Source organism: Dipteris shenzhenensis, chromosome 18 (genome assembly GCF_047967505.1).
Source record: "Dipteris shenzhenensis isolate YYH24624 ecotype China chromosome 18, Dip_SZ_1.0, whole genome shotgun sequence".
Classification (NCBI taxonomy): Eukaryota; Viridiplantae; Streptophyta; class Polypodiopsida; order Gleicheniales; family Dipteridaceae; genus Dipteris; species Dipteris shenzhenensis.
Genome location: NC_141613.1, coordinates 50,079,399 through 50,223,577, shown reverse-complemented (window position 1 = coordinate 50,223,577; position 144,179 = coordinate 50,079,399). Strand labels below are relative to the sequence as shown.

General features: G+C 43.0%; 1 protein-coding gene and 1 pseudogene across 1 annotated transcript; one reads left to right on the top strand and one right to left on the bottom strand.

The window, feature by feature from the left end:
• The first annotated feature begins 39,672 nt into the window (after positions 1–39,672).
• LOC147891369 (uncharacterized) lies at positions 39,673–40,769 on the top strand (annotated as a pseudogene).
• A 1,671-nt stretch (positions 40,770–42,440) lies between these two features.
• Positions 42,441–125,968, bottom strand: LOC147891368 (alpha-galactosidase 3-like). Its single transcript, XM_087389075.1, has 15 exons — positions 125,703–125,968; positions 125,352–125,410; positions 108,681–108,737; positions 108,566–108,597; positions 108,079–108,182; positions 107,737–107,809; positions 107,505–107,563; positions 107,315–107,380; positions 107,149–107,232; positions 107,001–107,065; positions 106,760–106,842; positions 84,580–84,670; positions 84,416–84,474; positions 43,048–43,188; positions 42,441–42,923 (listed from the first exon to the last, which is right to left on the bottom strand). The coding sequence occupies exons 1-15, from the start codon at positions 125,846–125,848 to the stop codon at positions 42,810–42,812; spliced, it is 1,233 nt and encodes a 410-aa protein (XP_087245201.1). The 5' UTR covers positions 125,849–125,968; the 3' UTR covers positions 42,441–42,809.
• Between the last annotated feature and the right edge of the window lie 18,211 nt (positions 125,969–144,179).

The following is a 144,179-nucleotide window of genomic DNA, read 5'->3' as shown; positions in this document are numbered from 1 at the left end:
CTTGTTTCTATAGTCCTTGTAAATGCTTATTCGTTGCTCGATGTCAATGGCGAGATTTGTTGATAGTTTTGCTCGTCAATTACTAGTTGCTTGCATTGAAATTTGGTCGTCGTCTATGCCTAAGAAGATTTCTGTATCGTGTTGGTGGGAGGTGTTTACAAGTTTATAGTTTAACGTTCCATACGAGTTTTATATTGGGCTGGTTGATGACATTACTACATCAGAACCAGATCACGATCGACAATGGGACACCTTTCGTCTGATTGAGTCTCTGCACATTGTCATACAACATTAGGATCAAATAAAGTTGTCCAAGCTTTCTGTCGTGCAAGGTATTGGGAACTATTGGACGATTCACCAGTTCAATGTGTTAGAGGATTATATATTCAAACGAACTTCGAGCTATGATGTTGTCTAACTTCCACACACAATCTAGTTGATGCGCACTACTAGCACACAGATATGATCTATTGTACGATGATTTTGCCTGTCATCTATCTTTGGCTTTTCCATCCATTCTTAAGTGTGTACATAAGTAATTCACATTGCCTATTCGTAAGTACATGAGCAGGTTGGTTGGACGTAGTAGGTTTTTGCTAATTGTAATTCCCCTCGGTGATGGCCACGGGCAACTTCAACTTCACAATCATGCTCGATTGGTTGTGGCATGGATTCGATTCCTTTGAGGCTAGAAATTTGTGAGGAACGAGTGCAGGAGGAAGCTTGAGTCGCACCATGAGTTTGGATGATTGAGGTTTTGAATTGTTGTCATGCGGCTCGAAGGGTGCGCAATGGGTTCGCCTTTGATAATATCGTCGACTAGGGCTTGACCTGAAGAGACTTTGCAGGTATGTGGTAAAAAAATGGGCCGCCCTTGTGCAATGCAATTTCGTCGTCTTCTTTTGTAAGTTCTGTTGCATAATCACTATATGCTTCCAACAGCTACTACATGAGGTTGTACTTCGACTCCGTTTGGATCTCCTTCTTCATCGTCCGACTTTGTGGGAAAGGTTATGCACCATTTTTCATCCTAATTGGGAAACTTCTGCGCTAACTCTGAAATCTACTGTTGCTTCAGGCAAGCTTGTCTGTTGATGCCTCCATGGAGAGCTAATGTGGCTAACTATTCTGCTAGTGCTTAAAGAGAGCAAGGGCAATGTCTGCGTCAAAATCAAAAGCATTGATCTGTGCTGTGGAACAATTGGTTGCTGAGAAGGCTGATTTGTGCATGTGGTGGAATTGGTGTTGAGAAGGTCGAGGATCGCTAAAATGCTAAGATGATATTATATAAACATGAGGGAAAAGACCTGGAGGCTGAGAGCGTAGACTAGAGATGCCAAGAGGTGAGAGAGAAGCGACATGATTTGAGATAATAGATTGATTGTGTTAATCAAATGTGGGAAGTTATATAAATGAAAGTTCCATTTCTCACAAGGGAGATCATGATCATGAGGGAGCAATGGAGGTGGTTGCATGACTGCGGCCATACTACAGGTTCGATCGATCGATCAACAAAGTAGGGTGATGGAGAAGGAAGCAGTGCAGGTGTAATCGAAGAGACGTCCATCGGTTGAATGGGAATGTGGTGTGAGAAGATGCAGCTGGCGATTGTTCATTAGGATGATTTGCTGAGCAGATATTTTGTGTGTACATGTAACTACTTTCATGCATTGCCTATTAACAAGTCTGACTGTACAAAGTTTTCTTTGTTTTTTCGTTCACGAATTGATTGTACTTAGGTGGTTCATAAGTCTCTCGAGTATGGTACACAAGTTGCTTGGCATGGTATGGTACGTACTTGGTATTATACGCTTGGAAATACTTGAGCACAAGAGCATAGAAAGTTGTTACAAATGACGAAGTACTAAAAGACAGATACTGTTACACATACTCAAAATTGTATGATCTGAATTTCTGGTCTTCTCTGCCCGCCATGCATACTATCATACACCCCTTGTCTTATACATTTGGAAATACTTGTTATTACATTTTTAGCCCCCCCCTCTGCCCCCTCCCCCTCTCTCTCTCTATGTGTGAGTGGGTGTGTGTGTCTCCCTCATTGCTTTCAATTCATCATCTCCGCCCTCTTTTGCTATTTGGATCGCGGGCAGGTCTTATGAATGATTTATTATCATTCACCTTGTTTCGGAAGGAAAGGGAAAATCAAATTATAGTAAAAGAAAAGGATACAATGAAAAGATGCTACCTTCGAGATAACTTCCTGAAGCCCATTCCTAATACCTTCACGACGGTATGTCCCAGGATCTTCATCAAGACAGCAAAAGTTGGTGTTTTGTTGCTTCTACCTGGGGCAATCTCCTTGTTTGCTTACGCTGCTTTCATTTCACGGATGTGACATACGCCAGGCGTCCAAAACATACACTTTTGATAGTAATAATATTCCAAGAATGGGAGTTCATAAAATTGAGAGCAAAGGAAAGACACGGCCAATGCAATGGAATGCTCACCTCCTTTCTTATATCTTTCTTGCCTACACAAATGAAGAGTGACCCGATGAGTATTTCTTTCGATATGCAAGATTGAGGAGAAAGGAAGTGTACCAATGAATGCATGTGGAAAAATGAGGGTCAACATATGAAGTGGGATATCCTTCATTTGTGGCTCTTGGGATCACCCAAGGCTCATGTTCCTATTTACATCTACCCTTGGCCTAAAGCTATTGGAGCTACCTTTTTGGGCATCCTAATGCATCCATCCCATTTCTTATCCCCTTACTCATATAATGTTCCACCATGTAGGCCTTTTTAAATTTATTTTTTAATCCCTATCGTAAGCTAGGTAATACATCTCTTTTTTACCAGTCGGTCATTATAGATAGTTATAGGCCCAACATCGTGTTATGAAACTCTCAGTATAATATTATTGCCTACAGCTTGTTCAATGAGGACTATTAAGGCTAGGGCTTTGCCCCACTCTTTCATTCTCTCCTTATTTCGGTCTTCCTTCCCTCCTGATCTAGCGCTTCTCTTGATCATAATCTTCTTTCGAATTCCTGTTATTTGGTCTGTACCAATGATAACCTGTACTGGTATTCCCTATTTGTTTTCACATTTTGGGGAAGCCATTTTTACTTGCTACCTTTCAGCCTTAGAAAGGCCTGATACTTTCTGGTTGTCATACGCTTCTTCGGTTGCACGTGGCAGAAATTTAGTGCTATGCTTATTTCATGGTTTGATTTGTTCTTCTGGTTTGGTTCTTTTCTTCAGTGCGATGTCATCGACAAGCAGACGTTGTTGGTGATTTAATTTTCGAAATTGTTCTTGGTACTCTGTGTTTTTCATTATTTCGTTTGTTTTGTACATGGCTCTAGCAGTTGTTTGTTGCTTTTGGGGGAAGTGCATATCCAACGCTAGATCGTATTGTTGCGGTGTTGGTTGTTGCTTTGTTGTACATGATGATGTATTTGATGCAGCACTTGCGTTGTTGTTGTCGCTCAGTGGTAGTATGCTTTGATTAAATTTTGCTTTGTTGTTTTCTATTACCGTGTTGTTTTGCTTGTAAAAGTCATGCCAGTTAGTGTTTATTTTATCCAAGTGGTGCTCCTTATATGTAAAAGGTAGATATAGCAAACAAAGCTCTCTGTAGTGGTTCTCAGGGTCCTTGTTTTGATTGTAGTTGTTGAAGCATATTATTCTTGGTTTTCATTTTCTTGTTATTTTTTGTGCAACTGTCACATAGTTGCTGCAGAACTCTGCAAGGCAAATGTCGTTCATGCAACAAGGTCTTTTCTTGTACTTTGTGATAATGTCATCATAGAACACTTCTGTGTCGCTTAGGTGCATCTTCTCTAGTTGTACTCATCTTTTTAGTAACAAAGTGTGTTCATCTGGTTGGCTTGTGTTGATGTACGTGAAGTGTCTAGTACTACTTGTAAGTGGTAGAGAAAGTGCAATATAAATTGCTTGCTGAGCACTAATGTGCTATGCGTTAAGTATTGCATTTCCCATTCTTCGTACTCTTTCATTTGCCGGAGTGCCTGTTTGAACACATTGTGTTAAGGCGGCGTTCACTGCAGTAGCTATTGCTTTGTCTACCTTTGCCATGTAAGATGTACAATAAGCTATAGCTCCATGTGGGTTAAGTATGAATTGTACATCGGTGTTTGCTTGCCATAGTCTTGATATGTTTGGGTTGAAGTTGTTTGTGTAAATATCTTTGGATGACAGCCCAACTACATTGTCAGCTGTGTAATTTTATGTCTCAGTGCTAAAATGTATTCGCTTTCATTGAGTCCGAGTTCTTGTAGAAAAGTTCCAAAGTTTAAATTCAATGTACTAGGCTCCTGTAGTTTCTTTGATATTTTTTTAAAGTTTGTTGTATGTTGAGCATGGTTATTGTCATTGTTGAGTGGTAGTAAGATATGGCTTTGCCTCATTGGTGGTTTAGGAAATCCAAAGCGACAACATTTGTTTCGCCTTTGACAACCTTTTCTATGCTTGTTTTGTCATTATTTTCATTGCTTTGAAAAATAAGTTCTCGATCGATAGTGCAAATCTTCGATCCTTGTTTTTTAATTCCCGCTGTGATACGATGTGGCTGCTGGGATTTTGTACATTTTGGGGTGTCCATAAAACAAATTAGGAAAGCCAAGCTCCTTGTAGCACGTGTCTTTGAAGAAGCCCAGTGGTGAGAAGCCCTCAGAAGGTGCAACATCTATCACTTTGCCTTTGAAATCGATTACTTGTTGGCTGGTGTAAATCCCATGCACCAAGGTGTCTGTCTCTAAGTCAGCCTCTGTCTCATTGGGGATGCCTTCGTTGTTGTCAATGTTGCTGCTGACACAACTCTTTTGTAGCTCAGCGGTGTGGTGCAACCAAGTAGAGTTCAACTTGATGTGTTTTCCTTGTACAACGGTGATTGCAATAACTCTTTCAAGGCACGCATTGTTAAGGACAGGCGTACAAGGCCACACAAGTAGCTGTGGTTGTATTCCAACTTTCGCTTCAAGGAGACCATCACTATTGCACTATTGTCAATAAAACGAGGCAGTAATGTTTGCACCCTGTCTACATCTGCAAACACATTTACAACGCTTCCTCGCAATCCATATTGTCCCTCATATGATAACTCTCAGATTTGGCAAAATGGAATTTTGGCCGATATAAGCCAAGCTTTGACATTGTTTAGTAACGATACATAATGAGTTCTTGTTGACATAGTCATTGTGATATTATTAAACCTTTAGCCTTTTGATTTGCTTGGCACAATGTTGGCACAAAGAATCGATGCTGCTTCTACATTCGGATGTGATGATATGGTGAAATTGTAAGAATTCTCGCTTCCTATTTGTCAATACTACTAATTTCCTTTTGAAAGTCAAAGTACTACAACAAACACATTGATGTTGAGGAGTATCGACAAGTTTAATTTTATATAGTTCCATTGGAGACTTCCTTTCCCTCCCTTTCTTTGTACTTTGTCTTTCTTTTGTAAGTGATTGTTCCAATTTTTCCTTTTTTAAAGCTTTTAACGCACCATTTCTCCTCTTGGTTGGTCTGGGTTGCAATTCTACGTCGCTGCAGTATGCAATTGTGGCATCACCTTTAAGTCTGTAGAATTTATTCATTATGGCCGGGATCGTATGCCTTGGTCATTGAGAGATTGACAAGAACCTAATCACTATGTCCCTTGCTGAATTGTGTTTGAAATTGTGTAGTAGTTGCTTCAGTTTTTGTTCGTCCTCAAATGTCCATAAGACATACTTCCTCTTCTTGGTCGTTGTAAAAAGAGGATAGATGGTTGTAGGATGGACTGTCTCATCAACTAAGATGAGATGTGATTGCGTTATTGATGATATTCCAACTTTGAAAAGTGTGACTGCTTCGTTATCATTAGCTAGAAGTACTTCAAAGTGAAGTTCAAGTTATTGTGAGAAACGAAGAAGCGAATCATGAAGAATAAATTGGGAAGATGATCCTGTATGAACAAGTAATGCAATATTGTGTCATGCAATTGACGTGGGTTGTACTTCATGAAAAAGTCTATTGAATAGAAACCATGGAGTTTTTTCCCACCTCTTCGATGTTGCAATTGATGTGCATAACATGTTGAGTAGTTCTTTGTATGTATTGTTCGGAACAAATTGTTGCATGCACTTGATGATATCTATGTTAAATTGATTATGATCATTGAATGCTTTGATTTTATCAAAATCAAATTCGTGGTCTTGGTTTGCAAGCTTCACAAATTCTATGGTCATAGTAAACATGACCGTATGCTTGCAAGTTCAAAACATATGAAAACAACACGCCAAAAACTTTACCAAAAACAATAATCTTGCGAAGGAAATATGTTTTGGGAACTCAAGTAAAGGCACTCACATGAACTTCTTTATTGCAACATCAAGGCGAAGACAAATAAAATAAAGCCTTGGAACTAATACTACTACACAGGGATCCTATTGTGATGTTTATGTACCGACGTTTAGCGCGTGCGGGGCGCTAATCGTCGGTATGAAAAGCGCGTCCCGTAAAGCGTCGCTATATAGCGACTATTACAAAAGTCGCTATATAGCGACTTTTAAGTGTCGCTATATAGCGACACTGATATACTATTTTATAGCGACATTTTTCAGAGAGGTTTTTTACTCATATAGGCCTTAAAAGTTAGTTTTTTCCAATGAAATTTTTTTTTAAATTTTCATACATGTTTGATCTCATAGAGAATAAAAATATGAGAGCATGTACATCAAGCCTTAAAAGCTCAAATATTCATGTCCAAGTTTGAGATGAAAAAAATCAATTAAGAGCATTTATATCAACTGTTTCATCTTGAGCCAAGTCTAAGATGCCAAACAAGTCTATCTCCAACTCTATACCGAGTTGATCTCCTATATCATCATCGTACTCTAGCATCATACGTTCACCTAAAAGTACTTGATCATCTTCTTCAATAAAGTGTGGTGATTCTTGATGATAGTTGTCTCCATCTTCCTCATATGAGATGTCATTATGCGCATCTTCCTCTTGGCTCATATTGTGATCTTCATCTTCTTCGCTAGATTCATCGGGATCAATTGGATCCGGCATTGGTAGTGGCATCTCCATATCCACATCTCTATCTTCAAAAATTTGCTTACTTCGTGGTGCATCTCGGATCACGTACCACCATCTTGGATCAGAACGATCTGGATGAAAAACCACCTATATTGAAGATGGGTGCCAAATGTCGTCAATTATATATATGAAATTATGCTCAAGTACATGTATTGACGGATCTTTAAAAACGAAAGCTTCGATTAATTAAATCATTAGTATGCACCTGCTCACAGTGCTTGGGAAGAACAAAAGTATCACTTTCATCGGTCCAATGTTTGGTGGAGTCTATTGCAAAGAAACTGCTACTATCTTTTCTCACTGTCACATGGGGACCATTGTAAATAGTTCTAAACCATTTTACATCAAGAATGAAAATACTAAATCGTCTAAAATCAACTTCATAGATTTCGTGTATGGTTCCACAATAATCCAACTGTGAGGAGAGAAGATTGGTATCCGAAGCACTTGCTCGGCTATCTTCTGTGAAGTTAGCCATGACTCCACAATCATACGTGACTCTCTTTGAATTGATGCGTTCCACGCGAAAATGTCGTCTATATGACCATAATGCACTGTACTTTTTGTACTGTAAAAGAGCATTATTAAAACAATGAAGATGCATCTATTTTATAGTGTATATTGCCACAAATAATTACTTAATTACGTCAAGAGGTAAGAAACTTACATGCACCATACATCTAGATGATAACTCTCGCTCGCGCTCATTTATTGTCTCTCCATCGCGTTCGGCTTTACGTAGAGCCAGTTGTAGCCAATCAAGTGACATGTGAGTGGGGAGAAGAGCCAGATCCCGTGGATATGGTTGCGATCACTTGTACATTACTATGAATCTTGTCCTTGCATTTATTCTTTCTGCTTTGGCCACTTCATATCTCTCAATCCACTTCTGCATCTCAAGGCTATTAAGGATACAAAACTTATTGAGTTTCTCCATTTGCTCTTCGCTCATCTTTCTTTCAATCCCTTTTCCTTAGGGAACCTCGCCAACGATGTGATCATCATCCTTGTTATGCCAAGCTTGCGGCATATCGGGATCCATGGATGCAAGAAACTCTGTGATATATACTAATGACTCTTGCACAAGCCATCCCTCTGCCATGCTTGCTTCTGGTCTTGCTCTTTGTCTTACAAATCCCTTCAAAGTTTTCATAAACCGCTCGAGAAAAAACATCCATCGACTATGAACGGTACCTGCAATAGCCACCTCATCAACTATGTGCACAAGTAAGTGGACTTGAGTTGTCATAATGCTCGAGGGAAAGTTCTTCTCAAGCAAGCATACGGCTTCGATGGATTCCACCCTAGCCTTCTCGATGCTCGATATGGAGATCTCTTTTTGAGATATCCACCTATTTCACATGTCCATGTAAGATATTCTCATAATCAGTCTACAGATTAATCAGCTTAAATTGAAGAAAATGCAATCAATGCGATTTGATAGTAAGCATACCTCACAATGCCACAGATCTTGAATATAGCATTTCTAACATCTTCTTGTAAGCACCCTTTTAGAGGATGAACTATCAAAGCAACAAAGAAGTCATATCAACAATATAACATAATCATAATTACGCTAAAGCATCACGATTATTGGTACACTAATTCTACTTAGAATACCTGTAAGACCTTGTGCCAATCATAGGACTTGAGCCCACTAAGCTTATTGTCCTTTGAAAATGCTCCTTTAAAGCAACGCATGTACCCTGTCGGTGTTTGAAAAGAGGCAATGTCCGCCTTGACCGCTCCCTCCTCCCTCGTAGAGAGGATCCACGTTGCTTTCGGGAGGACAACTTTTCCCAAAGCATGCACTTGGGGCCACAAATGAGACATCCTATTCATAGCATGCAAGTCTTCTCGCACTCCTCTCGAGTCTTTGGAACCAACCAAGTGTGCCCAAATAGTAGCCCCCACATTCTTGAAGATATGCATGGGATCTAAGAGATGATTGATTTGTAACTGACCCCAATAAGGAAGCTCGTGAAAGATCGATAGCCTCTTCATACCAGGAGGAGGTTCCTCTCCATTCACCCTCCAAGCTTGAATCCAGTCACTTGCCTTCAAATATGATGGTGGTGGATCAAGCTAACCTCCACGTGCGAGATGGTCGAGCGGAAGGTATCGAGCATGACCTTCATAAACATTTTTCCTCATATGTTTGGAGTAGCGTGCAAGCGATTTCAAACTCGATCCACAAATAGGACAAGCATGGTACCCACTTGTAACAAGTCCTGCACATGTGCATGAATGTGTTAGTATAAGACATGCATGCGAAAGAGAGTCATAAAAGCATAATCCTATATTATACATGTACAGACACAACCACGTACCTGTGCACTCTCCATATCCTAGGTAGTCATGCATGGTCCACATCAAGATACCCCTGACCAAAATATAATTGGTATGTCTAGGAGCTCTGGTGGAAATATCAAAGACCCGCACTCCTCTCCATAATATTTGTAACTCATCTATCAAAGGTGCCATGTACACGTCCATATTTTTTGCCTTGTACTTTCTTGGCACAAGTAGTGCAAGCATGAGGTGTCCCTTTTTTATTGTTAGCCATGGTGGGATATTGTAATTCACCACGACTATGGGCCATGTCGAGCGTAACCCGAAAGGATTCACGTCGTCCATGGCGAGCCCAAGATGTAAGTTGTGTGGCTCCCTCACAAAGTCCGGCCACTGATTGTCTATGTGCTTCCAAGCTGCACAATCTGCAAAAATTCTCAATGTGTTATCAGTGGACCGATGAGATGCATGCCATGTCATCAACTTCGCTATGGAATTGCATCGGAACATGTGTTGTATTCTTGCAATGATGGGAAAGTATCTCAAGACATTTACCGGTATCCACTCACCCTACAAGTCATCTCTATATCATTGTTCCCCACACTTTGGACAACTAGCCAAATCTCCATGCTCACGACGAAAGAGAATACAATCATTATGGCAAGCATGGATGGTATCATAATCCATACCCACCATCGTTAGCATCTTTTTCGCTTCATCTCTTGATGCGGGCATGGTATTTGGTGCAGGCAACATCTTCTGGAGCAACCTATCACAATTCAAACATACATAGGCTTCGAACAATGATGATTCGGTATACACTAATCCATACATGATGATTCTCAAAACAAACAATATCCAAATAATGAGTCAAATTAACGCAAGAGCTAACCTCATTAAGGTCGAGACACTTGTATCTAACCACCCATACTTTACTTGTAGATTCAAGATTGAGAGACAAGCACGTAGTTTAGACATCCTAGCACCCTCGTTCAATTGTGTTGATTGCAACTCTCGCATTTTGACCTTAGACTCTGACATCACGTGTACATGGGATGTAGTGCCCCTAAAAATAGAATCCATCATGTCGACCATACCCTCGTCATCATCCGGGAGACTATAGTCTTGCTCAAAGTGTGAAGGTATATGCGTACCCTCATCAGCCTCCTCATCCTATTTTAAGATTTTGTGTAAATATAAGATCTTGTATTTTCTGGTATCCAATATTAACCGCGAACTTAAATAGCTTTGACTTACCGATAATCCATCAACATGTGCAACACCAACGGTGGGTACTGGTTCGGGCTCCTCCCATTGAAGAGGGTCTATTTGTTGCAGTTTGGGCATCTGATCCAAGTTCAGAGTTGGATGACCAAGGTGGCCCAATTATGGGCACCATTGCATAATCGGACTCAACAAGACAATATGCAAATATCTCTTTTCTGCTGGAACTCCAAAATCCCAATCGATGAGTGAGAAATGGGAGTTAACACTTATCCACTACCATGTGGCATAAATCTAAGGTTTCAAAACCTTAGAATGAAAAATGCATAACAAAGAGACGAAATCAAATACACAGAGATCTATAACTCTAAAAATACTCCACCGAATCATGCAAGAACTGATAGGTAGGGGTTTTTAGGCGTCCGAAATGCAATGGGACAGACAATTTTCGAAACTGTGTTCTCAATCACTGGGTCCAACACATGGACTGAAAAACGTTTTTGAAAATAGAACTGTCTGTAAACTCCACTAGAGTGCGAATGATGAGCAACATAGAAGTTTTAGGACCTCTTGAGTCCACCGGAACTGATAGATTCGCGAATGGTTGCTCCAAACTTGAGTTCCAACACCTAGGCAGAAAAACGTAGAAACTGACATAGTGAGTCAGAAATCCAATAAAATGATCCCAAATTCAAGAATGAAGGTGTTTCCAAGCTCCTGAAGTGAAATGGACACCAAAAGCAAGCAATAGTTGCCTCTACAAATTAATACGGAGTCTCTATCGTCGAACGGAACAGGGAAAAGCTTAAAAAACGACTTTTTCTTTGAAAACACTTAACAGGCTCTCAAAACCACTTCGCAAAACCAAAGTGACTTTCCAAAGGTTCCCTCAAGGTCTCTGTGCACTCGGATGCAAGTAAAATCACCCACAAAGCTTCCCACAGAGCTTCTCCTTCCTCCCACAGAGCTGCTGAGCTTCCAGGCATTCACGCACGCTCAGCTAGATCACCCGGGCTCTGATACCAATTGAGAGTGCTCTCAACGGAAGCAAGAAAGGAAGAGGGAGAGAGAGAAACAGAGAGCCACACAAGTTTTGGTGGGTGCAGAACACCCTAATCTTTTTTCTAATTCATTTATATATGTGTTTGAGTATTGTACATAATCAGGGTAAAGGCACAGTGACCTTTAACCCCCACAGGCTTTCGGAGCCTTTGATGGAGAGCTCCCTTTTTAAGAGGTAATTGAAGGAGGCTCTAATCAGAGCCTACGCAGACATGAGAGTCTTCATTTGTAAAGCAACATCTTTGTAAAAACACCTTTTGTTGCAACAGCACCTTCTTCACAACCGCATCAATCTTGAAATGTCTTCCATGGACATAGTTTCACACATAACAACTCTCCCTAAAGATACTATGGGTGTGCCAAATTTTATCTTCTCTATACACAAAGCATGGGAAAGAAAACACTCACTAATCTACCTAGGCTTGTGGAGCACCTAAGCTTTGATACCATGTTAAAATGAGGGATCAAGGAGGATTGTAACACTAAGAGAGACATAAGGTACGTAACACTCAATCTATTTCAATGTGTATATGTAATCAATAATACATGATAGGCTTCTTATATAGAGAGAGCCTTTAGAATAGTATACCATACCTTAGCCTCTAATTATGTGCACATTGCACCATATCTCAACAAATGCTACCATCCATCATTCAATAGGTGGGATACTATCTCATCTATCAATTCAAGGTGCTTTGGCTTTCGATAGTACACGATTGATGCATCTAGTTTAGGCTTTTCTTCCTCTTTGTAATAAAGCTCCATAGGGTTTACAGGAAGTTGAATTAAAGGTCCGCCACCCCTATTTAAGAACCAAATCAAGTATGGATTCAAGACTTGAATACCTTTGCCTTCTAGCATGATCAAGTCATAGCACAATAGTACACCATGAAATATTTTTGTAAGTGGATATCCAATGGATGTCAAACTGGCAAAGAGGGGATCCATTTGTGTTTCTGACATGAACATGACTAGTGTTGATCTTTTCTTGTCTTCCAAAGATCCGTGTATGATAAACTTTACAAGGTCAACTATCCCCACCACTCCAAAGTCTTGCAACTCATCTAGGATAAACACACATGGCTTATTATCCCAAGCATCACCGCTCGTTGCCATGAAGTGCTCTGTATCAATGACAATTATGCATATAGATTTTGTATCCTCCTTTGATAAAAGGATGTCATATGAGAAGCTGAAGGTCGAACCAACTGTTGCTACAATACTTTGCAAGTTTCTTCTTGATCTTTGCATACTCTTTCTCTAGAATCTTTGGCATCTTTCCTCTTGCATCCTTTGTTGGAGTGCCATCCACATCTAATGAACACACCCACTTTTTGGCCCACAACTTGTCAATCATTTGACCAAGACCAAGGACTTTTTGCTTATCCGCATTAGTAACTTTGCCAGCCAACTCTTGATCCGAATTCAATAAAAACATTACTGTCTTCGCTTCTGATCATTCTAGTGACTACTTCATCCAAGTGACTATCCTTGCTCTTCTTCCCAAAGAAGCACTCACCATCAAGCAACGATTGGCATACATCTTTCATTATTTCATTTGGGATATACCATAATGGTCTTCACCAAACAATAGACAGTTGCTTTATTGATGTTTTTTTCTGACCTACCGCATGCTCTGGTGCCTCATAGGATATCTTTCCTACTTCATATGCTTTACAAACATCCAAAATAATTTGAAAGATTGACTCCTCATGGAACACTATGCAGGTAAAGTCCCTATATCTTGCAACTGCAGTCTTCAAGTCGTGCACATCTGACTGTGTATCATTCACTATGCCCTTCAAGCATCTATAAAAATGAGTCCACTTTATATTGTATTTAGTGGTGGGTTTCCTTCCCTTTACTGTTTGTGGTGAGCTGCATCCGACCCATAACTCCCTTGCCTTTGTTAAGATCTTGGAAAGAGTTGAGTTTTTCTCCTAGTCAATGGAACCATATTCAACTTTTTAGATTCAAGAATATATTTTGATTCATCATTAAATAAGCATATGTAACAGATGACGATTCAAGTTTCCTTTCCATCCCTCTTCAAGAGCGATTCTACAAGCTTCACAAAAGTGTTGCCTATCAATGGGCTCAAACCTGCATCTATCAAGGAACCTGTTCTTTGCGAGCATATATCTCTTCTCGATGTCATTCCCATGTCTACTCTGGTAGAGATCAACTTCATAAGAAAAGTCACTATCTTTAAACTCTTCGAAGGCTTTGAGAAAATCTCCATGCTTTTCAAATGTGACTTCCTTCAACTGAGGATCATCTTCTAGAAGTCTCACAAACTTCATTGGACAGAGAGTGACATTGCCTGCAAATGGCATTTAGCATTCCTAGTATCTTCATACAACTTGCGTGCAAAATGCACATTCAGTTTTCATTAATTTGTGAACAAGGAAGCTCGATTAATGAGCAGTGTGATGATGAGAAATTGTACCAATCCCCAAATATATCCCTCGTCGTCTTTAGGAGGATGTAAATTTTCCACACTTACAGAAAAATCAGCAAATGGATCTTCTTCCTTGGACTTTGTAACCTCACTGTCACTATCTAACTGCTCGCTTGGTGCTAAATAACGTGCACTCACTCAATCTGCCCGTGGAGCTAGAGTCCTTTTTGCTCTCTTTCTTGGAATAGCTGTGGAAGTTGATCCTGTCCTAGGATGACTGAGATAGAGTACCCGTACTTAACGCGATGGGGTGGTTGCAAGGTAAGGGTGTCCACCTTTTGACCACTTCGGGCAAAGTGTGACACCCACATCCCAAAAAATACAAAGGGCGGGCAGCGAGCAGCATACCTCGATTGAGGTAATTCAAGCAATCCAATTCTGCCAAATGTCATCCATTGGAGGTCTGGGACTCAAATACCTCGATCGAGGTACTGACACCTTAGTAACTAAATACCTCGATTGAGGTATGTGCACCTCGTGGCACTGTGACATGGCACCTCATTGGCAATACGACTTGGAAAGGGATACCTCGATCGAGGTATGTGCATATGACATGGCATCCAAGTGGAAACCAAGGTGGCAAGCCCCAGAATACCTCAAACAAGAGCTAGGTGGTGCGAGTTGGCAAGCAAGGTGGCATTCATGCAATGGGGTAATGCGTGCATGGCCATGTAAATACCTCGATTGAGGTATTTTCCATGCAAATAACTCGATCGAGGTATTTTCCATGCAAATACCTCGATCGAGGTATTTACATGGCCATGCATGCATGCTTTTATTTTATTTTATTTATTTTTAAGCATGTAATACCTCAATTGAGGTATGGCTCGCCACAATGATACCCCTTTAATAGGTTAATATTGGCCCTTTCAAATAAGGGATCAATCCCATGATCGAGGTATGGCTACCATGTGGCATTAAAAATCCCATAAGCATAGTTTTCAAAATATCATCCCCTCCAAGATAAAAGGCCCCACTCCCTCATTCTCCTTGTCTTCCCTCACTCCATCCTCTAGTCCTTTCCCCACCAAAGAAGCCAAAGGAGTCCTCCCTATTCCTCACCAAAGAAGCCAAAGGAGTCCTCCCTATTTCTACTAAGTCATCATACCTTACTCTTCTCTTTTGGTGCTTAGTATTTGCTATTCTCTTTTGGTACTTAGCATTAGTTACCTTAGTCTCTAGCATTTATTTCTAACATTAGTTGCCTTAGTCTCTAGCATTTATTTCTAGCATTAGTTGCCTTAGTCTCTAGCATTTCCTTATAGCATTTTGGCCCTTTTTTTCACAATTCCCTTTGCCATGGTTGGTTCAATGTCCCTATCTGATGTTATATCATCTATTGAGAGCAAGCTATCGAGTATTCATGGTAGGGCACATGATATCCCTATTGTCCTCCATCTTGTTTCAGGCCTAGAGTCCATGCCTACATCATTACACACTTTAGGTAGTACGTCAAACTTAGAGGATTGGACACGCACTCACCTCCTCGCTACCATATCCCAGGGTATTTCATATGATGAGGTCAAGAGGTTGCCTGGTATTAGGGATGTCTTAGATATCTTCTTAGATAGGCATGGCAATAGGCCAGTGATGGGAAAACCCCTGATGATATCTAGGTGTTCTCACCCATTGGTAGCATCACATATCTATAGTCGATATGTGGCTGCTAACAATGGAAGAATGCCTAATAATCCTTAGATCCCATTATACTTTGGCATGCAGTTGTATGCCAAGTTTGTATTGGGACATAGAGTGGACTACTCTAGTGTACGGTCTGGTGGTGGAGCTGGTAGTGGGAGGATGCAGGACCAGCGACATAGAGGGCGTGGTGCTGGTGGACCAGATGTTTGAGGAACATTTTTTACCTCGTCTTTTGTACAAGAGGTAGAATCTCACATCACTTTGGGTGTGAGGTCCATTGCTGTGTCCATTCAACATATGCTCAGCACTATGTCATGACCAAAGATAGCCTATTGACATGGTATGTATAATTTTGAAATGTTTTCTTAATTTAAGTTATACTTTGAATTTTATAGCTCTTATGTGTTTGGTTATTGCCACATGTAGCATGTATCTTCATCGACACCGTCTGGTACTAGTGCAGACATTGGCTCATCACATGCAACTATAGCGACTGTTGCTCCTGCCCACATGTTCCACTTATTTGTTTTCATGTGACATGGCAAACTTTAGGTGCATTAAGGTGGATTTAGACTTATAGCATGTGCACATGATATCTACGTAGGCATTGGCATCGTCTAGTAGTGGCACAGACGTTGGCTCATCACATGCGATTGTAGCGCCTGTTGCTCCTATCATGGTATGTTCCACTTATTTGTTTTCATGCTTCATATTTAACTCTCGGTGCATTAAGGTAGGATTTAAACTTATAGCATGTGCACATGATATCTACGTAGGCATCAGCACCTTCTATGGATGTTCATGAGTTGATGCACACTATTGAGAGATTGAGGGCAGAGTTGAGCGAGACATGGGATCAGTTGTGTGACACTCAAACTCGCCTTCAAGATCAAGTTCAGGATACACAGGGTCGTCTAAATGATGAGTTCACTAGGTGTAGGATTGCAGAGCATAGGGCCGATAACTTTTGCATGCAAGTCCATCATTTTGAGGAGTGTGGTGGTAGTAGGGTAGCATATTTGGATCCATACATAGCCTTGTATCCATAGCCAATGTCACAGTTTTTAGGACACCCAAGACTTTCACATATAGTGCTAGATTTTGTTCATCATTCCTCTTGCACTTTGTGTGCGACAAACTTTGATGGGATAGGATTTTATGGACTTGGTTATGGGCATCTATTCCAATTGGATTGCATTGTACGGTCATTGACTATTAGGTCTAGATGCCCTTTTTGCACAATAGATGTCCCCCTTGTCACATATCAGCTTTGGGTATGAACTTGTTGTATCCTGGTGAGCATGTTGAGATGGACCCAATGACTAGCAGGCCCACTTCTCACACAACGCGGGAGGACATTGAGAGGATTGCACACATTCTAGAGGGCGTTGAGGAGCCAGCTCCTGTTCCATGGATGCATCAGGACTTTGATGATAGTGAGTTGGCTCGTATATTGAGAGAGAGCAGGCAAGTGGTATAGAGGCACTAGAGTAGGAGCAGTGCATCTTGGATGCTGAGAGGTTGACTCGTTTAGAGTTCGAGACACGAGTCAAAGTCGACTATTGTTTGTGGAGTATCAGGCATCGGATGTTGCAGGAGGCACGTAGGATGCACATGCAGGACGTAATATGCGTGCTACGAGGTACAGAGCCCCCTTTCAATGCATGATAGATCTCACAACATGCCATGATAGCAGATCGAGTGGCAGGTGGAGAGCATCAGAGGGAAGCCCGGAGACATCGGCCATCGAGGTGGATGATTTAGAGTAGCTAAACCCAGAGTTGCTGGGTTAGCTCTATTATATGTATTTATTGTTGTGGACATCTTTTTTTGTATATGCTAAACCCATAGTAGTTGGGTTAGCACAGTTGTACAGCCTTATATTTTATAGACATATGTTGGGTTTTATGTATTTCTTTTTTACTAGTTTGTCACGGATGTACTTTTTTGTGTATGTATCTTCTTATCATTCATGCAAATCTTTAATGTATTATATTCATTGTGTACATTTGTATATCAATTGTTTTGTTAAGCTAATATGTTTTCATTGCAATGGTTGTAAAAAAGTGATTTGAACTGTTATATGGTCTCGATATGTGTTTCACTTGTTGTTTGCATATGGATTCAAATATTGTGTTAAGGGGTCCTAGATTCAAATGTTCTTGTTTACATATGGATTTATATGTTGCTATGCCAAACATATACAATGATGTGGGGCATTCATGGTTTTGCAAAATACGCAACATTTGGGGAAGGATATTGGCATGTCTAGGTGTCAAATTGGTGTAAATTGTTTTCCATTTTTGTGAAAATTTTAATGTCCATAGGACATCAAATGTGGGTACATAAAGGTCAAATGCCCCAATTTGGCATGTGCACCTTGTTACGTATGTGAAGGGGAAAAATACCTAATAGGGAAGGACATTGGTATGTCTAGGTGCCAAATTGGTGTGAAAAGTAAGGAAAGGCATCATGTGAAGTCTATTGAATATAAACAAAAAATTGATACCTATTTACATTTGAATACATGGAATTTGTCTTATTAACAATTGTGCATTATCATTCTTGAAGAGCTTTCTTTGAGCCTTCATGAGCTCAAATTTGTCATGATCCTTTCTTTTCTTGGTATGCAATTGCAAATGGTGTTGACTATTAGGATTGAAATTTTTGCATTTATCATTGCACTCACATACATCATAAAACTATGTGTAAAATAAATCAACCACTTGCATGCACATCATTGTAAGAAAAATGAATGTTTATAATTTTAGCATTCATTATTCTCATGAAGTAAAATATAGAAAGAAATATGAGAGAAAGATCTACACTCTCATTTGCATCATATAAATTCTATGCAAGTTCTTACAACTACTAGATTCATGTATTTATTAGTGTGATAAGTTGTATTGTTGGGACATTTATGTAGAGTATAAATATGTTGTCTACCCTCTTTGCATGCATAATTAAAGGTAAATATACATATTTTTATATTTTCAAGGTTTGATCATACTATCTTTCCTTAGGATAGAGTGTTGATTGAGGTGGAAATCCACTATTGTGTAGCACACACTATGTCACGAAATGGTAGTGTTTGATTGCAAATACTCTATATACATACTAGATTCTATATCTTATCTTGCAGCACACTATCTTCCCTTACTTAGTTAATTGGAAATTTGTGTTATTGATTTTCATGCAACTCATCCCAACATCTTTGTTTTACAACAAATACACAAACTACCTTTACTTAAGATGGAGTGTCAACTAGTTTTCACCCAACTAATCGCAACGTCTCTAGTTTGGAACGTGCTATCTTCCCATAAGATAGAGTCTCAACTAGGAAGTCCTATTACTAATTGGTTCTCTTGCAAATCAATCACAACATCTCTAATTTCCATCATGATAGACAAATTATCTTCTAGATAGAGTATCGACCATGAATTCCTATTGTGAATTAGATTTCATGCAACCAATCACAAAATCTCTTGTTTGCAACACCCTAAATTCCCTAAAGATAGAGTGCTAACAAAAATTCATAGTACTAACTAGTTTTCATGCAACTAATCACAACATCTCTACACTACAATACACTATCTTCCCTTAATATAGATTATCAACCAAGAATTCCTATTACTAATTAGTTTTCATGTAACCAATCACATCTCTTATCTACACCACAATCCATAAACATTGATAAGGCTAATTTTTAGTCTGAAACTATATGAAACACAATCTAATCTATGTCTTAGAATTGTAGCACACTTTGTCCAAAATAGGTGGAGTCCTACCCGAGGCTGTGAATATCATTAATATACTAAGTTAAAACATGATTGTCTCATGTAATAGCACGCTATCAAAAGCTAAGTGCCATGTTAATTAAAACATAGTTGTCTCAAAGCTATAGCACACCATTCAAAATAGGATAGAGTACCAATTGAGACATTAACCCTGGGGCACCAAGTCCCTTTGGTAAGAATACCTATCAAAATCTTGAGTATGGGATGAATGTAACAATATGCCATGAGTAGAAATTAGCCAAATTAGGATGGTTGTGTTCTACACTCAAAGAGGTTCAAATATGTCTTTACACCTTGAAATAGGGTAGCATATGAAAAAGTTACATGATTTTGAAAGGAGGGTGGCTTTCATATTTTAGTGTATTTGTGTTTTTACCCCCCTTGTCCAAAAGAGCCCCCCACCCCACCCTTGGGTCTCACATATTATGAAAATATATACAAATTTTAAAATCTTGCATATTTTTCAAGCTTTATACCTTATGATTTGTGGGAAGGGGGATCTAATATTTTCATATTCTTCCCTTGCATATTTATAATTTTTGTAGGAAATCCATGCATATTCAATATGGAGCCTGTCCCCCTATACCCTAGATTTTAGACAAGGGTAGTAACTTAATACATATTGAGATTGTGCCCCAGGACATTAACAAACGACAAATTTCAAAAGAAAATCAAATCCTAAACATTCTTTCAAAAGAAATAATGTAAACAATATCTATGGCTAAAAGTACTAAATACTACCCACAAATAGGATAGAGTACTAACTTCAATTGTACTTTATGAAGTTGAGGATATTATCTAAATACCAATGAAAGCTAGAGGGCCTAGGAGAGGGTACTGACATAAGCATGAGGGGAACACACAGTTGAGAGGGTAGGAAGGCAAGGGTATTTGTATAGTAAAGGGGAATGTCCGCATTTTCCTTATTTTTGTATCTCTTTATTTGTACAAATAGAGGTATATGTATACAAAAAAATTTATATTCATACAAATAACCTATTTTCATGAATTAAATAGGACAAAATGTCGGATTCATTTTGATGCATGAAAAAGTGTGTCTTTTCCAATTTGAAGGACCTTGTAGGATTTATCATGGCAACATATTATGAAGCAAAGAGCAATTCCAAAGTCTTGAAATTGAGGAATCAAACTTGAAACCCATTATTACTAACTTCATGTTACAAACTATGCCAAAAAGTTTCTAGGGGTAAGCATTTAGGATGGCTTAGCCTAGAGGAAGCTTTTCATGGAGTAGGATCAATGCATACTTCATACAACCTCACCCTTGGTGTGAATTTTCACTTTTATCATCATGTATTTAAATATTATAAAGCCTAAGCATTGATATAATTGTTATATAGCCATTGAGATACAATGATACATACTCTTAAGATAAGCATTCATATAATCATTGATAAATCTCTCAAACCTGTTAAAATTATTTTTATGCTTATATCAATGCTATGAATCATTATTGATATTTATTCATAAAACAAAGGATATTATATATTTGAGCCACAAAAGGAATGAAGTACAACCCATACACTATTAATATGCTATCCTTTGGCCCCTCTCCTTTTGCTTTCCCTTTTCTTTGTTTTTTCTTACAGGGAAGGGGGGGGGACGTGGGGTTTTATTTTATTTTAAAGTTATCATCACAAAATTTCTAAAAGCTCTATGATCCAATCTCTAAATATAAGCAGCAGTAGGACATGACTTTATCCTATAAAGCAGCTTCCCATGATAAGTAGCATACTAAGAGACTAGGTTACAACAAGTATTATTGCATCTTCTACTTGTAAAAGCATCCACACATCATATAGAAGAAGCCATACATCCTTGGTAGCAAGGTTGTTCCCTTTCTCTAGAGAAACATCCTTCTTAGGTTCCTCCATGATCTTTTGCAAATGTTGATTGTGCTCTTTAAGGATGTATGCATGTTTGGTTGATGCTTTTTGTGCTTAAAAGCATGTGCTCAAAAATAAATCTTTTACCACTTTTAAAGAGTGCTATGAAAATAGAACTTGGTTAGACTTGAAAAAGATATGGTTGGTATGCTTTTTGTGCTTAAAAACATGTGCTCAAAAAAGCACTCTTTTGCCACTTTTTAAGGGTGCTTGGAAAATAGAACTTGGTGGGATTTAGAAAAGATATGGTTTAGACACCTTGCAAGTTTGAAATGTCTAGTTATAGTGACACTTTCAAAACATCATGATGGACTCTTTCAGTGGTAGCTACTTGCTTTTCACCACCCTTCTTTTGTAGGTCGATCATCCAACCTTCTCTCTCAGCTATGCTTTCTTTGTTGCATGCCTGATTTCATCAGTATACTAAAAAACATCTCTCTCTATGCGTGCTCTCTTTTGCTTTCCCAAATTTTCCTCGCTCAATTTGCTCTCTCACTGTCCTTCTCTCTCAACTAGCAAGGCTCTATGATTTCTCTATTGCTACAACTTGCTTTCCAACTTGCTATTCTAGTCATCATGTTGTCTTTGTGTGCTAGTCGCTACTTGAATCACAAAAATGTCTCACTCATTAAGTGGGAGGAGGTTGCGTTATACTGCTAGAGATTTTTTATGGCTTGAGTATAAATGTAAAGGTTGCACAAGGTCACAGACATGGACCTCCTAGAATGGTAGTGGCTCACTATGTTCATGATCCTAGAAAGATCAAGGACTATAGAGTGAAGTCCAAAAACATTCATGAACCCAACCTTCTACAAAAACCTATAGATTAGCATTATCGGTTCTACCAAGACTTCCCCCAATAATCACTTTGGTGTTTCATTTGTGAGGGGTTATCCCCTTGAGTATTGCAAGGCTACAAGGAATGCAACCACAAAGGAAGCTTACACTTCAAATTGGGCCAAACTTGCAAAAAATGTGGTGTGCATAGCCAAGCAACAGGGAAAAATCGAATGATTCCACACAAAAAATAATATTTATGTGGACCCCTCCAAAGTCACAATAGTGGTTGAAAATATTTGAATTGCCTCCAAGTTAGTCAGTAGGGGGATAATGAGCCATCATTCCATTTCCCACAATCTACATGCTCTAGGGTCTTCACTTGCTGAGTTTTCACATGTTCGTGGTGGTGCATTGTCCATGACTTACACAATGCTTGAGGTGCTTAGTTATCATAATATTGTGCATGTTGCAAAAGCACTTGACAAGCAAGTCTAGAGGTGGACATAGCCATTACTGCAATGGACAAGGCCAAAAGGAACTAGCCATGCCAGAAGAACATGCCAATAGTTGTCCAAACATTAAGAACAAAGTTGCAAGGGACACAAATGGACTAGTCAATTATGGATTTGTAAGATCACTTAGAGCATTATAGAAATCTATGCGCAAACATTCCCTCATTTACCAACACATTGGATATCCTTGAATTCAATGTAGAAGCTCCGAATATCAAGAAGAGCTTACTTGAATGAGAGGTGAGACTGTTCAAAATTTTAAATACGCCATGTCACATACTTCAAGTTTATATAAGTTGACTTTCTATGTTTCTTTTTGTTTCAATAGTATGGTTTGTCCAATAGAATGATGGAAATAATCCAATCAAATCAGCCTTTTTCTATTTTTTGAGCCCTGTACCAACAATCTTGACTAGAGAGATGAAGAATCTACATGTCTTCGTATTGCATAGGGTTATAATAGTTATGGCTTTGGTGTATTGAGAAGAAATAATTCATTGCTGTGTATAGGTTTGCATGTATACATCCATACCACCAAACAAGTTTTGCAAATATGTGTTTAGAAGAGTCACACTACAAGGTACCTGTATTTTTTCTTACTCTACTTTATTAATTCTTTGTGATTTCTTTCTCATTGCTTTTAGGCTACTTTGTGTCAGTATTTTTCAATGAGTTTGACTACATGGGGGATGCTAAGTCTTCCAATAAATTGAACCAAAAGAAGGTGCTATTGTGATAACTAAGATTGTGATGAGTTCTTTGACGTTGCATTTGGCTACTTTATCACTACATTCTATTTGCTTGTCACTTGTCACTACATTGAGACTGCTTTGTATGTGCTTTGGCACTACTTTGTCACATTATTTGACGACACTATTAAAATTGATTGCTTAGGGGATGATGAGTGCCCCCAAGTAGTACAACCAACAAAAATTTAACTTGTCCCTTTGTTATTGCTTTATGAATTCCTTAACCTTGCATGTGCTTTGGGACTGCTTTGCGTGTGCTTTGTGATTGCATTGTCAATGCATGACTACTTGATTATCAATGGCTAATTTGACCTTATATCTGATTGCTTTATCACCCTAATTTCTACCTGCTTTGTATTTGATTCCTTTACTTTCCACCTGCTTTCTACCTAATTTATGATCAATGGCTGATTTGACTCTGCATTTGAATGCTTTATCAATACTTTCTACCTGCTTTGTCACATGCCACTACATTTATGATGGCTTTGTGACTGCTTTGCATGTGATTTGATGTGTGTGTGTGTGTGTGTGTGTGTGTGTGTGTGTGTGTGTGTGTGTGTGTGTGTGTACTACTTTTGGCACTACTTTGTATGTGTTATGCCATTGCTTTGTTAGTGCATGACTACTTTACATTCAATGGCTACTTTGACTACTTCATCACTGCTTTCTATTTGTGACCAAGTTTGCATGTGCTTTACAAGTGCTTTAGGTGTGCTTTGTGATTGCTTTGTGAATGCTTTGGTAGTGTCTTCTTTCTTAATGCTTAGGTACTATTTAATAATTTTTTTGGAAATTCATTGTCACTACATGACTACTTTGTGTTTGGCACTGCTTTATATGTGTTTTTGCATAGAGGCTTAAATCTCTTCTTGAAATTTGACATGTTCTTTCTTTGGATGCATTCTTCAATTTGCAAGCTAGGTCATTAGATGAGCCTAGAAGACGTGAACCTATGCACATGTTTACTAGTGAACCTACACCTATTTTGAGCATCATGGAGCATGAGAAGACTGTCAAGTTCAGCCATGCGCTTCATTTTCTTCTTTTGGATGCATTCTTTCATGATAATTCCTAGACAAGGTCATCACATAACTCGAAAGATGTGAACTTGCGTAGAGGTTGATAATCAACTTGCACCTTTGTTGGGTAGCACACTATATATGAGAACTCTGTCAAGCTTAAGCCCAGGGCCTACACTAAAGCCACAGAAGACAATGTATTTCACTTGTAAGATGAAACAAACACACAAATGGGTAGCACAAAGACAAAGGTTGATGACATTTCTTTTGATGCTCTTATAGATGCACTCAAAGTTCTAGGAGATGCTTCCAACCACTACTTGGGAGACCAATCCAAAGGGGTTGCCTATGGGAAAATTGTCAAAGAGCAATTCCATGAAGAAGTTAGAAGAGGATGCGATTCGATCAAATGCTCATTTACATAACACAACAGGGGGAAAAGGATTAGAATCCTACGTAATGTCAAGAAGGTTTCAAGTCTTGTGGAATAGCTAGAAATAAGCATGGCATTCACCCATAGGCCATGGGGCTATAACTTTTAGATTAGAAATTTCAGTTATATCCTCATGTCATGAAGTGTCATATTGAAGAAGTCATTAGAATAGCCAACTTGATGTATTTTAAAATCTCAAATTGTAGTCATAAGTTTTCTTCCACATATATTATGCATGTTCTCTATTTAAACACTTTGGGAGAGTGCATTGTTCCATTTTACACATTAAAAATATTTAATCTCAACATACAAAATCCTTATATTGTCATACATAATATGAACAAATTGAGAGTGAATTATAGGAGCTTTTAAAAGATGTCGTCACTCTTTATCCCTTTCCTAATGACTCTCCTAAAGAAGTTGAAAGTAGAGATAGAATTGTAAAACTTAACTTAAAGCTTTTCTTTCAAGGTTTGTATCTTATTGACAAACATGTTTTTATTGCAAATTTTGGAAGAGTTATAGATATCTTCACACGTGCATAAACATGTCTTTGAAAATTTTATGAGAGAGCAAGAGACAAAGAGAGGTGGATTTATGAACAAATGCAAAGTCATGGTTTGTATAGGTGTCAAAGAAGTTCTATTAGTCACATATGTAAGGCGGACTTTCAAACTATGGCCCAAGATTAGTGATGCGCAAGCATGTGGGTCATGTCCAAATCAAAAAATGGGAGTGCATAGAGTTTTATGCATCCAAGCTAGACTCATTCACCCTAGTAGTAATATTGCCATAATACTCCTAAATTGAGAGAGTAGGCTTGCACCCCTCCTCAGGGAACCTCAGTACACACTCTTTGAACTATTATGCCTACTACCTAAAAGTATATCCAAGGGGATCCAAAGGAGATCACTTGTTTTCTTATAAAGCTTTCTTCTTGCCAAGAGGTAACCAAAGGAGATCACTTGTTTTCTTATAAATTTGACAAATTCTCTCTTCGGATTCATCTCAAGAAAAGAAACCATGTCATCATACTCTCTAGCAAGCTTGTAGTCCATCCTATCCAAGCTTTTCTCTTGGTGCACTTTTGTGCTTGATGAATATTTTGACATGAGTCTACATTAACCTCTTAAGATCATTGGAATGCATCTCCTTGCCCACAAGGTCTTTCCTTTGCTCCTTTTTCCCTGTACCCTTTTGCATGTGTCCACATTCTCCAAGGTCTCCCATCATTTGTTGGCCTCCCATCATTTGTTTGGAAACAAAATTCATCTCACATGAGTCATTGGACCACACATTTTTTCACTCACACAAAAGACATCAACGATGGTGGAATGTGGCTCCAACGTGTTTGAGGCACAACATGGATTCCCAACTAGTAGTGGAGCCATTGCAAGAACATTGAAAAGCTATGCAACCACACTTGCCTTTGCTATTTATACATATCTAATCTTCCACGTATGGCATGCTCCATGAAGACCAAAAATTTAGGTCCTTAACTGATTAACTATATCCTTGAGGAAAGACACTGTGCATGAGAAATGTAGCAGCATGGATAAAATAGGCCTTTAAGCATCCAAATGACCCGTTGTTGAATTTTGATCTCTGGAAAGGTTTCCTTGAATCATTCAAAGAGCTCAACCTATGCAGCATACAAAATAAGGGAGCTAAAAGTAGCACAAAATGATAGTTTTGTACTTTAAAGGAAATAGTCACCTGCATTGCACTCTCATGATATAATAACAACACTACTCTCATAATAAAGTCACCTATCATGGCCTAAATTAGCAACAAAACGTCTCAAAGTAGCCCAAAAGCACCTCATCTTGGTTATTTTTTTTGTGGAAGACTCATAAAGTCTCCAACTAGTCAACAATGGAAGGGTAAGGTTTTTACTTTGAGGAGTACTACTCAAGACCTATTGGTTCTCCTTGGAGATACTAGAAGTTGTGGGCTACTAAGTTCATAGGGCTCACAAGCAAAACCAAATATGGTAGTTTTGGCTAAAATAGGTATGACACAAGAACCGAGGTTGGCTCTATGCCCACCATTCATTGCTACTAACTCCAACTTTCTTACCAGTCCACTGTACCTATGCCCTTAGGTTTCTTTGTGGTAAAACCTGTCATATGTATTTGTGCATTGCGATCCATCGTTCCAATATCTATTTGTTCCGGATGAGCTCTCAGAAGCCATAGTGGCTCATAGCCTCCAATAGCTTTTAAGAGAATCAATAGGCCTTGAGTAGTGAAAAGGAAGAGGGAGAAGTTGTAGGTTTACTTGGTGATTTAATTGTTTAGGTAAGTCTCAATGGCTCCCACCAGTCACAAAGCACCCAAAATTGGTAGCTCTCAATGTTGCAAACTTATCATGGCCCCAAGAAACAACAAAGTAGTCAAAAAAAAATATGACAACAGTTTCCAAGCAGTCTCAAAGCAGCCCAAGAACTAGTCAGAAACCAGCATGAAGCAGTCTCAAAGCAGTTCATCATGGCTCTAATGAGTCAAAAAGTAGTCTCAAAGTAGTTCATCATGGCTCTAACTATGAAAGCAATCTAAAAGTAGTCTCAAAGCACTTTAAAAATAGTTCACCATGGCTTGAACTAGTCAAAAAGCAATCTATAAGAAGTGCATCATGCCTGCAACCAGTCAAATCATTCTGAAAGCAGTCCCAAAATTGTCTAAAAGTAGTCTTAAAGCAATTCCTCATTCCCCCAAGTAGCAACAAAGCACTCTCAAAACAATCTGAAAGTTGTTATTAAAAGAGGATTAACTTGGTGGTTTGATTAACTTGGGGCACCCATTATGGCCCCAAGTAGCCACAAAGTAGTGATACATCAATGACAAAGCAATCCACCGAAGATTTAGTTAGGGGTTTGAACTGGTTCTAGGATTCTAAATGGCCCAAGTAGTCACAAAGAAGTATCAAAGCTGTCAAAAAGTTGTTTTACTTGGTGGTTTGATTGCTTGGGGAGTCTAAATGACCCCAATTAGTTACAAATAAGTCTCAAAGCAATTAAAAAGCACCTAGAATTGGTAGCTTTCTTGCATGTGCTCTTCACTATGGCCCCTACCAGCCACATAGCATTCTCAAAGTTGTCAGAAAGTACCTCAATCCAAAATTACATTACCTTTGTGATTCAATTGCTCGGGATAGTCAACATGGTCCCAAGCAATTGAAAAACATATAAAATGGGTAGCTTCATTGCTTTAGGGACTCGTCATGTCTCCAAGAAGCCACAAAGTAGTCTCCAAGTAGTCAAAAGCACCTCCTATTATGTTCTTTTCTACTTGAGAGACTCATCATGGCCCCAAGCAATCACAAACCAGTGATGACAAAGTAAGTAAAAAGCATGTTCACTGAGTGGTTTCATTGTTGGGGGGACTCATCATCCCTCCAAGTAGCCAAAAAGCACCAATGATTAGTAGCTTTATTTCTTGGACTACCCAACATGACCCCAAGCAGCCACAATGTAGCCTAAAAGCAAGTTAGCAGTCATCACAAAAGTCGCCATCAAATTCTTGGAGTGACAATGAATGTCCAACCAGAGTTTGTCTACTGGATGTACAAATAGCAACCCCATGAATGCTACAAAGCAGTAAGTGCACCAAACTTGAGTGAACAAGGTGCTTAATTTAGAATTTTTTTTACCTATCCTCTTTGACATACATCTTTCTTATTGGGGGACACGTGTGTTTCCTAAGTCCAAAATGCAAAAATTGTATCATGAACCTCCTTTGTAATGCTACTACATAGTCGTCATCATCTTCAGCATGAGGCTCACGACCGAATTCTTTGATCTTCAATGAGCAAACAATTCCTCCACCAAAAGCTTCAAAGCATTTGTAATGTTGAATTCCTAGTATTCTTGTCCATAAAAAACCATCATCACCATCATGGTAGACCTTTTGAAGACAAGTTCATCACAAGTTTATGGCTGCTTGACATGGGTTAAGGTGTTGCAAGCATTGGATATAATTGCTCCCTGCAAAAACTGAGCTTCTTTGTTGGCATTGCACAAATGCTTGACACTAGGATGAAAAATGATTTTGCCAAAGATATCATTTTTGGTTTCAATAATTGTTGAAACATAAAAGATAATTGCAAGGCTTGCCTGTAGGCCGAGCCTTACAAAAATGCACTTGTATTTCGATAGCCGCCCTAGATCCTAAATTCAAAAGGCACAGGATGTAGATGATATCCTACCAGATGGCAACAAGGGTCACTGTCAAAGGGAACCTGATGGCCTCCCTTCATAAAACTGTTCCGAAAACCTAGATGTTCCAAGTAGTGATGCTAGACACCATCTCCCAAACACTATCCTCTCGTGATGACAGAGTAAGATCGAGAAGGAGGCATCACATCCTTTGTGTCTATATTGAAGGCCTTGGCCCTAGATCTTGTATATTGGAGAGGCTAGATCAATGTTTAAGGCATGACCCCCTTGTCATCTCAGTAAGGTAGCGATCCCCCAAGTGAAGTTGTGTTGTAACCTCCGCGCTTTGAAAACAATCCGAAGGTCACCCATCCAAATCCTCTGTGCTATAAGGAAGCCCCAAAGACAATGTGGGATTTTTCAAGCTCTTTGTCTACATAGCATGCATTTGCTTGGTCAATGGCAAACCTCCATGTGCCACCATCTAGAAAGATGTACGAAATCTTCTGCAACCCACGATTGATCCAAAGTCACGAACAAAAAGGGAGATAATCTCATGGGGTCTACCTCATGGTCTCCCATGGGAGATAACCTCATGGGGTCTACCTCAGGGTCTCCCATTTGGGCTGCAAAAGGCCTCTAAGACCCACTCCCTATAGTTCTAGCATGATAGGTGCCATATAAAAATTGTATCCTAAGAGGCACCTTGGTCTTAGAAAACTAATTATACCAGCGTGGGTGGGCTAAGGCAATATGCAGTCTATCCAACCAAGACTCTAGGATAGAAGTGTCGATCTCCATCATTTGAGTGCCTATCCCCATCAGATGAGAGAGGTCCTGACCTCGTGTGCTTGCATCTACAATGAGGCATCTCCATGGCCTAAAAGAGTTGACTAGGCCACATTCCTAGTGTGCCCATCCTCTACCCTAGTAGGAGACCCTCCTGATCTCAAACCTCCGAGTACCAAATGAGAGATTGTTGCTTCAAGTCCTTATAGAACCACAGGTTGGCTCGAATGAGCCCTCCAAACAACCTCTACCAAAACCTATGAAGACTCTTGTTGATAGATATGGTGCCATGAGCACATAGACTAAAGGGCTAAGGTATGGTATAGGAAAGAATTAAAGTAGCCACCCTAGGATGTGGACTACATGATGTGGAGATGTGGATTGAGGATATCCACAAGGAGAGATGTGGATGAGAGGATCCCACATGGTTTGACTATTCTAAAGGCTCACTCTATATAAGAAGCCTATCATGTATTGTTGAAAACACATTACAAGAGATATAGATTTGCTACCTCCCTCTCATGTCTTATTTAGTGTGCTTTGAACCTCCTTAGTTCTTCCGCTACTCTTGTGTGTACTAGGCTAAGTACGATCCGCACTTTGTCATGGTATCAAAGCAGGTTTGGCTAAGTCTAGATTAGTTTTAGGTTCTTCAAAGTCTTGAGAAATTTTCATTGAGAGATTTGTCTTCTCCTTAGAAAGAGGTTTAGGTCCATTTTGTTTGAGTGTGTTTTTGGTGAGAGTATTTTAGAAAGAAAGCAAGAGCTTGTGGAGCAGCTCCAAAGCTTGCAGGCAGCCAAACGGCTCATGGGAGAATCCTTGGATGACTGAAAGTAGTACAGGAGAGCTATCTACAAGAGCAATGACCAGTGCATGCGGGATTACACAACCCACATCAACTCAGATCCTTCAAGCAATCTTCTCCAACCTGCATGCAGTCGGCCAACTTGAAGTGCAATTCTCCATAAGCTCTAATCACGACTTTCAGCGATGCTTTACAACGGATGAGCTCCATCCAACTGTGCCCAGCAACTAAGCTCTCCAATGACCTATGCAATCTTGCTACTCCAGCATACGCTAGCTCCACGGTAGACGCCACGCACAGCGAGCAACTTCCTCACGGGCGACCTCCTAAGGTGCAGCGCCTACAAGCCGCAACATCTACAACAGCGTGCATGCCAACTTTCTCCTGCTCACAAAGGCTCTGCTCCACCAGCCTAAGATCCAAAGCGCCCTGCAATAGAGGCCTCACAACCCTCTACAAGGCACCACAAGCCATGCCATACTCACAGCTCCAAAATTTGCATTGGCAAAAGATATACGCAATGACAGCTGCAAACGACCATCAGTAAACTACAGTCTTCCTCAATGATAGCTCTTCAATGACCTTGCTCCATCGTCTTCAACGGCCAGCAACTTCTAGTGCCCTATATCCCACTATGTGCGAGACAGTCGCATGAAAGCTGAAGAGCGAAGTTAGGCTGTAATCTATCCAATACACAAGCATTGTACTCTCGGTGGAGAAGGACATTAGACGACTCGATATCTCCGTCTGTAAATTTGGTACTCATTCCGTGTAGATGAGCGATGCCTCCGACAATTGCCATTGCAATTTTCAATCGTGTTTCCCAATCCAAGCCAGACTCTGTAGAAGTCTTAGTGCAATGAAGCGCAATTGAGAGGCTCCCTGCGGCAAATATTCATGCGCCAGTAGCTTGTAAGAGCACCGCTTCAAAGCTTCCACTTTTGCTAAGGTTCTCCAAAAAGCCACGTGGCAGGATAAGGGTTAACTGTGGTTAGTTTGGTGTGGCTGGTCAACTTAACCTGGGTAGGATTAACCTTGGTCAACAAGTAGATAGGGTTGGTCAAGCCAAACCCTAGTCATGTCAACCCACTAAGCCATGGTTAGGGTTGGTTAATATGCCACCTAAGCACATAGCCCTTAGTAAGCACAATTTGGAATGTAGCATGTGAATCCCTGTGCCACATCATCAAAGGCCTTCTCTTCTTCATAGAAACTTCGACAAGACATAACTTGCAATCCAGGATGAATTTGCACACGCTCCAAAAGGGAAAAGTGATCTTCTTTTTGAGCTCTATGTGCTTGTTAAATCAAAATCATTGTTAGCAATTAGACATTGCCATTGAAGCAAAATAAAGCTCATGGTAAGACCTTTGCAACAATTGGAAAAGTAATGCATGAATGCAAAAAGCATACCAGAAGCACAAGTGCATGAGATGACCATAGCACGAAGCATGGCATCCACACATAAAGCATTAAGGCACATGGAAGAACAAAGCATCATGCATCAAGCTACGTCAAGCAAAGAAGCAAACGCCATCGACATGAAGCATTGAAAAGCAAAAATGCTTGCCGACCTTGCCTATATGTTTGTAATCAAACATGACCACCTGAGAGTAGCTATGAAACCCAGGGGAGGTATTGACATGTAAAAACCACACTTGACCACCTTAAGTAGCAATGCAAGCGCTAAGGGGAGGTGATGGAATGTAACTCACATCTGGCCACCTTGTAGTAGCCAAAGGATCATGGCACCAAGGGGAGGTGTTGAGAGATATGGTGCCATGAGCACATAGATTAAAGGGCTAAGGTATGGTATAGCAAAAAGAATTAAAGTAGCCACCCTAGGATGTGGACTACATGATGTGGAGATGTGGATTGAGGATATCCACAAGGAGAGATGTGGATGAGAGGATCCCACATGGTTTGACTATTCTAAAGGCTCAGTCTATATAAGAATCCTATCATGTATTGTTGAAAACACATTGCAAGAGATATAGATTTGCTACCTCCCTCTCATGTCTTATTTAGTGTGCTTTGAACCTCCTTAGTTCTTCCGCTACTCTTGTGTGCACTAGGCTAAGTATGATCCACACTTTGTCAACTCCTCATCAAGGGGGAGCCCTTCCCTATGAGGGGAGACCTATGAAAAAATCAACCTATGAGACTGTTGCCACTATCCTCCAGTGCGGGGTGTGTTCTAGAGAAGCCCTCATTGAAGCAAGAGCGTCTAGGGCTCAGAGCCTTGGGTAAGACCTCATACTACCAGCTAGCCCAAAAGGGCTCTATGCTGCATGTCTGGATCAATGATGCCAAGTCAACCCTCTACTTAAGGCAATATCCCTATTTGCAAAATCCCTATCTACCCAAGAGACCCTAGCTCTAGAGTTCCTCATGCCATCCAAACCCACCACCCACAAGAAATTACGCTCGAGCTATCCCATGGAACCTCTATGAAAACACCAGTGAGAGACTGTGCACCATGCCATGCCTAGGAGGACCTAGTTTCCCACGAGTGGCACTGCATGCAAAAGAGAGTTTGGTCAGTCTAACAAAAGATTGTGCTGCACACTCTTAAGCACAGAGCCAATATGCTACTCTGCTAAAATGTCAATGTCTACCTAGTAGCCTAGATCATGCATTTTGTGCCCCCACAAAATTCATTGAAAGCCAAAAGTCGCCCCCTAGTCCAAGACCTCCTAAACCTCCTCCACCATCGTCACCACGATGAAGCAGCTGAATTTGGCAAGCATTAACTTTCTACGGCTTCCCTAAATCTTTCTATGCTCTCTAACATTGTGACCTTCACAAAGAGTGTCGTGTCATCTACAACTTGGCTCCTCCTCCTAGCATATCCTGAGCCACAACCTTGTGAGGCTTACTACCCGAGAATACAGAAAATAACCCAAATCCTCTACCACAAAGAGAAATAGCAATGGGGTAGAGGGAAACCCTATTATGCTAAGCGGAGATTTTAAAGGCCTCCCTTGTGTGAGCTCCAATAGCCATCTCATTGGAGCTCCTTGCATACATGGCCAATAGCCCCTAGATCCACCTCTCTGAAAAGCCCATCCTTTGCATGGTGCTCTTTAGAAAAGACCACTCCAACCTGTCATCCTTTGCATGGTGCCCTTTAGAAACAACCACCCCAACCTATCATAGGCCTCCTCAAAATCTAAAAGAAGGATAGTGATAGGCTGGGACTCCTCCCAGGCCAAATCCATGACCTCCCAAACGGTGAAGATGTCATCCATGATGTTGCGCTCCCGAACAAAACTTCTCTATGTGTTGTGGATGATGTCAATGAGGTGGGGACGCAACCACAAGCTCAAGATCTCGGCTAAGATATTGTAAGCACTGTCTAGCAAAGTTATCGACCTCCATTGATGGATGTCAAACCTGCCCCCCCTGTCAAGGTCAAAAACATCCAGAGTCAAAGATCTCCTGAAAAGGCAACCGAAGGGGAATTTGAATGAACACACATATGCACCTAAAGAATACGGTGTCAAACCCTCCTTTCCAAGTTAATTCTCTAGAGGGAAGGCCTTGAGGGCCTATGAAGCTCCTCATCAATGCAAGATGCCTCCACCTATCTACTCATACTCAGGGAGAACACTACAAGATATCGGCGGCACAGACTACCTGCCTAACTATAAGGACTTGGGGGAACGACTTGTTAGACCAAAAAAACTATGGATGAAAGTCTGTGGTCATTCTAAGACCTCTTATGAGTTTAAAAGCATCTGCCCGCTTGCATCTCATAGAGTTGCTAAAGTTGTGTCCCTGTTGATCAAGGGCCAATGAGCTTTTAAAATTTTCTAGTCATTCTTTCTCCCTACTAAAACCCACCATCCCGAAAGAGTGATAAGGGAACTCATTTTGACGATCTCCATCACCTGAAGGTCAAGTTAGGCACTCTCCCAACGGTTTGAGAGCCACTATGAGATCGAGTCTCACTCTTTTAGTTGCTCTATGGAAGCCCCAAATCTCACCAGTGCTCTCTCATGGTCCTAGAGAGCATGGCATCTATGAGCACCCTAGGCATAAAGCTTTGGACATATCTGCCACCCAAGAATCCCAACCACCTATAGGGGGGCTCTTTGGTTGTTGCAAATATCTATCATGGCCTATTGCACCTCCTTCTCCTGAAGCAAAAAGCATATGGAATACTCGACAGGGTTGCTCTAAGTGAAGTATAATCGGGGAGTGATCCGACATCGTCGTCTCTGTCAAAATACCAATAGGTCCCCCTGTGTGCACCCCAGTTAGAAGCTATCAAGCCGCTCTAGCAGAGCGTCATGCCGTTTCTGACTGAAAGAGAAGTGGATACTACCAAAAAGTCTAGTGAACTCCACCTCCCTCCATGAGTCACAATCGTTGATCGTTGCTTCCGCCTACTCCTCTCCAGCCATGAGCATCATCTAGAAGGGAACTTCTCCTTGCTTGTCCTCTTCGAACTATAAATAATCAAAGACCTCTAATAATCCAAGGGTCAACATCAGGGAGGCTCTTAGTAAGCCGCTCCAGAAAGGACAGTGTTGCATGCAAGTTGGGGCATACACTTTAAGAACTCGATCCTGGAGTCACCCATCCATAAATCATTCCACACTACTCATCTAGTGATAAGCTCACCCTAGTCGAACACATCTGGGGCCATTGCCTGAGAAATTGAAACGTCGATGCCGATGCTCCTTCCAACTGTAGCGGACCACACCTTGGGGCCTCTCCACCACTGTTAGCCAAATACATGTGCTCTTGGCTCAAGAGGAAATCAGCAACACAGCCTCTACAACTTCTAACGAAGAATAAGTTGTGATGTTGCTATTGTTGCTGCCATGCACATCATGGAGTCCGTGCATGTTCCAACTCACTACAGTCCAACTCATGAGAAGGAGGGAGGGGGAGGCAAACAAAGCCATCCTATGGGTGAGAGTTGTACGGAGATCATGGATTTATGTGTCGTCGATGGGGGTTCAGAAGGGAGTAGCCCATATCCATGTGGCGATGGTGTGTCAAAGGCATAATAGGCTCAATGCTTACCTTTGGGGCCCACTGCATTAAGAAGTATAATCCAAACAGAGTCAGCTAGTGCACTCATAAAGCATCATGTGTGTAACCTGCTTGAGATGAACCTCTAAACCCAAGCAGATCATATAACTATTGGAAGACCCAAGCCCCCTTTCTCCCTTGAGAAGCCCAATCGGAAGGTAGTTGTGTCGCCACATGGGAGATCCACAACTCCCTCCCCTAGGGTCCCACCCACTCCTCCATCATGCAAAACATCCGGTCCCTCATCATGAGATCAAGGACCATGGGGTCCCACTGCTACTCTCGTATGGAAGCCAATTTGAAAGCCCAAAAAGGACAAGAGGGGTATTGACTGCTCTAATTGAAACCCTTTTTCGGGGCTGCAGGATTAGGACCGTCATCTCCATGGCAAGGGACTAATCATCCGTGATGTCCGAGTAATTCCAAGGTCCTAGCCTCTAGAACTTGCTTTAATAAGGGTTGTGTTGAATGAAGCCTCGGACCTAAAAGCAGAGAAGGGGTCCTTTGCCTTGGTCGGCTCCATTCCGGTGCAGGGAGAGGACCGAGTTGAGATTGAGAGGAAGAGGTCGAAGTTAATCCCTTTCCTGATGGCTTGGGCGCAAAAGGGGGTCGAGACTGGAGGGTGGCGAGAGCAAGCAAGCTTGCAAAATTTGGAGGGGTGAGGTCGGGATTAGAATTAGGATCGAGATTGAGGCGAGCGAAGGGTGGGTGTTGATGGTGACAATCAACTGCACAAAGGCAATGGTGAGAGGAAGAAACACGGGGATTTTTTTGGGAGGGGTAGGGGGGATGGGGGGGATTTTGGGGCTAGGAATGTGGGGTGGACTGGAGGGATGGGGGGTAGGTAAGATAGGCTCTCCTTTGTTCTACCTCTATGTAGCCGCTTGGAACTTTGGGCCTCTGGCTCTAACGGATTTACTGAAAGGTCAAAGAAAACCTCTCCCTCAAGAGTCTGAGGATGTCCTAAAGGAGTTCTAGCTACCTACTTTCCCTGAGACGAGGGAACTGGTACATGGCTTGATATCGCTTGCTACAAATGCAATCATGCTCATTGCCTACAGTTCTTCGTGTCCCTCTTACTAGGCTTCCTCGCAGTAAAGAAACAAAAGCACTACATTGCAAGAAGGGATAGACAGAAAAAGGAAAGGGCATAAAGAAAATAAGGGGAAGTGTCAAGGATAGAAAGCCCACCCAAAAAAACCAACCACAATAGTTGTTAGCAGGAAAAGGCCTGCTTGAAGCTTCTACTGATGCTAGCTAGCCCATCCATCAGAAAGAAACCAACAAAACCAAAAAAGGAGCCTAGTCCAGACACAACACTTCGAGGGGATCCCCTCAAGGCGGACTACAGATAGGGCATGAAATTCCCCTTTGACAAGTCTATGTAGAACCAAGTTTTTTTTGTTTTAGTTTTTCTTTTTGAAGAGGGGTGCAAGAAGGGGGGGGGGGCATAGGTCACGTGCACCACAAATAGAGGGCAACAGTGCACAAATGCGAGGGGCGACATGTGGTGTAGAAGGAAGAAGCAAGAGGGATGGAGGAAACAAAAGCAGGCACAAGGGGCTGAAGGCACCACAAATAGCTGGGGATGGAGCATATATGAGGGTGCGACAAAGGAAAATAGGGGTAGTGAGGTGAACAAGGACGCAAGAGGGAGGGGGTGCAACATGCAAGGGAGCAGGGATGCCGAAAGAAAAGGGTACCTTATTTCCATCTTGTTGGTTTCTCAAGGCTGTCAGTGTATTCCTTAGCTCTAAATGATCCCAACATTGTGGCTGTAAGTGGTACCCATATTAATACTTTTAAATCTTCTAGTTGTGCCCCTTCCGTCATTGTTTTCAAATGACCTTTCAACATTTATTCATGTGGAGTGTTGGTTGTGTTGAAATTTAAAGTTGTTGCCCATCTCATCCAATCAAGTTAAGTTTGGAAATAAATCATTCTGATGCTCTTCAAACTGGTAGAACAAACCTAGCTACTAAGCTCCTGCACCCTAGACCATGAACTATTATGACTGATTTTATAGAACTTGGAAATATACTCCCGTCCATTATTTGGGACTCATAGGATATCTTCCTCAAAGTACAAATGCACTCAACGGTGCTTTAAGAAAAATGTGGCTAGAAACCCTGAAAATATTGTCTCTAGATCAAGTCTCAGAGCAACTACAATTTTTACTAACCCCGAAACTTGAAATCTGGCTAACGTAACTGCAAAAAGTGAAAGATCCAGAATCTTGGAGCCTTGTAAACAAGCAAGTGATAAGGTAATGCAAAACCTGAACAAATTCATGCTAGATTAGAGAACCAATGTTTTCGAACCAATGAGTTTAGGTTGAGTGGTCTTGCCACTCTGAGCACACACCTGAATAGGGCCCCCAAGCGAGAAAAAGGCCGCTATTAATGAATCTCTCTATGTGGGAGGGGGGGCGAGTACAGTGAATTAAGCTAAGGGAGGACGCACGATTAACGAATATCCAAGCGAAGTCTAGAAGGTTCGAAGATCCAGAAGGATCTTAACTGCCCCAGTGAGCATATAAGGGGACAGGGAAGGGGTAGAGGAGAAGGGAGGCTGTGAAAGCCTCCCCGAGAAGAAGGAAGAAGAGGAGGGGGGGCCTGAGTGGAGGGAGGGATAGGGAGTGGAGGGAGGGAGAGGGGAGGGAGAGGGAGGGCTGAGCGCAGGGGAGAGGAAGGGAGAGTGAGGGTGGGCTGAGTGCAATGGAAGGAGAGGAAGGGAGGAGAGGAGAGGAAGGGGAGGGATAGGAGAGGAGGGGGCCTGGAGCAAGGTAGCGCAGGGAGGGGAGAGAGAAGAAAGTCTGGGATGGCGAGGTGAGGCGAGGAGGAGAAAAATCACGTCAATTATGTGTATTCGACATAGGTTAATTGAGGCATAGGTCGGTTGCAACACAGAGATTAATTAATTGCGAATAGGTACATTTGTGAGCAGACACCTGATTAGAGTATCCAAAACTCAGAGTGGCTGGAATCTAGGTTCAATATTTTTTGAAATGCGCAATCTTTGTTACCATATTATTGAAAAATGCAGGGCACATGGGTCCATAAATCAGTATCAAGGCAAGAGTCCCAAGTCACGTTGACAAGAGCGGCATTCAATAAACAAATTTACCCACATCGATGAGAGGGTCTGCGTTCTCACTAGGAGCAGTGCCGTAATCAAGTAATCGCTCAAAAAAGTAGGGCCTGCTCCATCGCTAAGAGTAGCGCCATAATCAAGTAACACACAATCGCTCGCTTTACAAATCTTTAAAAACAGTCATGATAGGGATTCAAGGTCATTCATAAGCTACTTCCCAGTGGAATCGGGCTGATGTGTGTGTGTGTGTGCGCGCGCGCGCGCACGCGAAGTGTGTGTGCTGGTGTGTGATAGGAGCTGCGCAGGCGTGAGATCGTTGCCCCTGCTATTCATCCTTGAAAGGGATCGTGTGGCGCCTGTCTCCCCATCCGTACATTTGTACGGCCATTATACGATTCCCGTACGCCGTACGATTCCCGTACACCCGTTTGGCTTATCTCTTCATGTCTTTGTACTGAGCTTCGTTACATGCCTGCATAGCCCTACTAGACTACCTTCCCAGCCCGTCAGATATTCTGTGCAACCATCACCATCAGTCTTCTTGTACAACCGTCACTTTTTTCGTACAGCCTATTAGTCCCGTTACAATCTGTCCGCCCTTCCGTACAATCTGTCAGCTTCTCCGTACATCTATACAGCCTGTCAGTCCATACGTCCGTACAGCCGTTCAGTCATCGTCGTGACCCGTTTGCCTCTCTCCGTTTGGTACTTGCTGAATCCCTTAGCCTCCATGGCAGAAACAAGCAAGTATTATGTCAAGAGAGCACTCTCTCTTGAACCTAAAAGACAATCAAGGGAAACTTCGCCCCCCATAGCTCCTTCATCTGAAGATGCTTCCTATGTGTTTGACATGTTGAATGATGATTTTCAACAAAGTAGAAGAGAATGGATTCTACCTGCTCCGGAACTCACTTACAAGATGAAGTTGTCTTCTCTTGTGCATCCTTTGAAGAAGCTCTCTCAAACTGCAGTTATCATCTTTTTCCCAGGCAAAATACCCTCGGCTAATGATGTGGGACAATGGGTGAATTCTCTCCTAGGTGGATGCTATGTAGAAGGAGTCTATTTTGCCTCCCGAGGATTTTATGAAGTTCATCTTTTGGATGCCTTGACAAAACAAAAGATGCTGGAAATGTCCCCTTTATTTTTTGGTCGTCAAATGGTGCACATGATGCCCTGGTCCCCTAATAAGGACTATCAGACTCTCATCAAGCATCATTGCCCTGTATGGGTTGAAGTGGTTGATTTTCCAGATTACATGAGAACAGAGCTTCCAGGCTTAGCCATGACATTGGGACAAGTGATCTGTCCCTCTCGTCCCACAGGTAATAAAAATCATTTTTGCATCTTATGGGATACTGATCGACCAACCCCCTCTGCTATTGCAGTTGAGATTGAGGGTGTTAATTTGGGAAAGAAATATTTCACTTTAAAATGGGGCATTTTTGCTGGAGCTTGTTTCTCTTGTCACAAGTTTGGGCACCTAGCTTCGAAGTGTCCCTCTATCCTTCATCCGCCTCCTCCAGCAACCATTCCTTTGCCATCTCATAAAGGAGGCCAGAAGACATATGTGGAAAAGGCTAAAGCTAAAGGAGTAAAGCCTTCAGTTCATACAGGGAGCCAGGCCAATTCAGCTCAAAATAAGGATAAAGAAAAAAGTAAGTTAGTGGAAAATAATTCTTCTTCTCACGAGGGTTGGCAGACTGCAAAGAAGACGGTGCCTCTCAAACAAAGACCTCTCCAATCTCGTAATTGGGATGCTTCTGCTCCTTCTCTAGGACAACCTTCTACCTCTTCGGGCAACCCCATCTCAAAGGCATGGGTTAATGCAATCAAGAAGGATCTTCCACTTTGTAAAGAAGATGATTTAGTCAGAGAATTGGATGCTGAGGATCAGCAAGACCCTGTGGCAATGGCAGAGGCTTGATGCCTCCCTTTCTTTTTAAGACTGTTCATCTCTTGTACATATTCTCATGTGTGCTTCTCTTAAATGTATTTCTTATAATATACAGGGCCTCTGCAACCAGAATAAATGGAGGCTCCTATGGCATTATATAAATAAAACTCATCCAGATGTAGTGTGTCTGCAAGAGCATAATCAACATTCTTTTGCTGGCCAGCATGGGTTCTTTTCACGATATATGTTTTATGCAGGATCTGAACAATTCTCTGGGCTGTGCATTTTAGCCACATGATCTGCAACCCTGGATAGCATATAATGATCTTGGTGGTCGATGGATGATTATCCAATGTATGATCAATGGAGAGATTTTTGAAATCGGTTCCTTGTATGCCTCTCAAAATTCAGCTTCTAGAGCTCAAATGTGGGACTCCATAAAGCAATATCCTTGGTCCTCAAATGCTCTACTTTGTGGCGACTTCAATAATTCTCCTCACTAGAAGGACAATACCACGCACAAATCCCATATGCTGCCCTCTGAAATCCAGCAATGGAAACATATGACTTCATCGCTTCAATTTGCAGATTTATGGACAGCAACTCACCCTTCAGTTATGGGATTTACATATCATCATAATGCTTTTACAGAATATTGGGCCAGGCTTGATAGATGTTATCTTATTCATGCTCAGCAATATGATGAATATACATGCCACATGTGGACTGATTATTCTCAACAATTATCTGATCACACTCCACTTTGGTTCACCCTTTCATTTGGAATGCCTCTAAATGACTTGCAGCTCTCTCCAGTCAGACATTTACAGGTCAATCAATTATATCTTTCTCATGAAAAATTCCAGCAAATGATCAGACTGGCTTGCAGGCCATTGTTATCCCATGCTCAGGAGTCAAGGCTTCTGCTTCCCACCCCTGAGCTGCTCTTCCCTCCACCCGAGCTGCTCTTCCCTCTCCAATTTGGAGCACATGTAACATGAAGTAGTGTATCACGGAAGACATAACAAAAAGGAAAAGACAATCTTGCAAGAGAGGAAACAGATTCCAATCTTCGGACCCAGGACTTACTGCTGCATCACTTGTAGCAGCATAAGACCCATAAAGTACAACCTCGGAGCAAGAAAAATCCTTCCTTACATGCTAGATCGTCCGTTGATGCCAGCGCTAGTAGATGGATGTTTAATGCCTGTTTTGCCACCAAGCTGTATGTTCTTTATTTTGCAAAAGATCGCTTTTATATGTGGCACGAAAGACTGAAGCAAAGGTATCCATGCAATGTAAATGGCCTAGTTAGTATTCTCACAATATTGTGGTCACTTCGCCAAAGTATCATTGAGCAATTGAGCAAATACTTGGGAGTCATTTTTCAAATGTATTGAAGCTTCAAGAGTCCGATGTGACACATTATCAGGCACAAAGCCACACAAACTAGAAAGCCTGCAAGGATTGAGCTTGCGATCTCAGCAACTCCTCCGCCCCCCCGCCCCCCCCCCCCCCCCTTCTCTCTCTCTCTCTCTCTCTTTCTCTCTCTCTCATGTGCACCTCCAAGCACATTTGCACAGCAGCCACATCTGCAAACACATGCACCATGTATACACTCATGGTGTATGCACTTGCACCTGAGAGAGAGAGAGAGAGACTCCATGACCTTAAGGATTCAATAAATTTGACCGAAACTCATTAGCCAAACATGTGAATGTGCTTTAAGGCGAGAAAGATACAGTGCTCAATGTTGTTTTTCCATTGAAAACAAGATGACCAAATAATTGACCTGCACCTTTTGGGTGCCTAGAAGATTTACAAAAGTAAGTTTTTCAATATGTACAATATTTAGAAAGATTAACCTGCAATGTACAAAATACTTAATGGCATCCTTACGACGCTGTTCTACCTTATTAATGGACTGTCCATGCTTAGTTAGATATTGAAAGCTCCTCCATCTGTGTGAAGAGGCTGATGAGGGGTGAAGCAGTGTGAAAAAACTGACGAGGGGTGAACCAGGCATAGAAGCATCAATGGATATTGGACATAGTTGGTGCTGTAGAAAGCTTACTCTGTTTGAAGTGCTATTTCTAAGTCAGGTGTCAATGTATACATCTTACAATCATGAGGTTCAACAAGGGTTTCAAGACTTCCAACATATAAATCTGGCAAGTATTCATGCTGCATACATCCATAAAAAGGTATCGGTACACTATGAGCTAACATGAGAAAATCAATCACCATGCATAAAAACAACATTGCATGGTTCAAAAAGAACTGTGATAAAAATAAAGGACACATGTACCTTCCACAAATCCCTTGCCACCATGAACACAGTAGGTTCAAGACCAATGTCTTCCCAGTTTGCTGTGATGTAACCACTTGCTTCACATCTGTTCCAAAGTGCTACTACAATCCGATCACCAGAGAGGGGTCCAGCCCAGACCTGAAAACAAGCCAACTCTTTACTTTGTCAACATAGAAGTTGTCAATAACAAACAGTTTCCTAGTAGATGGCATATGCATCTCTCTCTCTCTCTCTCTCGCTCGTGTGTTTACACAAACTTTTTTTTTTTGGGGTGAAATCTGGTTGTCACTATAATACACAGAACAGTCCCATTGAAAGGGACAGCCAATCAGAAGATATCACCAAAGTCTCGATAATTACAGTCCTAATTTACACACACACGCGCGTGCACTCTTTTTTTGGTAAAATCCATTTGACATTATATTACAAATAGCAGTCCCATGAAAAGGGACAGCCAGTTACAAGCATCAGAAGATATCATTATATGGCAAGAAGGCAGGATAAACTAGATCCGACGCATGTAGACAATCATAAAATGATTGTTGTATGGATGCCCAGAAGAACTGATATTTAGCTAGGGAGGGATCACCAAGACTCAATGTCTACGCTCTTTCCATAGAATCCATAGTGCCCAATAAAGAGCCCAATAAAAAAAACGATCATATCCCTGCCTTGCTGGATGAAAACCGAACAACTAGAATCACTTGTCAAAACAAGCACTGGGAAAGCGAGCCTGAAGCCTTTGTCCAATCAAGAACGCACGTGCGTCGTGCGTGTGTGTGTGTGTGTAGTGTGGTGTGTGTGAGGAGCGTTGGAGGAGACCTTCTTGCAGCCAGCACCCTACGTGCCCTTTGTTTAGGGCTTCCTGCTCCCTTTTTTGGTTCCCGTGCCAGCCCACCTGCTCCCACGCTGCAGCTGCTCGTTTCTCCCGCCGTTTGACGCCTTCGAGGTTCTGTTGTAGACCCGTTTCTGCTCCGCACAGTTCCATTTTGTTCCGTACTGTCAACGTCCGTACTGTCAGATATTTCCGTCCGTATTGTCAAATACTGTCAGAGATTTCCATACTGTCAAGTCCATACAGTCAGGTCCGTACTGTCGGGTTCCGTACTGTCCGTACTGTCAGCACCGTACTATCAAGTTGTCCGTACAGTTTATGCTGCTGCTGTACCTGCTGTGCTTTCCTCTTTGTAAAGCCTTGCTGCTTCCACACCTTCCATTTTAATCCTTGTATCTCCTTTTCCTTGACTCAAATGGCGGATTATTCCTATGAGAAAACCTTTCACAAAGACAAGTTGATTTCCAACAAGAAACAAAAACAGGTGATGGATTCAGATGATTCCCTTCATGACTTTGCTGAGGCTCAGCTTGTTTATGAGGTTATGCATGAAGGGTTTGAAGACACCCGCAAGGGTTGGAAAGATCCACTTCCCACCACTGGCATTACCGTGGATGTGGATGATATCTTTGATCCAGTTAAGAAGTATGCAAAGCATGCCATTATAATTTTCTTCCCAGGACGGATGCCTACTGTAGCAGATGTTGGGAATTGGTTGACTCGAACCTTGGGTGATTCTTATGTCAAAAAAGTTAATTATGCAACGAGGGGCTTTTTTGAGATCATCATGGCTGATGAGGAGCACCGTCAGGTTTTGCTGGAGCACTCTCCTCTCTTCTATGGCCAGCAGATGGTCCATCATAGTTACCGCGGAACGGGAACGTTCCGGGAACGTCAGATGCTAGAGGGAGCGGGAGCGAGAACGGGAACGGGAGCGGATCGAGAACGTCGAGGAACGCCACATCATATGACATGTCAGCATATGACATAAAATGACAAAACATTTAAAATATCCAAGATTAAACTTTAAAGTCTTAAACATTAAAAATTTAAAGACTCCATAGTCTAGACTCCAAATTGAAAGTACATTGCATGAGGATATATAATAGCTGAAAATACAAAACCCGGAAAATACAAATTGAAACTGAAAAGAAAGTACATTGCAGGAGCACACAGGTCGAAACGCCCAGAACGGGCGTTCCGCCCTACGTTCTGGCACGTTCCGCCTGATAGAAACGTTCCGCTCTCGTTTCGCCCGTTCCGAGCACGCCTGCAGCTCCGGACCGGCATTCCAGCGTTCCAAGAAGGCGGAACGCCGTTCCGCGGTAACTATGTGGTTCATGTATTGCCTTGGTCTCCCACCCGGGATAATCAGGCATTGATTCGGCATCATTGCCCTGTTTGGGTAGAACTTCTCTTCTACCTAAAATTGTAGCTTCCCTAGGTAAGGTGGTATGTCCGCCGCGACCCAATGGAAATTGGAATCGCTTCTGCATTTTGTGAGACACATATCATCCCACTCCAGCTTCATATTCGGTTACTGTGAATAATGTTTCCATGGGGAGTGCCTTTTATAAGCTCAAGTGGGGGTTGTTTGCAGGTGCTTGCTTTGAATGCAAGCAATTTGGGCACATGGCTTCACAATGCCCTTCCCGAGCTCCACAGTTTTCTCTATTCAAGACAAACGCAAAGCCCCGACTGTCTCAAATGGTAATGCTTCTCTTCCTGTGCCTTTGTCCTCTCCACCTCAGGGGAAGGAAAAAAATTTGACTGACGGATGGCAAACTCCTCGCAAAGTGATCTCCCCCAGGCGACCTTTGCCTTCTCAGACTTGGAGTGGTGCATCCTCTCATTAGAAAACACCTGCTGAAAACTCTGGTGTTGGCTTGACCTGGGCTGCTGTGACTGCAAATCGGACCTTGTTTCCTGAAGAGGAAGTTGCTGCACTTTTCTATGCGGGAGAGCACTCCTTTCCTGGCGTGGCTTTTTTGGTAATGCATTCAACCTGTTGTGGCTCTCAATGATCGCCACGGTAGATGGATTATTGTTCAATGTCTTGTTCAAAGGGAAAATTTTGAATTTGCATCGGTTTATGCCCCCCAATCTTCTCATGATAGAGCTTTGATCTGGGCTGCCATGCATAGCTATCCATGGCGACAACATGCCTTCATTTGTGATGACTTTAATAATGCCCCTCAATCGAGTGGCAACACCTCAGGCCACACTCATATGTTGGCTTCTGAAACACAGGCATGGTCTGATTTTTTGCTTCAGTTGCACCTGGTTGATCTCTGGAACGAATTACAGCCCATGCTTTCGGGCTATACCTTTCAGCATAATGCTCGATCTTCTTATCGGGCACGCTTGGACAGATGGTATCAGGTTGATCCACAGCATTGTGATGCCTTTACTTGTCAAATTTGGGTTGATCATGCTTTCACACATTCGGATCATGCTCCTCTTTGGTTGAGGCTTTCCTTACATGAATTTCCCACTGACAGATTGCCTTGCCAAAGGCTTGTAGGCTATCTCATGGGCTATCCATAGATGCCTTATACCTTGGTATGAGCCTTGTAGGCCTAGTTATAGTCAATTAGGACTATTGGTACAGTTAGTTTATGTACCATCTAGGTCAGTTAGGACACTTAGTCCAGTTAGGACAGTTAGCCCTAGGGTTTTGTTATGTTGGCTCTCCCTTGAGCCTCCACACTTCAATTTTGCAGCAATCTATTACAGCATCTCGTTTTTCTCCATTGTGCTTCCATTTTTTAGCTTCCATTACTTCCAACACCCAACAGTGGTATCAGAGCAGGTCGGGAATCCATTCCCTCGGCAATTGACAGCTTTCCCAAGCTATTTGGCAGCCTCTGGAGCTCTCATTCTTGCTGGTCTTGCTGGTTTTCACACTCCCACGAGTGTTTGAGACCTTTTTAAGCGCTTCTGTCGCAAAAAACCTCATTTTGTCGCGAGAAGACTGCACTTTGGAGCAACTCTCACGAAGGGAACTGTTTTTCGGTGCATTTTCCAGCCTGCTGCAACAAAAAACGACCACGCGAGCATTTACAGCATCTGTACTGCAACAAAAAACGACCACATGCGAGCATTTACAGCATCTGTACGGAATTCTGAACCTGTCAAAATAATTTTTTTAAAAAAATCCGTACATGTGTCAGAAATTGTACAAAAATCCGTACATCTGTCAAAAAATTCCGTAATTCTGTCCGGTTTGTCAGAATTTCAGTACATTCACTACAGTATGGACTGCCTCGGGGTGCGCATCAGTCATTTCTCAGATTTTCTAGCATTTTGGAGCTGTCTCGAGCTGCATGTCAGTATTTCGGAGCTGCCTTGAGCTGCGTGCCAGCATTTTGGAGCTGCCTCGAGCTGCATGTCAGCATTTCAGAGCTGCCTCGAGCTGCGTGCCAGCATTTTGGAGCTCCTCGAGCTGCATGCCGGCGTTTGGAGCCGTTTGGAGCTGCTGAATTAATCCGGAGATTTCTCTTTGAGCCCTTCCCTCCTCATTTGGCATCCCTTTGCCTCGGGCTGTGAGCTTCTCTCCATTGGATCTCTTTCTCTCCATTTCTACGTGCTCTCCTCCTCGTGGGAGCACTTCTTTTGTTGTAATTCTCATTTCCAGCCCTCATTTGCTCGCTTTCAGAGCCTGTCACTGCTGTTCATCATTGGGTAAGCCATTGTTGCATTGGCTTTTTCCAATTTCTGCTTCATTTGCATTTTGGAAAGGCCTCGTGTTGCCTTTGGGGATTTTTCTTGCAATAGGTACACCTTGGGACAGCAGAGTTTTTTGCAAACATAAGCTTTGAAACTTGGGCAGTTTTTTTGCACTTAATTCTAAGAGGTTGCCTTTCTCTCATTTGCTTTGCTAGTTGGTGCATTTGCCTTGTATTTCAGCACCATGTCTATAAGACATGTTTTGGTTGCCAAGAATCTATGGCATATTGTTTCAAGATCTCAGGCCAGGCCTACACGCACTGTTACTGGTGCTACACCTGCAACCTCTGCTTCTTCGGGTGATCGATCTTCAGGTGATGGTTCTACTACTACAGCCAGGACTCCCGCACCTCCTGCTCCATGTGCTTTGCCTCCTTCACAGGAGCAAATTCAGTGGGATGGTCGTGATGCCAAAGCACATGCCTTGATTGCACTTTCAGTGAAACGGGTTATTATCCCTCATATTTGGTCTTGCAAGACAGCTAAGCAAGCATGGGATCAACTTGCATCTTTGTATCAGGTGCGGAATGAGGCGAGGGTTGCTTATCTCCGCACGCAATTGAAAGATTTAAAGCTTGATGAGGGTGGTAGCATGGATGCCTATCTCACTAATCTGAAGGATTTGAAAGAGCAGTTGGCCAACATCGATGACATTATGTCTGATTCTCAGCTGGTTTCTAATACCCTTGATGGGTTGCCTGATTCAAATCCAGGCTTTGCTACTACATTGAGGTTGGTTGCAGGGGGTGATGCCAATCATTTGTCATTTGACCAGCTTATTGCTCTTCTTCTTCAGGCGGAGCAAAGTCGTGTAAATCGCAATGCTACTATGGCTAGTGATCAAGCATTCGCTGCCCATCATAAACACAAAGGTAAAGGCAAGGTTTCAGCTGGAAAGTCCTCTCATTCCCATGCTGATCATTCACATGGTGCCTCTTCTTCAGGGGATAACAAAAAGAAGAGATGTAGCTATTGCAAGAAACCTGGGCATGATATTTCTGAATGCAGGAAGCGCATAGAATCTAAAAAGGAAAAAAAAGAGTCTGGTTTTGCAGGTATCTGGTTCTTCTAGTGCAGAAGATCGACATGAGTCTGCTAATTTCGCACAAGACCAGCATTGGGCTTTCTTGGTTACATGTTAGTATAATCCTGATGTTCATGATGCTTGTATGGCAGTTTCAGATATTCGTGATGCTTGGTTCTTTGATAGTGGTGCTAGCAAGCACATCACTTCCTGCAGGAAGTTACTTCTGTCTCTGGTGGTATTGTCACTCTAGAGCATGTGCTTTATGTTCCAGGCATTCGTAAGAACCTCATTTCAATTTCAGCCATTGCTACGTGTGGCTTTCAGGTTATTTTTGATGGTGTGAGGTGTGCAATGTATGATGTTACACTGCCTCTACCCTGGTTTTGACTGGCACATTGTCTAGCGGTCTTTATAGACTTGATGCTTATGTCGGATGTTCAGATGATGATGATACACTTGCCGATGTACATGCCTTTCCTATTGATTCTACCATGGCAGATACTCATTTGTGGCATGAGAGGTTTAGACACCTCAATTTTGGAGCCCTGGTGAAGTTATATAAGGAGGATATTGTTGTGGATTTTTCCAAAATGCATATGCCTACCAAACATGTTTGTGAACCATGCTTACTTGGTAAGATGCACCATGCTCCATTTCCCAAGGATGGGAGAGTTGGTGCTTCACGTAAGCTTTATCTGGTTCATAGTGATGTTTGTGGACCCATCAGGGTTGCAGCTCTTAGAGGGTTCTACTATTTTGTTACTTTTATTGATGATTTCACCAGGTACACTTGGATTTTCGCATTGAAATCCAAATCTGAAGTTTCTTTATGCTTCACGCACTTTATTGCCTTGGCTGAGAATGAGAGTGGGCTGCACATTGCTCACCTTAATATAAACAGGGGGAGTGAATACATGTCGAAGGAGTTTGCTGGTTTTTTGGCTTCCCGTGGCATCAATCATCGATGCACGGTGCCTTATACTCCTCAACAGAATCCCGTGGTTGAGCCGAACAATAGATTAGTGATGGAAATGGCCAGATGCATGTTGAAAGGCAAACATTTGCCTAATAAGTTGTGGTTGGATGCGGTCATGTGTGCAAATTACATCTTGAATAGATGTCCTACAAAGGCATTGCAGACTATCACACCTTATGAGGCTTGGATGGGTCGTAAGCCTCGCATTTCTCACATGAAGACTTTTAGATGCTTAGCTTATGCTCATGTGCCTTCACAGAGACGCACTAAGTTGGATGATAAAGCTGTTAAGTGCATTTTTCTTGGGTATAGTTCAGAAAGCAGGGGCTATAAGCTATATCTCAGCCCCGCACGGGCAAGTGTTTTGTCAGTCGGGATGTTGTGTTTGATGAATCTTCCACTATGCCTTTGCTGGACTGTCAAAAACAGCCCGTTGTTGATGCCCCAAACATATTTGACAGCTTGATGCCTTTGTTTCCATCCGATGCTCAGAATGATGTTCCATCTAAGGTTGTCCCTCCTCCATTGGTTGGTCATTTACAGCCCCATGTGCATGCAGAAATTCAGCCTGATATGACTATCATTGATCAGGATCATTTGCACCGGGCTCGACTAGGAAAGAGCAGAAATTCTGAAGCCTAAAAAGGTACCCCGTTGGCTCCTTGACACATTAAAAGACAGCAAACAAGACACTCCTCTACCAGCCCGTACGAGAGCAACTATCCGGAAAGAGCATGCTAGTTTTGTTGCTTATGCTTTGGTTGCTACAGCATGCAATGAAGAGCCATTATGTCATCAAGATGCTTTTCAGAATGATTGTTGGATGAAGGCCATGCAAGCTGAATTGGATTCTTAAAATGACACTTGGGAGTTGTGTGATTTGCCTTATGGCAAGAATGCCATTGGCACTAAGTGGGTTTACAAGATCAAACGAAAAGCTGATGGTTCAGTGGACCGTTACAAAGCCCGTCTTGTTGCTAAGGGCTATGCTCAGCAGCATGGCATTGACTTTGAGGAGACTTTTGCTCCCACTTCCAGGATCACTACCATTCGCATTGTTATTGCCTTTGCTACCCACTTTCATTGGCAGATACATCAGCTTGATATTAAGACAGCTTTCCTTCATGGGCATTTGCAGGAAGAGGTCTATGTTTCCCAACCTCCTAGCTTTGAGATTGAAGGTTTTGAAAGCCCGCTTGAAAAAGGCCCTCTATGGATTGAAGCAGGCACCTCGGGCTTGGTATTCGAGAATTCATTCTCATTTGCTCACAGTTGGCTTTCAGAACAGCCCTACAGAGGCTACCCTTTACATCCGCAAGCGTGGGACAGATTTGCTGATTTTAGTCCTTTATGTGGATGACATGATTGTAATTGGGGCACATGCTCAGCAAATTGCAGATTTTAAAGTTGATTTGCAGTAGACATTTGCTATGTCTGATCTTGGTCTTCTGCACTACTATCTAGGCATTCAATTTGCTAGCAGTAAGGAGGGCATTTTGATGTCACAATCCAAGTACATTGGACAGCTTTTGCAGCGTTGTCAGTTTGAGGATTGCAAGCCAGTATCCACACCATTAGAGACAGGTTTTCACTTCTCTTCTGAGGATGGCAGCGGTACATGTGATGTCACTCTCTATCAGCAAGCAGTTGGTTGTTTGATTTACCTATGCCATACAAGACCTGATCTACGATATGCTGTCTCACAATTGAGCAGATATATGCACAGCCCATCGATGCACCATTGGCATGCCGTGAAGCGTATTTTCAGATATCTTAAAGGCACTCGGCATTTAGGCCTTCTTTATGGGGCTGATACTTCACTTATCATGCATGGGTTCACTGATAGTGATTGGGCTGGTTGTTCTGATACTCATGTGTCACATAGTGGCAATTGTTTTATGCTTGGTACTTCATGTGTTTCTTGGTTCAGCAAGAAGCAGAGAGCAGTTGCTACTTCTAGCTATGAAGCTGAGTACATAGCGGCTTTTACAGCTACAGTGGAGTGTGCTTGGCTTCAAAAGCTACTTGCAGATCTTTGTGCATGTCAGACTGCTCCCACTATCATCTTCACTAATAGTCAGAGTACTTTGGCTGTTGCACAGAATCCAGTTTTCCATGCTCGCACAAAGCACATTGAGGTTTACTATCACTATGTCAAAGAGCAATTATCAGCAAGTGATATTGAGTTGTCTTATGTTCCCACTGAAGACAACTTGGCAGATCTTTTTACGAAGGCTCTAGCTCGACCTAAGTTTGAGGCTTTTCGGCAAGCTTTAAACTTAGTATCTTTTGTAACTTGATCTGTTGTACTCTATACAGTCATAGGTTGCTATATCCTACAGGACGAACACGTGCAACCATGACACTAGATATTTAAGTATCCTGAGCCATGTTTAGGATACTTCAGGCCATACCATGGAGGGGGGTTTGTAGGCTATCCCATGGGCTATCCATAGATGCCACTTATACCTTGGTATGAGCCTTATAGGCCTAGTTATAGTGAGTTAGGACTATTGATACAGTTAGTTTATGTACCATCTAGGTCAGTTAGAACACTTAGTCCACTTAGGACAGTTAGCCCTAGGGTTTTGTTATGTTGGCTCTCCCTTGAGCCTCCACACTTCAGTTTTGCAACAATCTATTACAGCATCTCGTTTTTCTCCACTATGCTTCTATTTTTGAGCTTCCATTGCTTCCAACACCCAACAAGCATGGTTATTCCTTACTGGGCCCTAGGTGTTTAATGAGGGTGAGCCTTCTTCTTGGGCACTCTCAATCTGCCGACAGGTGATAGAGCCCTCCTCTCTTCAGGATGTACCACATATTCCTTTCAGAGCTTCACATGTTTTAGTGGACACCTCTTGGGAGATTTTGGCTAGCATTTCCTCTTGGCACATTTGGAGAGCCAGATGCACAGAGGCCTTGAATGACACCCAGATACACTCATCACAGATGTTCACGGGTATTTGGAGTGACACGGTTCACACTTTGATAGCCATATGGGCTAGCATGCAAGGCCCTTCACACGCAGCCTCTTCTAGGAGGACTGCATTTCTTCGAGTTTGGAAGGGTTCTCCCTTTTTCTCAGAGGTTGCTACCGGATTGAGATGGCACTATCGGCCCCAATCCTTTCTTTTTTGCTCTTGAGCTTTTCATGCATTGCATGGTGTATCCCGTATTCCCGTATGGAGTTTGCTCTAACGGTTTTCTTTAATACCTAATAGAAGTCTCTTTTTTTTCCCAAAAAAAAAAAAAACACCCAACAAGGCTTTTGCTGATTAATAATAGTTATCTGGAGCATGATGACTTTAAAGCCTTGGTCTCTGATGCTATTCAGCCTCTCTCTCGTCAGATACACATTGGTTTGGATTATGCTTGGCAGGCTTTTGTTGCTCGGATGCAAGCAGTTATTCGGGATTATCACAAATCCTATATGCAAGCCACAAGGGAGACTGTAGCACATGCCAAATTTACTTGTCAGAGTTTGACTAAGCTTGCTCATCTTCGCCCTTTGTCTTCAGAGGAAAGCATGCTCTTATGTTAGGGTCAATTCTCTCTTCAATCCAATGATCGCAAAAAACTTGCTAAATGGGAAACCCGATCTAGACAACGGGCTTTTTTGGATAAAGGCTGCTCTTCCAAGTAATTTTTTAAGAGCTTACACTACAAAAGACAGGCTGCCAATATCTGTCAAATCCGGATGCATGATGGTTCTTGGTCAACATCTCGTTCAGAGCTTGCTAATTTATGTGTGCAGCACTTCTCCACTCATTTTGGGCATGTGCATACTCTTTCTCCTCAGGTCGTGTCTGCACGTCAGCTTCTTTTGCAACATGTTCATCCAATTCTGTCTGATGCTCAGGCTTTGGAACTTGAACACCCCTTCACTGAAAGGGAATTGTTTGATGCATTGAGATCCTGTGGCAGATGAAAATCTTCAGGATGGGATGGTCTCATTATTGAATTCTTTCTTGCTTTCTGGGATCTTCTTAAATTCACCTTGCTGCAAATGGTAAATGCAGCATAGCAAAATCAGCAAATGCCTGTGTCATGGAAAAAGGGTCTTCTCAAGCTGATTCCAAAGAAGCAGCTATGTGATTCACTTGGTGATTGGAGGCCAATCACGCTCATGCCAGCCATTTACAAAATCATTGCCAAAATGGTGGTTGATCGTATTAAAGGTTATTTGCATGATGGGTTGCATCCCTCCCAATATGGCTTTGTTCCACGTTGTCATATCACAGATAGCATTGCCGATGCTTATATTGGGATTGAATATGCCAAATACACACAGCAAGATGTTCTACTCTTGTAGGTAGATATTGCAAAAGCCTTTGACACAGTTCAATGGGATTTCATCTCGCAAATTATGCGAGCTTTGGGGTTTGGACAAAAAATGCAGCAAGTTATTTACTGGCTTTACAGAGATAGCGATGCGGATTGCATTCTTTCTAGGGATATCTCTGATCAGTGAACTCTTCATTGTTAAGTCCGCCAGGAATGCCCTCTCAGTGCTTTACTGTATGCCATTGCTACTCATCCTATGCTGCAATATATTGATCATCTTGTGGCTACAAGATCACTTCATGGCTTGGAATTGGATGCTAATCGCAGCATGGTTGCTCAAGCTTATGCTGATGATTCTTTCTTTACCCCGAAGAATACACCCCATGATATTGGTGCCTTGATGTAGGCCCTCTCTGTTTATGGTTTGGCAGCTGGTCTTCATGTTAATTTTCAGAAGTCTAAACTGCTCCCTTTGCATTCCAAAGACTGGCATTGTCTCTTATGGCCCGGGGATATCATTCCACCCACTCAGTTTGCTCGTCATCTTGGTTACCCTTTGGGGTGGGAACTTACTCGCCGACAACAAACTAATTGGGTTTTGGCTGATCTCTGAAAAAAGCTTGAGTATTGGAAACTGGCAACCTAACCTTTGCACGTTCGTCTTCGAATAGTGCAGTCCATCCTTGTGGCATATATTCAATTTTACTTGCCATTGATCATGTTCACTAGGGCAGATCTTACATCTTTCATGTCTATCTTTATGAAAATATTCTGGCAATCCAAACATGGCAGAAAAAGTCTCAGGCTGCTTTCGATGCATCACATTTATTCTTCCAAGATGCATGGTGGATTGAACATCACGGATATTCACGTGCATATCCTTGCCCACAGGGGAAAAATGTTGCTGCAATTTCTGCAAGGTGATTAGCCTTGGGCTCTTATGATTAGATCTCTGGTCAATCATATCAGTATTTCTGCGTTTGGTCATTGGCAACTCGATCAATGGGAATTTCCTTTTTGCCTACACTGATGGCACTTTGATTGGTTGCCCTTTTGTCTCCCGCCTGCTTCTTGACTAGAAGCATGTTCTTTCTCATCAAGAATGGAATGGTCGGCAGTCTTTGCTTGGGAATTCTTTGCGAGCTGAAAGCATTCACTGGTCGAAAGTCTTTCAGCCTCCCTTGGCTTTATAGGAACCTCGACGTTCCTACTTTATCTCGTTTAAAGGCATCACCTCAGTTGCTGATATTATTGATGATGCTGACACTGTGCTCCCTTTTTCTCTGGTAGCCACTAGATATGGATTGGGCTCTCATTATCGTCATTTGTGGCAACAAATTACTTCTATGCTTTCACCTTTTGTTCCAATTCCTCCTTTGGAACTCCAAGATTGGCTGGAAGATTGGACTTTGACTTCTCCAGGGTCCTCTTCTCATCCTTTAAGGCTATCTCAGATTACTGTGCTTGCATTGTATAAAATCCTTTCGCCTCAATCTTGGGTTTCAGAGAGAGGTGATTCTGTTTGATGAATGCATCGCCCAGCCAAGTGGTGGAGGAAAAGATTGCAGCAACTTTAGGCCTATAGAGTACCGCTTCAACAACAGGTTTTCTTTTGGCGAGTTCTTTTGGGAGTGTTTCCATCTGGATAGCTATTGGCTCATCAACACATTGCTCCTGCACTTTGCCACAGATGTTCTGCTTCTTCGGAGACTGTGGCTCACTTGTTTTGGCATTGTCCCTGCTCTCGTGAGTTTTTTGATATGCTTCGACAACGCCTGTAAGCGAGATTCCCATCTATTCCGTTTGGGAAGTTCTTTTGGCTATTTGGGTTTCATCCATCCAGACCGGAGTTTCATCTTTTCTTCGTTTAAATTCGCTACTAGGCACTATGGACTTTATGGACATATGGGAATTGTGAAGTCTTTGGTGATCCTACTTTCTCTCTGTTTGGCTTTTTCAAGCGTTCTCTGCCGCAATCTTTCTTTGATTGCTTGCAGACCCACTACATAGATCATGAGTTTTGGCATATACTGAAATTTTCAGTTGATGTAATTGTAGCACCTTGTTTTGAGATTGCTACTTATGTAATATAATCAATCAAAGATTTCATCCACAAAAAAAAAACTGTGTGTGTCCCCAATCAAGCACACAAGCGCGCGTGGGGGGTGTGTTTTTTGGGGGGGGGAATAGTTGGCTCCAGGGAGACGGTGTAGCCGAGGCCCGAAGCAAGAGACACGACAAACTCGCCTCTTGGTCAATGCACAAATCAAGCTTGAAGATTCCCTCCACGTTCCAGATCAGAGGACGGTATGTCGCTCTATCATAGGTTTTACACCACCACAGCCTCGTACATCACCGGGATCTCCCATGGGCTTGACCCCTTCACCAGCATCCAAAGGATCATCGCAATGATGCCGCCACACCACAGCTTCCATCTTCTCCATGGGCTAAAATATTTTATGTAATAGTTTATCTATGTTTTATGTTGCACGTGTCTTGGGTGTAGATGCCCGCTTAGAGGCGCAACCCATGCAGCTCATTGTATCTTGTTTTTCCAGCCTCATAGACCCCTCGGTCTTTCAAAGACTTCTAATAAACTTTCTTTATCTCTGAACCCTCCCCCACCCCCTCCCAGCCCTCCGCCTCCCTGCCCACAGCCCGCTCCCTCCACCTGCCTGCCCAACACCCCCACCCTACCTGCCCAGCCCTCCACCTCTCCCCACCCCCCACCTGCGCCTATCCTTAACTTCCTTCCTGCTCGTCGCAACCACCCCCTAACCCCTTCCAAGCCATCACCCAACCCCCTCAGCTTTCCCACATGCTCCCAGCCCCCTCTCACACTATCGCAACTCCTCCCTGCGCATGGCCTAGCTCCCTCCCCTCACTGTGCATTTCCTTCTCTCACACTCTCTGAAAAAACACCATCCTCTGCATTCACTACAATCTTCCAGTAACCCCCCCCCCCTTCCCCTTCCTACAAATCTACACACCTACAGGTTGGCATTTCTGTGGCTGACCTGTTGCTGATGTTTTCCACTATGAACTGCTACTGTCTAACTGCTGTTGGTACTACTACCAAACTATGGGGAAGATTTTCATGGAGAACTCTTTGAAGGACTGCTGAAGGATACAACTACAACTACACAAACATGTAAACATCTGCAAGTTACCAACATCGCCGTACACGTACATCACCATACCTGCATGTGGGAGCCTCCGTACAACTGTAGCACTTTAGATCCCCGTACAACGTACAGCCGTACATGAGCTGACCGTGCAGCCGTACACCGTACTTGAGCTGTCCGTACAGCTAGTACTTCTCTCGAGATCTTTGTACAGAAGTTGCATGTGTGAAGTCTCTTGCAGGACATTGGCAAAATTTGGGGCTTTAAACACCTTTTATCTCCTCTAGTTGCAACTTCTTGCAAGAACACTAGAGATTCGGGATTTGGTCTGCAATTTCTTTTTAATTGCAGTACATTGAGTCACATTTGCAGGACATTGAGTCATTTTACAGAACATTGAGTCACTTTTGCAAGACATTGAGTCAGATTTGCATACATTGGGTCACATTTGCAAAAATTTCAGCAAAATTTGGGGCTTTTCTGCATTTGCCCTCTTTTTGGCCTATTTTCCCTCAATAAATTTGGGGCTTTTGCCAAATTTGCTGTTTTTTTGCAGTGAACATTGCCTGTCACAGTCACATTTGAGTGCCCAACGAGCCAAACATGGCTGAACAACTGCAAGACAAAGCCCTCAACAGCTAAGCTCTGGTGCAATCAAGATCTGCATTCGCCCTTTGATTTGGGTCTGAAATTTGCAGATATTTGCTGTCATTTTTGGGACAGACAGCTTTTTGCAGTGATAGCCTTGAGGCTTTTGGGTTTTCAGGTCTTTTTCAGGGTATCACATTTGCTATGGCTGGGAACAATCAAGATTTATTTGGAGTTCTTCGTGAAGATGATAAGTTGGATGGCACCAACTATCCGATGTGGTCTTATCTCATGAAACATATTCTTGTTGCAAAGCATATATTGTTTCTGGGGCTGATCTGAGGCCAGCCAATGCTACAGTGGTTGCCTCTACTGCTGGTCCTTCTGCAAGGGGTACTCCTCCTGATGCCTCTTCCTCTAGCACTCCTGTTGCTGCTCTTCCAACTCAAGAACAGTCAAGATGGGATGCAAGAGATGCAAATGCACATTCATGCATTGCTTTATCATGCAAGAGAATCATTATTCCACACATCCGGTTTTGCTGGACAGCAAAGGATGCTTGGGATAAATTGGCTTCTCTCTATCAGATTCGCAATGAAGCTCGTGTTGCATATTTGAGAAGGCAATTATAGGAAGTCAATATGAATGAAGGTGAGTCAATGGATGCATACTTGACAAAGGTCAAGGACCTCATGGAACAGCTTGCCAACATTGATGAGGTGGTGCCAAATTCACAGCTTGTCAGTACCACATTGAATGGACTGCCAGATACATATCAAGGGTTTGCTACAACCCTTCGATTAGTGGCCATGGGTAATCCAGACCACTATTCTTTTGATCAGCTAGTTACTTTGCTTTTGCAGGAAGAGCAAAGTAGAGCTAACAGACAAGCCATTATTCCTGATCATGCATTTGCTTCACAGCAGACAGGAAGAGACAAGGCTTCCAAGCCTATGGGCAAGCCAAAATCTGCGCATAGCAGCTGCAATTCCTCTGCGCATAGCAGCTGCAATTCCTCCCATGCATCTAAAAATACAGCAGATAAGGCAAAGAAGAAAAGATGCAACTATTGTCACAAGCCTGGACATGACATTTCAGAATGCAGGAAGCGCATTGCTTCGGAGAAAAAGAAAGCAGGATTGACAGTTAATGCCTCACATGCTATTGAATCCCATGAGCCAACAGATGCTTCACATGCACATGCTCTTCAGGATGATTGGGCATGGGCTGCCCATTGCTCATTTGATCCATCCAAAGCTGATGCACTCTTTACTACTAATGATGCTCAGTCCTGGTACTTTGATAGTGGTGCTTCCAAGCATGTCACATCTTGCAGACAGTTGTTTCATTCTCTAGCTGAAGCACCTTGAGGGGGGACTGTTACATGTGCTAATAATGCTTCATATGCTATAAAAGGAGTTGGAGATGTGCAGCTAACACCCATTTCCAGCCATCCTGTCACTCTGACAAATGTTCTTTTTGTGCCTGGAATTGAAGTCAACTTGATTTCAATTTCAGCAATTGCTACTTCAGGTTTCAGAGTAATTTTTGATGGCTACAGATGCCTAGTATATGATCTTCGTGATAACAATGCCATAGTTCTCACTGGCACTTTGCAAAAAGGGCTTTACCACCTTGATCATCATTCAGCTGCACTTTCTATTGAAGCATTAGCTATTTCAGATTCACAGCTTGCTGAAAGTCATCTTTGGCATGAGAGAATGGGCCATCTCAATTATAGAGCTCTTGCAAAGCTACATTCACAACAGATGGCAACTGATGTACCTCAAACTCACACAGTTTCCAAACATGTGTGTGAGGGTTGTCTTTTGGGTAAGATGCATCGATTTCCTTTTCAAAAGAATTGTCCAAAACTCTCACAAAGGAAATTGCAGCTAGTACACAGTGATGTCTATGGCCAATACAAGCATTTCATGACTCTCATTGATGATTTCACAAGGTATTGCTCAGTATATCCTTTAAAGGCCAAATCTGAAGTTTTCTTATGCTTTCAGAGATGGCTGAATATGGTTCAGAATGAATCAGGAAGCAAGCTTGTCACCCTCAACACAGATAGGGGGGGTGAGTATATGTCAAAGGAGTTTGATGCATTTCTGTCCTCACGGGGCATTATTCACTCATGCACTACTCCTTACACTCCTCAGCAGACTCCTGTTTTTGAAAGGAAAAACAGGTCCACAATGGAGATGGCCAGATGCATGCTTAAGACCAAGTCTTTGCCCAATAAATTTTGGCTTGATGCAGTAATGTGTGCCAACTATGTGCTGAATAGATCACCTACACGGGCATTATGTCATGTGCACGGATTGGTATCTGATGTGTACTAGGTACACAGAACTAGCTCAGGTTAGCCTGGGGAGGCTTAAAGCTAGGCAGGCTTGATTCTCGGGTTGAGTGGCAAGGGTACGAACTATTTATAGGTCTTCGCTATTTTTGGCGCCGGGGCCCGAGTCTATAAAAGAGGCCCAGGGGGTTCAGTTCTCAGTGTGTTCCCAGGTGCAAGGTCTGATCCTGGATTGTGCCGCGGACGCGCGCCTGCATCTTAGCGTAGCCCAAGGCCCAGTGGCAGATCCAGGGCTTCACAGCGCCACCTGGTGGTATGGGACACCAGGCTGGTTAGGATCTAATTGGGAGTTCGTGCCAGTAGCTCAGCTCGTGGCTCAGAGGGGACATCTTCTGATTCGGGATCACATCCCGTAGATGTCACGGTTGGGTGGTGAGCAGCCTGCTCAGTTCTGATGTTGTGCGTGGTTGTTTTGCAGATCAGGGGTTTCAGGAGTGCTGGGACGTGTCAGTTGGTATCAGAGCCAACTCCTGAGGTAGGAACTTCTGATGCGAGAATTTTGACGGATTTCTCTTCCAGGTATGCCCTAAATTTCGAAATTTCTTGCTGCGTTTTTGCTGACTACCTGGGATAGAAGGGGTGAAGAGATACCTGGAAAAGAAAGAAGAATAGGAGAGAGAGAGAATCGAGATCCCTGAAGGCCAGTGAGAGAAGTCTAGAGGAAGGGGAGAGAGAGCAGAAAAGCAGGAGAGAGGGGTGGAAAAGAGCTGCAAGGGAAGCGTGGAAGGGGCGGAGTAGACGAGGCAGTAGAGGCTTGACAGCCTGTGCAACAGGCTGTCCACAGCCAGCGCAATAGGCTGACTACAGCCTGCGCAACAGGCTGCGAACAGCCTGCCCCTAGGGCTGCGTGCAGCCTGCGCAGGGGGGAGGTGCTTTTTTCAAAAAAGCACCCCTCCAAAGCTGGAGGGGCTTGGCCTTTTTTGGAAGCTCAGCTTCCAAATAAGGCAGCCCTGCACCCTATATAGGTGGGGGCAGGGTGCTAGGCTACCCACAAGCAGCCTCAAGCTTCGAGCCTCTACCTCGATTTATGTGCCAGCCTCGTCCGTACATCGCCTGCGTCAGCATCATCCTGCCTCGAGCAGATTCCCGCATCTGCCCTTGCTTGCGTCAGCCCTGCGCAGTTTTCGAATCCTCTGCAACAGCCGTACAGCCTGTACGGACTGTTTCGCCAGCCCCTGTACCTGCTGCTGCACCGAATAGTGACTGCGCCTTGTGCCTGCAGAACTGTACGGACGCCGTACAGTTACATCAGCACTGTACGGCCTCCGTCAGCCCTTGTACGGCCTGCGTCAGCAGCCGTACAGGCCACGTCAGCAGCCGTACCAGCCACGCCCGCAACAGTACGGCCTGCGTTAGCAGACCGTACAGCTACTACAGCAGCACGCGCATCCGGCTTGCGGGTTCGGGGAGGCTCCGTGACTCGTGGTCTTCCGATTCGCCAGATTTCAGCATCTCCTTCCGTCAGCTTCATTCGGGACAGTTTTCTTCTGCTCCATCCTCCTCTGTGCTTCGTTTCAGTCAGTTATTTCTCTCCGTTTGTAATCAAATCAGAATTCAGCCATGTCTGATGCTCAAAATCCCGAGTTCACTATGGGAGAGCAGGACTTAGATTACACTCCAGTGGGAGAGGATGATCAGGGTCTCTATGACGACCTGATAACTAAGAAAGCCTTCAGTGAGTTTACGACTGCTCTTGATGGCAAATTCGAGCAGGTCAATGCTAATCAATCGGGGTTGACACAGCAACTCCAGGGGATACAAGCAACTCTGACTCTTCTGGCTAGCACTGTACAGGCACTCACGCATGTGGATGCCATGGCTTCAGTGCTAGGCCCGAATATAACTCCGGATCCTTTTCCAGGTGACCAAAAATCAAGAACAAAGGAGGTAGTTGACACTTGGTTGCACAAGTGGCAGGTACACTTCCAATTCCACCCCTATCCAGATGAGAAAAAGATCTTGAGGGCATCTTCATGAAGGAGTTCCTGAAGAAGGAAGATGACTACGATATCGTCGGCAAGCTCAAGGCCCTCGATATGTCAAAATTGAATTTGACCTTTGAAGTTTATCTTCAAAGATTTAGGGATCTGCAAACCAGGGCCACTAAAATGGATCCAGTAACCTTATTAGGTTTCTTCGTGGATGGTTTGCCAGACTCCTATAAGTTACAGATCAAGAACAACAAGTGCACAACGTTGCAGGAGGCCATGACATATGCGCGCATATATGATGATACCATGGCCGGAACCAAGGCAACCACAGTTACCGAAACGAGTGGAAAGAACAAACGCAAGTTCTTTCAGCATGCGACTGGTATTGGGGAGACGAAGTCTACGGACAACGCCTCCAGGAAAAGCTTAACTCCAGCAAAGAATGGTAAGGCCCGTTTCCTTCGCACTCTCAGGCTCAAGAAAGAAGGCCGATGTTTTTATTGCGAGGAGCGGGGCCACACAAAGAATGAGTGTCCTAAGCGGAAGAACCAAAAATTGGTGCTAGGACCGAAGCTCCAGGCGGGTCCACGTACCGCAGCCAAGGGAGTCAACCAAGTCACGATGACAAGTATTTCAGTAAATGTCATTACCTGCCCCCTTTCTTGTAATTGTACCTTTAATACTTCGTTGTTTGGTTCCCATGATCTTTTCCGAGTTTATGGAGAAGTTAGGGACCAACAGGTTCACATTCTCTTTGATCCGGGCAGCTCTCACAATTTTGTTAATTACAAATTTGTGCAGAAGATGGGGCTGTCCACAGTACCTAGCGACCACACCTACGAGGTGCAGCTTCCAGCTGGGAAGCAGTTTTGGGATCGCAAGGTTGAAGCGCTTCCTATCCGGATTCAGGCCTACACGGGAGCTCTCACCTGTTATGTTATGCATCTAGAGCATGTAGACTTGTTGATCGGGATAGAGTGGTTTAAAACCCACAATATTCAGATCGGATGGACGGAGCATACGCTTTCTTTTGTAGATAAGGACACCCAATTTTGTATTCAGTGTGATCAAATCCCCCCTTCTCAGGGGCCTATTGTATCTGCGATGCAGCTTCGGAATATATTAAACAATTCTCATTATGATGTCTAGTGTGTTTTGATTCCACTTTCTTCATTTGTTGTTTCGGTAATTAACAAGAATGAATTAAGTGTGTTTGAACACCGAGAATTGAGAATGTTGTTAGATAATATTAAAGACGTATTCCCAGCTCAACTGCCGGAAGGTCTACCTCCAGAACGGGGAGTAGATCATTGCATAGACTTAGTCCCAGGGGCTCAACCTATCAGTGTACCACCTTATAGGATGAGCCAGGTAGAGGAGGATGAGTTAGCTATCCAGCTTCAGGATTACCTGAATATGGGCTATATCCGCCCAAGTAAATCACCCTGGGGTGCACCTGTCCTCTTAAGAAAGAAGAAAGATTCTTCCTGGAGAATGTCTTACAGATCTTGGTATTTGCCAGACATTCTGCACTATTGTCTACACTGACAGCCAGAGTGCTTTGGCCATTGCGCGTAACCCAGTGTTTCATGCGCGTACGAAGCATATTGAAGTTCACTATCATTATGTTCGGGAGCGGTTGTCAACAGGAGACATAGAGTTGTCCTATCTTCCCACAGAGGACAACATCGCAAATATGTTTACAAAGGCACTTCCTCGTCCCAAGTTCGAAGTCTTCCGACAGGCTTTACACTTGGTTCCCTTTGTTACATGATATGACATTCCTTGTACATTCATAGGTGGCTATATCCTTTTGGATGAACATGTGCCACCATGACCAGAAACTACCAGGTATTCTGAGACGTTTCCAGAGTACTTCAACCCATCCCATGGAGGGGGGTTTGAAGGCCATCTTCTGGTGGTTCTAGTGATGCCCTATAGGCCATGGTATGTGCCTTGTAGGCATAAGTGTAGGCACTTATAGTGTTAGTGCCTTTTAGGCCACATAGGACACTTAGTCCTATGTGACACCTAGGACACTTAGTCCTAGGTCTATGTACAAGTACTTTGTACTTGTATGTTTTTATCTATCTAAGACTTTGACATGACGGCTGTTCTACTACGACTTCTTGCTACCTGCACTCTCTCTCCTTGCCTATCGAACCTTCACTCACGGACCTACATTGATAGAGATATCCTCTTCTACACTGAGACACACACGAGGACCAAACCCGGTATGTGCTTCAAAATCAGGGAAGAGGCTTGCATGCAACAATTCAGCAACAGCATGCAACCAATCGTATGCAGGCCATTTCCAGCACATGCAAAGATTGACCCTGTAGCTTCTTCCCAGAAGCTCTCTGGTCATCCAAAACAGACCAGAACAGCAGCTTGCTGCTTTGCTGAACTGTCACACCACCTGCCCTGACCTGCACATCTGAATCCTTCTCATCCCACCTCCAAAAACCAAACGAACAGCCCAAGGATGAAGAGCAGCTTTCAAGATAGCTTATTTCAGCCCACATTTCCTGTTCAACAAATCAAAACAGCATGAACAGGAATTCAAGCTAACGAATTGACTGCTGTTCAATTCGTATTGCTTCCTGATCATCATGGCAGCCCTAAGCTGTCACAATCACAAACAGTTCGCATGAATCCAACTCACAAATTTACTATTCCATCTGGCTCCCTTCAGAGAATAAGTTGCAAATTCTCAAATCACATACAAATCTGTAGTTCCATCGAATCCACAACCTGAAGTAGAGGAATTTGTACAACCTTGTACTAAATCAAAGCGTCCACATCACGCTCAAAACGTTACATCCAGGAGATGAACTCTGAATCTCACAGAGACAAGTTCTCATGCAAACGAAGGTTGGCACTCTTTTTTTTGGTGACAAAAATGGCTCTTATGCTGAAAAACGGTCACCCAAGGTGAGGGTCAGCTAGGCCCAAACATGGGTGCAATCCAGGTTCTACTCTGACGCCAAGACCTGCAAAACAACCAAGCCTAAGGTTAGCCAAGCAACGTGCCATGTCCATGACCACAACCCCTGTGTCCCATACCATAGGATCCAAGTGCCTAGCCTAACTAGGTGCTCAAGGCCTTAGTATCCCAAGGAGTCCATCATGAGGCATCCCTGTAAATGAGCCCACGGCTCATCCTTGTAGACTTATCCAGGGGTGTCCTTACCTTAACGACACCCGTACACTCAGTTTCTAACTAACCTCTTTAAAGGGGTCCTATGCTTGGACCTAACCCCATCCCTAATACTATGACCTTGGGGTGTTCTCAGCCATGGACATCCACAGATGGAGGTGCCTTTTTCCAAAAAAGGGGCCTATATATCGAGTCCCTGACAATGGGACATATCATGGGGATTTGCATCTCACTGGGGCAAGCCCTAGCCATAGAAGGCCAAAGAGTGCCATTTCGGAGGTAGCAGACAGAGTCTTCCAAATGTGGATTCTTGGATTGTTGGAAGGAACTTCAACCTTGAGTTAGAGGAGGACAAGCTTGAGGGGGCCGCCTTCTCTACCATGCCTTCCTCGGAGCAAGGCACGTGGGAGCAATTTACTTCCCCAGTGCTAGAGAGTGTTCGGCACAAGCTCCTCTATAGGAGCTCGTGTGCTAGAGAGTGTTCGGCACAAGCTCCTCTAGAGGAACTCGGCCATGCTCTATTTGGTAGGGAGAGATTTAGTGGTGAACCACGTCCTTTTGGCAATGTTCATTACCTCACGTCGATGCTTTCATCGGGGGTGCATGGGACAATTGGTGCACAATTTTCTTTGGGCAGGCCCAAACGGCACATGAACCCCATGTCAAGGTCAAAGACAACGGTTCTTCCCCAAGTAGAGGGACGCCTTGGTATCATTGATCTAGAGATGCAGAGTAAAGCCATGTTATTGTCACTCCCTACAAAATTTATAGAAGTTCAAGTTCTCCATAACATTTAGATGGCCACAATATGTACCTATTGGATGCATTATTGAAATGCAATGCTCATCATGAAGTTACTTTTGGTGCGTTAATGGTGGACAGGTGTCAATGAAATGCACATCCTTGCTTGTTTGAAGGTGGATATTTTCAAGCATGAAAATGCTTCCTCTGTTGGCAATATTGTCTTTGAAAGAATGTATGCAGATTTCATTTTCAATTTTACTATATCTACATTATCCAGTCCAAGAAGCCTCCCATCACTAGGTTCAAGTCCATGTGTCCCATGGGATCAATTTTCATAACATACTTTAAAATATAGTGTGATAGTGGTTATTTTTTGAAAATTCATATATGCTTGCCATAAGAGTAATATTCTTGCATTGGAATGACGGTCTAGGTTCAAGCTCTAAACCTTGGAAGGTCCTACTCTGACACGGACTCCTAAGGAACATGCCCCGCACATGAGGGCAGTGCTAGTCTTACCGATGGATCTTTGTGACGGCCCCTCTCACAGGGAAGGGATCGCTATGGATGCGGAGCTTGACAAGAGTGTGGCTCTATCTCTCAAGCGGCCTCATCCTAGCCACCTCCTAGAGTAGAGATGAGCTCGAGCGGTAGTCCTTGATTTAGCACCCCGACATCCGAGACCAAGAGGATCGTTTGCTGGGGCAGCGTACGCATATTAAGTAGGCATAGTGGGATAGCAGGCTGATGAGGATATGGGGCTCCCCCAGCAAGCCATGCCTTGTGGATCAATATCAGCTCACATTCCCACTAGGCATGCCAAGGGTTGGGGCCTCAGAGGCTCGTGATTTCAATGCATTTGGACTTGGATCACCACACAAGCAAGCTCACAAATTGGCTCTACTCAAAGGTTGGGAGCATCTTTCTTCACATTGGTGATTCGAGCTGAAGCTGGTGATGCTTCTAGTACACCACCACATTGACTTGTACTAGTTGTCCTCACAATCCCCCATGACAGAGACGTGTATGCAATGCCTCTTAACCACCCTCCACAACCTGGACCATGGTGACCTAGAACAAATCCTAATTTCATCATTGTGGCAGGCAACCACCACCTTAGAGCCTATCGCTTGTTTGGAGTTACACTAGGCCCAGCTTGAACCAACTTGGTGTATATACTAATGCTTCTAGAGCACATGTTCTAAGTGGCCGATCATGGGTAAGGCCCTCTCCAATGGTGGGGTAAGTGGGAAAGTTGGTGTTTTCCTCAATCAATCTCTGACTCAATACTTTTTATTAGGGTGATTTATTGGCGGGCATGCAGTTTGTATGGGTGTATAAGTTGGATATCTCAAGACTTGCATCGATATCCAAGACTTGCATCCTAAATGTGCATGCTCTAGCGTGTAGGTGGCAAAGGTTTTCACTCACGATTGTTGGAGGCTCAGAAGCGCTTCCTTCTCAAGGTTCTTGGGACCAATACATTTTCCCCATCACAACTAGGAATTCCTTGTGGGCCTTACATCGGACTGCGAGGCAGTCTCAGTTATTCCTTTAGATCGTGCAGACATGACAGCCTTCTAAAGAGGCTTGTTAGTCCTCGAGCTAGGCTTACATGTGTGTGGTCACGAACATTGACCTCGGTTGGAAGCGGTGGAGTCGGCCGAGTACCAAATTTGTAGCGAAGGTGCAGTTGATCGCGGCAACACAACCAATCAGTTAATGGAGGTTGGCGCACCGAGTGCATACTCGTTTGGAAGGTGGTTCTTTAGGTAGTGATAAGATTGTAACATGCAGGAAAGAATTGATTGTCTATTATATTCAATTATGTTGTGTATACTCCAGTATGTGTGTTCATGACTTGATATTCTCCCGTCATTACATGGTTCTCCTATAATAGCTAGCCCCCCCCAACCTCCAAGTATATAATACGTTGGCACCTGTTCTGCACCCGAGCACATTCACCTTAGGAATGCAAGAGCGAGCATTTTCACCGAGCACAGCACGGCATTGGGTTGTAAACCAAGCATTTCTGAGTTAATCGGGTTCGGGAACGGGTCCGTTAACATTTTGGCGATCCTGTTGGGAAAGGGTCAAGTGAATTCCGAGTTGACAAGCTATCAAGATAGGAGATTTAGATAACCGAGTTAGTAAGCTTTAGATAGGAGAGTTAGTAAGCTTAGTGTTAGGGTAGAACGAGAAGAGAGGTCATGTTAACCAATGATGAGATGATACAGTTGTTGGGAATCGTGGGCTACTACAGAAATTAATTCAAGTAACTCTCGACGAGTGGCAACGATTCGTAGTGTGCTTGAAGACTGGTGTGTGGAACACAGAAAGTAATCGGATTGCTATTCGACTACTTTCCGCCTTAAGCAATGGCTAATTCAGAAAGATGAAGAAGATATGTGGCCAGATGTGAAGAGTATCCAAGCTAGAGGCGGTGGGTACAGCCGACCATGAGAAGTGGAGCTGTCTCGGAACCAGAGCTCAATGCCCGAAGGAGGCTGGCAGAAGCAACTGTCCAACTCAACTACGCTACCCCACGAGTGAAAGTTGAATATTATGCAAAGCAAGAAGGTGGGAATGATGATGTCGAGTCGAGGCGTTCCAGAAGATTGGCTGAAGGTCCGTCGTGGCAAATGAAGTCCGAGGGCTCGTCTATGGACAATTTGGATTTTGAACGGATGGCCATCTCCTCAGTTAAGCATCAGAACGATCACGAAGACCAACTCAGAGAGCGACGAGAGCATCTTCAACAATACTCAACTGTCATTCGAAAAAGATTACGTCGAGAAAGTTATGAAGAAAAAAGACTGGCTACGGCTGATGGACAAAGAACCCATTCTCGCGAAGACAGGCGTGCTTCAGATGGAGAGAGGCACCACCGAAGATCCGAGGTGAATGAAGAGCAACTAACAAAATTTTCCCGAGTTCCCCTCACAACACATAGAAATACTACCCAGCCGACAGCCATACGCCAAGCTGTACGCTTGAGGACTGAAGATAGTACCAACCGAGTCAAGAGGAGTACACAGTGACCTCACAACCATGAAGATTGTTATGATGGGTGGGGAGCGAGTGACTTGGTTCTTCCGAGAGGAAGACCTTGTTGGGTGTTGGAAGCAATGGAAGCTAAAAAATGGAAGCACAAAGGAGAAAAACGAGATGTTGGAATAGATTGCTACTGTAAAACTAAAGTATGAAGGCTAAAGGGAGAGCCAACATAACAAAACCCTAGTGCTAACTTCCCTAACTGGACTAACTGACCTAGATGGTACATAAACTAACTGTACGAATAGTCCTAACTAACTATAACTAGGCCTACAAGGCACATACCAAGGTATAAGTGATATCTATGGATAGCCCATGAGATGGCCTACAAACCCCACTCCATGGTATAGGCTGAAGTATCCTGGACATGACTCAGGATACCTAAATATCGAGTGTCACGGTTGCACATGTTCGTCCCGTAGAGATATAGCAACCTATGACTTTACAGAGTACAACAGATCAAGTTACAAAAGATACTAAGTTTAAAGCTTGCCGAAAAGCCTCAAACTTAGGTCGAGGTAGAGCCTTCGTAAAAAAATCTGCAAAGTTGTCTTCTGTAGACAACTCAATATCACTTGCTGATAATCGCTCTCTGACATAGTGATAGTAAACCTCAATGTGCTTTGTGCGAGCATTGAAAACTGGATTCCGTGCGACAGCCAAAGCACTCTGACTATCAGTGAAGATGACAGTAAGAGCAATCTGACATGCACAAAGATCTGCGAGTAGCTTCCGAAGCCAAACACACTCCACTGTAGCTATAAAAGCTACTCTGTACTCAACTTCACAGCTAGAAGTAGCAACTATACTCTGCTTCTTGTTGAACCAAGAAACACATGAAGTACCAAGCATAAAAAAGTTGCCCCTATGTGACACACGAGTGTCAAAACCATAGTCACCAGGGAACGGCGTTCCATCTTCCTGGAACGTGGGAACGCCGTTCCCAGGTGGAGTGCCTACCGAGAACACTAGGGAACGTGGCCGGAACGGCTAGGGAACGGCCGGAACATCTAGGGTTTGGCGTTCCCAGTTTAGGGTTTTGCAGAGCATATATAGCCACTAACAGGGGGGTTTCCCACTCTCTACCCTCCCTCCCACTCCCTTCTACTCCCTCTCCTTCCACTCCCTTCCACTCAGCCCCCTCTCCTCCACTCCCTTCAACTCAGCCCCTCTCCTTCTACTCCCTTGAACCTTCTCCACTCAGCCCCCTCCCCTTCCACTCCCTCTCCTTCCACTCAGTCCCCTCCACTCCCACTCTCTTCTACTCTCTCTCCTTCCACTCCCTTCCACTCAGCCCCCTCTCCTCCACTCCCTTCAACTCAGCCCCTCTCCTTCTACTCCCTTGAACCTTCTCCACTCAGCCCCCTCCCCTTCCACTCCCTTCTCCACCCCTTTCCACTCAGCCACTTAGCCCCCTATCCTTCCACTCAGCCCCCTCCCCTTCCACTCCCTTCTCCACCCCTTTCCACTCAGCCACTCAGCCCCCTCTCCTTCCTCCCCTGTACTCCTTTCCATGTGATTTGATGATGTGTCATATGACGTGGCGTTCCCGTTCCCGTTCCCACATTCCCCCTTCCCGAAACGTTCCCATTCCAACCCCCCGGTTCCCAAAACGTTCCCATTCCCTGGTAACTATGGTCAGAACAACCAGCCCAATCACTATCAGTGAATCCATGCATGACAAGTGAAGTATCAGCCCCATAAAGAAGGCCTAAATGCTAAGTGCCTTTAAGATATCTGAAAACACACTTCACGGCATGCCAATGGTGCATAGATGGGCTGTGCATATATCTGCTCAACTGTGAGACAGCATACTGTAGATCCGGTCTTGTAAGGCATAGGTAAATCAAACAACCAACTGCCTGCTGATAGAGAGTGACATCACATGTACCGCTTCCATCCTCATAACAGAAGTGAAAACCAGTCTCTAATGGTGTGGATACTGGCTTGCAATCCTCAAACTGAAAACGCTGCAAAAGCTGTCCAATGTACTTGGATTGTGACATCAAAATGCCCCCCTCATTGCTAGCAAATCGGATGCCCATATAGTAGTGCAGAAGACCAAGATCAGACATAGCTAAAATCTGCAATTTGCTGAGCATGTGTCCCGGTCACAAGCACGTCATCCACATAAAGGACTAAAATCAGCAAATCTGTCCCACACTTGCCGATGTAAAGGGTAGCCTCTGTAGGGCTGTTTTGAGAGCCAAGTGTGAGCAAATGAGTATGAATTCTCGAATACCAAGCCCGAGGTGCCTTCTTCAATCCATAGAGGGCCTTTTTCAAGTGGCATACCTTGCTTTCAAAACCTTAAACCTGAATGCCAAGAGGTTGGGAAACAATAGACCTCTTCCTGTAAATGCCCATGAAGAAAAGCTGTCTTAATATCAAGCTGATGTATCTGCCCATGAAAGTGGGCAGCAAAGGCAATAACAATGCGAATGGTAGTGATCCTGGAAGTGGGAGCAAAAGTCTCCTCAAAGTCAATGCCATGCTGCTGAGCATAGCCCTTAGCAACAAGACGGGCTTTGTAACCGTCCACTGAACCATCAGCTTTCCGTTTGATCTTGTAAACCCACTTAGTGCCAATGGCATTCTTGCCATAAGGCAAATCACACAACTCCCAAGTGTCATTCTGATAGATAGAATCCAATTCAGCTTGCATGGCCTTCATCCAACAATCATTCTGAAAGGCATCTTAATGACAATGGCTCTTCATTGCATGTTGTAGCAACCAAAGCATAAGCAACAAAACTAGCATGCTCTTTCCGGACAGTTGCTCTTGTACGGGCTGATAGAGGAGTGTCTTGTTTGCTGTCTTTTAATGTGTCAAGGAGCCAACGGGCCTTTTTGGGCTCCTAAATTTCTACTCTTTCCTGGTCAAGAGCCTTGTGCAAATGATCCTGATCAACGATAGGCATATCAGGCTGTCATTTCTGGCTGCAAAAGACCAACAGATAGAGAAGGTACAACCTCAGATGGAACATCATCCCGAGCATCGTATAGAAACAAAGGCATCAAGCTAGAAAATATGTAAAGGGCATCAACAACGGGCTGTTTTTGACAATCCAGCAAAGGCATAGTGGAAGATTCATCAAACACAACATCCCGACTGACAAAACACTTGCCCGTGTGGGGCTGATATAGCTTATAGCCCTTGCTCTATGAACTATACCCAAGAAAATAACACTTAACAGCTTTATCATCCAACTTAGTGCGTTGCTGTGAAGGCACATGAGCATAAGCTAAGCATCCAAAAGTCCTCATGTGGGAAAGGCGAGGCTTATGACCTGTCCAAGCCTCATAAGGTGTGATAGTCTACAATGCCTTTGTAGGGCATCTATTCAAGATGTAATTTGCACACATGACCGCATCCAACCACAACTTATTAGGCAAATGTTTGCCTTTCAACATGCATCTGGCCATTTTCATCACTAATCTATTGTTCCGCTCAACCACGGGATTTTGTTGAGGAGTATAAGGCACCGTGCATCAATGATTGATGCCACGGGAAGCCAAAAAAACAGCAAACTCCTTCGACATGTATTCACCTCCCTTGTCTGTATTAAGGTGAGCAATGTGCAGCCCACTCTCATTCTCAGCCAAGGCAATAAAGTGCATGAAGCATAAACAAACTTCAGATTTGGATTTCAATGCGAAAATCCAGGTGAAAGCATCAATAAAAGTGACAAAATAGTAGAACCTCCCAAGAGCTGCAACCCTCATGGGTCCACAAACATCACTATGAACCAGATAAAGCTTGCGTCCCATCCTTGGGAAACGCAACACGGTGCATCTTACCAAGCAAGCATGGTTCACAAACATGTTTGGTACGCATATGCATTTTGGGAAGATCCACAACCATATCTTCCTTATATAACTTCACCAAGGCTCCAAAATTGAGGTGTCCAGACCTCTCATGCCACAAATGAGTATCTGCCATGGTAGAATCAAGAGCAAAGGCATGTGCATCGGCAAGTGAAGCATTATCATCTGAACATCTGTCATAAGCATCAAGTCTATAAAGACCTCTAGACAATGTCCTAGTCAAAACCATGGTAAAGGCATGTGTAGCATCATACACTGCACACCTCACACCATCAAAAAGAACCTGAAAGCCACATGTAGCAATAGTTGAAATAGAAATACGGTTCTTATGAATGCCTGGAACATAAAGCATATGCTCTAGAGTGACAATACCACCAAAGACAGAAGTAAGAGCAACTTGCCCAATACCTTTCACGGTATATGATGCATTATTGGCACATGTGACACTGCCCCACTTAGATGTAAGCTCCAATGAGCTGAATAACTTCCTGCAGGAAGTAATGTGCTTGCTAGCACCACTATCAAAGAACCAGGCATCACGAGCATCTGAAACTGCCATACAAGCATCATGAACATCCGGATTATACTGACATGTATCCAAGAAAGCCCAATGCTGATCTTGTGCGAAATTAGCAAACTCATGACGATATTCTGCACTAGAAGAACCAGATACTGCAAGACCAGTCTCTTTCTTTTTCTTTTCAAATGCTATGCGCTTCTGGCATTCAAAAATATAATGCCCAAGTTTCCTGCAATAATTACATCTCTTCTTCTTTTTGTTACCCCCTAAAGGAGAGGTACCATGTGTATGATCAGCATGGGAATGAGAGGGCTTTCCAGCTGAAACCTTGCCTTTACCTTTGTGTTTGTGATGGGCAGCAAATGCTTGATCACTAGCCATAGAAGCATTGCAATTCACATGACTTTGCTCCTCCTGAAGAAGAAGAGCAACCAGCTCATCAAATGAGAAATGATTGGCATCACCCCCTGCAACCAACCTCAATGTAGTAGCAAAGCCTTGATATGAATCAGGCAACCCATCAAGGGTATTAGAAACAAGCTGAGAACCAGGCATAATCTCATCTATGCTGGCCACCTACTCTTTTAAATCCTTCACATTTGTGAGATAGGCATCCATGTTACCACCCTCATCAAGCTTCAAATCTTTCAACTGCTTATGGTAATAAGCAACCCTCGCCTCATTCCGCACCCTATACAAAGAAGCAAGCTGATCCCATGCTTGCTTAGCTGTCTTGCAAGACCGAATATGAGGGATAATAACCCGTTTCACTGAAAGAGCAATCAAGGCATGTGCTTTGGCATCACGATCATCCCACTAAATTTGCTCTTGTGAAGGAGACAAAGCACATGGAGCAGGAGGTGCAGGTGTCCTAGCAGTAGCATTAGAACCATCACCTGAAGACCCATCACCTGAAGAAGCAGAGACTGTAGGTGTAGCACCAGAAGTAGCAGTGCGTGTGGGCCTGGCCTCAGAACTTGAAACAATATACCATAGATTCTTAGCAACCAAAACATGTCCCATCATGTATGACCACATGGGATAATTGGTACCATCAAGCTTGTCATCAACCCCAATCAGCCCAAACAAATCATCTTTGCCATCAGACATGGTGCTGAAATACAAGACAAATGCACCAACTAGCAAAGCAAATGAAAGAAAGGCAACCTCTCATAATCAAGTAACAAAAATCTGCCCAAGCTTCAAAGCTTATGCCTGCAAGAGACTCTGTTGTCCCCCAAGGTGTACCTGTTGCAAGAAAAATCCCCAAAGGCAACACGAGGCCTTTCCAAAATGCAAATGAAGCACAAATTGGAAAGAACCAATGCAACAATGGCTTACCCAATGATGTAGCCCAAAAGGACAGCAGTGATAGGCTCTGAATGCAAGCAAATGAGGGCTGGAAATGAGAATTACAGCAAAAGAAGTGTTCCCACAAGTAGGAGAGCACTTAGAAATAGAGAGAAAGAGATCCAATGGAGGGGAACTCGCAGCCCGAGGCAAAGGGACGCCAAATGAGGAGGGAAGGGCTCAAGGAGAAGTCTCTGGATCAATTCAGCATGCTCCAAATGTCTTCTAGCACCAGCACACACCACAAGAAAGCACGAAAAAGCCTTCGAAATGCTTGCACGAGCTTCGAGGTAGATCAAGAAGGTAATAAATGTACCAAACCTGCTTGCAAAATGTCCGTACAGCTAGTACGGAAATCCATATAGGTCGTACCCTCAATAAATGATCCCGTACAGCATTAAAGACAGATCTGCAGGTCCGTACAGCCTCCAAAGATGCAGTAAATACTGGCACAGAAATCCGTACAGTTCCAGAACTACTTTAAATGCACTCGCCGTGCTCCGTACAGCTTCCGTACAGTCTGTACAGGTCACACGTGTGGCCGAAATAGGTCTGTACTGACATTAAATGCTTCGTACTGCATTAAATACAGTTCTGACAGTTCCGTAACAGTCCGTACGTCTGTACGGATTCAGACGTGTGAAGAAAATGCAGCAGGAAAATGCTCTGAATGTGCCTTCCTTCGCGGTAGCTGCTCCAAAATGCAATTTTCTCACGTCAGAAAGAGGTTTTTCGTGACAAAAGTGCTTGGAAAGGTCTCAAACACTCATGGGAGTGTGGAAACCAGTGATACCAGCAGGAATAAAGGCTCCAGAGGCTGCCAAACAGCTTGGGAAAGCTGTCAATGGCTGAGGGAATGGATTCCCGACCTGCTTTGATACCACTGTTGCGTGTTGCAATGGAAGCACAAAGGAGAAAAACGAGATGATGTAATAGATTGCTGCAAAACTGAAGCGTGGAAACTCAAGGGAGAGCCAACATAACAAAACCCTACGGCTAACTGCCCTAACTGGACTAAGTGTCCTAACTGACCTAGATGGTACATAAACTAACTGTATCAATAGTCCTAACTGACTATAACTAGGCCTACAAGGCACATACCAAGGTATAAGTGGCATCTATGGATAGCCCATGAGATGGCCTACAGACTTGCATACGGTTCCAGATGACAGTCTATGCAAGCCTGGTTAATCACAGGATGTACCCAAGTAGATTTGCGCAAGCCAGAGATAGTCAACCCAACTAGGACTTTCGAGGAACTATTAAATAGAGCTGTCGCCTTGGAAAAGAGCGAAGGTTCAAAAAACAAGGTGAAGAAGGACGCTGAAAGTGATACCGAGGAGACGCCAGCAAAGAAAGATAAGTTGAAAACCAAGCTGAAAAAGGCTTTAAAGGAATTGGGCATTCGACGTAAGCCAGGTAACAATGAGAAGTGCTGTAATAGATGTTCCACATGTGGACATGTGGAAGAGGAATGCAAGACTAAGTGTTGTACTACATGCACCAAATTTGACCATAATGAGTCAGATTGTTGGTTAAATGGTAAGAATTGCCAAGTGTATCAAGTGGCGACTAATAACTAGGCATCAAGTGGCAAACCACAGTGTCCCAAGCAGAAAGACAAGGGTGAGAATGGCAAAGAGAAGCCTGATCCATCTAAAACCAAGTGTTTCAGCTGTGGAGAAAATCATTTACGTTCTGATTGTCCACTCTGGATGAAACAGTTGAAGTTCCTTAAGAATAACATGGAAAGAAAAGAGGTGGATCTAGAATATGAGTAATTGTAGCTGAGTTGCCAGATATAGTTGATGCTCAAGTAATCACTCGGTCGAGAGGACCAGGGACAACAGCTGAAGACATTGAAGCTTCAAGTACAGACATCAATTGGAAAGCACAAAAGGAATTGGCAGCTAAAATGCAAGGGAATTGAAGGGAAAAGCTCCAGCAGTAGAAATGCTTGAGTAGACTCAATACTCTGGACTCGAGAAAGGGGAATCCTAGAAATCCAAGTCCAAAGATGCGGAAATCAAACACTTCACAGGAAACTAGCACAGAGATAGCCCGAGCATGGGAAACATTTAACCTTCAATGAGCTAATGCAAATAGCTCCATACTGTCGTGACTTCTTTGCTCAGCAAATCAAGGAGTCATTTGAATAACCAAAGGAAGAGCAATCCTTAGCCACAATGCCTGTAATTGATACTCCAATAGTTGATGAGGAAGTTCCGGTAATCACGGTCAAGGTTAAGAAGCAAACTATACCGGGTACAATAGAGGACGGAGGAACAGGAGTGAATATCATCTCTGAAGAGATTGCACAGAGGCTGAAGTTTAAATGATATAAGCCATCACCCTTCTGAGTACGCGTGGCAGATCAACGCCCCGTTGATCCCAAAGGTATGTTGCAAAAATAGTCATTTCCATAGGCGGCATCTATTATACAGTTAGTTTCATTGTGATTGCTATGGAATAGCATGCTTACCCAAGCTTATTGGGAAGACCTTGGCTGAAGAGTGCAAAAGTACTCCATAATTGGGGTACAGAAGAGATGACTATTAAGACAAATGGTCAAGATGTGTGTATACCGATCAACCCTCGGAAAGTCCCGGGTTGTTGTCGACCTAAGAATTTGGAAGTCAAAGATCCATTTCCGCAGGATGTTGACTCGTGGTTGATGGAGTTGCACATCCTACCTGTTGGTGAGATAGACATGTTTCAAGTGGCTGCAGACATAAAACAGAAGTTAAGAGATGAGCAGATTGCTAACAGAAGGATCTTTTTCCGAGCAATTTTACGGGAGACATTGAAGGAGAAAGGGAGATTGCTGAGATACCAATGACTATCACACGACTCGGTACTGAACAGTTAGTTCCAAAGCCTACACAAGAATTGAACCTTGGAATACAAGATCACCCTGCTATGGTAGTGGTGAGCGCCAATCTTTCTTCCGAGTAACTTGGAATGATAAGAGATTTATTTGTCCAATGCAAGGATGTTTTTCCATGGAGTTATACAAATTTAAGGGAAATTCCTCCTGAGTTGTCTCAACATAAGATACCTTTAGTGCCAGATGCTAAACCAATACGGCAACAAAGATACAGAACGAATCCTAACTATGCCAAATAGGTCAAAGCCGAGTTGGATCAACTCCTACGACTAGATTCATATATGCCATTGATCGTAGTGACTGGCTCTTTCCTATTGTGGTTGTGCCTAAGAAAAGTGGCAAACTTTAAGTCTATGTGGACTACAAGAAGTTGAATGCCCAGATAGTTCCTGACCTGTTTCCTATACCCTTACAGATGGAATTTTGGATCAAGTTGCAGGACATAAGATATACTCATTCATGGATGGTTAAGTGGGTATAACCAGATTACAATTACTCCAAAAGATCAATCAAAGATTGCCTTTATTATAGTATGGGGTGCCTATGCAACCAAACTCATGCCTTTTGGATTGAGAAATGCCCCGTCAACTTTTCAGAAATTTATGGTTGAAACTTTCTGAGATTACCTCACCGAGTTCATTGCTATTTACTTAGATGATTTCTGTGTGTTCCTCCGGTATCGATCATCTGGGATACCTTAAGAAAGTCTTTCAAAGATGCAAATAGCGGGTATCTCTTTAAATCCAACTAAAAGTGTGTTCTATGTCCGAGTTGGTATACTACTCAGCCATGTTATTTCCAAGAATTGTATCATAACCGAGCCAGGTAAAATTAAGGCCATACAACAGATGCCCAAGCCTCAAAACTTAACTCAATTACGCTCTTTTGTGGGGTTTATCAGCTTCTATCGAAGATTCATCAAAGACTTTGCTAGAATTGCAGCGCCTTTATATGAATTGACAAAGAAGGATGCTAAGTTTGAATGGAATGAGAGTTGACTGTAGTTTTCAATTATTTGAAAAACCGAGCAATGGCTACTCCAATTCTCAGACATCCTAAGTGGGATATTATCTTCCATGTACATGTGAATGCTTCGGGTTATGCTTTAGGCCTTCTTGTGGCTCAGCCGGGGTGGCCGGGGTGGACTATCCAGTGTATTATGCTAGCCGATTGCTAACACCTACTGAGTCAAATTATATCGCTACCGAGCCTCATCATCAACAAGACCCATGTCAAAATCACCTCAGACTTGTTGAAGAGGGCCTCTAGTTGAAGCAGCGCATCACTCCTACAAAGTTGGCAGACGCCAAGCGGTGTGACATTTCATTTGAAGATGGAAGCTATTCATCTTTGCAAGGTTACTTGATCAGTAAGGCGGGCGATGTTTGAAGGCCACCTGCAGATTTCTATCCAAGTTCATTGGATTGAAGAAAAGTACAGGATATGTGCCAAGGTAGTATGTGGCTCGCGTAGTTACTATAGTGGAGGACCAGGTGATGGTTGATAGGTTCACTATCTTTGAGCAAGCATTCGAGAACTAGTTATGAGCGGTGAACAAGGGCCAGACCCACTGCAAACTTGGGCCACATCTCTGTATGTTACACCACGGGTTGGTGTCGCGATGGGTGCCTTGCACAGATGCCTTGCCTCTCTCAAGCGGAGCCAGGCCATCGGGGACGCAACATGATGAGCAGGAACTAGGCACCTTGGGGGACTAAACCAAGTGGGGCAAAGTTGTCCTAGGGTGATGTTGGGCTTGAAATCCATAAGATCTTCTAACAAAGAGTAGGGTTGGACACTAGTAATAGCCTTTTATGACCTCATCCTTCGAGCTTCGGGCCGAGGGTCGAAGCTCACGCGAGGGCGAGGATATACCTCTGAATTTTGAGTCATTGTCTCCTGTGGTGTCTCTTCCATCACCCGCTTCCCCTTTTCTTGGGTACTACTGGGTCTTACCTGTGTCCCCTCTTTGTTGAGTGTGCTTCTTGGGGAAAAATGGATGGACCTGTGTTGTCCTAGCGTTGTCACTTCCGTTGCAAACCTCATTGTTCTGGCACGGGTCGGGTGATTAGGAACAGGCTGACCAAGAGACCGAGCAGGAGGTACCAAAAGAACATGCCAAGGAGCTAGGAGCAGGAAGAACAGCACACCGCAGGCAGTAGGAGGGAGAAAATACCCAAGGGCCGGAGGGGAACAGTGCTTAGGGAACCTCCGATCCAAAACAGGATAAACTGGAGGGAAACAGCACTAAGGGCACCTCCGAGGGTCCAAAGTAGGATAAGCCAAAGTGGAATAGCCAGAAGGGCATCTCCGAGGACAAGGACATGGAGGAGGGCAAGAGACAATGGAACAAAACAGTGAAGTAACAATAGCCGAGGCGAGATGTTAGCGCCCAGGTCAGGCTAACATGTGCGTGGTCACCGAGCGTCAACCTCGGTTGGAAGCGGTGGAGTCAACCGAGCACCAATTTTGTAGCGGAGGCGCAGTTGATCGCAGTGACACAACCAATCATTGGATGGAGGTTGGCGCACCGAGCCCATACTCATTTGGACGGCGGTTCTTTAGGTAGTAATATGATTGTAACAGGCAGGAAATAGAACAAGAGAGCAGTGTGCCGATTCTCTTCCTCTGACCAAAGTTTGCTAGGATAGGGAGTGTTCATTGCAAGACGAGGCGAGCTTGGTTGTATCAAGAGAGTTTGATTCAATAGAAGTGAATAATCAATTGATTGTCTATTCTATTCAATTATGTTGTGTATACTCTATTGTCTAAGTGTGTGTGTTCATGACTCGGTATTCTCCCGTCATCACACAGTTCCCCTACGTCCAAGTGTTTTATATGTTGGCACCTGTTCTGCACCAAAGCACATTCACCTTAGGACTGCAAGAGCGAGGTTTTTCACCGAACACAGCACCGGGTTGGGTTGTAAACTGAGCATTTCTAAGTTAGTCGAGTGAGGGAACCGGTCCATCAACAAGGTTGGACCATTTTACATCAGCATTGGACTATATGTAGAGGGGAGGTTCTGCAAGGATACTTGCAGTTATTATGTCAGACCATTTTTCCATAGTTTTGTGCCTACAACTGTCACATTGAAAGCTACCCCAAGGGACAACCTCTACCAAGATGAGAAGGTTTGGGAGATGATCACATTGAGACGCACACACACACAAGCCAAAAATAAATTGTTCTATCGTAAAAGTAGCATATCAATTCTTCCCCAATGCATATCCTCTCTCTCTCTCTCTCTCTCTCTCTCTCTCTCTCTCTCTCTCTCATTCGAAACCAAAAACAGTCTTCCGAGCGCACCAGATACGCTACGTGAATACCGTAGACTAGTACAGAGGAAGAAACTAGACTTCGTTCGTTGAAACGAGGAGGAGCTACTGAACATTTTGTTTAGTAACAACTCTAAGGACTTCAGGCAGAGATTTCTAGAAGGACGGTCCCCTCCGCCACTCACTAACACCCAGATCTGGTTTGATTATGCACGCACACTTTATGACATCCCAAATCAGCCAAGTCCCTAGCCGCACACATGCCTCGTCCCACATCCTGCACCCTCTTCACTATAGGAGGGGTAAAGGATGCTATAATGAAACTTCATAATGGCCGAGCGAAGGATCATGAGGAGCTATGCACTGAGTTCATTGCATATGGGATTAACCTCCTAGCCCCGATCTTAGCAAAGCTTTTTAATGAAGCGGTTTGTTTGGGATTTCCACACTTGGACCATTAACACTATCTCACCCATCCACAAGGCAGGGGATCCCATGAGCCCGGAGAACTACAGGACCATTATGATTGGACATGTCATGTCCAAGATTTATGCATCAGTACTTGACTCCGAGGTTAGCAGACTTGCAGAGTGTTGAGGACTCAGAGCAGCAGGACAGGCCGGATTCCGGCGTGATCATGGAACCATGACCACATTCTAACGCTCAGATGTATCATCGAGGAGGCGAGGTCACGGAAGCAGAGGATTTATTGTTGCTTTGTGGATTTTCGCAAGGCATTTGACACGGTCCCCAGAGCCCACCTCATACGGCACCTACAGGACTTGGGTTATGATCAAGAGATCATTTGGGCTGTCATGGCACTTTACGAGAGAGTTTCTGGCAGAGTTCGAGTACGATCCGGGTGGACAGACGAGATCATGAGTACCATCGGGGTCAAACAAGGGTGTTCTTTGTTGCCTACCTTGTTTGGCCTCTACATTGACGAGCTTGAGACAGTGATGCAGACACAGGGGGGTGTAGGTTGCTCTCTTGCGGGCATGCTGATCCATATTTTGCTCTATGCAGATGACGTGGCTCTCTTGTCTTCCTCAGCAGAGGGGCTTCAGAGACACCTAGACGCACTACAATCCTTTTGTGAGTCTCATGATTTGAAGGTCAACCTGGGTAAAACCAAGGTCATGATCTTCAATACATCTCGAGCCATCATGTGTCAGGAGCATTTCACATTTGCGGGGTCATCTATTGAGATAGTTTCATCATACACTTATCTTGGGGTTATCTTCTCCGAATCGAGCTTCACTATGAGACCTGCGATGCAGGCACGCTTGAGTAGAGGGTATGCCTCATTGGCCAGGCTAGAGAGGCAGTGCTTCCGCTCACACTTTCAGGATCCACGCACCAAGGGGTTGCTTTTTGACTCCTTGGCTCGCCCAGCGGGGATGTACAGCAATCCTTGTTGGGGGCCAGACTTGTTGGATACAGAGTGGGCCCGTGTGGAGCGGCTACAGGTTCTCATGCTATCACGGATGATTCGTGGTCAGTCATCCGTTCCTCACCAGATCATTCAGGTTGAGTTTGGGTCACCCCCTTTACAGCTAGATGCTGCATTTCAGGTCATCACATATCTGTACCGAGTTAGGGAATATGGGGATTATACCTCGGGGCGTAGCGAGCTACCATGGATAGCTCTATCCTCTTCTATGGCACTTGCAGCAGGAGGAGATCATAGGTGCTGGTATGCACGTACAGAGAGATGGTTTGAGCGACTGGGGCTCCACATGGATAGACTACCTCCCTTCCAGTATAGCATGAATGTTCCGTTCTCTCCCCTCTTATCACACGCGGTCAACCAGGTTATCCGTGAGGATCTACTACAGCTACACACTTTTCGAACTTGGTTGGAACCGAGTGAACTCCCAGTGAAGCTTAGCTTCTACAGAGATCACTTCTTACATATCACAGCGGAGGGTTTCATTGACCCACCAGGATACACACACATTCACCTACCCCACGCGATGAGGATCTCTCTTGGGCAGTTCCGGGTCTCTTCACACAGACTTCGCATTGAGAGCGGCAGAGCAGAGCGACTACCCAGGGAGCGGCGCATATGCACACTATGTGACATACAGGAGGTTGAGACAGAGGAGCATTTCATCTTCAGGTGTCCTGTGTACTATGAGATCCGAGGACGTTTCCACTGCCTCTTCAGAGATAGTTATGGGATTTTAGCCCATTTCCTCTCCTACCCAGACCAGCAGTGTTTGGCAGGTTTCATTTATGAGGCACTTAGACACCGCGAGAGGATACTCCGAGCACGGAGACAGGAGCAGACTTCTTCCTCGGTTCATCCCTCTCAGAGCTCTATCACGGAGTTCTTTCAGCTAGATCACATGGACCCCAACACGACGAGGCCTCGACATGACCGTGACCCGGAGCCCGTGACCCGACAGCTCAGACAGAGGGTCGACACACAGATCACACTTGGAGACATCCCCTCCTTGTTTAGAGTTGAAGCCCGACCGACGGGGGTCACAGTAGCCCTGGTTAGACGCAGAGCTACGACCAGGAGACGTGCTAGGACCGCACCTCAGAGTGGCCGACAGCACTCTATTGCCGACTTCATGCCTCCACTGCCTCATCCATCTTGATATCTTGCTGTTGCTGGGGATGATGATGATATAGATGATGATGCTGAGATTGATATATAGTTGACCATCGACATGACTATGTTGTACTTAGGACTTAGTACTGCCATTCTGCATTTTTTGCATTTTTTGCATTGGTATGGGACGCTCGTTTAGTAGCTCCACTACCACAGCTCATTGTATCAGGATTTTCACAGTCTCATAGACCCATAGGTCTTCCGAAGACTTCAAAAAACTTTCTTTCTTTCTTTCTTTCTTTCTCTCTTAAATACTTAGGGCTGGATTTTACAGACAACTACAAATGGAATGCATGTGTGGAAAAGAGGATTCTGGGAGGTTTGAAAGCTTTGTATGCAGAGAATGCTAAGAAACAATGGCAAAACTCAGGGAAAAAATTGCAGTTCTACAAACAGGAAATCAACTCGATGGAAAGTTTTGGAATGCAGATATACCTCAGGGAAGACATATCAATCTTCAAAAGACAGCTAATCTGCAAAATCAGAACTAGTTGACATGATCTTGAGGTGGAGAGGGGTACATGGGCAAGACCCAGGATCCCCAAAGAGGAATGGACCTACAAAATCTGCCCAACAGGGGAGGTAGAAAATGAGCAGCAGAGAAGGATATGAGAGCAGCAGAGACAGTTTGAAAAAATCTGGTGGGACAGCCAGCCAAAAAGCTACTTGAAGGAGGTTTTGGAACATCCCAACAAGTTACTAGGACTAGCACACGAGCTAGCCCAACAAGTACTCACTACATAAAAGGTTGTAATATTTTCTTTCACAGGATGTAAGGGATCACTATTAGTTGATAGTGATCAACAATCCCATAGATCCCGGAGGGTCTCACAGAGGAATTTAATACACCCATATCATATCATCTCTCTCTCTCTCTCTCTCTCTCTCTCTCTCACACACACACACAAGGAAAAGGAAGCAAAAAGCCAAAGAATCTTTTACTTTATATCCTATTTGGCAAAAGGTCAAGTTTAGCCAAAAGATAAGGCAAAGAAATGGGAGAAAGTGCAATTTTTATAAAAGCCCTTCCTTTGGGGGCAAAGTTATTCATAGTTTACCTCAAGGCATTCTGCAGAACCCTGTTTGCTAACTTTTGACCCCTGTATGCCTAAGGAGTCTGCAGTATATTTGTATCCCCAAAAAAAGGAATTGAGTGAAAATCCTCAAATAAAACCAAGTGTCAAAAGAATTTGGACATCTGATCTAAACTTGTGCAACAAACCTTGATTTACAGCAATTACTTCTGTGTTTGTAAGGATCTCATAAGTTTCTGTCATCATGTTTCTCACATCGCATCCAATCAAAAGTGGAGCCTGGACAATATCAGTAGATAACAAAATTAAAACATGTGATTGGAGATATTCAGATAGTACACCCTTTGTATCTCTTCTTCTCTCACTGTGCCTTCTTTTTCTTGCTCCTCCTCTTTCTTTGTGGGGGAAGTGAGCTTAAGCAAGCAGAGAGATTGATCTATTATTATAAACTATTAGAAGGTTTGCTACCCAAGATTAATGTGAAGGCATCCCCTTCCAAAGTTATTAAGATGTCCTTCGAATTTGTATTGAAAGTGTTTAGATCACATTATCCAAATCTGTAAAATATATTTCACAGAGCAAATTTCCAGATTTGTAGTGCTGAGAACAGTAAATATAGGCCTTTGCAACACCAGTTGACATAACTACAACAACAATCAAGCCATAAACTAAGAAATTTACGAGAGAGACTCCATAAAGTTGATGAAACAAACTTTTTTCCCACGTAATCTGCACTGTAAATCAGTCATCTTGCTGCTTATCCACGCTTGCCCGTTCCCACGGTTGACTTGCTTAACAGAGATGGTCTCAATGATGACCGTTTCCACAGTTGGAGACCTTTAATTGGCATTTCTCAATTTCAAAACTAAGCATAAGTGTCCTGATCAGACACATTCTCACAAAGTCATTGTCAGCTAAAGCTGCTAAAACAACCACTTCATTATTATGGTGTTGGCGGTATAAATTTGGTACCAAACAAGAGCCATCAAAAAAGTAGCAACACAAAGAGAAAAGAAGTCGTATCCCTCATGGCTGCAGGATAGGAAGCTGCTGAGCCAGAACAATGCTTGCAATACTAAATTTGTGATCGAAATGCAAGAGAGTAAAGAGAAGTCATATCAAAAATACATTGAAGAATGGGCAAGCCAATGAAGCCTCATCACATCAGGATCAAAAAGAAGGGAATATTCCCTATGTAATCACACCTGGAAAAAACAAATTGAAGTATCCCAAATCCTATTCACATTGGATAAATAGTTATACCTTCAAACAAAGCTACAGCTGGGCTATATTTTGAGCCTTCCGTTACACGTCATCCTACCCCACTAGAAATTTACCTCATTGTTTATGGAAATATTGTATGTTTTCCAGGGCCCTTCCTAATGAGACCTTTCTTCATATCCCTAGCAAAATGTAGCGATTCCCATTTGGTATATGTGTTTAGAGAAAATGCAGTCTAAAGATCCACACATTTAGGAACATCTCTGTCTCGTTTTGCTTGGCCATCAATGTTGGGGCCGCTGCTCTATCTCTAACAGCTGTTGCCTCACCCCCTCTTTCCCTTGCTGCTGCTTGGTATTTGTGTGTTAATTTCTCCTGAGGCGTGCAGCTCAAACGATGGATTCTTGACCTCTTTCATTTTTTCCTTCAGTGTGCCTCTGCTTCCAGCTAAACCTTCCATTTTCAAGTTGCATTGATTGCTGGGTGGCATGGCCTGCTCATTTTGCCAATCCAAGATGGCAGGCAATTCTAGACAGAAAGCTAGCCATCATTCCTAGGTTTCAAGAGGGAAGAGCAGAGAAAGAAGAAGCGAGGAGACAGAAGAGGGAGCGGAGAGGGGATGCAATCCAAAAGTAGGACCACGAACTAATGGTGTAATGTCCTTGGGTTTGCCAAATCCTAGGCCTATAATAATATGTATGGGAGATAGATCCCCAATTACCACATGTCATCTGGGCAATTAATACTAAAAGCACACTATCCCTATGCTATTGCTAATTATGCATTAGTGCCTTGTACAGATTTACCCTATATAAATTCTCCTGCACTAATTGAGGGAGGGCTTGTGCTCTATCGAAAATATCCACAAATGGCAAAGGCCATGTGCGAGAGAAGTTCGATATGTGCATGAATTCCTACATATGTACAGCTTTCTACTCATGTACTACAGTGCCTACGTGATCAGTACTAAGTGGGACACAAAGAGAAAAGGAGTGTGCGAGAGTGAATTTGAGGAGGGAGGGGAGGGAAGAGGCTTTAGGTATGAGCTTGCTGGTGTAAACATCATAAGCAAGGTTTCCTTTGCAGGTTATCAGAAGGTGCTTGCCATACTAGTTTCATCCTCAGCATGAAATCCCGCTAATGGGGCCAAGGTGTCCATGTCTGCGAACGACTTGGGTGGCTGATCGCTCAAAGGCTTCAATGCCGATACCAATACGTGATAAGAAGAGGGTAGGCACAAGCCCCTCTTAAGTGAGGCTATTGAGTCTCCCACTGGTGATCCAAGAGGAATAGAAAGATGAGTACAGAGAGGACAGATGAGACAGCAATGTAATGGCAATGTCCTCTGATGATATCTCCTTCCCTGTGTGTACATAAAGCTCCCATCAAGATCCCCCTCATCAAGATCGGTGTTCCATTAAGCCTTAGAGCTTGCAAAAAGATGATTCCTTGCTTTCGAGAGAGTTCTAGAAAATGAAGCAAAATCATGAGGTCATATGAATTGGGGAACCTGTATCGTATACCTATTAATAGGACTCACTCCTAATTCTGTTCTGGCTGAATTATGCATAGTCTTCGACCATTTTTCCTTTCAGCAAGTTCTGGAGTCAGGGCCCAATATTTTACATTCTAACTGTGGTTTTTTCTATGTTGCTCACCATGCCCATGTCTGCCATCCACAGTGTGTTGTCATGCCCTGCATCCGAAGTGTGCTGCACATGCTGCTATTCTAGGGTGGGCTTCCTTGCCGTCCATTGGAGGTAAGCTCACCGTTCAGCTGAGAAAGAATCTTCTCCACGATCAAGGATTGCACAGTAGAAATAGAGACATTGGTGGTGGAGGAGGGCCTATTGAAAGGGATGGTTGTATGATGGAGAGCAGATGGCTACATGTGACCGGGCTGGCAAAGTCTTACAAAAGGAATTGTCACCAATGTGGTGGGTAGGATTGGCATCAAGAACTGGAATAAGAAAGACAGCAGTCATCATAGCGACATGGAGTAGATCTTGGACCTAATACTAGGAAGATCAAAGGAAAGGCAGTGGCCATGGGTGCAGGAGATGGGTCGTGAGCTGAGGTCCACAAGTGCATTTGTGCTTGCCCTTCCTCTTGCTCATAGTACCTTTGAAGAAATCGCAAAAGAGCTTGGGCTGCTTGGCCACATTATAAAGCATGAGTGTGGATGTGCCTGAAGATGGCAGCCAAGACTGGTTTGTATTGGAAATTAGAAAAATGTTGCCACTTAGCCCTGGTATGGCCTTGCTAGTTAGGTCTAGTTAGGACATCTAGTCCACTTAGGACATTTAGTCCTAAGTTGAGTTTAGGCCCTATATAGGCAACCATTTGTACTTTCTCATTATCCATTTTGCACTACACTTCGGTTTCTTCAGCTTGTTGTCTAGTCCTTGCATTCCAGCTTCCTTCCATTGCTCCCATCATCAAACAGTAGCAGGAATTCTTGCTCCTACCTGCCTCCCCCCTTGCTCATTCAGTTCAGCTCATTCCAGCTCAGTGTTCCAACTTCAGTTGACGACTTGCAGCTTGCAGCCAGCTCGTTTTTGGCACTTCAACTTGCATTTGGTCAATATCTGGAGTCTGTGACCATGCCATTGGCTGTCTTCACCTTCAGCCAGCCATTCTGCTGCAAAACAGAGCTCCACACTGCTGTTTCAGGTCCGGTGACCAGCGTTTCAGCTCCCTCAACCGTTTGTGCCTGTCACGCAACCCTTTACCTGCGCCACAGCTTTTGTTACAAAAGGGTACAACCACAGCTTGCAGGAGCATCTCCAGCACACCCATGACCACGCCATTGGCTGTTTTTACCTTAAGCCAGCAGTTGAACTGCTTGAACAAACTCCACACTGCTGTTTTAGGCCTCGTGGCCTGCGTTTCAGCTCCCTCAAGCACTTGCGCCTGTCACACAACCCCTTACCTGCATTTCTGCCACCAATCTGAAGCTCTTGTTGAAATTCGGTACAGCCACAGCTTGCAGGAGCATTTCTAGCAGTTGTGACTATCTTCCAGCCATTTCTAAGCTCCCACAATGTGATTTCATCACCATTTGCCCTCAGCTCCTACTTTAGAACAGGTGCAAATGCTTGCAGAAACATTTCTTCCACCTGCCAAAAGCTTCTTCAAAATCTATTCATACAATTGTATGGACGTCCATACTGCCATGTGCACGCTAGGGACAGGCAGGCAGATGACAGGCTAGAGTGCTATCCATGGGAACACGGGTCAGCAAAATTTCTTTTTTGCTTTTCTTGGCACTTGTATGCTTTTCTTGGCGAGCACTCTTCCCTGAGGCTATAAAGGGAGGGCCAGCGCCATAGTTGCACACACCGGCCAGTGAGGAAGCAGAGCTAGGAGCTAACACCGCACTTGTTCACCACACAGATCGAGTCTAGACCAGCATGGTTGGATGGCGAGTTGCCTGCACATGATTCTAGTGTTGTAGACCATGATTCCGATAGGATTAGATGCATTGAGGAGGTGGCAGATGGTATCAAATCTCCCCTATTGTGGATGATCTCGATCGTGCTTGAAGTGACGCAACGTATGCTGGAGTGGCGAATTCCAAGTATGGAGACAATTCGCAGTTGCTGAAGATTTTACAGTAGTTTGTGATTTCATCAACTAGGGATGTGAATTCATCATGATTGGAGAGAGAGGATCGTGATTGTAGTGCAAGAACACCACATGGTGATGAAAATTGAACCAGATAGAGGAATTCACCAGGAATCAAGGACAAGAAGAGCAATAGCTTGCAGTGTTGAGAAAGCTATTGGGGATTAGCAGGAGAGAAGGCAAGTTTATCCTGGAAAGATGAATCCTAGACGCGAAATTTTTCCTGGAAAGGAGCAATGGGAGCTGTCTAGAGCCCCGCACATCATATCTTCATTGCAATTTAGCAGGAAGGATTCCAAGACAGGTTCTGCAATGCACAATCTACTCCAACTCTTTCTCGCTTCTTGCACCGGGCATTCTTTTCTCATATTTCACCATCATTGCTAGCTTCTTCCCGGCTGAATTCTCCGTCCACTGTGCTATCCTCCTCCTCTACCATTCCTTTCAGCCATCATATTTATGATAGTTCGCGACACATCCACAAACCGGTGTTGTAGCAATTATAGCATGTGGGTGTGTGGTGTATTATGATGCTCTGGGGTTATGCCAGAGTGTCCAGATTTATTTAGGACTCTCTGCCTATGAACACATGACTATCTTTCCCTTTTTAGGAAGATAGGTTACTTATACAGGACAATTATGAGATGCTAGCTTAAATCATGATAATGTACGTTGAAATATCGGTTCTTGATACAACTTCTTTGAGATTGACCGGTCACATATGCTTTGAGTTAGGACCCTGGACTACACTTTTCGAGGTTAGAAAGTAGATATTTCAACTTCCCGGGTTTGGGAAGTATAGATTTGATTTCACTTCCGAGTTTGGGAAGTGCTGATTGTTGTACTTTCCTAGTTTGTTAATAAGATTTGATATTTTTCGTGGGAACATGGGTCATCACGACCGTTGCCTACCTTAGGTATTGGTAGCACTGTCAGAGTAGAGTTGCCAGTTTGTTCATTTGACAGAGATGTTGCTTTTTGAACAGGACTTCATGCTCATCTGATGTTTCTGAGCAAGTGGATCTCTTGGTAGGATAGTCCTTGAGCCTATCGGATTCGACCAATAGTGAGTTGTTTCTAGCAAGTTAACGACCTCTTCTCAATTTTTATGAGCTCAGGAGTGAACTCTTTTGAGGAAGAGGAGTATGTCACGTGCACGCTAGGGATAGGCAGGCAAATGACGGGCTAGAGTGCTATCTGTGGGAACATGGGTAAACAAGATTGCTTTTATTCTTTTCTTGGCACTTGTGAGCTTTTCTTGATTTTTCTTGGCGAGCGCTCTTCCCTGCGACTATAAAGGGAGGGCCAATGCCATAGTTGCACACATCGACCAGTGAGGGAGCAGAGCTAGGAGCTACCAACGCAATTGTTCACTAGGCGATATGGGACGCCAAGGGCGAGGTTTGGCTTGCAAGGCTAGCAGTTTCCATGAGGCTCTCTAGCCTAGGCTCAGTGGGGCTGATCAAGTTTGGATCAGCATGGTTGGGTGGCGAGTTGCCTGCAAATAATTCTGGTGTTGTAGAGCATGGTTTCGATAGGGTTATATTCTATGAGGGCGTGACATACAGATTTTTGCCAAGTGGTTGTACGTCGACTTTCACAGTTCACTGTTGTTCCTCTCAGTTTCTTCCTACTGCTCCAAGCTCTCAATTCTAGTTAATCCACCTTTGGGGATTCCATTTGCCTCAAACATCTTGCACTTGCATATTGGAGTTGGTTTAGTCAACTCTATCGACTTTTTGGTTGCTGAACACTCAAAATTGGGGCTTCACATTTGCTGGCATTGAAGGATATGCATTGACATTGATTGGAAGACACATTTGGGGTTTCCCTAAATTTTCCCTCTTTTTAGTTCAATTTTCCTCTACAAATTGGGGTTTTTGACCAATTTGGAATTAGTTTGCATTTGAAGAGTCAAATTCTACATCTGCCCTTCATTTGGCACATTTTCCCTCTCAACATTTGCCACTTTTTAAAAAAAATTGGCCCTTGTTCCTTTGTGGTTTTTGTTAGGTACCCACAATGCGAATTGTAGCCATATGCCCTTGATTTAGAAGCTGGACCGAGTTTTTGCAAGACAGAGTTTTGTTGGGCATCTTTCTGAAGAAAGATTTTAGGGATAGATTTGTGCATCTGGCTCAGTGTTGAGCAGCCCATTTCACATTCACATTTGCATAGTTTTTGCTGCCTTTTCTGGCCCGACATTTTCATATTTGCAGTCAGATGTTTGAGCAGTCAGCTCATTGCAATGATAGTCTTGAGGCTTTGTCATTTACAGATCACCTTCTTTTTTTGGGATTTTTGCAATGGCCCACAATGATTTGCTTGGAATGATGTCCGCTGTGGACACGCTTGATGGCACCAACTATCCCATGTGGTCGTACATGGTGCGCCACTTGTTGGTAGCCAAGAATTTCTGTGATATTGTTACTGGACCCGAGACAAGACCTGTCTCTCAAGCACAGCCATCTGCTATGACTACCACCACTATAGGTGGTGCTACTACCACTTCTGGATCCACTAACACTATTGCCACAGTGCCTCCCACCCAAGATCAAATCTGATGGGATCAGAGGGATGCATAGGCACATGCCAAGAGGACCATTATACCTCATGTTTCGTCTGCAGGACAGCCAAGATTGCATAGGATAACTTGGCTAATCTATATCAAATTTGGAATGAGGCCAGGGTTGCTCTTTTGCACATTGAATGGCCTACTTGATTCATATCAAGGCTTCACTACAACGTTGAGGTTAGTGGCCATGGGTAACGCCAACCACTACACCTTTGATCAGCTTGTTTCCCCACCCTTATAGGCGAAGCAGAGTCTTCAAAACCAGGCTGCTTCCATTGATGCAGATCATGCCTTTGCCACAAATCACAAAGGCAAAGGCAACGGAGGGAGGACTTTCAGCAAACCCAAGCCTACTTCTAGTACCATGCCCGTAGAATGCATTTTCACCAAACTTCCATATTTGATATGTTCCAATCTCTCATGCCACAAGTGTGTATCTGAAATACAACAGCCTGTTTCTCATATGACCAAGATGGTACAGCCCTCTGAAAAGTGTGCCAGTAAGTACTATAATGTCATCCTACCGGTTGTCATGACTCATACACAGCATAACAATAACCATCAAACATATTCTTGAACCCATTGTGGAGATGACTGAGATAGAAATCAAGTTCTTTTCATACGTGGAACATATAACACTTCCAAACGAGTCACTGCATCCCGTGACTCTAAAGTTACCTACGCTTGACCAATCCCTCTCACGGGATAGAATTTATCGTTGGCACAAGTGACAATGCCTCCCTTAGGTGCATCACTCAAGGACTGACATAGATTTTTGCAAGACATAATGTGCTTGGCAGAACCACTATCTAAATACCGATCGGACATAGAAACTAACAAGCGAGTACAAGTACTCATAAGCACTACCCTTAGAGGGACGAGGTGATTCGGGAAGGGAGGTAGGGAGAGAGAGAGAGAGAGAGAGAGAGAGAGAGAGGAGGGGGGGGGGGGGGGGGGGGGGGAGAGTTGATTTGGGAAGGGGGAGGAGAGAGGGACACAGAGAGAGAGAAAGAGATAGAGGCACAAGAATAGAAAGAAGTATGAATGGGGAAACGTGGCGGAAAATAATTGGAGGGACACTTTTGAAAAAAAGTGTTAGGAGAGCACTACCTTGAAGTTTTGCGATGATGGCCACGATGAGGAGGACGATCCGAAGTGACGAAGGTGATCCATGAGTGTCGTTAGGAGCCCCATGGAGGTTACGTTGGTGTTCTTGCAAATGAGGTGTTGGAAGGAGGCTGTGGAGGCGAATTGGCATTCTGTCTATTGGAGCTACCCGGGTCGTATATTTTGGGAGCCATCTACTAGTGAGCGTTGCACTGCTATTGGTCATGGGCATCCGAGGAGCGCTTGCAAGTTGTCCATGAGGTCTTTGTAAGAGTGTGGTCACTGTTGTGGGTTGGAGCGCCGTTCGAGCTGAAGTGGTGTGTAGCCATCGTAGAAGGTCGCTCGTGAGTTGAAGCTTTCCGTCGTTGGCATTGCATGTGCTCGTTTGTCTGGAAGCAATGCGTGTTGTTGCTACTAGTCGAGCTTTGAGGGTCGTTGGAGTCGCTTCAGGCCGGTGCTACTTACTGTCCCCCGTGTGGTCGCCTTTGCATGCGAAGTTGCTTGTGTGTTGCCTCCGTTGAGCTCCCACTTGGCTAACCTACTCTTGAGTGCTTGGCTTCATCGACTTGCTCTATTCCCAAATGTTAGACTATGTGTCGATCTGTCCCCTCGCACTACAAATTTGATAGTTTCGATGAATACCCTTCCTTATCGCTTCTTGGTAAACCACCGTTTGTATGCCATAGCCTGTACCAGACCAAACTTGGCCACTGCTCTAGGAAGGCTCAGCCAATTTCTCAATAAGCCTAGACACATACACTGGATGCTACAAAAAGAGTCCTACGCTACCTGCGAGGAGCCATAAAACATGGGCCAATGTGTATTGCATGGGTTTGTGAGCTTACTTGGGAACGGACCTACCAGTTGGTCATCGCTTCAACAAAGTTCTATAGCTTTGTCTTTCATCCAGGCCGAGTATGTGAGCGTTAATTCCATGCCAAAAACGAATCTATTCAAGGAACTAAGAATGAAGCCCAATATTATGACCCTTTACAACAACAATAAGAGCTGTTTATTTCTCAGCAAACATGGAGGTTCTCATAAACATACCAAAATATATTGATCTCCAATTCCACTTATATGGTCGTGAGCTAGTTCTGGGAGGAGTCCTGGACTTGTGCACATGTACCAGGTAGCTGACTTGAGGACCAATTCTCATCTGACTGATCAATTCCAGCTCCTTGTAATAGAATGGACCCGCACGCAAATGGACTCATGCGCCTTCTATACATCTCAGCTTCCGAATTTGAGAAAGAGATTGTGCATAATAGTAACAAGCGAGTACAAGTACTCCTGAGCACTGCCTTTAAAGGGACGAGGTGATGCGAGAGGGGGGGGGGGGTTGCTTTGGGAAGGGGGAGGAGAGAGGGACGGAGAGAGAGAGAGAGAGAGAGAGAGAGAGAGAGAGAGGCACGAGAATAGAAAGGTGTATGAATGAAAAACGTGGCAGAAAATAATTCGAGGGACACTTTTGAAAAAAAGTATCAAGAGAGCACTGCCTGCAGGGCAGTGCTAACAAAGGTGCATCATCCTTCGACGGATTATAGTGGCAAGTTACAACGAATGCCCACTCATTATCAGCCATATCTGTCACGGGTAGCAAGCCGCCCACTCATCAAGAGCCATATGTGTTTCCTCATGTCTGTGCTCATGGGTAGCAAGAGCATTTGTAATCTCAAGACCTTGTTGCTGTTTTTTCTTTCCTGAAGTAATGCACTTTTGACATTCAGAGATGTCATGTCTTGGCTTCTTGCAATAATTACAGAGCTGTGTTTTCTTCTTCCACCCAACCGGGGTAGGAGAGGATGAGATTTCTTAGCAGCCCAAGGCATAATACATTAATGCACATTTCCATTCACTCCGCAACAAAATGGAGTTTAAAGAGAAAAATAGGACATTGATGGAAATGGCGAGATGCATGCTTATTTGCCCAATATGTAATGGTTAGATGCCATAATGTGTGGCAACTATGTGCTCAATAGAGCACCCACACGGGGCATTGAAGACCATCACTCCTTATGAAGCATGGACGGTCTCAAAGTCTGATTTCACACATGTGGGCGTTTGGGTCCTTGCCATATGATGTTCCCTCTTAGTTGAGGCATAAGCTGAAGATAAGGCTATCAAATGCATATTCATTGGCTACAGCTCACATAGCAAAGGCTACACATTGTATCACTCACAGAGCAAAGGCTACACATTGTATCAGCCTAGCATAGGCAAGGTTCTTGTCAACAGAGATGTGGCTTTTGCTGAGCATGCAGCTTTACCTTGGCTGGGGGACTGCAAAAACAGCCATCTGTCGATGTCACTGATTTGTTTGATTCCTTGCTGCCTCTCTCTCAGTCAAACAGAGATTCAGATTAGATTTCCAAATCCCAGTGCTTCTAGCAGTTTAGAGCCTCCTCACAATGCCAATCTTCAGCCTGATTTGCAGCCACTTGTGCTATTGAACAGGCAACTGCAAAGGAGAGGGCTGTCATTAGACAGCAAAAAACAGTTCCAAGTGGCTCTTGGATACTCTCAGGGACAGCGAGCAAGCTGAGCCCTTGGCTGCCCACACGACAGGTTTTCAAAAACAGATGCATGGCAATTTGCTTGATGTTACATTGATTGCCACATTCTGCAACGAGGAGCCTCTATTCATAAAAATGCATTTGATAGCAGGGAATGGATGGAAGCCATTAGAGCTGAGCTTGATTCTATTTATGCAAATGGTACATGGGACTTGTGTGACTTGCGCATGCCATTGGCACTGTGAGCGTCAAGTTTTATTTACATGCTGCATATGCTCTGTGCCCAAGATGCAAGCAGGGATGAACGAGGGAAGAGATAGATTGACACAAAAAAAAACCAAAACCCCAAAGATTCCTGCAAAACATGCTCTCTCTCTCTCTCTCTCTTTCTCTTACACACACACATCCGTCGTCATCTGTCGCTGATTGTCCATCGTTGATCGTCGCTGATAGCTCGCTGATCATCCGTCGTCGCTGATAGCTCATCGCCCGTCGCTGATCGTTGCCCATCGCTGATCGTTGATTGTTGTTGTTGATCATTTCGCTGCCCATCTGATCGTCTGTAGCCTCTCCCACTGGACAAAAGAGAAGCCGTCCCGATTAATAGCTTCCTCCCGCCCCTCGCTAGCCTCTCCCATCACTTGCTTCTATCATGTACCGGTTGGAGGATGCACATGTGTGAAAGGATGATGCAGAATTAGAGAAGTATTGGCCCTCCACATGGGGTGGAAGGAGTGCCCACGTGAGTGTACTTTTGCTATTGACAACAACTAGAATGCTCATGCAATCCACAAACCACATATATGAATGCATAATGCCTCATGCATACGAGAGGTCACAACCTCTCATGCCTCTTGGGATCCATCCCTTGGGCATACCCCATTATTCTACCCTTAGCCTATGAATCTTTTATGCCTACCATTTATTAATGCACCCATGCATTCCTACCCATTCCTATCCTAGGATCTACATGTGTGAGTGCACCATTTATTCCATATCAATTAACATATCCAATACATTATCCATATGGCATTTAGCCATTTAAACCTACCTAGCCTACCTTCTAATTAATACATTTGATCATGCTAGCCTAATACATTCTAGACTATAAAATCGTGTCGTGACATGCCCTCTTGCTTGGGACATAGATATCCTCATCTACTAGGTATTCTTCTTTGTCTTCATGATCTTTAGCACTCATTAGGTTCGTGTATAAACTTCCATACAACAACTTCAATCTTTCATCTTCATGTTTGGTACTCCTGCCAAACAAGTCCAACATTAGTATGTTCCTTTAAATCAAATTTCCAAATAAATACGTAAGAAAGACATGATACTTATCTTTCATGTTGTGTTGTCCATGTACTCCTTTACTTTGGACATTCCTACAAAGACTAATTCGACTTTATTCATTAGGGCTAGTAGGAATCCATTCCCGTTCTACTTTTCTATTCCAATAAGATACTATTTCCTAATCTATCTCTCTCATATGCATGCATTGGTCCAAGTTCCAAGTGACCAGTTTGGAACCATCAGTTTTAGGTTGATCACAAGATAGGCCTAACTTACAAGATCAAGATCACCAGATCTTGCTTGAGTACTCATTCTAAACCACCAAGTCTAATTGTGGATCCACCCATAGTCATGCGTCCATGACTATGGGTGGATCTTACTAAGCGCTTACATATCCACCACCTATGACCATTTATAGCACCCTCTTGCTTGGGAAGAGCCCAAGTACTACCTTGGCTCATCAACCCAACCTAAGAGGATGACTTAACCATCTCTAGTACTCCAACTTCAAGAATCTTGGCACCATGGATGCCTTCCCAAGAATCCTTATCGAGTGTCTCTATATGATACCATTGTGTACATTTCCAAGGTAATAATTGTGCATGTGCTCAATTCTTGAGTGTTTTTCTACCCAAGTGTATGATCCTACATGCAAATGCATTTATTACTTCATTAACCTACATGCAAACGCATTATGAATTCATTATTCTAAATGCTCATCTTAAGCTTAAGTAGATCAATCCTTTGACCCTTGTCATCATCACGCAATTGTGTATTCCATTCTTTTCTAGATGACGAGTCACTTTTGTAGCCTTCATTCGAGTTTCCAAGGAGGGGGTTTTTGAAATGAAGGGGGATGGCAATTAAAAGGAAGGGAGGGGCGTGACAACGGCAGCTAGCCGCTTGCAGCGCATTTTCCGGCGTGGTTCGCGGACGCACAAGGCTGCAGAACTGGCTACACTCGTGGCAACATCGCCACGTGGCGGTTAGAGGAGGCGGCGGCCTTCATGATGGCAACGCGCGGGACAGTTGTAGCAGAGGGTCCAAGGAGGTGGCTGGCAAGGACAGCACGTGGCGGCTACAAGGACTGGCGGCGGCTCCCAAACACGGGTCGCGACGTTGCGCGCAATTTGGGACGCCGTGCGCAACACGACACACAATCTGTGTCTCAGGAACAACGGGGAGTCCAAGGCCTCCCAAAAGGCCCACACAACACAAGGCCTTTTTGAAGCCTTATTAAAAACGAGTCAGAGACTCAGATGACTGCGTGAAGGTACGCGCCACGCGGGCATCTACGGCCATAAAGGAGACGGAATGACACGGATTTCGGAACATTGCAACAAAAGAGACAAATTTGGCCGCCATTATGCGCCATATCCTTAGTCAATATTTCCATTTATCTCTTTCTTTCTTTTTATTTCATTAGTCACTTCTCTTATCACGAAATCTACAAAGAGAAAATGGAGAATTAGAGAGCCCCCTGGTAAATTTCTTTGTGCATTGATGTCGTGCTGATGTCGCAGCTTCCACATGACAAGTCCACACAATCAAAGGATCACTGCTCTGATACCACTTGTCACGTACCGGTTGGAGGATGCACATGTGTGAAAGGATGATGCAGAATTAGAGAAGTATTGGCTCTTAAAATGGGATGGAAGGAGTGCCCACGTGAGTGTACTTTTGCTATTGACAACAACTAGAATGCTCATGCAATCCACAAACCATATATATGAATGCATAATGCCTCATGCACACATTCCATGCATACGAGAGGTTACCACCTCTCATGCCTCTTGGGATCCCCTTAGGCATACCCCATTATTCTACCCTTAGCCTATGAATCTTTTATGCCTACCATTTATTAATGCACCCATGCATTCCTACCCATTCCTATCCTAGGACCTACATGTGTGAGTGCACCATTTATTCCATATCAATTAATATATCCAATACATTATCCATATGGCATTTAGCCATTTAAACCTACCTAGCCTACCTTCTAATTAATACATTTGATCATGCTAGCCTAATACATTCTAGACTACAAAATCGTGTCGTGACAGATTCTCCTTGTCTCCAGTCTCTAGTTAGGGTAGCACTGAGCAGACCTCAGGCTGAGCTGAGCCCCTAGCTCAGTCTGGGGTGTTAGAGACAGCAAAAAGACCTCCATCCACTCACAGGCCATTATGAAAACCTTTGTCACTAGCCCTATCAGTAAACTGTCCTACTCTGATATTGTAGCAACGCCCAACCCTTATGCATTGCATTACAAGGATGCGTCAATTTTATGAGCAAAAACCTATGAACAGGTTTATTTGAGCGTGTTTTTTAAGACATTTAAAAAATTGTACTTCTTTAGGAAACATGGTTTTTACACTTTTGTTTTCACTAGAACTAGATCCCTTTATCATAAAAATATACAGAACAGTCACTCTTCAATTTTACATAACATAATTTTCTTATTCACAAACATCCTTTATACCTCTTTTATTATCTTAAAAAAGTGTTGGAAAATAATTTGTTTAAGAAACGTCCCTTATTATCACTCTCAATGTAATCATATTATACATATATAATTACTTATTAAACACATTTATATCAATATGACAAGAGCTTTCTAGTGTTTTAATATCATAAATAACAAGATATTTATGGATATGTTTCTAAAGAAGTTTACATTACTATAAATAATTATTAACTTGGGCTTATATATCACTCTCATAAAATACATGTAATATTTAATACTATATATGCAAGATTTTCTAAAATATAGCTTCATATATGTGCTCAAATGGGATTTTCCGATCAATTTGAGTGGTTGAATGACTACATTTGGACATTGGATGTGAAAGTTATGCCACTTTTAAAAGTGCTATCCATTGTAGTTTTGCCAGCGACACTAGCTTGGAAGACCTACTTCAAAGGGGTTTCGTTGGCGAAAGTACCTTCATGGCTTGCTTCAATGAGGTTTCTTTGGAGAAACCCTTTCATGAAGCTAGGTTGAGCGAGGGTTTTCAATGTTGTAAGAAGGGTCATAAGGGAATTTTCATAGAGAAGTCTACTCTACATGTAGGTTTCTTCAAAATCCATCCCATTATGTTATTCACCATTCCCAAAAATTCTTGTAAAAAATTTGTGTATAAAATAGGCATTGCTACAATACTTCGCATATTTCTATGTGAAACTATGTTTTGTTCCGTTTGCCATATTTTTACATAGTTCGCTCGAACGCTTGGAAGATTTCTCTCAGAAAATGCTCGTCCCCCATTACAAGCGAAGGATTAGTTCAGACCCACACGAACAGACATATATTCTACAACAGGAAGTTAGAGAGCTCAGGCACTCCAACTTGCATCTGGGAAGAAAGATGAAGGACATGGAGAATAATGGCAAGAAGGCAATTATTGCAAAAGTAATACAACAGTGTAGCACATCTCTACCAGCACCAACGCTCGTTTCTACGGTCACAGAGATTATCTCCACCCAAGTCAACTCAGCCAAGAAGGAGATGGCCACCATAGCCAGCCACAAAGTCAACAAAGAAGACCTCTATGCAAAAATCAAAGAGCAGGAAGCTATAGTGGCCAATAGGAAAATACTACGCATTGGAGGGCTACCAAAGGAATGCATTAGCTGCCTCAAGGATGATGCACGATACACACCAAAGGAGAAATTCACATGTCTCAAGAAGTGGATACCACAAGTTCATTGGGATGAAAAGGATATTGGTTGTATCACTCAGACGGGAACACACGCACAAGTGTATTTCAAGGAAAGGGTAGGAAGAGTTTGGATTCTCCGACAAACAAATAAGATGAAGGGCACAAAGGTGTGTATATTTGAAGAGCTAAATCTGACTCAACTCAAACAAAGGAATATTGAACCCTCAAAAGTGAAAGATGGACGCAAAACTGAAAAATGGGCAGTCTACCGAGATGGAATGGCATTAATTAGAGATTTTAAATCTAAACCCAAAGACTCTCAGTCTTAAACTGATGTAATGAAGGCCATTCTATGATAGGATTAGTATTTAGTTGTATGCTATAATAATCTCGAGCTGAGATGCCTTGTGTACTCCTCGACTCTCTGGTTTATCCAGATGTTGTAAGTCATTTTGACATGTTTCTTTTTGTCCCATAGGCCCGGACGTTAATATGACTTTCTTTCTTTCTTTCTCTCTACGTACGCTTTTTTCCAACAACTACAAGAGCCCTCTCTCTCTCTCTCTCTCTCTCTCTCTCTCTCTCTCTCTCTCTCTCTCACACATCCCGGGCTTGGAGGGGGGATCAGGAGCTCCCCACCAAGACCCAGTTCTATCATGACCACTTTCTGAGGATATCGGAGCATGGTCTCATCATCAGGCCCCAGTACCTCGAGGATAGGAGAGTATCACACGCCTTGCGGATTGCTATTGGACAGATACGAGTCTCGTCCCGTCAGCTGCGGATTGAGGCTGGGAGAGTGGCTGGCATACCTAGAGAGCAGCAGGTCTATAGACTATGCACGATGGAGGAGAACGAGACAGAGGAGCATTTTCTATGTGTTTGTCCAGCCTCCTATGAGATCCGAGGGCAATACCACTTTCTCTTTTAGGAGGGGCTCGGCTTCGGACCACTTACACGGCTGATACATTTCCTCGACCAGGTCTCCATTGGACTCTACCTGATTGAGATGTGGAGACACAGAGATTCCCTTGTGCGGCACACCAAAGATCAACTACAGTCAATGCCTCAGGACACCGAGCTAGACCGAGCACAGACATGCGTCACTGATTTTTACGCATCCGAGCCAAATCGAGAGGGAGGAGCTTAATGAGACGAGCACTATGGATCAGTAGTGAGACCCATCATCACCACAATATGGCTGGACAAGAGATGTGGAGACCACACATGACACGTGGGGTGACCAGAGCACACACGATTGAGGTTCGACCTATCTCAGCACTCCTCAGAGGGGACCGCCAGAGATGAGGCATTACTCTCGATGTAGCCCATCAAAATACAGAGATCCAAGAGAGCGCGCGCCCCACCACCAAGGGAGACAGCCTGAAAGACACAGATACGTGACCTCTTTGCATCACATTAGGGGGCCATCAGGGAGCCGGCGCACTTGGAGCTCTAGTTCTGAGCAGTTGATTGCCCTCTTTTTTCCTACTATGTTTTGTACTAGTTGTACTAGGTTCTTAGCATTTAGCACTCAGCAAGGGCCTTAGTGAGCCCTTTGCTTCAGCCCACAGTGGCTTGTATGGGTTACATATATCTTGTATCTTGTCTCATAGACCCGCGAGGTCTCCTGAAGACGTTAATACACCTCTCTCTCTCTCTCTCTCTCTCCAAATCCCCTCTATCAACACCCAAAACCTCTGGACACTTCCCTCCTTAATCTCATTTACACTTAACCCTTGCTTTAGAAACTCAAGCACTCTACCCCCCCTGAATGGGATCATGTCTTACACACGGAAAGAAAATCCCGTAACTCTCTCTCTGTGACTCCAATTTCCATGATTTCAGAGTTATCACGGAGCTCTTGGGAATTCCCCATCTTCCTCTGGACTCCATAGCTAAGTGGGGCGACATGGCTCGACTTTTTTTACACACTTTTGCAGAAACTAATTTTTACATATGACATCCCCCCCCCCCCCAGCTGCAGAGTACGCAGCAAGTGCTTGACAGCTGCATCGGCTCAACTTCTCCAAGGAAAGCCCCTCAACCTGTATCAAAAGCATAATGAGCAGAACTGCCATCCACTGTAAAAGAATTCATCAAGAGACTCAGGGCCTTCCTAGCCACCACACGCATATTGCCCACCATGTGAGATAGCAAAAACAGAAAAACCTCAACAAAGGCCCTGCCATATAACACATTCATCTAGGTCACACACATGCTTCCCCCAACATGGCCAAGGCATAGGCAAACAAATAAGAGTCTTCTGCCAAGAGTCTTCTGCCCAAACTCAATACCAACTTGATATTGTGAAGTACTCATACCCACATGACCATGCAACAAACCAGTAAACTCTCCCCCCTGTTGGGACACCACTGCACTCCATTCATCATTAGGCATCGTACTTGCATCATGAGGTTTGCTCATCTCCACATAAGCCACAACCTTTGAGGTCACCTCCACACACCTAGATCCCTGGGGCTCATCCAACCCATGATCTATAACCAGAAACCCCTCAACAGGCTCCACTGCCTCATCCCTGCAAGCTGGAATACTCTCAACCACATCACTCGAGTCATTTTAAAGATCCGAGACACATGAGCATATCACTTGAGTCATTCACAAAATCTGAGAGCACATGAGCATCCCTATCATCTGAAGAATGCTCATAGAAAAGACCTGAAAGACATCCATGCTCAGGCACATCACCACCCTGACGGCTATAAATCATGTCATCGATGAGAGCTTCAGCCTCCCTCACATCCTTTGTCAGAGCCTCAGAGGCTTCAACCTGCACAGCCAAAGTGTCATCCTGAACACTTCTCTTCCTCACATACAGGCACATGATCAACAACCTTCTGGACAAACAAGTTTACGCATTTTCATCTTTCCTGCAATACCACCACACTGGCTACATCTTGCAACTTCCATTTTTTTCTCTCAGCAAAGTACACTGCTTCATCAAAAGACACCTTTTCCCTCATCAAAACATACCTGCGAAACTGGGGTAACAATGCATCCACAAAGGACTTTACTTTAAAATGTTCTGAAGCATCATCACTCCAAACAAAAAGTGCATCTAAGTACTTTGTCCACAACTCCTCGAACCTAAGTGCAATTGGAAGACATGCTCTCCTTCAAACTGCCTTAAACCCTCAATTTGCTGCAAAATGACAAAAGGAGACTCTTGACTGTCAGAGGCAAAGACCTGTACCACGTAAGAGTACTTCAAGAAAGTCACCTAAGATATCAGCCTACTCTACCTTAGGCCCCTTGTACGAGACACATGCACCCCTCCGGGTCCTCCCCCTTGGATCCACAGAACACTGGCAGCTCCATCAAAGGCAACCCACAAATTGTTACCCAGCAAACACCAACCAAACCTCCAACTTATCCCCACAGCATGTCCACCCTATAGTCTTTCACCACCTTATACATGCATCAGTTCACCATCCACGTCTACCTCAAAAGCAAAGTGAAACAACCTAAAAGACCTCTGCAAACGGTCACATACAGCAGCTTCGTAATGGTCTACCGACCATGTAATACACCTCACGCTATCAATTGCTGCCTGCATCAGCTGCACATACCCATATTTCATAATCAACTCCCATGCATCAGCAAAACCCTCCAAGTCCCTCAACGAAATTATTCCTGCAGTCAAGCTTTGACTTTGTAATGGTTTTCTGAATGAGTAATACATCACTGAGTGTTTCTGACTGCCTCCTTCAAGAGTCCCCACATCAACGCATATGATTGGGCATCACAGTACACAAGAAATCCCTGGCAACGCCTTTAAAAAAAACAGGCCTCAAAACACCCACGAAACAGCCCTCTTCCTGCAACTGTTTGTTTATTCTTCCACTGTTATCTCCTACTGGACTCCCACGAAATATCTTCTACCAACTCCCATGACAAATTCCACAAAGTTCCCACAAAACACCCACGCAGGAAATACCTTGAACGTTGTGTGTTTCCTCCAAAGACAACATCGTTCTCTCCAGGCCATCGCCTGTCTTCTCCACGAATCAACCCAAGCTTCCTCTACATAAACTAATACATAATCCTCTTCTGCAGCTCTCCGCCACACTGCCCTTATTCACTTTCTAGTCATATCATCTTTCAGCCCATGCATTTACGTTTTCATCCCATCTCACATTGCCATGGGTTGTTTTGCAAAGCTCCCAAGCATCTTCGCAATATCAAAAATCTTCATTCCTAACTAGGGATAAATCTGTTCCTAAGCTTTTTCTTAACATACTTATTGGCTTACACAGCCCTCATGCTTGATCGAATCACTTGGCCAGATTTCTCTGCTGGCCTTGACATGTTTCTTGTGGCCTCACATACATCCACGTTCCCCTTCTATGACTCACGTCGATTTCAGAAAATGTTGCCTTCTTTTAGCTCGTATTCACAAACTCACAAAATGGCTTCATCACTGCTCATTGCTTCAAGCTCATCAACCAAATCATAGATTGAGCCCGTCTCTGCTCTTGCCCTCAAGCTACCACGCTCTTCTCTTCCTACGTAGCCTCAGAACTTGCAAGCTTAAACTGTACATGTTCCCTTTCCTCCGTGACCACAGGCTTACCCGGCGTCTCCACCAAAAAAAGGGAGTGTCAATTTTTATTTGCGTGCTGCATATGCTCTGTGCCCGGGATGCAAGCAGGGGTGAAGGAGGGAAGGGACAGATTGACACACACCAAAAACCAAACCCCGAAATGCTCCATTCCTTAGCTCCAAACCACACGCTGTCTCTCTCTCTACATACGTTTTCTTCCAACAACCATGAGCTCTCTCTCTCTCTCTCTCTCTCTCTCTCTCTCTCTCTCTGTCTCTCTCTCCCCCCCAAGGTTTGTATGAGATTTCCCTTTTTGCTGTACTTTGTACCTTGTCCCATAGGCCCGCGAGGCCTCCCGCAGACGTTAATGCATCTCTCTCTCTCTCTCTCTCTCTCTCTCTATGCATTGCACTATAGGAGGAGGATTGCCTCTGACCCCCAGAAACATATATATTTCTTACACCAGGAAGAAGGAGCTCCGACTAATGGTCGTAGCTCTAACTACAAAAGTGAAGGAGCTGGAGCAAAATGGGAAACAAGACATCATTTCAGAAGTCGTACAAAAATGCGGCACATCTCCACCCGCACCTGCACTTGTCTCCACGGTCAAAGAGATGATCACCAGTGAAGTTAGCTCAGCCAAGCAGGAAATTATCACTATGGCTAGCACCAAGCTCGACAAAGCAGATCTTTATGCTAAGGTAAAAGAACAGGAAGCTATAGTGAAGGAAAACACTACGCATTGGGGGTTTGCCAGAGGACTGCCTTGGCTGCCTCGAAGAAGAGGAATACTTTTTTGATGAAGAAGAGGGCATCACTTGTCTCAATAAAGCTATACCACAAGTTGAATGGAATACCAAAGACATCAATGGTGTCACTCGCAAGGGAAAACTTCAAGTACATCTTAATGAGAGGGCAGGACGAACAAAGATTCTCCAACAGACAAATAAGCTGAAGGGTACCCGAGTTTGGATATCAAAGGAGCTTACTTCAGCTCAGCTCAAGCAACGGAACACAGAACTAGCTAAAGTGAAAGATGCACACAAAGCTGGAAAATGGGCTGTCTACCGAGATGGAGTAGCATTAATCAGGGATTTTAAATCCAAACCTAAAGACCCTCAGTCTTAAACTGATGTAATGAAGGCCACTTTTCTATAGTTTTTCTAAGAAAAAATCTAGGAATAGGCTGCTATAATAACTTAGAGCTGAGTTGCCATGGGCACTCCTCTAATTTCTGGTCATATCCAGATATTGTAAGCTCCCTTTTGGATGTGTGTTTGGTTGCATAGCCCCGCGAGGGCTTCTGTCGACGTTAATATATCTTTCTTTCTTTCTTTCTCTCCACCCAAAACCTCTAGACACTTCCCTCTTCAATCTCATTTACACTTGATCTTTAGAAACTCAAGTACTCGGGATCACGTCTTACACACGGAAAGAAAATCCTGTAACATTCTCTCCATGACTCCGATTTCTGTGATTTCAGAGTTATCCCAGAGCTCTCAGGATTCCCCATCTTCCTCTATACTCCAAAGCGAAGTGGGGTTACATGGCTCAACATTTTTTTAACACACTTTTGCAGAAACGAATTTTTACATGACAGCAGTAAGTGGGTTTATAAGTTGAAGCAAAGAGGCCCAAAAATATGTTCATTTCCACTTCAAAACAAGACGTGATGCTTCACTACAACACAGATGCTCCTGCCAGTTTCTCACCAATGTCTCCCTTCATTAGAAATATTATTTTACCAAAGCAGCATTAATCATTAGCTTAGAAATGGCTTCATTTGAAAAATTGGCAACAGACCTTCATAAGGCTCCAAATACTGAAATGAGACCGGTACTCCTGAAATGTCATACCACCATTTCCCACCTCCAACATATCCGGATCTGCATGGAGCAGACATACCCCACCTGAACACTTGAACCGAGTAAACTAAAAGAAAAATGTTGATATATTGTATTGACTTCTTTCGTTCCGTTGCAGGTCTCCAAATTTACATCAATCAGAAGCATCAATAATTCATGGTCATAAAGAGTATTCTGACCATTCCATCCACCAGGCCCAGCAAATTGCGCCCACTTATCATTTTGATCAGCAATAGCCACCATGCTGCAAGAATGGAATAATATAGTTCCATTATCATGATGTCCCACCACAAAAACTCTGCAGTCCCTCTTAAAAGCAAGTCTTACCTTTCCCAAGAGTCTTGGATATCGTCTGTTGTGCGCCAACTATTTCCTATGGTCTCTCCCCACTCTGCAGGGTCATCTTGACCCCTGCCACCAAACATAGGTTGGATGTCCTTAGATGCTGCATTACAAATTCTGCTGGAAAGAGATGATAAACAAGGCGGCTTACCATTCACACATTGAGAAAAAAATTGCTCGACCCGTTCCGTTGAGAGCATCTCGCATTGGAAGGTACCTGCAAGTATCAGGATACCTTTTTTATGTGGGAGCGAATTTAGTGTATATTTCAAATCCTTTAATGAGAGAAAAAGGAGAATGGTCTCAGCATTCATTCAAAGAAAGGGCTACAAAATGGTGACCGTTTTCGGGGTGAAATTCCAAGGTTGAAGCAATTATCGTACTTCAAATAATCAATACCCTGCAATAAAAAACAAGCTTCCCATCATCAAATCGGAAGAACTCCCTCATCATGGAGCCCTAAACGAATATCTTTTGACTCATGACTGTTTCCTCTGTTCAAAGTCATATAAAGTTCCCAATATTCTATTAAGCTGAGAAACAAACTTCACATTTGAAGACACTAAACCGTACCCAAGATGCAAAGGTAGCAGCATCCTTAATTTCATGGAAAAGAGAACCAGGTCTTCTTTCACACGTAAGAAGCCTGGAAACCAACAATGTCAGCTGATAACATAGACATGTGAAATACTTTGACGAGAAAAATCAAAAGCCAACAATAAAGCCAACAATAACAAACCGCTTATGATGCAACCAACTGTTGTGGAAACAGTTTGGCATACAGCAGAAATCCTACACAAAAGATTTCCCAGTGGACTATAACTAATTAGGGAGTAAGACCAGGCCCATGGCTAGGCCAAGAGTTCATCTGTGCATAGGTTCAGGAAACAAAGATTTGACTGGTTATCTTTTTACCCAGCATCAGAGTAGATGCCAAGCTTTAGTCCGAGTGAATGCATGTAGCCAGCAAGTGCCTTGATCCCTGAAGGAAAGGTTCTTCTGTCTGGAACTAAATAGCCCTGCCGCATATGTTGAGTAAATGAACAGGTACAACGTTCAGAAAATCAAAATCAATTTATAAAATAGTTGGCAGGGTTACAAAGTTTTAAAAAACATCCAACTACTTGTAAGACTTGAGAAAGTAGCAAATCAAAGGATCTTTGTATCAACAACAATGTCTACACTTCGATCTGATAGTGTCCACTGAAACCACCCATGGACACAATTATACTAATAAAGACCTGCATAAGACTAAGTCTCTATTCCTACAGATAATCAAACACTGAACCTCTCAAGGCATAGAAAATTATAACTTTGGGATGCTAACACAAAACCTAAGATAAAAGCTTATGCCAGAGAAATTAAGGTAGCAGACATATCAGCAAAAAGTAGAGAGCCGAACCTCTAAGTCCCGGCCAGATGACCAGCAATCATCTGTCAAAACAAATAGGTTGTTACGTCTCCAACTCTAGTTTTAAACATTACAAATAAACGCCAATTACAAAGCAGGTTCTTACCAATGTTCACATATGTGTAACCAACATCTGCTAATCCACTTGAAATGAGAGCATCAGCTGCCAGAACACAAAAGCATAGATTAGTGCGACTTTCAAATCTGCTCCCTGTCACAACAAAGGTGTGTTATCCTATTTTCATTAGATCTCATCAGCTCTCTCTTAGCTCAACTACAACACTTTATTGCTCGAACCTGATCAGATCTTCTTTTCTCTCATAGGCTGCAGACTTCAAGGTGCAGGTTCATGCGCCTCTCTATCAGAGCCAACTAATAGTGTTTCGACCACTAGAAAATATGTCCTCTGAAACATTTGGCCTATTCAAATGTGGGAATGCAGCAAATCCCTTTTGGATCTAATTAGCCATGTCCAGGAAGCATCTCAAGATAAAAAGTGCATCCTCAACTGTCAAGCCAAGATTCCTAGCCTCTAGTAGCCATAACGGCTCTGCTCAAGACAAGTTAATCCACGTCAAGGGAATGGAGGAGGACTGGAGGTGCTTGGTTTAGCCAGAAGAACAGACCCTCGTAGGGAAGACTGATGGGCAAGTAATGCTCACACATGGAGCAGAATGCAGCACAACAATTAGCCGCTCACAAGTAAATCAAATGTGAGGGCTGTGGCTGCTGGGCCCTTCTCAATCAGACCAGGATGGAAAGTCGTGAGCAACAGCTTGGGAGAGCCAACCAGCAATAGAAGGTCATATTGCAGGGGTTCCAGACTAGCACATAAGGCAGCTATAAAGAGGATGGGCTTGTAGTGCAATCTACTCATTACATTAGATGCCACTATGTTCTTGCCTTGGCCTGGATCTGTGTTCACTTATTTATAGTGTTCTTTATCACAATTACAGTGTATGATTTTAGGCTTGCACTGGTTGCATGTCAATATATTTATTGTTGTTCCATTAAATACTGTTCTAAGGTTTGGCATACCCTTGTACACTGGAAGCTGCATTTAGCTGCATATGTGCCTCCCCCTTCATTTTCAATTTCACATTCTTCACATTTGCATTAATGTCCCTTTAGAATAAATTTCACCTGAAAACTTTCTCTTCTACTCATCCAGGTACAAGAATGTTGTCAATTCATTGAATGTGCCTCTTTCTTTGTCCCAGGCCCCAAGCAAGGCCCACACAAGCGGAAAGCCTGCCAACACAAGCACAAAGCCTACCCACTCACATGCGCATGCAGGTTTAAATGCCTACACACCCACGCCAGTGCCCTTATACTGTATCTGATGTGGGTCAGCAGCTCCTGCAAGCTAAAACAAAAAGGAAGCAAAAGAAAGAGTAAGGGTGACCTGAACACATCAGGTCCTGCCAGTGAAAGGCCGGCAAAAAGCAAGTAAGGCACCAAGAGTGAGGGCAATCCACTCAGCAGGAACAACCTTAGGGAAAAACAAAGTTTCCTACCACAACAAAGTTTACTCCATCTCTTTCCTTCCTTCAAGAGCAATGCTTTTACCCTCTAATACCAGACTTCCCAAGGCACTAATGGATGCATTAAATATTAAAAATAAGAGCACATCACCCACGCAGAACCAGCCAAAGAGGGCCTATCCCTCTTCAACGATGACATTGTACATTGTGTGAGAGATTATAGAGCAGCATATGCACTACCCCTGTCATGGAATGGTTCCCACTAGCTTTCAGTCCTTGCTCATTGTTGTTATCATGCTGCATGAGATGTGGAGTGATCTAAGTACATGAGAGCCTACCTACATCCCTGTGGCTTCACTAACTGAGCAAAAAAGTGGACTATGATGCTAATATACCTGCTGGCCCCACTCTTGCGTGTCTCCATAAGTTCAGTAGGTGACTGAGGAAATGGCCAAATGGCCTCTTATTTATAGGCTGAGGGCTGGCAGTCGGAAACCCTCCCAACTGGGCACTAGTAACAGACCGGACCTGGTCCATATACTGGCCGATCAGGGTCTGTAACGTGGTCAGCTAGTCTGCAGCAGAGCAAACAAAACTGAGGCAAATCTGCTCCAATCAGGGTCTGTAACGTGGTCAGCTAGTCTGTAGCATGAGCAAACAAATCTGGAGCAAATCTGCTCCAGATCTGACCCTCCATGTGTGCCTAGAAAAGGTCCCAGCCACCAAGTCCTTTCCAGCCCCATATGCTCTCTCGGTCAGCCCTACAAAGACCTCTATCCATGGCAGTCCCACCTGCACTGTCAAGCCCTCTTCCTGGACATCCAAGAACTCCAAAAAGGATATCCATGCACAGCCCAAGCATGTGCTCCCTCAAATCCCAACATGGTCTCGTGTTATTTCCCATGATTGGCCATATGACAGATCATATGCAGCCCTAAATCCCAAGGTGTCAAGCCCCGAGGTCTGCATATGGGGGCTCACATGTCAGGCATTGACCTATAACCTCTGACAACCCCGCTCAATCCCCGATGTGGACTTGCACCCACCCATTGAAAGAGATACTCTATCTTCTTGCTGCCCATATGGCAGATCACATGCAGCCCTAAATCCCAAGGTGTCCAACCCTGGGGTGCACATGTGGGGCATTGATCTATAAACTCTGACACACGCTCTCAATGCCTAATGTCTACCTACACCCATTCACTGAAAGAGATGCTCCATCTGATCCCTCAGAGGAGCACTCAAGAAGAGGTCTTTTGACTTCTTAGGAAATTCCAATCGGAATGATCCTCACCCATACACCCAAAACATACTCTCTTATTTTGCTTCCCACCTTGGACACATGGGAGGTGATTCTAGATTTGAAAGGGGGGGTGGGCGTGGATTGAGCATAGATCTAGTTCTCAAAACCTTTTATCCTTTTTCTCTCTTAAACGGTGCCAAAGAATATTCTTTTTGAATGACCCTTTCTTTTCGTCATAGGGAAACTAAGTGGTCTTGACCTCTTTGGTAACACTATGGTATCATCATATACCCTTCTAAACCCCTGTATCATCTGAAACTCATTTATACCCTTCAGTTTCTTGGGAATGGTGGACGAGAATAGATGCATGATGACTCAAGGCAAGAGAACACAAGGTGAAGCCAAAATAGTGTTCCATTCATGTAAGAGAGGCAACTCTCTTTTATAGTGTGTGAGGGAGGTTCGCCTAAATCAAAGGCACCTCTCCTACATCAAAGGAATATCATAGGAACTCCTATATCATAGGCACTTCCTTAAGAGGGGGCCTTGCATTACATCATCACTTGTGTCATGGTCCATAGCACTAAGTGTGCTTCACTACACACACACACACGTGACTGCTATTAGATCCACACATGCACCTTAGAGCAAGCCCTTGATTACAAATATCCCAACATATCCCCCCTCAAAGGTTTGCCTCATGCTATGTCAAGGATACATCTAGTCACATAGTTTCACAAGCCATCTCATGGTGCTCAAGGATAAATCTATGGCTAGGATCTCATGCTAGCAAGGGTGCCCAAGGGTCAAGGTTTAGAAAATGGGATAAACCCCTCCAAATGGTTCTCTCCCTTGCATGTACAAGGATTAATCTTAGGCCTTTGTGTCGACCTAGTGTCTCATGTCTGCAAGAGGTACTACGAAGGCAAAGACATATCACATGGCCTACATCATATGGTGACCAGAGGCGATTTACAACGATTATAAAAACTAAAAACACATAACATTCCTTTTGGAGTACTACTCCAGGCAGAGAACCTCAAAACTGACTACATGACCAAGTGATGATAAAAGTTCAAAGATGTTAACTTTAGAAGGTCCAATCTTTATCTTCCTCTACCACAAAATTTGTTTCTTCATTTGCTGATGCTACCACAAAATTTGTTACTTCATTGGTTGATGGAGTTCTTTCTTCAACCATATTTGCCTTGACTTTCTTCTTCTCTTTGCAAAATTTCTCAAAGTGATTGTGTTTGCCACAATAAGTGCAAGGATTGATTCTATAGCAATCTTTGTCAAGATGATTGGTCTTTCCACAATGCTTGCATGCTTTGTACTTGCCCTTTGATGAAGAACTTCACTATAAGTGCTTGAGTTTGATTTTCTACCTTCCTTGAATTCTTATATCTCTCTTCTTCTTGTAGAGCACTGATGATGCTCTCTAGTGTTGGTTGGGGAAGATTCTTCACAACATAGTCAAAATCCTGAGGCATACTCTTCAAGAGCACAGCCATTGCATCGTCTTCCGTGACTAGAGAGTTGACTGAGGCCAATTGTGTCATAAGACTCCTCATAGTGTTGACATGAGCTGCAACAGAGTCTCCATCCATCTTAAGTTCAAAGAACTTAATCATCAAAATCAATTTAGAGTTATGAGAGCTAGCACCAAATAGTACATCTAACTTATGCCAAGCCTCAGAAGGAGATTACAAATTTGAAAGATGATGCACATAATCATCTCCCAAACCTAATGCAATAATTGCATAAGCTTTCTCTAGCCTTTTAGCATCTACTGGTGTTGTTGAAGTAGAGTCACTTGCCTTCCCCTTTCCTTTGGTTGTGGTGGATTTACCCTCTTGTGATGACTAATTCTCTGGCTTGACTAAATCCCACAAATTCTCCTTCATAAGTACAAATTTAATTTTCATTTGCCAAGTATGGAAGCCTTGGCCATTGAATTTGTCAATCTTAAAGGTAGCCAAGAGAGGGTCTTACATTTATGTTTAGGCAGTGTCGGCTCTCTTACAAATGGCTATAAATCTCAACCATACAAATGCATATTGCAAGCAATGAAATCAGAGAATCCTAGTCACTTTGCCTCAAAATAATAATATGGCTTTTTCTTCACAAGCTTTGTCACTTTCCTATTGATGTATTTAGGTGCTTCTTTCTTCTTCTTGCCTTTTGTGTTCACATATCCAGCATTAGAAGAGCAACAAGAGCTAGGCATTGTGAACAATCATTACCAACTAAAAAATTTACTGTCAATAAATCATCTTTAACACTCTTTTAAGCTTGCATCTAGTATCCAATCACCAAAACTACCCAAAATTTGTAGTATAAAAACGGAGAAACATGGAGGAAACAATTCAAACACTCTAAAGCATATTTGAGAGGGCATTCATTGAGCATTGAAAGATCTTATACCAGCTCATGTCCACCCAGGAGGATTGACGAAATCATGCATGAGGTTGCCCATGGAAATTGCGCCTATCTCGACTAGTCTTTTGCAGAATTCTCCTTGCCTATGCCCTAGTGCACCATTTCGGCTCATATTTGAACACCAAGTAGGTCTTGATGTCACCCAACAGTAGCTAGGAGCATTGCTTGAAATTTAAGGTCATCGGACAGAGAAAGCATCGGCATGGGCTATGGCGGGACAATTTTCAGAAAAGCTTGGAGCTGCACAGTCGCCTATAGTAGAGGAGTCTATGACTGGGAAAATGGCGCACTAAGGGCGGAGAATAAGCCTTAGCCAAAAATCGGGCAGAGTTGAGGCAAATGAGAGAGAAGATGGAGAGAAGAAGAAGGTGATGAGGTGGCAGCTAGGAGGCTAGAGAGGTCACTAGAGCCTAGAGCTATGATACCACGTGTTGGGAATAGATGCATGATAACTCAACGCAAGAGAACACAAGGTGAAGCCAAAATAGTGTTCCATTCATTGTAAGAGAGGTAACTCTCTTTTATAGAATGTGGGAGACGTTGGCCTAAATCAAAGACACCTCTCCTACATCAAAGGAGATCACTCCTATATCATAGGCACTTCCTTAAGAGGGGGCCTTGCATTACATCATCACCTTTGTCATGGTCCATAGCACTGAGTGTACTTCACTACACACACACACACATGTGACTGCTACTAGATGCACACATGCATCTTAGAGCAAGCCCTTGATCACAAATATCCCAACACAGTTTGTGTACAACCTCCACTTAAGCTCAATTTTAGATAGAAATTCTTTCAGAGACAAGCTTGTTTAAACTCATCCCGTGTCCTACGAGTTTAATCATTTCCCCTAAGGCTTATCCACCATTTATAAGCCTTGCTTCCAAGAGACAGACTAGCCTCGAGGAATTGTTATTTTTCAATTGATATATGTCATTCCATTTTTTGTAGCATCTTTATTCTTGTTGAATATTAGTGGCACTATTTGATCTTTCTCTCAAACGGGGTACCCTCCTCATGTGGTAGAGAAGATGTGACTAGGACGGTAACTAAGAATAAGTCACCTTTTATATGCTATTGGTGAGATTTCGAGGCATAGTTAAAATGGTCGATAAACTAATTTTTCAATTAAGGTTTAATGGTTCTTGTCACAAATTTGTACTTCACCTAAGAAATAAAGAGATTGACCATTCAAAGAAAGTCAACTCAATTCACTAGAACAAGTTTTATTTTCCTTTGCATTGCATTGAATTGTTTAAAAGAAAACTATGGGAACACCCATAAGGGACTAGGATTAGTCCAAAGAACTCGAATGCATGCATTTGGCTAACCTCTCATGGGTTAAAGTGTTGGATATTGTTTGTGCAAGGTGCAGGCCTTTAGCGAGTGCTTAATTCCCCCACTTTTTAAGGGAAAGCACGAGACAAGTGGCGCCTCATGGAATGAAGGGCCCACTTGACTTGAAAGAAGTAAAAGCGTCTCCCTTTATGGAGAAAGCACTCTCTTTAGAGAAAGCCTAGCTTTCTAGAGAAAATATATAACAGTACAGAGTTCTAGGTTTAGCAGTCACTTAAGTGAGCCCAGTTAGCCTAAAAGGGGGTCTCATTCATTGTAAACACTTTAGTACTCTCTTGAATTTTTAGTAGCGTTTTCAGGGTTGATTGTGGGCTGCCACATGGCAACCCTATAGTATAATCCCATAAGCAATCGTGTCCTGGCCCACTTTTCTAAAACTGTTTAATGGCTTCAGCTGTACTTTCAGCATTCATTCTACACTAATGCAAGTACCATTCCACTCTATCATTGTTGGCACTTCCTGAGCATCAGCCCACAAGCTGTACATGCAAAGAAGGACAGCATCTAGCACATAGCTAGCCAGCCATCAAGGGAGTTGCTTAATCACTTGTCCTCTTCTTGTAAGAGAGACCTAACCCTTCCCCTCTTCTCTCTTTTCTGCTATTTCTCTGCTAAACAAACCCATAAATCTAGTCCCTGTGAATAGTTCTAGTAGGAGCTACGTTTCAATTGGTATCAGAGCTCCTTTCTTGGAATTTCATGGTAAATTTTTTATCATTTTGCTCTAAAATTTGGAGCATGTATTCTTGAGCCTTGGGCCTACCTCTCTGCAAGAATCTATCGTGGATAGGTGTCCCAATCCTCAGATTGACACGTGTCAGCCCTTGGTGACCTTAATTTTTCAACCTGCTTATATCTGCACAATTTCTACATCATTGGAATCAGGCTGATCAGGACACTAGAATCCCTCAAGGATTGCAGCAAAATTCCAACTTTTGGGCCAGAAATTTCCTTGGAATAGTGCGCTGCCAGATTCCTTAATGTGCTGCAATCTGGAATTTGACAGCTCCAAAAGCTGTTTTGATTGAGTCTAGGGAGTTGCCCCAGCTGCTAGAACATCTTTACCAGGTTTGACTTTGATTGGATTTCTTTGCCCTTATTTCTGGCCAGAAATCTGTTTTGAGCTGGTGCAATTTGGGGTTTTCTCAGCCTACAGATCATACAATTTGGGGCTTTTCAGTTCTATGTGCTATATTGCTCTATTCTATCTTGCCTATAACTAAATTGCAGCAATCATTGGTAATTGAGCCCTCAAAACTGAGAACTAGGGCAAACTGAGCACTGTGCATTGTGCCTCTGCCACGTGGCATTGAATCTGCTGCCCTGGCAATGCCATATTCTGTCCAGATTGTAACCGGCCTTTGACTGTCAAAGGGCAGTATATCTTACTATACTTTCTCACAACACCAAAATACAACCACCATGTTCCATTGCCATTGCCCAAACACAATACTAGAGCATACAATTCCACAGCATAGCATCAGTGAATCATACAAAACAAGGGAGGCTAGAATGCCCCTACTCAATGGCATACCCAGTGACACCTGTTGGCCCCAACACTTGACACCCCTTGCGGTATTTATTTATTCACTGGTTAGTTCAATTACAAGGGACTCCCTTCTTGAACTCACCCGCAGGTGCAACCTAGTACAATGCCAAACCGTGGCTGTGCAAGTGACCAACTCCCAGTGCTATCCTCTTGGTTCCCTTCCGTAGCCAAGCATACCACAAGTAGAATAACCCAATATCATGCCAAGCAATGCATCCACACAAATCAAAGCCATCACTGAGTCCAAGGCTTGCCACTGCTTCCCCAGGAAGAGAGTATCACAACCAGTGCCCCAATCCTCTTCTGGGCCAATGGCAGGGCATCCAACCTTCCAAGACTCAGAAAAAGTAGCAATCACACAATGCAGAAGGAGAAGACAAAAATTCAGCTAGCAAATGGAGCCTGTTTCAGCTTGAAACAGCCTCAAAAGATGGTTGAACAGCAGATAGCAAACTCTAGCAAGAGGAAGCTGTCCTTGACTGCCTTCCAACACCAGAAAAGGTCACAAGAGAAGTCATCCAGCAATCAGCAGCAAATCCGCCATGAATTCGTCCACCAAAGTGAAGATTCCAGCTCACAACAACCTCAGAATTCAGTGCGCATAGCACCAGGCACGAGCCAAGAGAGAGGCGTCCAAGAATATGGCCTCAGACAAAGAAAAGGAGGCATTCTATCGTGACGAATGTCGAGAAAAGCCTCAGCAAAGGCCCAAAATGGGGACGCCCACGCTCAAGGAGCATGCCAGCAGGAATCACCAATGGGAGAAGATTTGTCGCGGAGAAAGCTTCAAAAACATCTTCAGCCAGCAAAGGGAGAACTGCAAAAATCCGCCCCCTTCTCCAAAAGACACCTCTAATAGGGATGAAGACCCAAAACAGCAGGGTAGGATATATAGAGAAACCATAGGGTTTGCAGTGGAGCAATCAGAAAATAGACAATACTCAGATACAACTGAAGAACGGAACTCAGAAAACATAGTGCCTGTCGGTAATATGAAAAACTGAATACAAGAACCTCAAGCCATCGTGTCTGAAGGACCGTGGCTGAGGTGAATCTGTAGAGAGACAGTAGAAAAGATAGCAGCAGAGGGAGCGTCACGCAGTCCTCCGTGTAGCTCAATGATGACGAGGATGATGGGAGCTGGAGCTGCCCTTGGAGATGGCTGAAACCAGCATGCTCTGAGGAAGGAACCTTCAGGCTATCTGGAATAGCAATATGATGAAGAAAAGGAGCTGATCTGGGGCAGAAGGAGCTGATCTGTAGCAGAGGAGCAGAAGGGGACAGATCTAGAGTAGGATAGGACAGATCTGGAGCAGAAGGAGCTGATCTGGAGAAGAGGAGCAGAAGGGGACAGATCTGGAGTAGGATAGGACAGATCTGGAGCAGAAAGAAGCTGAGCTGAAGTAGAGAAGCAGATCTGAGCAGAAGGAGCTGAAGTTAGGACAGATCTGGAGGAGAGGATGGAGCAGCCAGGAGGCAGGAAGGAGAGGCAGCAGAGGAGGCAGCAGAGGAGAGGTAGATGGAGCAGGCGGGCCTGCAGCAAAAGATGGAAGAGATGAGGAGCAGCTGCAGGTCCTGTCCTATCCTTGGAAGTGTGAGGGCAGAGGCCTTTTATAGGCTAGACCCAGCTGGTCGGTGGGCCTGCCAGCTGGTCGGTGGGCCTGCCAGCTGGTCGGCCAACAGGTCGGCCAGATCTGGTCGGCCAGACCAGCTGGACTTTCTGGCCATTTGTTTGGCTGAGAGAGCTGGCCTTTTGGCTGGCCTGTGAGCTATTTGATTGCCCCGTAAATTGGGGATTGCTCAGTTGCTGAATACCCCCTCTCAATTGCCAATTTTGAGGGGCAAACATGGTGTGCTTGGAGCTTCGTGTAGGGATGTCGATGGTGGTGCTGGCTATCCCTGTGAAATGCCCAATAGAAGATCACAAGAGGAGTGCCCTTGCAAGGGAATTGTTCACTTCCTCAAGTGTCGTAGTTACACGTATGATACCAGATAGAAATAAGAACACTGTGAAGCTAGAGAGAATAAGCCACCCCCTCTCACCGCCGAAAAAGGTGGAGGAAAGTGCAAAGGGAAAGAACAAATTTGTCGTAGCAGTACTGATAATCCAAAGAGGTCGGAGCTGAACAGTGAGCCAGTGTGTGTCCAATCTTGGACCTCGGGAGAGGAGTCTATCCCCGCCTCCATGCAGGTAGAAGATTCGAAGACACATGTGAACAGAAAAGGTCCCGCCTAGGGAGAACTTGGAGATCCTGGAAGTCGATGCTGATGGAGGTAGAGGTGAAGTGTCATGGCCCCCTCTTTCGAAGGAATGGGGAGTGTCAAGCCAGAAACCTAGAAAAGGAGGGAGGGATAGATGGAGGTAAGAAAGGGAGGGAGGGATGGCAGTAGAAGATGGAGTTCTGAAAGGGAGGGAGGGATGGGAGTTCTCTCCCTTAGTGCGCAGCGGAATGAAGAGGAAACTGATATATTCATAGGAGTGATGCTCCCTGTACCTATGGCCTCCATGAAGAAGCAGGATCTTTAGATCACCTGAGATCTGGGGTCTTTAGATCACCATGGCTCTGATACCATATAGAGAAACGATAGAGAAACCATAGGGTTTGCAGTGGAGCGATCAGAAAATAGACAATACTCAGAGACAACTGAAGAACGGAACTCAGAAAACATAGTGCCTGTCGGTAATATGAAAAACTGAATACAAGAACCTCAAGCCATCGTGTCTGAAGGACCGTGGCTGAGGTGAATCTGTAGAGAGACAGTAGAAAAGATAGCAGCAGAGGGAGCGTCACGCAGTCCTCCGTGTAGCTCAATGATGACGAGGATGATGGGAGCTGGAGCTGCCCTTGGAGATGGCTGAAACCAGCATGCTCTGAGGAAGGAACCTTCAGGCTATCTGGAATAGCAATATGATGAAGAAAAGGAGCTGATCTGGGGCAGAAGGAGCTGATCTGTAGCAGAGGAGCAGAAGGGGACAGATCTAGAGTAGGATAGGACAGATCTGGAGCAGAAGGAGCTGATCTGGAGAAGAGGAGCAGAAGGGGACAGATCTGGAGTAGGATAGGACAGATCTGGAGCAGAAAGAAGCTGAGCTGAAGTAGAGAAGCAGATCTGAGCAGAAGGAGCTGAAGTTAGGACAGATCTGGAGGAGAGGATGGAGCAGCCAGGAGGCAGGAAGGAGAGGCAGCAGAGGAGGCAGCAGAGGAGAGGTAGATGGAGCAGGCGGGCCTGCAGCAAAAGATGGAAGAGATGAGGAGCAGCTGCAGGTCCTGTCCTGTCCTTGGAAGTGTGAGGGCAGAGGCCTTTTATAGGCTAGACCCAGCTGGTCGGTGGGCCTGCCAGCTGGTCGGCCAACAGGTCGGCCAGATCTGGTCGGCCAGACCAGCTGGACTTTCTGGCCATTTGTTTGGCTGAGAGAGCTGGCCTTTTGGCTGGCCTGTGAGCTATTTGATTGCCCCGTAAATTGGGGATTGCTCAGTTGCTGAATACCCCCTCTCAATTGCCAATTTTGAGGGGCAAACATGGTGTGCTTGGAGCTTCGTGTAGGGATGTCGATGGTGGTGCTGGCTATCCCTGTGAAATGCCCAATAGAAGATCACAAGAGGAGTGCCCTTGCAAGGGAATTGTTCACTTCCTCAAGTGTCGTAGTTACACGTATGATACCAGATAGAAATAAGAACACTGTGAAGCTAGAGAGAATAAGCCACCCCCTCTCACCGCCGAAAAAGGTGGAGGAAAGTGCAAAGGGAAAGAACAAATTTGTCGTAGCAGTACTGATAATCCAAAGAGGTCGGAGCTGAACAGTGAGCCAGTGTGTGTCCAATCTTGGACCTCGGGAGAGGAGTCTATCCCCGCCTCCATGCAGGTAGAAGATTCGAAGACACATGTGAACAGAAAAGGTCCCGCCTAGGGAGAACTTGGAGATCCTGGAAGTCGATGCTGATGGAGGTAGAGGTGAAGTGTCATGGCCCCCTCTTTCGAAGGAATGGGGAGTGTCAAGCCAGAAACCTAGAAAAGGAGGGAGGGATAGATGGAGGTAAGAAAGGGAGGGAGGGATGGCAGTAGAAGATGGAGTTCTGAAAGGGAGGGAGGGATGGGAGTTCTCTCCCTTAGTGCGCAGCGGAATGAAGAGGAAACTGATATATTCATAGGAGTGATGCTCCCTGTACCTATGGCCTCCATGAAGAAGCAGGATCTTTAGATCACCTGAGATCTGGGGTCTTTAGATCACCATGGCTCTGATACCATATAGAGAAACGATAGAGAAACCATAGGGTTTGCAGTGGAGCGATCAGAAAATAGACAATACTCAGATACAACTGAAGAACGGAACTCAGAAAACATAGTGCCTGTCGGTAATATGAAAAACTGAATACAAGAACCTCAAGCCATCGTGTCTGAAGGACCGTGGCTGAGGTGAATCTGTAGAGAGACAGTAGAAAAGATAGCAGCAGAGGGAGCGTCACGCAGTCCTCCGTGTAGCTCAATGATGACGAGGATGATGGGAGCTGGAGCTGCCCTTGGAGATGGCTGAAACCAGCATGCTCTGAGGAAGGAACCTTCAGGCTATCTGGAATAGCAATATGATGAAGAAAAGGAGCTGATCTGGGGCAGAAGGAGCTGATCTGTAGCAGAGGAGCAGAAGGGGACAGATCTAGAGTAGGATAGGACAGATCTGGAGCAGAAGGAGCTGATCTGGAGAAGAGGAGCAGAAGGGGACAGATCTGGAGTAGGATAGGACAGATCTGGAGCAGAAAGAAGCTGAGCTGAAGTAGAGAAGCAGATCTGAGCAGAAGGAGCTGAAGTTAGGACAGATCTGGAGGAGAGGATGGAGCAGCCAGGAGGCAGGAAGGAGAGGCAGCAGAGGAGGCAGCAGAGGAGAGGTAGATGGAGCAGGCGGGCCTGCAGCAAAAGATGGAAGAGATGAGGAGCAGCTGCAGGTCCTGTCCTGTCCTTGGAAGTGTGAGGGCAGAGGCCTTTTATCGGCTAGACCCAGCTGGTCGGTGGGCCTGCCAGCTGGTCGGTGGGCCTGCCAGCTGGTCAATGGGCCTGCCAGCTGGTCGGCCAACAGGTCGGCCAGATCTGGTCGGCCAGACCAGCTGGACTTTCTGGCCATTTGTTTGGCTGAGAGAGCTGGCCTTTTGGCTGGCCTGTGAGCTATTTGATTGCCCCGTAAATTGGGGATTGCTCAGTTGCTGAATAGGATAGGGTGGAGCTCCAGAACCTTCCAGGTGCTTCCAAATGGGATACACAGGCGCCACAAGTCAAGCAAAGAGCCCAAGCATGCACACACTCACGACACATGGCAAATTAAATGTAGGATTTTAATGCCCCTAGGGAGTCACTTTTTAAGTCATGACCCTAGTGTTTAGAACCAATGACCCTGGTAAATAGGACCTCTAGTGGGTCAATTTTTAAAACATGACCCTAGTGAACAAAACCAATGACCCTAGAGAATAGGACCAAGCTAATAGCGCTACGAGTTGCACTTGTTGCACATTCAATCATAGGTACCCTTTGGACATTAATTAATGCCCCTAGCTTGGCACCCCTGGGCCAAATTCAGCAACGGTTAGTTTAATCACTTCGCCATCACGTCCCCGTCCCATTTGTGGCTGAGGCGATGAGCCTTTTTCTCACATCTAGAGCTGACATTCTTGGGCTCAAACTACTGCTCAGACAGGAGGAGGACCTAGTCGATTGTGAGCTAGCAAATGACACTACTATTTTCTTGGAGGCCTCCCCTCAGACTCTCACCTCTCCTTGGACTTGTTTTGTATGGCAGCAAGTGCTCACATTAATTGGAACAAGTCCAATGGCTTTTGGATCATTGATGATGACACCTCGGCTAGGGGGCTGATTTGGGCTTCACCTGGACTCAGAGGGGTGTGTCAATCAGGTACTTAGGATGACAGGTCGGTATGGGTATCCCTTCCTCACAGCAGTTTGCTCCGATGTTGGAGAGTATCAGGAGGAAACTCCTTTTTTGGAGTTTGGCCAGGTTGGACCTCGCATCAAGGGTGGGGGTTGTCAACCAAGTTCTGTTGGCCACGGCTTGATATGTTTGCTCTTGGTGCAGTTCCAAGGATTGCATCACTCATCCTGCACTTCATCTGAGATGACTGACCAATTACTACTGCTGACGATCTTCTGGAAACCTTTTGAAGGCTTTTTACGAACCCACCAAAGCGGCTAGGTCTCTCTCCCACTTGGACCACTGCATATAATGAGACAAACCAAGCTGTCTACCATGCTCATCAAGTACAAAATCATTCCACATGATAGGCTGCCTCTCAACCGCTTCAAGAGAGAAGGGAGAAACTCTCCGAAGAGTACTTCTGAGGCTTGACCAAGCTTTCAGAATAGCAACCATAAGCGGGGAGGACAGAGACCTGAGACGGGCTGAAGTGAAAATCCATTTGGTGCTGTCCATCCAGTCTCCACCTAAGGAGGGTCTGCATGTTTAAATGAAGAAATTTTTCAAAGGCTCCATCCCCAGGCAAAAAACCTCTAAAAACTTGCAAAGTAAGGCCTTGCATTGCAAATCTGGGTCTATGATGTTGAGACCCCCTCCTGCGTGGGAAGAATCAAGGTCTCCCAGGCCACCCTAGCAATGGTGTTTGTTGTGCCATCTAGCCCACTTCATAAAAAATTCCTTATAGGCCTTATGAGATGCAGCCTCACCCAATGATTGGGTGGTTACAGATGACAGACCAGTGGCTTGTTCACCTTGGATGGGGCTTTCTCGATGACAAGTATTCCTCTTCATGTCATTTTCTTGGAACCACAACAGGATGCCTTGAATTTTTATGTACCATCAGGTGGCAAGATCTCTATGATATCTATGATATTATTTTGGGCATGCCTGGACTCTGCTTGGCATATAGATCCAGGCCCTCGTCTCTCTTTTTTGGGTTCATGAGGTTGTGGCTCTATGGAGGAGTCCCCATAAAGTATATATATATAGCTAGATGAATCCCCAAACTCATCCTCTAAAACACAACATCGTGCAATTTCAATCTCATGACAGTCACTCATATGGTTGAAAACCATAAACTCCATCACGCACAGCAGGGACTAGCTACTATGACATCCTCACTGGAGTCATCAGCGCCCAGCAGTGGGTGTAGACCATAGTAAAAAAAAATGCTCTCACACATACTTCAATATCTTCAGTGGGACCCGGGAGAGTGGGAATAAATTGTTGCAGTGAACCCAGAGAGAAGTCTTCCTTTTTTTGGTTACACGGTCAGTAATGCCAAAAGGTTCCACATCAGTCGTAGAGGGCGAGCATGTAGGAGTCCTCCCGGGCACCCTCTGCCAGGAGGACTATATTCCTTACAGAATGGAGGGGGTCCCCGTTTTTCTCAAAGACTACATCACGGTTGAGGTGGCATTTTCAGCCTCAACCATGGTTTCTCTCCATCTCTTTTTGAGTTTCTTTTTACTCTTCTAGAGTGTTTTTTTCTCATGCCTAGCATGATGTATCTCAGCATCAAGCTTTTGCTCACACGGGGTTTTTTTCATTCTTAATAGAAGTCTTTTTCATGGAAAAAAAAAATTGATAGAAAGACAAAGTTACTTCGGACATTTTGGAATATTACCTTGGCCAACAATGCCCAAGGGCAGGGTACTTTCTCACTTACACTGAATATGCCCTGGCACGTCGTATTAAAAGTTCTCTACACCTGGATGGTTATGGAAAGCACCATCTACACCTAGATGGTTTTGGGTATTACCCAGGCCAAGAGTGCTCAAGGGTAGGGTACTTTCTCACCTTACACTGCACATGTGTTGGCACATGGTATTAAAAGTCGACCACATGGTTTCAGGTATTTACCCTGGCCAACAGTACTCAAGGACAGGGTACTTTCTCACTTACACTGCATATGCGTTGGCACACGGTATTAAGAGTCCTCTACACCTAGATGGTTATGGAAAATCCTGCCATCTTGGTGTCAGCATATCTTCACTTAACCATTTTCAGCATTATTTAAGAGTAACAGCTTTGCTGGAATACCAGTAAACTATCATTGGCTAGCAAACTTTCCATCACCACTCCGATCCATTTAGTGACGATCTAATGTATTTTCTTTAGCTGGTGCCTTTCAGGAAAACACATGGGTGTGTTGACTACCTCAAATGCAATTATAGTAAGAGTGATTGCAGATCTTGGATGGCATGGACACCATTCTTCCACCATCAAAGGGTGGACTTGGTCATATAGATCCGGAGATGTAGAGCCTGAACTCGTGTTGAAGCTACTTATCAAAAGTTCCCTACCAGAGGATCAGCCCTAACTGCAGCTTATGGGCCACGGCATCTTATACTGCTCCTCCTGGTGTATAATGAAACCCCGATGTTTGCACTTGACAACCTCTCACCTTTGACTGCGAGTCTTCTCTAGGGAAGTTGCCCAGGGTTTCATTGTCTCTCCTAAAACATTGATTGCCAGCTAGTACAGATTTGAAATTGAGCTCGGTTTGCCTTTATGTTACTGGTCACAAATTGACTAAGCGTTTAAGCCAGTGGCCTAGCTACGTCAATTAATAGGTGGTGATCAGTGCGGTTTTTCAATGCGGCACGTTTTTCGCAGAAATCAAAGATCAATAACAGGAACTCGTTCCGATGTGGCCTAATTTCCCCTTTGGGTATTCCTCTGTCCATTTCGGTAATAAAAAATGAGCCGATAGTAAAACCTGTCTCTCGGATGAGCTCTTCTGAAATCTGACACCCGAAAAAGTTCCAACTATTCCATCTGTCATCAAGAACAGAGCAATTAATTCTGATACTTCGTAATCTCAAAAAGAATGCATAGGAAGTTAAAATGAGCAACAATTTATGGCACCAGAGGCTCGTGCTAGCTCGTTTTCTTAATCTCAAAAAGAATGCATAGGAAGTTAAAATGAGCAACAATTTATGGCACCAGAGGCTCGTGCTAGCTCGTTTTCTCAATTTCCTTAAGAGTTAAACCTAGAGAACTGCTAGATGGAGTACAGTGCAAGTTCCTTTGAATTGCGATAGCATCAAAGCACACAGTCTGAGCTTACCCCATGGCAGGCCTGCGACCCAGGCCATTCTGAAGCTGCAAGCTAGGTCGACTGAGTAAATGAGCTGAATTGATAGAAGCGTGGTTCTGCGAGACGAATAAGAGGAGGCAGATTGGGAGAGAGAGAATTGGTAGGGATGGAGCCATTGATTGAAAAATGAAACAATAATCACAGAGTCCTTTGACGATAAAGGCTTCCCGTGAGTCTTGAGAGATTCCGGAATCCAGGAGATCAAAAAGCACACCGCGGGGGTGGACCGTACGAGCAAGATAGCGTGGACCGTACAACAACATATACTTTTATCAAGAGAGAACTCTTTTGGGAACCAAGAACCGTTTGGGAAAAAATTTTGATCGGACGGATAAGATCTGCGACCCTAGCCTTTAACGGTTAGTGGAGGGTTACATTAGTAGTTAGGGTGCTTGCTTTAATGGTAAGGGGCAAGGTTGGTGTATTTTGTTGCTTGCTTTCTTCAATGTGAGTTGCGGCGCACTATTCGTCTAACGGACGCCTTCTCTCGCGTGTTCTTTGTCATTTGTTGGCGATCTAGGCATCGCTTTCATTTCTTGCGACTTCTTCTTGCTTCTCAAACCATGTCTTTCTTTCGCGGTTTGTCGGAGAGGTGTGTTGCATCGTGTCCTCATCTTGATGGCTTATGTAGGTGCCCTTTAAGCAAGTAGCATGCTCGATCATCACATGTTGCTGCTTGCGGCTACTGAGAAATGGGGGTTCCCATTCTTGTTCTCTGTTGCCTCTTGTATGTTCGTGGTGTGTCTGTACATGCAACATTCATGGAAGATGCTCGAGGTACGGTGTTTTGCGTTACCGATAATATGTTTGTTGTCTATTGGTACATGCAGCGTTTGTGGAAGATGCTTGAAGCTATGGTGGTTCGCATAGATTCACAAGGTTGTTGCTATGTTTATCGCTCGTGCATGCATGCGGTGTTTCGGCATCCTATATGCTGATGCAAGCGACACTCTGCTATATACGAATCGCCATTGTCTTGGTTCGTTGTTTCAATCGGTTGCTTGCATGTAATGATGAGCACTTGAGATGTAGATATGTCAGAGATAGGAGATATTTTTCTTGTTACCTTGTTGTCAGGTAGGAGAACGTGGTTGGAGCGTGTAAGTGATGATTATGTGCCACCAACCACATCAATACTTTAAATTGGGTAGAGAATTGTAGAGGAAGAGTATCTTTTGGTGCACTACTCATGTTTGGCATGGTAATCATCTCTCTCTCTCTCTCTCTCTCTCTCTCTCTCTCTCTCTCTCTCTCTCTCTATCTATCTATCTATCTATCTATCTCTATCTCTCTCTCTCTCTCTTTTATAATGTTGGGAGGACTAAATATTTTTATAAAATTATATTGCTTATTCGGCTAGATAGAGTTTTATAAATACATCATTTGTCCTTTTTATAGTTCCATCAATCTGAGCTATAGTTTGAGAGTTATGACCATCATCATGTCTCCATGAATCCTTTTGCTAGTGACAGGGTCCTAGAAAGATGCCAAATTTTATTTTTGAGTACAGTCAAATACACCACAAAAATTACATCACATTTTATTTTTACATCTCATCAATCCAAGCTACGCTTAGAGAGTTATGAGCACTTTTGTTAACCATCATCATGATAGCTTTCCATGGTTTTTGAAAGGTCACCTCCATATATCATACCTCCTCTTAATGGAGGGGATATGATGAGGTGCAGGAGTTTTGAATAAATAAAGAGTATGTTATTTTTATGTTCTATCTAGCCACCATGAAATCAAAATTAAGTCTTTGCATCCTTCTAGTATCCTTTCACCAATGAAAGGGTCCGTGGAGATGTGATGAGAATTTAAAATGGTCATAACTCTCAAACTGTAGCTCGGATTGATGAGATGTAAAAAGATATATTTATGAAATCTATCCAACCAAATAGTGGAAATAATCTTATAGGAAAAAATATAACCTCCCAACACAAAAAAAGAGCTAGAGAGGGTTACATTCCAAATATGAGTATATGCATGGTGCGCTAAGTATATACATAATGAAAAAGATAGATAGTATATACATGGTGCATTGTGCCATTTTGTTATTATGAAAGGGGTCATGGTGACATCCTTCTGAGAGCACACCTTTCCTACAACCATTGGATTCCAAGAGGCTCATGTGTATTACAATTATTTCCCTTGATGCTATGCTACCAAGGATTTCATGGTGAAACATATCCTACTACTAGTGCATTCCAGTAGGCTCATAAAGTGCCCTTGCCACTAGAAGCTTAATGAAGTGTTCAACATCCCTTTCACTATAAAAAGGGGTGACAAAGTGTTCATCCATCCAACCAATACAAGTCATGATGATGAAGCCCAACAAAAGGGGTTTTAAGGAAACATTGATGTAACCTTCAAACTATGTAACATTGATGTTTTATAGTATATACATGTTTTCATTGTGTTTTATACTTGATTGCATGCTAGTTAAAAACATGATAGTGTGCAATATATGATTTCAATTTCCAACTAGGTAGATGTAATTTGGAATAATTGTACAAGAGTACACAGTTGTAATTTCATAAGTATTGTGGTTTATTGAAACTGCGCTGATGTATATGGTTGTTCTAGATTCAAGCACTTACTACAACCATGACGAAGCAATTGTTCCTGATGATACTAACGTACTATTATCAAGTTATGCCATTATAACTATGGATACATTGTCCGTAATGAGATACTTTCATGATGTGGATAGTAGAGATGAGAATCATATTTCATTTGTCTCTTTAACTACTACACAAGGCTATTAGTTAATGAATAATATGGTGTAAACACACCCTTGGGCACTTTTCCCTCCAGTTATAAGGTCTTCCTCCCTAGGATTGAATAATAGGGTTAATTTCTTTTGTAGAGGATATATTCCTCATTTTGTTCATTCTTTGTAAAACAACTCTTTTATTCTCAATATATCTCCACATTTTGGTATTTTTATTTTATCCCCATTGAATGGTATTTGAGTCTTACTCCCTCATTGGTCTTGCCTTAGGAGATGTGCTCCAACAAAGCATCTTCCTTTCAAGGAAAATATCTTAGCCAATGATGATGGTAGCCGACCCAATGTGTGATAGAGTAAGGGGGGACTTGTTTCCAGTTGTTGATATGATCATTTGTCCATCTTTGGCATAGATATACATAGATAGGGTATAGAAATATATAAATAGGGAGCATTTGTTGATATGATCATTTGTCCATATTTAGTATAGAAATACATAGATAGAGAGCTATTGTCCACCCCAATTTGTGTGAATTCTATAGACCAACATGGCCTAGAAATACATAAACAAGGAGTTGCCATATGGCTCAATTTGTGAGAAATTCATAGAGAGCTAGTAAAGATTCTAATGAAGACTCTCTATAGCCACAAAATAGCTGAAATGTTGACTCTCATTGGACTCAGTCACATACTCACGAGCTCAATCGATGATGTAAAAATAATTATGCAATATGCTTTGCTCTAAATGTGTAAAAACCTTTGCTCATGAAGGAAGAATCTCAATTGCCCACGTCAAACACATGTAGAGGTTCCACCTTGAAAATGAACGATGAACCACTCACACAAGTCACACGTGAACCATGAGCCTTCTAACCAAGTCTCCATACTAATGGGCAAAGCATAATCTCAAGCTTAAAGGGTACTTTTGAACTTTAGGCAAAAGTAGTCCCCGTTGAGGAATTAGCTAATGCACTAAGGACCCCAATAGGCTTTTTATGAGCATTCCCCCCCTAAAGTCCAAATGGGGGGAAGCTCTAGTAATAGAAGGCTTTAAAAAACTTCCTACTAACACACTACCATCAAGAATAAACAACTGAATAAAAAAAAGATGACCTACAAACAAGTGCCAGAAGCATCTACTCTCACAAGTGCCAAGATGTCAATCACAATGATTACTCTCCAAAGGCAAACTAACAAACAAAACACAGCATGCACAAACCACACAGTCTTCATCTACTTCATCAACTGTAGAAAACTTAGCCTTATCACTTGAAGTCAAATCCTCCAAAACATAGGACTTTTCCTTCGAGTCCCTTGCCTACTCATCCCGTTGTTCTTTCCAACAATGCTTCTCTAGATGACCTGGCTTTCCACAATAATTATGACCTTGGTTACTCTTACCATTCCTCAAACGTCTTTTCTCATCTAATGTGTAAGATGGTTCATCTCTTAGCTTTAAGACTTTTAACGTTCTCTTCATTTAATAACATAGAAACAACATCCCAGAAATCTAAATCATCAACCATTCTCAAGTGACTAGCAATCTTAGAATATTGGGGAGGCAAGCTTGCATGGAAATGGCCTCAGTATCATCTTTATTGACCTTATAACCCAAAACACTTAGTTGCTTGAGCAGTGCTTGCATATGGCTCAAGTAGGTGCCTAAACTTCCCTCCTCTCCCATACAAAGGCTAAAAATTTATTGCTTTAATGTTGCCTAATTGTGTGCATCAGTATTGCTGTGCCTAGGTGATAAATTATGACTTAAGCATGCATCCCATCATACCAATAACATTTTCATTGTTTTGTTCCCATGCTATAAGCTTGTCTACATCTTGTTGATTCTTTTGTAGCTTCATCATTGATCGCTCCATGACCTTATTACATTTCATCCAAGTTACCATGTTTTTGTTGTGTAAAACTTGCACCAAAAGCTTCAATCAAACCACTTAATCTCTTCAAGCTTTGACTACTAGTATCTCAATTTGTATCTCAATTAATCATTAGTACCCTCACAATCTCTCAAGATCTCACAACAAGGAACCTCTTGATAACTCATGGATCCTCAGTCATCCTGCTTTGATGCCACTTGAGAGAAAGCACAACATGCAATGAACACCACACCCATATTGAAATGCTCACATAAAATTTAGATATGATCTAATATAGGAGACACAATACATACCTAAAAAATAATTTATTAATCGACACCTGACTCAGAAATGGATCAGTAGCTCACATCTATTAGCTTTTTTTATGCATTAAAAGGGCTCGATGGACTGATTCAAGAACTAGTAAAGACTCTATGAGTAGTTGCTCAAGACTACCTACTAGTACAACCAGTAACTAGAATGTTGACTCTCATTAGACTTAATCACATGCTACAAGCTCAACCCTGATGTAAAAAGAAACCTACAAATGGGTCTTGCTTCGATTAGAGACCTCTTCTCACAGGTTGGTTGAAGGAAGAATCTTCATCATCCACATTAAATGCAAATAAAGGTGCCCCCTTTTGAACATGTGTGATGAACCAATCATATGAATCACATGTGAACCATGAGCCATCTAACCAAGTCTCCATGCTAATAGGCCAATCATAATCCTCAAGCTTAAAGGGTCCTTTTGGACCTTAGACAAGAGTAAGCCCCCCATGTAGGACCATTCCAAGGAATTAGCCTATGCACCAAGCCACCCAAGAGGGGTTTTGCCAACACGAGAGAGAGAGAGAGAGAGAGAGAGTCAATAAGGAGGCCACAACACTGCTCTCAATTCTCGGATGGCTCTACTACCTCTCCACCATTACTTTCTGTTGGACCTCCTGGAACTCCGTCTCTATCATTGTTACATGGCCTGAGCATGTATTTCCTCCTGTATAGTTAAAGATCAGATGCTCCAAAGTGTTGGCAGGTGCCAAATCCATACACCTATCAAGCACTTCTTATGGGAATCCCAAATTGATATTACTCTCCCAAGTGGAGAGTGTCCCTAGTGCTTCATCTTCCCTCAGCTGATCGATTGGATGTTAGTTAAAAACAAATATTGTCTATTTTCTATTGGATGTCAGTTAAAACAAATATTCCCTTCTTGATATATTGGATTCTAGTTAAAAATAGATATTCCCTAATTTCTTTCAAAACACATGGAAGGGTTTGCATTAAAACCTAATCCATCATAGCTTCCTCCACTTCGTCCTCTTCTTCCTCTTCTGCCATGGTGAGCTATCCTATGGAGGATGGTCCAGCTACTTCTTCAGGACCATAGCCAACTTTAAGCCTGTTAGTTCTTCCACCTCTACTATGTGTTTTCCTTTGTCCAAGGGTTTTTTGGACCACTCCAAAGCAAGGGTGGCTTCCGCAATCACATTGAGATTTTCTTCTGCTTTTAGTTCTTGCTCTACTACAAGAAGAGCTAGCACTTCTTGTATGAATGGAGGTGGATAGGTGTCCTCCATTTCTAGAATAATTGCATGATACATTATTTCTAAGGATACAAAAGGGGTTCCTATAGGGGCCATCTGAAGATCTAACTCTTCCTCTGATATTTTTCAAAAAGTTTTTGGACTTAGGGACTTACATATATCTATGCAACCAATGTCTAGAACTAGTATCAATGTTGCATCTTTCTATGGGGAGGTTGACGAGAACCCATTCTACTCTATCTATGTCTAAATGGATCATGTAGGGTCTAACTTTTACATTGATTTAATCTATAACATCTCTGAAAAGATCCATGTGTTTTTGAATCGTTGCCATGACATTTATCTTGCCATCAAAAATCTCATACAACTCTACCTCTAATGAGTAGAAGCCACAAAGTCATGGTATGTCTTGTGGGGTGTGGCCATTAGAGGTCTGTGGAAGCCAGTATGAGTTGGGGTTGAAGAGGTTATGTCTAGGAGATGAGCACAATAAAGGCTATGTTTAGACCTAGGGCCTTTATATAGTCAACTCTTTAAAGCACCCTTAAAAGTCAAAGGTGACTACATTTAATATAATTTATGTAATGAAATATTGGCAATAAAATATATTATCTTATTTCTAATAATTTGGGACCAATATGCAAATCTATAACCATGATTAGATGCTTTAATTTACCATGAAGCTTTTCCAAAAAGCAATCAACATTTAAAAGATTCAAAAAAACATTATAGACTCATCGCACGGAATCAAAACATTGTGAACTTTGAAACTACTAATTTTATTAAGTAAATCACAATAAGACGAGGATAAGTGAATGCTTATGCTGCTAAAGAACATCCACGGAAAAATGAAATGGCAGGCTTCATCATCTCTGATGACCTGTCAGGATTGGGCTTTCTAAGCCATGCTATATGCTTCTGAAGATGGTTGTGTGTTTTGGCTTTGATGCTAGATAGAATTTTTTGTTACGATATGATGGCTAGGTTTCTTTTGGACTATGATGTCCACAGTTTGTTGCTTATCTCCCATTTCGGTCACGGGAGGGTATGTTGGGTATAGCATGAGGGCACCCTCATGGGGATTGTGTCAAAGGAATCAGCCTCATAGTACGTAGCATGGTATATTTGATTGGTTGAACAAGTGAATAGGCACATGGGTTATTTGTGATTGGTCAAAGAGAAGTATTCACTTGCATGGTCTTCACGTGGCACGATGATGAGAGGCGGTATTCTCCTGAGGCGGCCTCAACCGTGTGCATGGCTTCTACAAATTGGCAGAGCTACGTTATTAATGGCCTTCTTGTCCAAGCTCTCTTGATGAGAGTCGATTGAGTACGTTGTGTGTTGTGCCGTTGGTCGTTAGAGACTAGCATATTGGTTGTAGAAGGATCTAATAGTAGCTGTTTAAGGTTGTAGGGTCCATAGTCTTTTGCTTTGTAAGACAGCAACAAGCCTCATAGTAGGGATGCACTACTCTAGTCATTAACTGTCTATCATTTTATATGAAAATAAAAGGGTCTCGTTTCTTGTAGAATCACATATTGTGATCTTCAATTGCCAACAATGTACCCACCAAGAGCTTGCCAAAATCAACCTCACTTAGTTTTTAGTTTTTTTTTAGTACTTTGAGAATCATGTATAGGTGACATAGATAGCCATTTTAAATTCCACCTTCTTGATGAATATGAAACACTTTAATATCCCTATGATTTTGGACATTCAATTTTAAAGCCCAAATCTTTTCCATATATATATGCTGAAGGTAGAGAAACTTCACTTGCCACTATCCCACAATGTGCAAAGTCAAAACTTACAATGCCTTTGGGGAAGAAATGCTTCAATGTTTGTCTACAATTCATATCATTTCTGGCCCAAGGGTGCTTAACTGCTATTCTAAACATAATCATAATTCATCAATTCATAATCATTTCATCAACTATTCAAAATTTTCACAAAGTATATTGATATAATACTAGAAAAATAAGCATTGCTATACAAGTTCAAATGAATATATGAGAGCCATAAGCAATCTAGGGCTGTTGGGTTATTTCAGAGCTAGGTATGGCTCTAGTTTGTGTTCTGGTCTTATTTTGAGTATCCCTAAGTGTATGGGTATGAATGTGTCCTTTGGTGGCCATTTGACTCACTTGCCCCACTTTTCCACATTAGATTTAGTTTGATTATATGATCTCATCTCATTGACATCATCAATGCAGTGACAAGGCTCCTTGGCCTAAAAAATGAGGCACCATTGTACTTGCATCTCATCAACTCATCAATCAAGTTTAGCTTTGCCTCACTTGTGTCCCCATGTCTTTGACTCTCTCTCTCTCTCTCTCTCTCTCTCTCTCTCTCTCTCTCTCTCTCTCTCTCTCTCTCTCTCTCTCTCTCTCTCTCTCTCTCTCTCTCTCTCTCTCTCACACACACACACACACACACGTGTGCGCGCGCACGTGCGTACATGCACAGGTACACACACGCACGCACATGTGCATGCACATGCATGCACAAATGCACACATGCACATGCACACAAATGCGCACCTAGGCACGTGCGCATGTACACACACACACACTTCCACTCAGTATCCCCATGGTATCAAACCCATGAATCCCTTAGCATTTCCACATTTTGAGTTGTACTACCTTGTTAATTTTTCCCACCATCCTCAAATCATGATCATCATGTTGATGAGCCTATGGCTAGAATTGTCATGCTTTCTTGCTCTCAAGTCATTGCATGTCTGATCATGCATTTTTTGCAGTAAAGGTAATCATTGGACCTTGTATCCTTGGAGACCTAACCCATGCTTTTAAGATAGGCCACTAAGGAAAAATGGATATCACTTTTGCTCCTAGTTGACTGAGTCTTAGAGCTACCAAAATTATCACCAAGGTTCTTCTCACTATTTTTAATGCATCTTCCTTACCTGTTTTTCTGCATACATGGCTATTCTTCTTCTTGTTTTGGCCATTGATTTTGCAATCGTCTCTTTCTAGTTGGTGGTTTCTATCTCTGGAGCCAACTGGAGGACTTTTGATGCACTTATGATTGGGCATTGTTGCTACTGCCCATCATGTTTGGAAGAGAAGGCTATCTTTATCTGCTCTAAACATGTTTGCTCATTGACATCTCATATCACAAAAAAATATCATTTTTAAAAAGAAGATCAACCATTTTTTGTTTGCCCTAAACTTGTCTATACTCTATTCAGCTAGTTCCTGGCAGAAAATCATCCTCATTTCTTTTCTACCTTGATAGTTCTCTTATGGCGCCTATCTTGCAATTTAGTTTTTTCAATTGATAGCTATCGTTCCTTCTCTCATTTCCTTTTCGTGTCTTGAGAGGTTATTTTCCTCAAGATCACTCTACCGAATGATATGAAAAAATTCTCTCATGGTGGATTTTTGACATGGCACATGAAAATACAACTTATCACTCTCCGACTGATATGAAAAAAATCCACCGAATGATATGGTATTTTTCATGTCACTACCGAATGATATGAAAAAATTCTCTCATGGTGGATTTTTGACATGGCACATGAAAATACAACTTATTTTGATGCGAAGAGACCTATGCGAGTTGGTTTTTGGAGACGAGGAGACTCCTTTTTTAGATAAAATCAAAAGATTGAGAATAATAGCCATTCTTGATTGATATCCACTTCATTAACACTCAAAGATTCCATAAAGGATTGAAAGGCTATTCTTGATTTAAAATTGACATGATGGAAAAGGGCATTAGCTAGCCTACGACCAATAATAGCAATTGCCTTTTTATTTTTTTGCTTCCAAATATTGAGAATACATCTTGTCATCGGTGGATGATAAGATGTATTCTCAAATCAAAGCTTTCACCGAGACAAATTCTATATTTTTGCCTTGTCGTAAGCTAGTAATTGTCTTGCCTTTCTAAATTATACAAAAGTAGCCCATAGCCATAACATCTAATTTTACCTCCCTTGATATAATACCAAATAAGATCTTCTAGATGCTTGAGCTTGAGGAAACTGGAATAGTCCCTTACAATAGAAATTAACCCTCCTATACCTTTTATACAAGGCACATTTAGGTACCTTTAGATGGATATAAGTGCATCCGAATGTGTCTTTTTGAGACCAGTCATTCAATCACAATGCTCCTTAGTGCTATTCTAGTTTTTTACTTTTAATTTTAATCCCAACAAAGAGTAGACCATAATTTTCTTGATCGTCCATGAATTTCTTATTTAGTATTCCAAGTATAATATACATATTTACATTTGATACAACTTTAGGTTATTAAAAAAGTCATTTAAAAGGTCATGATATTGCTTGAAAATATTTCTTCTATTTCTGAATTTGTCTTCTCCTACCACTCCAAAGAGGGTTATACTCATTGAGAGATCAATTTGTAAGTGAACTTGCATTGTCTTGAATAAGTATCGCAATTTTTTGAAATAACAAATGATTTATTTTGTAGAAAGTTGTTCACACTCACATATGCAACTTAAATCCTTTGCCCTCTCAATACTTTTTAAAATTAAATTCAATATTTTTAGGCTTACAATCAACTGGATGGTGGTTCACAGACATACCACAACAATAAGATGCCCACTCTTGTGGATGGAGGGTCCTTATAAACCCCAAGAACATTTTTTAGGCTTATTTGTCAGAGGATACACCGGGCCCCGTAAGTACCATTATTGATGCATTTAAATTTTAAAATTTATACATAACATTAACCTTAACACTGAACTTGAAACTAAAGTTTTGTTTGTGTTTGTGCAGATGATAGAAGAAAGCTATGGTGATCAATTTGTGTTAAACTTCAGAGCTAGGATGATCGTAGATCTCCTTCAATATGCCTCCTCGTTACCACAAGAGAAAAGCAGGGAGGAGGAAAGCTCTAAGAAATTAGATCGGGGACAAAGCTCAAAATTGATGGAGGACCTTACTCGAGGGCAGGATGAGGACTCTCTGATAGGACTTAAGGAACCTGAGGCCCAACCTCAAATGCCTCCACCATCCACTGAACTTCCTTCTCTAACAAGTGAATTTGGAAATGAGGACCCTCGTCAAGCCCCTCAAACTATTAAGCCTGGACCTGAGGATCGTGAGCCCCTTCCCCATCCATATACTGAACTTGGACCTAAGAATCCTTTAACTATTTCAGAGCCTCCTATGTGAGTTGAGGCACATTGTGCTCTTGGAAGTTTGTAATACATAATGACGTCTAATGAAATTTATCTATGTATGAGACTCTGGTTTGTAATCCATAGAAAGAGAGACCTTGACTCATGAATATAGATGTATCTTTTACAAACTTTTAATGACAAATTGTTACAATACCAGAGAAATTGATTCTCCATTGTTGTTTGTAAATGATAAAAAATATAGTTACAATGATGATTATGGCTGTAACTTTAGAGCCAAAACTATTGTATAACATGCAAAGTATAAACTACAGCAAATGGGGGAACAAGAATAGCCCACATGAATGTTTTTACATTCATGATATGTAAATCCACCAATCTAAAGTGAGATTTTTCCAACCCCCAATTAATGAGAAAGATTATTTGTGATATCAATGTCCACAATGGAAATGCTTTTTTTTATTTCTTGCACAAGGAAGCTTCGCCTTTTTTGGATGTGATTATGTGTAACTGAATTGAAGTAGAAGCATCCTTTTGAGGGCAGATGTATTATAGCTAAACTCCAATGTCGACTTCATTTGACAATTGCTGTAAAGATTAGAATTTGAGGATTGAAAAAAACAAAATTTTGCTCCTTATGCAATGTACTTACTAATCACTTACTCTGAATGGTAAGGGATGATAATTAGGGACACAAATTCAAAATTGCAATATGTGAACCACTTCACAAGCTGGTCCACCGGCTCCCTAGGATCCCTCATTTTGAAGGAGATAGCTAGGTCCACGTATCTCCTCATTTAACTTTTTTTTGAGTAAGCTGTAAATCAACAGAGGAATTCATAATAGTGTTCAAAATAAGTGGTTGTCTAAATTGATATATAAAAATAAAACCCTACTTGAGTCTTGCAAGGATAACTGTATTGGTAACTTGTCCTGCTCTATTTTTGATTGCTTTAATTGACTCCGCATCTGCAAAACTTATCCTTACAGCAGGTCCAAGTGTATTTAGAAACTCGAGAACATGTAGTTCTAGCTTTGCAGTATCTAGATTGGTGGAAGACATAGGAAGACGCTTGGTGTCCTTATGTTTTTTATCTTGTACACCTCCTCGCAAGCTGTTTTTGCTCTTGCTTTTTTTCCATGAGTCACTTCCTCTAAGTCACTTCATCTTGTATTGGCATTTGAGCAGGTGGTAGTAGCAAAATGTCTCTCATCTTCATGTCTGTCATATCTGTAGCCTTCAAGAGTTTGTCATATCTCTATCTAACTATCTTAAAAGTAGTGATATCTTTTGCCATGATTGGCACCCTATGGTTGTGGGTTGCAAGAAGAAATGTATCCTGAAAAAACTCTATGAAAAAGTCCTCGATAGCCATGTGTAATGCCCAAATAGTTGTTCTTTGCCACTGGTATCCAAGGCCCACAAAGTTCATATCATCACAAACTTGCCTAACAAGCCTTTAAAAAGGAGCCTTGGGAATACACAATCCCATGGCTTTCTGGGGCCTTCTTATCTCAATTAGTACACTGACCTTTTGTGTAAATCTTTTCTTTTTTGCTTGTTTGAGAAGATGCATTGGCTTTCCTTTTCTAAGATGTGAATCCCGTCCTCTTGATTTTGCCAATTTTGCTATTGGTGGACCCTTGTCTGTCTTCCTGGCAGTAGCCTTCGTCCTTGCCATTGTAATCGATGCTAAACTATACATTGAGATCATAAAAAATAAGTCCTAAGTCCTCTCTCTCTCTCTCTCTCTCTCTCTCTCTCTCTCTCTCTCTCAGTTCTCTCACTAAAATCCTATGATCAATGTTTATGTATCCTTCTATCCCCTCTATCCTTTGATGCAGCTATTGATAGATGGCATGGAGTAAACTTTGTAATCAGTCTAGCATTATTCATTTATCAAAGTCAACATGCTTGGGCCAATGACAAATACTTGGGCATTTGTGGATGCTAGGCTGGAGCTGCAATGCTTGCCTAGCATCCTCACCCAGCCCTGGCCTTGCATGGGGCTGCAATACTATCCTACCAGTTTGTGTTGGTTCAACACCACTTGCCTACACGGGGAAGTGCTCTCATGGAATGCTCAATTTGAGGATCATTAGATGTGAGTGCCTATCATGTCCAGAGAAGACTATGTGCAAGTTTGAAGCTCTCCATGGGCAAGTCCGAGAAGATCTGCAGGGTCCTCTAGGGCCAGCTCATGCACATCAAGACTAGGGCCAATCAAGGCAAAAAAGGGGCATAGAAAAGCCAACAGCCAAGCAATCAAGTTGGCCACATTAACTGAGAAGATCTAGTCGGATGGATAGACTAAAAGCTAGCCCAAAAGGTCCTTATAAATGGCAGTTCTAAGCAACTCTTATGCAACATGCATTCTAAGAAGGTCACACATACAATCCAGCCTTTCAGCTCATAACTCCTAGTAGATTATCCAGCTGACCATACAAGGGAATTTCTACCATAAATGGCGAAGATACTTAGTGCTCTAGTCCTCTCCATCTCTGTCTCTCTTTGTGTTCTCTCCCCCTCTCTTTGTCTGTCTCTCAGTTCTCTCTCTCTCTCTCTCTCTCTCTCTCTCTCTCTCTCTCTCTCTCAGTTCTGTCTGTGTGTGTGTGTGTAGAATGAGAAATGTTTAATGACAAACTTTAAAATAAATAGAAAATCCACTACGAATGAAGTAGCATCACTAGAGGGTGAACATTTTTTAATGAAAAAAGAAAATGTGAGAAGTCGAGCTTTGATAAGTTGTTGGCAACATCATTTTTATTGAAGAGGGGAATCTGCCTACATGTCACCATCCAACAAGAAAACATGGTAAGAACTAGCTTAACTTTAATTGGGGAAGATAGGTGTCATAAACACCCCTCCCTTGTTATCGGGGTCACAATAAAAAAATGCTTAATCTCAAACTTGAACAGCTGGTTGTGGTGCTAAAGTGTGTAGAAAGGTGGGTTTTATAACTAGTGGAGTGGGGCACGAGTCAACTGTAATGAATATGCTTGGGTAAATTAACTTGGTGAAAAACCAGAGGCGAGGGAGAAATATACTTAAAATTTGATCAAAGTATTGAGACCTTGGAAGGTGGGAAAAATTACTTGAGTGAAATTGTAAGGGAATTAAAGGGAAGGGAAGGTATTGGGGGAATTGGAAAAGGGATTTTATCAGAGGTGATTAAATAAATAGAATGGGGGAGGGAAAAAGAAAAAGGGAATGAGTAAGATGGGAAGGGGAAGGGAAGGGGGGGGGGGGCAATAAGTAAGAGGGGGAATTTTGAAGATAGTTTAAAGGAAAGGAGGGGGAAGAGATTGGAAATAGTGGATGGGGGGGTTGAGGAAGATAGATAGATAAAAGAAATAGATAAATAAGTTAGGATTATAGAGAAACATGGAGGTGGAAAATGAAGAATATTAAGGGTAAGGAGGGAGGGAAATAAAGTAAAAACCCATGCGAAAAATATCTAGAAATAGAGAGGGGGGGCGTGTTCAAAGGGAATTTATATGGGTAGATTTAATGGGTGAAGTAGGGAGGGGGAAAATTTAAGAGGGAAAAATACTAGGAATATATCTACAAAGAGAGGGGGGAAATTTTTTAAGAGGAAACAATACTAGGAATATATCTACAAAAAGAGGGGGAGGGGTTTTAATAAATGAAGGAAGGGGGGGGGGTGTGTAAAGAAGAGAAATGACAAGTGAGTCCTTTACGTGGCTGAAGGCGTAAAGGTTGAAATACGGTGATAAAGGCTCTAAGCACAAAGCAGAAGGCATGGTTGGACTACACAAAGCTTTCAATATTGGAGAAGGTATGGGGAGTGGGTCACGAGGAGGTTGCGCACTACATGTCCTAGGATATCGACTGTTGTGGAAGGGGTTTTGTACTGCGGGGACTACTGATGGTACAGACTGTGAGGTGCACAATCAAGGCCAGATCAGAAACCATCAAAAACCAAGACGAGGGGGAAACGCGAAAGCTAGTTAAGGAACAATGGAGAAGAGCACCGTCCAGCCAATTAATGGTGAAGTAATGAGGGTATTGGAGGTGCAAAAGAGAGGGGGACACAGTGGTATTTAAGTAGGAAAGGAAGGCTAGTCAGAGAGTCGGGGAGGTTAGAAAATAGGGAGAGAGGAATCCTAAGGGATGGCGAAGTGTGTAGGTAGTCAAGGGTCATTTAAGTAGAGGGGAACTTGGTGTAGGGGGAGTCGGGGGCTAGGAGGGAGTCATGGACAGTCGGGCTAATAGAGAGTTAGGGAGGTCATAAATTGGGGACACGTGCGGGGTTTTTTTAATTAAAAAAGTTCAAATAAAAAGGTGAGGAGGGGTGTTAAAAAAGAAATGATTTTTTAAATTTAATTACAAAATAAAGTAGAACTAAGATAAGGGGGAACAACAAAAAAAAATCTCTTTTTTTGAAAAGGTTTTTTGGAGTAAATAAATAAATAAGTAAAGGATTAAATAGTTAAAAAAGGAAGGGAATATTTTTTCTTTTTTGACACTGTAGCTCTATATTGAAGATGATAGTTTTCTAAGAAGGTCCTATGGGAGCTGAGAAAGGGGACTTGGACAGTTGTCTTCCCTTGCAGAGTACATGAACAAGGATTTTGATATACTACAAACAATTAAGTAACGACAGAGAGACGGCTATTCACTTTTTTAAATGTTTATTTTCTTGGTTGGTACTAGGTAGATTGGCGGAATGACAAAAGTTATATTAATTGAGAAATTATCTGCTTTGGACATTTTTGGGTATGGCCTAGGCAAATAGTGCTCAAGGGCAGGGTATTTTTTGACATACACTACTTACGCTTTAGCACTTGGAATAAAAGATCCTAGCCAATTAGATGGTTATGGAAAGCATCATTTGATTAGGTTTAGAGAGCCGCTTCTACTAGATACTGAGGCTAAATAGATCAAAGGAGAGCAACTCGATGTAAAAGTACAAGAGTAAAGTCAAATATATTGTATTGTCAAAAGTTACAAAGGACACAAAGTCCTACAAGAAAAGATAGTCAGCTCAAATTTTGTACTGAATTTTTTTGAAAAATATTACAAAGTTTCTGCTTCATTCTTATAAATCTCCATAAGGTTTTCAACTCTATCAATCCACTTGTGATTCACAAAGACCTTTGACTGCCTCCACTTTGCATGTTTCTGTGCAGCTGTTGAATTATCAAGGACCTGCCTTCTTCTTTTCTTTTGTGCCATATTAAAGGCAAGTTTAAGTTTTGACAATGAAACTTTTTTCTGGATTTGCAACCTTTGAAATATACCTCTAAAAAACCAGTGAAATACTTAGATTTGAGACTATTTGCCTTATGTGCTCCTCCAAAATGGTGTGTATGTAAAAAAAAAAGCATTTTGTGCTGTGTAATGAGACTTTCTCATTCCTTGTGTGGATCATATTGTAGGGCATCTATGCTTTTAAACAAAATATGGAAGGTGGTTATATAGAATATACTGCAATCATAGAAAATATTAAGTCACTATTTTGTAGACCATGTTTGAAAATACAAACTATGCATACAAAACAAATTGGTTCATCTTACCATGTAGTGTGTTATATTGCAGCTTGTCCATGCTTGTTTCATTGATTTTCCAAAAGTTTTTAGCTCCTCTTCTAATGCACGATGATCACTCTTGGTCCATGTCTTTTTGTCACAAAGCTAGAAAAGCTTGTCTAAGGATTTCCATACATCTGCTTTAACATTTCGAGCAACACCATTTGCCATATCATCTTTAACTACATTTTGAACATGCTTCCAAAGGCCGTATCTCACCCTGGAAACATATCTTGGTCGTCTACCAAGCTTTCCTTCTCTTTGTGGTTCTGATTAAAATCTTCTTGCTTTGACTCCACCAATTGATGGTTTGATAGGAACATCCTTTCCATTTGAGGACTTCTTGATATCTGTTATGATATGAACATCTCCTCCATGGGGACCCATGCCCAATAATACTTTTTCGAATGTAGCAATGTCTTTTTTCCTATGCTTTTAGGTCGAAGCTTCCAAGCAAATCCAATATATAAAAAGACAAACTTTTCGATGATTCTACATAAAGCATGCAATGTACATTGCACAAAGGAATATCAAGAACTGCTTTGATTTTGGGATTAATCTTGTCCCTATTAGGGGCTCAGGGGCTCTTCTCCACCATTTAGGATCCATGACATGGGCTGGCTCCTTGCAATAAGGCACGGAGATTTTGAATTACCTCCTTTGCTTATGTTGTACATGTATTTGAGGGTCTTGAGGTCCCCTGCCATATGCCAATCAACTTGAAAATCACCCTTGCCTTCAACATGAAGTTGCCCTCCTTAAACTTGGTTTTTGATGACTTCTGGTATTTTTGAATGGTGAAACACCCAAAATAAGGCTTGGTGGTTCTCTATCTTTACCTGCCATTAAGAAGAAACTCTATTGAAAGCATCTAGATCAAACAAATGAAATCAAATAGCAATATATTTGAAAAATGAAAGTTCACACTGACCTCAAATGCTCCCAACCACCAAATGTGTTTCTCTGATTGTACACTGAAATGCTTTGAGTTTTCTTTTGTGATTGATGTATTCAGTGCCCTATTCATAAGTGTGATGGTCACTCTTTCAATCTTTAACAATTTCACATTCATCCAACTTTATGACAAATATAAGCCATCCCTGACACTCTTCAAATGTGATTCTGCAAAATTCAACTATTCTTTTTTGTAATTGTTCAAGATCAACACAAATATTATTCCAAGGATTATACACAGTGGTCCCCTTACTACCTTCAAATACATCCTGAATATGTAACCACTGACCACCAATAAAATCATCTACTTGTTCATTGAATGAAGCTCTCAAATTCCAAACTTCTACAGGATTTGGAAGAAGCACACGTTTGATTCTTTGATCTTTAAAAGTTGATGACACTGCTGTGAAAATAGAAGAATAACCTTTCCTGCTAATTCTACTCTCATCGAGGGCCTCTTGAATTAAGTTTACATCAACTTTATTGCTTTCCACGAACTGTTGCACAACATTGCGTTTGATGGTTTTAAACTTCTTTTCCTCAATCATCCCTTTTGTAATAGTTGTTGAAAATAGACCTTTTATTTGTTTTACGGGAAGAGCGTTCGTATCAACATTTTCCTTTTGGGCTCCAAAACTTTCTAATGAGCCGGATG

Bases quoted from the DNA above. Each gene is read 5' to 3' on its own strand.
- LOC147891368 (XM_087389075.1), bottom strand. From the start codon at position 125,848: ATGGCTCCATCCCTACCAATTCTCTCTCTCCCAATCTGCCTCCTCTTA. The intron at 125,411-125,702 runs GTAAGCTCAGAC...TCTTGATGACAG, and splicing joins GGTCGCAGGCCTGCCATGGG to ATGGAATAGTTGGAACTTTT. The intron at 43,189-84,415 runs GTAAACTATGAA...GCTTGTTTTCAG, and splicing joins GTTCTGCAGAATGCCTTGAG to GTCTGGGCTGGACCCCTCTC.